The sequence below is a fragment of the Ambystoma mexicanum genome, chromosome 7q, assembly GCF_040938575.1.
Source record: "Ambystoma mexicanum isolate Mex_15411 chromosome 7q, UKY_AmexF1_1, whole genome shotgun sequence".
Taxonomy (NCBI): Eukaryota; Metazoa; Chordata; class Amphibia; order Caudata; family Ambystomatidae; genus Ambystoma; species Ambystoma mexicanum.
This window is the reverse complement of record NC_090941.1, coordinates 271,756,656-271,900,834: the sequence shown is the minus strand read 5'-3', so window position 1 is coordinate 271,900,834 and position 144,179 is coordinate 271,756,656.

Below are 144,179 nucleotides of genomic sequence, written 5' to 3'. Positions count from 1 at the left end.
ACATGTCATTTTACATTATTCTTAAGTTTTATCAATGTAAGTGGTCAAGCACCAAAATACAGTGCAGCTAGTAGTTTTCCACGTTTACTTAAATGTAAATTTGCAGTAAGCGCTTGAATTCCTGTTTTGGGACATGCACAGAGGTGGGCTCTTGCATACCATGACAAATTCTGCTTTAACCTTTACTACAGTTGGAGCTCTACTGCCTAAAAGTTTGCCGGTGGGGTGGCCTGATTCATCCCCAGCCAGAATCTGGAGGTAACTCAGGCAACCCACTTGCAAAAAAACTGCTGTTATCACCAGCACTGATGTTACCAGTGCCGGTAATACCGGCAAACCCCCCATGGAGTCCTATGGAATGGGTATTAACCTCCCACTGCCGCCACCTGTAATATGCCGGTAATTCTGACATATTAAATGCTTCCTTGTTCCTACTGTGCACTCTCTGCCCAGTGAACTTTTGATTGTAAGGGCACATCTGACCCCTAATATGTCTGTCCACATTTTATTAGTATACCGTGCACCTGATCCTGCTGACCTTCGTGCAAAAAACCTGGTGACTAGCCTTGCAGATTCTTCTTTTTTATTAAAGAACCATCTTCCGACCCATTGTGGTGGCAATACGCTTGACTTTTCTGAAAGAACATGTGTGGCCACATTTAACCTCCTTCCAGTGTTATGGTCAGATGACGCTTTGCTACCGTATATCATTGTTTTACCAGTCTGCCCATGCAAGTCTTCTAATGGCCTTCAAACACTGTGTTTTTTACTGGCAGACTGTTTTGTGGCTACTGCCAATCACTCCGTGGAATTCGATGGCCAAGAGCTCTGCAACACCTCACTTAATGCCTTGACAGAAGTAGCTAATTTCTTTGCCCTCCGTGGAAACTCGGTTTGGGTGGTCTAAACAGTCCACACCATGGTTCTCCCCCTAGCTTGAGAACCTGTAAATAAGCCTGTCGTTGCCTTGAGCACAGGTGGATTGTAAACTACAACCAGTAAGCACAAAAAGTTTACAAACAAGCAGTAATACACTACCACAAGATGATTTCTGAGGCTAAATCACAGTTCTATACCAACCTACTGCTGCAGCTTGCTCCACGTGGGAGATTTTTTAAAATTGCGAAAGAGCTCTCCTCCCTTCTCCCAGTACAAGACAACATGTCTTGCTTGCAGACTCAATGCAATTCTATCAATGCTTTTTTTGCAGAAAAGATCTGTTTGATTTGACAAGCTATTGCAGATGATAGTCGGACATCAGCTGATGTTAACCAGAGGATACAGCCCTCTATTGTTCTATTGCAATCATTTCAATCTGAACCATTTCAATTTGAATGGGTGATGATACGATTGTGTATAGTACCCTGAGTCAACCTAAATCAGCATCTCGCTTGGACTCTGTGCCATTACATATTCATCAGGCTCTTCCTCAGAAAGCCATTTCTGTGTTCATTGCAGCTCTTTATTACTCCTTCACATCTGGGGTGATTCCCACCCTGTTGAAGCACGCACTGGTCACCCTGCTTCTGAAGAAGCCACAACTTGATCATTCTACAGCAAGTCATTACTGGCCCATATCCCTACTGCCGGTTTTAATGAAACTTATGGAGATTATTATTACCCTGCTGCTTTCCAGTTTCTTAGAAACCAACAATTGTTTACATCCATATCATTTAGGTTTTAGGCCCTTGATGGGCATTGAGTCAGTCATGATCTCGCTTCTGGGTGAGCTAGCGATGCATCAGGACCGCAAAGGGGTCGGTGTGTTGACTCTGCTTGACATCTCGGCAGCTTTTGATACAGTGGATCTTGGCATCCACTTGGGTTGTCTGGAACAAGCAGGGATCTCTGGCGGTCAATTCACGTGGTTTGCATTTTTCTTGTGGAACATATGAAAACTGTCTCGTTTCATGCCTGTCGCTCTCCTTCTTCTTCTCTTCCATGCTACGTACCCCAAGGATCATCTCTGTTCCCACTACTTTTTCATCTTTATCTGTGTCGATTGGTGGACCCCATTTCCGACTTAGGGGTTCATTTCTATATGTATGCCGATGACACACAGTTTGTGTTTCGACTTGGCTCCCCAAAATCGGATCCCCCCATGCAGAGATTGCTTGTCAGCAATAGGGAGTTGGATATCAGCCAATTGGCTGAAGCTCAATGGGAAGAAAACAGAGGTGCTGGTGTTTGGCTCCCAGGTGGCTAAAACCACCTGGAGTTCGGAATATTGGCCAGACTTCCTGGGCCTGTGTCCCACCCCCAGTGCTTCTGTAAAGAGTCTTGGTGTGAGGCTTATCCCCAATGGTTCCAGAGAGGCTCAGATCTCAGTAGTTTGCAACACTGGTTTTTCAAAACTTAAAGTATTGCAAAAGATCTTCCCTCTCCTACCTGCTGACTATCATACAAAGGTAGTGACCTCAGCAATCATGGGATGACTGTACTATTATAATGGGGTCTATCTATGCAAACCAAAGTATCAGTTACAGCAGCTGCAAGTTCTCAGAAATTCAGTGGCACGGCTGTCTTTGGATGCACCAAGGCTTACACTGTCTGCAGGTCTAATTTGGCAGCTTCATTGGCTGCCTGTGAATGCTCAAGTTGAGATTAAGATCCTGCATATCTCTCACTGTGCTCTTCATAACACTGAGGCGGTTTATTTGAAGAATAAACTGGAGCAATATCAGCATTCTAGGTGTCTTCACTCAACTTCGCAAGAGTTACTAAAAGTGTCATGTTATCAGAGAGTCTGGTACAGGGCGGCAATCCTGGGATACTTGGAGTATTTCTTCCTTATGTCACAAACATATTCCATAATGACACACTTCTTTGGTCTAAAGGTGCTTCCAATTTACATTCTCTGGCATAGACAGTGTAACAGTTAGAAACCATTTGAAGCATAGCAGGTCATGAAGGAGTATGTGGTGGATTTTGGAAATGTTCCTTTTTGAACTTTTAAATGTTTCTGTTAATATTTAGTGTACTTAAAAATAAGTTGTGCTAAGCAAAGTACTAACAGCTGTTGTGATAGTATTAGCTTGTCTTCTAGTGGGAGCCTAACTGTATGTATTTAAAGGTTTCTCCTATGTGACATCAACAAATTCGAGGGGACGTGGAAGTAATCACTTTGATCACTTTGATTTTTGTAGCTCATCCTTATGTTGTGTATTACTAGAGAAGCAGTTCCTGGCATGTTTTCAAAGCTTTCATGTTTCTCCTTATGAATTCATGTTCTTCATGTACCCTTTGAAAAATCTACAACTAGCATATGCAATTTACAGTGGATTCTCTGTTTCCTGCTGTGCTTTGAAAAAGAGGATATGCTACATGGTAGGACAAATAAAAAATCAAATTTTTAAAATCCTTTATTTCACACCTAAAATCAAGTGAGATACTGTATACATTGTATTAACACTATTAAGATTGATCAGTTTCAATGCACAAGTGATCTCATGTCGTATTCACTAAAAGCAGTTCCAAACTGCAGGACAATGAAAATAAATGGAAGTAATAGGAAAAAAGAAGCAAAGAAAAACTCCTAAAACATACATAAAAAAGAAATAGAAGTTATGTATTCATTAGTTTGTCCTTTTCTCCCCCTTTCATCTGTTTCCTTCTTTCCTTTCATATTCTTCCTTTCACCATTTCTTTTTCTTCTGTTTAAACTTTTCTTACCTCCTTTTCTTTCCATTCATTTGTGTATGGTTACACCAAAAAATGTATGACATACATCTTAATCCATTTATGATAAGCCTATTGTCTGAGCACCATTACCTTTAGTACTAATGCAGTTTTTCATTGCTAACCTTGTGACATATTGTCCCTCAATTTGCATAACCAGATGAACTAATCATTCAACACAGTTACACAACATACCTGACTTCCTATATGGGACAATACAATATAACAGAGAGTAGCCCAAATAGTTGATGTCCACCTCTATCTATTTAGTCACTGTTCTTTTAAGAAACATTTGCCACATTGAAGCAAATTATTGTGTCTTTCATAGAGTGAAATTTGCACATCATTTAGTAATGAAGTGTCACGACCCACATCCAGAAACCCCCCTGGCAAGCACATGGGCCAGGAGGGGTCTTGACTCGGGTCTCCAATAAACTTAGGCATCGTTTGCCTAGGCCCTCTTGGGGCCAGTCCTGGCACCTTTGGCACCAGGCTCATACTTGATAAAGACTTGTGTTTAGGGAACTACTTTATTTCAAGTGCCAGCCAACATGGAGGCATCCACATAGCTTGGCTCCTTGGAACCAAGCTATGTGGTATAGTGTTTTGAGTGTGGTAGCCTAGGAACTACTTTACCTGGACTACTTTCTTGAAGCTATTTAAACCACACCCGACTTGGATAACACGCTTCGCGTTACTTTGCAAACCTGCAACGTGACACTCATCATGTTCAGCTGTACCCACGAACCTCGGAAGAACAGCATCTGTAAAGAGTCAAAAGGACATCGTGAGCAGCAGCAGCTTACCTGTAATTTTCACCGTTAGCTGCCTACAGCTCCTGCGAACAGCATCCTAGGATCAGCGCGTCTCCCGGACAGACGGATCTGAAAAAAAGGAACAAACAAGACATTAGACACTTTTACAACATAACGAACTGTGCCGAAAAGCTTACCTCGCAGGGCGCTCCTCGACCAGCATGGCCTCGGGATTTCATACACCGGGTGAGCCCGCGATCTATGGGAAAGAAAAGACAACAGGTTAGCAAAGGCAAGGCATCATAGCGCTGTGCATAGCGCTTAATTACCGCATCATAGCGCTCTTTAAACGCCATCATTTACCGGTGAGACCCAATTCAGCCAATGCATCACATTGGACTTCCGCGCACCTAAGAAAGAGAAAGAGACATTTATTAAACCAAGAAAGGCATGCAAGGATAACAACAATATACAACAGCAATAAGACCTACCTGAAAGACTCAAAGCGGGCAGGCATCAGTGAAGTAACTAGATTGCATTCGCCCACAAAGGACAACGCGCCCCTGCTAAGAAGGCAGGACGGAGAGCACACCAGAATTAACAACAAGGTGAGGAGAGGTCCAGAGGGGCCACACGCATACAGGGTGGTGGGGGGCTGCTTTCCCCAGTTGCCCAGTCTTGAACATTGCCCACCTGTATTCCAGGCAGAACTTCCCCGCTGGTCACACGTGGGAACCGCAGAGAAGGATACCAGAGTCCCTACGGCTGGGTGGCGTCCCCGTGGATACCAGGTGAGCGTAACATGAAGACTATGAATAAGATCGTCAAATAGGTGACACAACTTTTAATTGAATAAAGAATTGCAATTGTGCTTTAAAGTGTGTTCTATCAATATACATTTTCAATTCTACTAATTCTTTTTTTGATATACCTGTGACTTATTTTGTGTACGTGAAGTACACAAAAAATAATCCTTTATTTAAGGAGAGAACCACAATAAATCTGACAACTTTCTAATAAATATGCTCTAGAAAATTGTACTTTGGCATAGGTAGGATAATATCTGTGCTGTATTAATTTTTCAGAATCAGACCAGGTTGATTCTACTCAGTTCCCAAACATTTGCTCACTGATGGTTTTGAAATTGGGTATGAAATTCCTGTTACCACTTTCATTTGACTGTATTAATTCTAGTTGATTGAGTTTCTTTATTCAACAAGAATACATTTTGAAATGTGAATGTTTGGGATACATTTGTCATTGAACAGCTCATTAATCAATTGACATGGTATGTATTGTAACATATATTTATAGAGCACACGTCCTTGAAATGGCATCTAGGCGCTAGATGGAAAAACTACCAGTTAGCCCACCAGATATCCCTACAAGAGGCTGTTAAAGTGCAAACAGAAACGTTTTTAATTTATTTTTAAAGTCAAAATGATTGTCTAAAAGACAGAGATCCATGGGCAATGCGTTTCAGAGTTTTACAGCCACAAACGAAAAAGCACAACCCCTCTCCATCTAGACGATTTAGCTATAGGTACCTCAAGAAGGCCAGTGAACGAAAAACAAAAAGTACATTGTAGTGTTTAGTGAGTGAACTGTGGGGCAACTCCCAGTGATTAGACCAAGGAAATACTGTTACGCTCACCTGGCTCCCACAGGTGCGTCGATCTGGACTGGACAGCTGCGGTCTCCACCAATGTGACGCGCAGTGCCGAAATGACGGACTGGACTGGCCCACCTAGCTTCGTTTGCTTGGCTCGTAGGAATATTCTTCAGCAAATGGAGAAAGGGAATTAAACACCCGTGGAGTTGAGCGTTAACCCTCCCCCATTCCCGCTGTTCTCCCCACTGATCACCTTTGTTGTCCCCTCTTATAGTCTCACCTGATGGTTTGGAAAGATGAGCTCTCCATCCTGCATTGAGCGCAGGGGCGCGTAGATAACCAGTTGCTTCACTGGCTCGAAGGAATTGGTTCCAGAACAATATTGACTCTGAGATTCCCGGCAAGACGCCGTAAGTATGTAGTTCGTAAGAGTTCAAATGTCTGACCTTCACTCTTGACCGATTCCTTGCAGGTTGCAGCTTGACACTAGCGAAGAGTTCCTCGTGGCAACCGGTAATATTCAGGTAAGGATTTGTATTATCCAACACAGTTCGATAAAATAATGTCAATATGTAACCTGTTGCTTTCTCCCTTATTCAGGCGCTGAGAGAAAGTATGAAGTCTTAGGGAATAATGCCTCCGGCGGTAAAATCAGGTAAGTCTATTGTGGTCAGGAGGTTTCCCCTTGCTTGTCCCTTTGTTTCACCTTGCTGTCCTTTTGTTTCCCCTTAGGGGCCGGGGTTCAGCAAGGATGCAGTGGAAGCTGCGCCGACCCATGGAGAGGAATAGTACCCCCGGTGGTAAAATCAGGTAAGTCTATGGGGGGTAACTAATATTGCCTCTGTGTATTCCCTTGGCTTACCTTGCTGTTCTTGTCTTCCCCTTAGGTGCCGGAGTGCGGCGGGAACATGCATAAGGATGCGGTGGAATGTGAAGATGCTGCGAAGGCCGTTGAGTTTAGCGCAGCGCTGCAGCTGGCGAGGCGACGTGCATAAAATAACTTCTTTCTTCCAGCTCAAAGGCGCGATGGATCGGGAATTCAGGTAAGGATCAAAGGCATTGCTCTTGTTCTAACCTTTTCTCCTTCTTTCTCCCTTTTTCTAGGAGCTCCAGACTCGAGGTGGGCGTGGCAGAAGACTGGATGCAGACTTGCAGGCACGGTGAGCGTTACGCTGCTGGATGCAGAATAACGCGAAGAGTGTGCTGCTCTTCGGGCGTGGTTTAAATAGCCTCCAAAGTAGTCCCAGGTAAGTATTCCTCCCCAGCCCCATCCGAGTAAAAAAATAGTCCCTAGGTAAAGTAGTCCCTTCCAAGCCTCTTTTGGCTTGGAGCTCTTGCAGCATGGTCTGCATCAGGTAAGTTTGCAGCATGGTCTGCATCAGGTAAGTTTTAATCTATGAGCCTGGCGCCTATGGCACCAGGACTGACTCTCTATATGAGCCTGGCGCTATAGACGCCAGGACTGCACCCAAATAGCCCCTAGCAGGGGTTGTTGGGCTTGCTTGGAATAACTAGATGCCTGCTTCCGGGGTTGCTGGACTTAGTCTGGGTCCCCGGGGGTAGGCATCATGACAGCACTCCCCCCAAGGCCTCTCCTAAAGTCGTTCTTCCCTGTGGTTTCGGTTTGTCTGGGAAATTTCGGTGGAATTTTTTCACCAATCGGGGTGCATGAACGTGGTCACTAGGTTCCCATGACCTTTCCTGTGGTCTGTAACCTTTCCAGTCGATTAAATAAAAAAGTTTTGACTTTATCAGCTTGGAGTCCAGGATGTTCTTAACTTCAAATTCAGGTCCCCCGTCTACAAGGATGGGGTCTGGTGGCTTGGTTAGTCTTGTCCCTGGTTGCACTGGCTTCAAAAGTGACACATGAAAGACGGGGTAAATTCGCATATTAGCAGGTAAGTCCAACTTGACAGCCACCGGGTTGATAATGGCCTGAATAGAGTAAGGTCCCAAATATCTGGGGTTAAAGGTCTGTGTTCCCTTTAGAGGTATATGTTTCGTGGCTAACCATATTTGGTCCCCTATCTGGTATTGTGGAGTATCACTTCTATACCGATCAGCATATTTCTTGTATTTTTCTTTCGCCTGTTTTAAATGTGCAGTTGCTTCCTTAAAGGGTTGTGTAATCATAGCGTGCAGATGGTCCACTGCGGGCATTTCTAAATGTTGGGGTGAGTCAAGGTCTGAGGTTCGAGGATGGTGCACATATAAGGTATAAAAGGGGCTTTGTCCAGTTCCAGAATGTACTGAATTATTGTATGCATATTCGGCGATCCAAAGAATGTCTTTCCAATTACTCTCAGTATGATGTAACATACAACGCAGGTATTGTTCGAGAGTCTGGTTGGCCCTCTCCGTTTGACCATCGGTTTGGGGGTGGTGACTGGTCGATAACCTCACATCGATTTGCGCCAATTGACAATATTTTTTCCAAAAATGTGAAATGAATTGACTGCCCCGGTCAGAGACCAATACGGACGGAAATCTGTGTATGCGAACAATGTTTTCGAGGAACTCCTTGGCCAGTATTGAAGCTGAAGGTAATCCCTTTAAAGGAATAAAGTGGGCCATCTTGGAAAAAAGATCCACAATAACTAGAATAGTGTTAAATCCATTGCATGGGGGTAGATCAGTAATAAAGTCTAACGATAAGGTGTGCCATGGTGTAGGCGGAATGTCTAAAGGTTGTAAGAGTCCATCTTGTTTTTTCTTTAGACTTTTGTTTTGGGCGCAAATGCCACAAGACATCACAAATGATTTAATATCCTTTCGCCAGGTGGGCCACCAGAATTGTCTCTTAATTTTAGCTTCCGTTTTTGCAATACCTGGGTGCCCCTCCATTAGGGTATCATGATAACGGGAAATGACTAGCTCTTGTAGTTCCTTGTGTGGCAGAAGTAGCCGCCCTTGGTAATAAGGCAGGTCATTGGTGACAGAGTAGTCCGGGCCTTTCTTTACCCAGTCCTGCACGGCTGTAGGATCAAAGAGTTGCTGGATCTTTACCTGAATGTCCTCTAGTGTCTGTAGAGTAGTCATGCCAAGAATCCTTTGTTCAGAAATTATAGGTACTGGTTCTGGGTTCACTTCTGCCTCTCCCATCCCTATTAGGGATAAGGCGTCTGCTTTACCATTCTTACAACCTGGTCGATAGGTTATCACAAAATCAAACTCGGCAAAGAACAATGCCCATCGGAGTTGGCGTGACGATTGGGCCTTGGCTGTCTTTAAATACTGTAAGTTCCGGTGATCGCAGTAATGGTATGCCTGGCACCGAGGAGATAATGCCGCCAATTCTTGAAGGCAGATTTAATGGCTAATAACTCCTTGTCGGTAACCGCATAGTTTAACTTGGGTGCCGAGAACTTTCTGGACCAAAATGCTACTGGGTGAAGCTGGCCAGTTTCAGGGTCCTTTTGAGACAGGACAGCTCCAATGGCTAGACTGGATGCATCAGTTTCCACTATGTATGGAAGTTCAGGGCGCAGGTGCTTTAATACAGGTGCAGACGTGAATTTCACTTTCAGCTCTTCCAAGGCATTTTCAGCTTCTTCAGTCCACATAAAGCATTTATTTTTTTGCAAGAGTGCTGTGATGGGATGTACAACATGTGAAAAATCCGGGATGAATCTGTGGTAGAAATTGGCAAAGCCGAGCATGCTTTGTACTCCTTTAACTGAACTTGGTGATGGCCATTTAAGGATTGCGTCCACCTTTTGTGAGTCCATTTGGACTCCTCTTGGGGTCAGGATAAACCCAAGGAATTCAACTTCTGTGGCATGAAAAACACATTTTTCCAGTTTTGCATATAGTTTGTGCTGGCGCAATTTCACAAGGACTGCTCGGACGTGCTTCACATGGTCAGATTCTGAAGAGGAGTATACTAGAATATCATCGATATATACGACAACACAAACGTCAATAAGTTCACGAAGGACATCGTTCATGAAGTATTGGAAGGCTGCTGGTGCATTGCACAACCCGAAAGGCATCACCTGGTATTCGAATAACCCATACTTAGTGCGAAAAGCAGTCTTCCATTTGTCGCCCTCTTTTATACGTACCAGATGGTATGCCCCTTGGAGATCTAACTTAGTATATATGCAAGCGTCCTTCACTTGGTCTAGTAGTTCAGGGATCAGAGGCAATGGGTATCGGCTCTTAACAGTTATCTGGTTCAATGTGCGGTAGTCTATGCACGTTCTGAGGTCATCTTCCTTTTTGGGCACAAAGAACAAAGCTGAAGATGCAGGGGACTTGGATGGGCGAATGAAGCCATTAGCAAGGTACTGGTCTAAGTATTGTCGTAGGTGAGGGTTCTCAGGTTCCGTAAGGGCGTAGATCCTGCTACAAGGGTGTTGTGAACCGGGTATGAGATCGATTTGACAATCTTATGATCTGTGAGGTGGTAAGGTGTTTGCCTGTTCTTTTTGGAAGACATCCTGGAATTCTTGGTATTCTGGAGGTAGTTGCACGACTGCTGTGGTTACTGTGGCCAGGCCTGCGTTCATATTTTTCTTTGGGTAACAGGTTTGTGCACAATCCAGGAAGGTTATTCTCTTCTCTCGCCAATCAATACAAGGATTATGTGTTTCCAACCAAGGTACCCCCAGTATTATTTGGAACTGTGTGGCTTTGATTAGATCAAACATAATAGTCTCTCGATGCCCATCCTGACCCAATAGTGTCATCTCTGCGGTGGAATGAGTTACAGGCCCAGAGGCAATTTCAGTTCCATCGACTGTGGTGATGACATCTGAGGTGGTTTTTCGGCAGAGAGGTAGATTCATCCTGGAAGCCAATTCGTAGTCCACACAGTTTCCTATGGCCCCGCTATCAATGTATGCCCTTACTGCGTGCATACGCGATGGCTGCCTTGGATCTACAAGGAACATTGGTATGATGAAATGCGAGGTCTGAGTATCCTTCTTCAAGCTCGGCAAGTGGACCTCTACGCTTGTCGGGCGTGGTCGTTTCCCGAGTCTGACTCCATATGGCTTTTATCAGCAGCTCCTACTACCTTCTTGGGTGATTTTACAGGGCAATCCCGTAGAAAATGCCCAGAAGTTCCACAATATAGACACAATTGCATTTGCTGTCTCCTTTCTCTTTCCTTCTGCGTTAAGGGTCCTTTAACCCCTCCAATTTGCATGGGTTCTGAAGCATCTGCTCCTTTGGGGTTAGCGTGGGTTTTGACCAACACCTGATTCTGAAACTTGGCTTGATCAGCCTTTCTGTTTTGAAGTCTGTGATCTAACTGGACCACTAAGTCTATATATTCAGCGCAGTCTTGAGGTGGGTTCACAACATGAGCCAAGGCATCCTTGAGTTCTCCTCGAAGCCCTCAATGAAATAACGTGATTCGTTTTACCTCGGGCCATCCAGTTTCCACTATCAACCTATTAAAGGTCGCGATGTAGGATAGAAGGTCCTGGTTACCCTGTCGTAGGGACAAAAGTTTGTTATCCAGGGTCTGTCCTTGGGAGTGCCGGGCAAATAGTCTTTCCATGCTCATTTGAAAGCCCTGAAAATCCCAAAGAATTGGGTCATCCTGAGTAACTAGTGGAATTGACCAATCAGCTATGACAATACAAAGGCTACCTTGGCTTGATCATTTGGGAAGGCTCTAGGGCTGCATAAAAAGTGCAAGCAGCATTGGTTCATAAACACGGCAAACCTTTTGGGATCTCCTGCAAAGTGTTCGGGCGGAGCTAATGGAATATTTCCTGGTAGGCGTATTTGCACAGGGTTACTCGATGACACAGGGGCTAGTTTTCCCCCGGGACCTGGTAGGGGTGCTTGTCCAGCCTGGCTTTGCAGTAGTTGCCTAGCAAGGTCATCAGTTCGCTCCTTTGACAAAATCAGTTCTCTCCTAAGAGCATTGGTTTCTTGACGGGCGGAATGCACTTCAGCCCTCAGTTCCCCTAGTAATTGGGCCAATTGGTCAGTCTCTAAGGTATCCATAATGCCCGGGTGGGAATTTGTGGGTAGGCTTCGCGTTCTGTTACGCTCACATGGCTCCTACAGGGGCGTCGATCTGTACTGGACAGCTGCGGTCTCCACCAATGTGACGCGTAGTGCCGAGATGATGGACTGGACTGGCCCACATAGCTTTGTTTGCTTGGCCCATAGGAATATTCTTCTGCAAATGGAGAAAGGGAATTAACCACCCGTGGAGTTGAGCGTTAACCCTCCCCCACTCCCGATGTTCTCCCCACTGATCACCTTTGATGTCCCCTTTTATAGTCTCACCTGATGAGCTCTCCATCCTGCATTGAGCGCAGGGGTGCGTAGATAACCAGTTGCTTCACTGGCTCAAAGGAATTGGTGAGTTCCAGAACAATATTGACTCTGAGATTCCCGGCAAGACACTGTAAGTATGTAGTTCGTAAGAGTTCAAATGTCTGACCTTCACTCTTGACCGATTCCTTGCAGGTTGCAGCTTGACTCTAGCGAAGAGTTCCTCGTGGCAACCGGTAATATTCAGGTAAGGATTTGTATTATCCAACACAGTTCGATAAAATAATGTCAATATTTAACCTGTTGCTTTCTCCCTTATTCAGGCACTGAGAGAAAGTATGAAGTCTCAGGGAATAATGCCTCCGGCGGTAAAATCAGGTAAGTCTATTGTGGTGAGGAGGTTTCCCCTTGTTTGTCCCTTTGTTTCACCTTGCTGTCCTTTTGTTTCCTCTTAGGGGCCGGGGTTCGGCGAGGATGCAGTGGAAGCTGCGCCGACCCATGGAGAGGAATAGTACCCCCGGTGGTAAAATCAGGTAAGTCTATGGGGGGTAACTAATAGTGCCTCTGTGTATTCCCTTGGCTTACCTTGCTGTTCTTGTCTTCCCCTTAGGTGCCGGAGTGCGGCATCATGACAAATACAACCCGCTAGGGAAAAAGGCTAGGTGTACCCTCTTTCAAGAAAAGGACAAGAGCTTTATTATACAAAATAATAAGGCAACAGGGTATTACAAATCCACTGCCGAACAGCTCTTTGATGTCTTTCATACAAGATTCAGGTTATAAACACACAAAACGACACTCATGACGCACTCAATATACAATGTTAATCCTCCACCCTCATTGGTTGCCGCCTATATACATGCTAATGATTACATATATCCCATCCTCCAATTGGTTCCACTGTCTTCTCACTCTGCTTCACCACACATGAGTAACATCCTCGTCCATCATAGAATGCTGCAATTAAATTGGTTAAAAACAACTGGCACCACCCTACCTTTGATCCTAACTACATGACATGCACCTGGTTATCAACATGAACTCAGTGGACAATTTTGAGGTCAGCCTGGTCCTTGAGAACAAAGCAGCCCTTTTCTCATCCCAGACACAATGGCACCTCCACCATGCCCTCCCTACCATATCGGCATCATTCTTAGGTCTCCTTGGCACAAAACATAAATCATGTCATTCTCTGCTTTCCCCTTTATCAGTTCCCCTCCTCAAGCGTGAACTTAGGATCCCAGTAGTCAATGCAGTTCACAAAGGATTTAGAGCCCATTTCCCTGCACATCTGTTGGTTCACACAGAGTGACTGTCATTGTGGGGGGCGCTAGTGTCTTAAATCTTGGTTCATAGGAATTGGACCTTGGTACTAGGCCGCAGCCCTTTACTTCTTCGATGGCTCGTATTCCTACCTAATTAGTTCAGACGCCTAACTAATGTGGGGGCATATGCGTGTTCTTTGCCGCGCCTGGGAATCAGAATGCTATGGTGAGGCAAGGGAAAAGGCCTTGTTGTTCTGTGTTTCTGTTAAAACACGACCTGAGAGGAGTCAGGACTACTCGCAGACGGAGGGTAATTTTGCGTTATGACTGTCATTTATACATATATGCTACATCCTAAATAGTTCAATTGCAACACTACTGGTTAAGTTCCCCTATAGGATTTCCCACCCATTAATTGTTCCCACCCATAACACGCCACCTGCCCCTACACCATCCCATGCTCATTTCCATATTTTAATATATTTTTTGCAATCTAAATTTTCTAGGATGAGCAGCAGACTGGATGTGCATGCCAACATTCCCCCCTTTAGTTAATCCTTCATTAACTAAATTATCTCTTATTCTTTGTGACGCTGCTTCAAAAACAAATAATACAACTGATACTGCTGTGAGTGTTAAACAACTGAATTATCAGACAGAGACAGTAATCTAGAAAGACTCTGTCAAAATGCTAACCTGTCAAAATGCTTACAGGTGGGGGCAGGGTTTGTGGTGCTTTTCGAACATCAGACAAATCTAACCAATAATGCAGTTCTTTTACTTTAACAGCAAGGGGAGTACCATATACTACAGTGTAAGAACCATTGTAACAAGGTTTACTCCACCTGTGCGCAACATTTATTATATAAACTTTATAATTAGGGAACAATTGCAATAGTGGTGTGCTCGCAGATTCTGGTGCAGCACTGTTGTCAACGTCTTCCAACCGCTGTGGAACAACCTGTTGAGAAAGATATTTAATACATTTTGTTAATTGTGTTAAACACGATTGAAATTAATTCCTCAGTATTGACACAGCCCTGTGAGCATCTGAAGCACTTTGCACAGGAATTTATGGCATGTGCATATGTCTCCCTGTCACAATCTCATAAGGGGAGAGGTGATGGTCCTTACAGGGCAAAGTCCTTAAACTGAAAAAGGCATAAGGGAGACAATCCACCCAGTTCCTTACAGTGTTTCACTTAACTTGGACAGTTTTGTTTTAAGCAGACCGTTCTTTTTTTAAACAGCTCATTAAAGAAGCGGGTGCCATTGTCGCTTCTGAGGGTATCGTACACTCCCTATCAGGGAAACACTTCTCTCACCAAGAACTTGGCGGACGATTTGGCATTAGGATGTGCACACGGACCAGTCTCATTCCAATGGGAAAAGGACAAATAACCACTATCAAGTAACGAAAAAAGTTACACCTCTTTTCCATATCAGCGAAAATCTATGTGTAAGTCACGAAATGGGCCAATTGGGCATGGCCAAGTGCCTTTTAATGTCTTCAAAATGTGTTCCGTAATATAGGTCTGGCATGCTACACAGTTGGACGTGAATGGTATACAAATTCCTTATATTAGTCACATACCAATCTTCCTGAATATCTGCTGTAATATGTTGTTTAGATACATGGGAGGTTTAGTGAAGCTGGTTGAATGCCACCAAAGCCAATGCCTGAGGCATCACAATCTTCCCTGTGCTCATCTGTTGCTACACCAAGTTAGTTGGGGATTGTGCACACCTTCTCTTTTGCCAAACTAACTTTTTGCTTTTTGGGGCCTGGCCTTGTATCTTAATAATTTTTGTAACACAGAGGTCTGTGCATGGAACGTGCAACTGTAAATACATGTGCACAAGCACTGGATGCTCAGGTATGTCTGGTACTGGCAAATAAGCGGCCTGCTTTGCTGCAGTGTCTCCCGTTTCGTTCCTGAGGGAGACAAAGTCCACGCCACTTGTGTGGGTGGCACACTCTACTATTTCTGCAAGCATAGGTTGTGCAAGCGCAGAAATCAGTCTGTCTATCAAAGCTGCATGCTGTATGGGGGACCATCTGCTCTATGAAACCCTTTTCTCATCCATCTCGACAGCCCTGAATGAACAGTTGTTCTGGCGTATGCTGAATCCAAATATATTGTTATTCAGCACCCTTCTGCTGACTCAAGCGCTTCAATGGGGGCAATCAGTACTGCTGCTTGTGCTGAATAATGTCCTGGCAGCCTCCACTGCAAAACAACCTCATATTCTACATCAACCAGATGCACCACTGCCGCCCCAGTATGTCTCTGACATGTCTGAATTGACCAGGGTCAATAGTTGAATACCCATCAATGAAGAATACTCCTTCATCTAGAGCATAGTCACATGCATTAGGAATATCATCCTCTGTACTTTCATATGTAACACAGTCATGCACCTTGTCATCGTCAGTAATAAGTTCAGTCAAAAAGGTAGCTGGGTTCACAGTCTTAGAACGGAAATTGTAAATAGATGGGCTTGAAAGTATTACTTCATATGCAGAAGCCCTTTTTGTGGTCAGGGTGGATTTGGACCTCTAGTATCGCGAAAACCGCACGCTCCATGTACAATATTATTTAACATCCCATTACAATAGTCACAGACTTCTCAATAGCGAAGGCAGCAGCAGCCAATGCTTGCTTGCACAGGAACTGTCCTTGCATGACAGAATCTAACATGCCACTGTAATAGGCCAAAGGTTTATGCCCCATTGTGCTGGGTTGTGTCAGCACAGCAGTCATCATCTCACCATCAGAATGTGAAAAGAGATAAAACTCTTGCGTATAGTTAGTAGTAGCCAATACTGGGGCGGTAGAAATAACATCTTTAAGCTCCTGAAACTTAGTGATCTTTATATCAGTTCAAATAATAGTATGTTTTGTTCGTTGAACTTCTTTGAGGGCTTGGAGCAATGGTTTAATGTACATCGTGTAATCAAAAACTCATGCTCTACAGTATTTACATAATCCATGAAATGTCTGCATATCTTTACTGTGACTGGTTGGGGTGTGGCGCGCACTGCTGCTGGTCGTTAAGGAGGTATTCTTTTATCATTCACTGAAATCAATTGTCCCAAATACAACACCTCCTGTTGACAATATTGTAATTTTGATTGGTCCACCTTGTACCCTTTGCCAGTCAACAATTGCAGCAACGCTATGGAGTCTTCCCTGCATTGGTGTTCCATGCTGCTACATACCGACAAGTCATTCACATATTGAATTATGGTACTAGGGACAGCGATGTTACCTAGATCTTCATGGAGCACCCTATTAAAAATATGCAGGGACTCACAGTACCCTTGAGGAAGCCTAGTATGTTGGAAATTGCTCCTGGCAAATGTAAATGCAAGTCAGGATGCAAAGGGTACTGAGAAAAAAGCATTTTTCAAATCCACTACAGTAACATGGGCGGCCTTAACAGGTATATTACACAATATTGTAGCAGGGTTCAGAACCACTGGGAACTCTGCATGTACAATGTGATTAAGAGAGCATAGATCTTCAATCATCCTCCAACTAGCACTTTTCAATTTCTTCACCAGATAAACAGCTGTGTTACAGGCTGAGTTTGAGAGCACTATGATGCCCTGATGTAAAAGGGACATAATAGTGTTGTAAATACCCCCCTCTGCTGCCCTTGACAGAGGATACTGTTTTACTTGTGGCAACACAGCAATGGGTTTCAGTCCGACGTTGTGTGGATTGTTTGTCAACAACTTGTCGGGAACTTGAGCCCAATCTACAGAGTTAAATGAAGGAGCAGTCCCGACTAGCAGCATGGGACAAACTACATGTCTGTACTTTATCATTATATCACAAGGCACACACACTTTCAATGTTATTTCTACCTAATTTTCTCGGTTCTCAAACAACATCTCATCTGAGAAATTTTTCATTGGTATGGTGGGGTCAGTGGACACGATCATGCATCATTCCCCTTTGTTGGAATCAACTGGTCTCAAAACAATCCGCTCTTCTGCCACTAGAACTCCTATGTCCAGTTCAATCATAGTACCTGCAACTATCTCCTGATGCCGGGTGGGCCTGAACAGAAACTCAGAGGGTACTCACCAGTACTTGTTTGCCACCTGTGGCACTGCACTGAGTGATATGGTGATGATGTATAGAAACAAACCAGGGGCCACTGATATTCCACTTGCCACAGACTCAATGCCTAATGCATGCAAGGCCCACACTACCCTGTAAATGTAAAGTAGATCGAATTTTAGTTTAGTTCTATTTTTTAAACATGAAAGGTGGTTCCTAAAGAATCCTTCCTTTTGTAGTTGTTTGATGTATTTGTTTTTATGCAGGAGAGGTTAGAACGTAATGTGTGGAGGGATATGAGGGAACAGGCACCAATCTCTAATATGGAGGGGCAGGTGGGCACGAGAAGATGCTGCGCGTGTGTTACTACTATGGTAGGGGCAGTGTTTCTCGTGCTCGTTGATTACAGCTTCCAAAGCACTTTGAAATTGCTTCCCCATGCAGAGTGGTGTGTTGCAGTATATACAGAGGACTGTTCTCTTCGAAAAGATATGGATCAACAGCCTCTTTTATTGCTTGCGAGGTAGTTGCTGAGATTTTGTGTCCCACAGAAGTAGGCAGTGTTGTTACAGTATTGGTTGAGGAACATAAGGTGGAGGAAGACAGCCTGCTACTTGCTAAGAAAGGAACAACCTTTCTGAGAGTATTGGAGTGGTTGGATTTGTTGTGGCAGTGTATGGAGGTGGTCCCGTAGGAGTACTGTCCAGGTAGTCCGCAACTGAGTACTCAGTGCATTTCACTTTGGTAGCTTTATCCTTTGGTACAATCCTAACAGTGGTGAAGAACTGACACACCCATGATTCTCTCTGGGTGTTAGAGGTAGGCACTTCCTCTGCCTCATGTTCTTGGTCGTCTACATTGATATGGTAAGATACGATATGATATATGATATGGCATGTATAATGAGGGAGGGGAAACAGAAGGAAGACAGAGACAACGATCCTTCTAGGCCAGGTGACATTGAGATCGCGCAAGTGCAGGGCAGGGGGGGAAAGATAAAAGTGCAGTGGGAAAGGGGAGGGGGCAGTACAGTACATAGGATAACAGTAAAATAAATAAATACAAAAAATAAAAGTGCAACCAGCTTGTGGCAAGTGCAGGGGTAAGTGCAGACATCAGGTGTCAAGTGTTAGTAGGGGCTGTAGGGATACAGTAGGGGCCGAGTACAAGGATTTCCAGGGGGGCAGTGCAGGTGTGCAACTGGTGGGGAGTGGACCAGGGCCCGAGATCGGGGGTTGCCAGGTAACCAGTGCAATTTCAGATCTGCCGGGAGATCAGAAGGGGAGAGGAGGAGAGAAAGCAGAAGCAAAAAGGAAGGTCTTGAGGTGCTTCTGGATCAGAGATGGTTCTCCTCAAGTTTCAGACATGCAGGGAGACTGTTCCAGAAGGAGGCCCTAGATAAAGAAAGAGATCTACCACCAACTTGCTGCTTGGAGAAGCGACTAACCCTGAGGGAGTTGGAGGCGGATGAGCGAAGATCCCGAGCAGGAAGATATATAGGAAGAAAGAGTTGAAGGTATTGAGGTCCCAGGCCCTAAAAGGCCTTGTGGACAATGCAGAGAGTTTTGAACTTAATCCTCGCTGCCACTGGGAGCCAGTGCAGAGATTTCAGTCCTGGAGAGATACGATCCCTGGGCTTGAGGCCAAGGACAAGTCTCTCAGTCTTGTTTTGGATGAGTTGCAGAGGGCTGAGAGTAGGGGCAGGCAGATTTAGAAAGAGGCTTTTGCAGTAGTCCAGCCTAGAGAGAACAATAGCTCTGGGGACAGTGAGCTTCTGGGGGAAGGAGAGGAAGGGAAGAATACCTCTGAGGAGATGCATGGTAGTGTGAGGGAAGGAAAGTGTGGAGTCGAAGATGACCCCAGGGTTTTTAGCATGACAGGTGGTAGCAGGAAGAGGGCCAAGAGAGGCCAGCCAGAGAGTGACAGGAAAGGAAGGAGCAGGTGTGTCCATGAGGAGAATCTCGGTCTTACTGGCATTAGGGCAGAGATCATTGGCAGCACACCACTCCTGGATGGCGGACAGATAGTTCCAGATGAGAGAAGGAGAGGAGGTGGCAGAGGGGAGCACAAAAATGAGTTGAGTGTCATCAGCATAGCACTGAAAGTTGGGACAGAGAACGGCGATACAGTGGGCAAGAAGTGCCAGGTATTGGTTGAACAGTCAGGGAGAGAGGTTAGAACCCTGGGGAGCACCACAGGTAGAGATAGAGATAGGGGAGAGGAAGGACCCAAGTTGGACCTGGGAGATTCGATCAGAGAGGAAGGAGGTCAGCCAAGCCAGGGCCTGTTCGGTGATACCCAGATTATCACAGAGACGGTTGAGCGGGATGGCATGGTTGACCGTGTCAAAGGCAAAAGAGAGGTCAAGTAAGATGAGGACACAGTGGGTGTTGGAATCGAAGTTGGAGAGCAGGTCTTCACAGATGTTCAGGAGAGTAGTTTCCATACTTCTGGCAGCTATGAAGCCAGACTGATGGTGATGCAGACAACCAACAGATTCAGGGTGAAGATTAAGCTGGGATATAGCCAGCTTTTCCAGGAGTTTGCCCAGGAAAGGAGTGATGGAGGGTGGACGATAGTTAGCCTGACAGGAAGAGTCGGCAGAGGGTTTCTGCAGAAGAGGGTGCACAAGGGAGTGCTTCAGGGGGAGGGGAAGACTCCAGTGGCAAAGGAGTGGTTGTAGAAATCTGCCAGAGCAGGAGCCAGGGTTTCAATGTGGTCCTTGATGGTTTTGGAGGAACAGGGGTGAACCTGTTTTGATGAGACTTTAATAGATCGGCTTGTCTAGAAACCTTGTCTGAGGAGAACTGGGGAAAGGCAGAGAAGGAGGGAGGAGTGGTGGCCGAGGAAGGGCCAGAGGAAGAGCTGAGAGCAGAGGAAGGAGGGGGAGAGGAAGGGAGAGAGGACAGGATGGCCTGAGTTTTAGAGATGAAATGAGAAGGCAGGGCCGTGCAGAGGGCCTGGGAAGGGACAAGATAGGTAGAGACTGCAACAGGATTGGCTAGCTCCTTGCAGATTTTAACCCCTTGGATTCCTTTGAAGTACTGTGCTTTTTTTGTTGTATAGGTCCTCCAGCTGGTGGTGGCTCTTGGGGAGGAGGGATGGCAATAGCTGATGCCATTTTTGAGATAAATAGCAGTTTTGCTAATGTTCTTTCAAGTATGTGCTTTGTACTATATTGTTAATGGATATTGAGTAAGTTTAGGTGTAGGAGCTGCGCAAGGGTACATTCTGAGCTTGAAAATGCCGAGATTGGTAGAAAATGCAGTTCCGAACTGTCCTCAAAGCACAGACCCGATTGCGAAGTGCGCACGCATTCGGGATACGTCATCATGTCACACGCAAGTGCATGGACACCTGGCACTGTTGAGAAGGTCCGCGATGATATCAGACGTTGGTGGATGTCAACAGACACAAAAACAGTGGGAAAAGTTGCAAAAAGTGCATAGCAGAGTTAAAAATGATGCTAGAAGGTGGGAAATACCAGAGTTTTAAGGTGAAACTTTGTAAATTGATAAAAATGTTGCTGTATTGAGGTAGGTATGATATTAGTAAGTTGTAGGAAAATAGCATGCACTGGTCAAAACTCATGAAATTCACTGAAAAAACGTTGTTAAAGGGACGTTATGGTTAAGTTGCACTAATAAAAACCTATTTAATTCAATGAAAACACGATGTTAAAGGGACGTTATGGTTACGTGTAAAACTGAAAAACCTCAGAAATTCTCCATTTATGGTACCTAAGCAACCACAACTCACACCACCACCGTGCACTGCTAAGAGTAACACCAAGGACATCACAGATGACATCACAAATGTCATTGATGACATCACTGATGACATCACATGTGAAATTAATGTACATGAAAAGTCCCTACAAGGGGTTGTGTTTATAATGTTGGTAACAAGATGTCAGGGGTGATCGGTAGACCCATCACGAATACTTAATCTATTAAAGAATGTACTCATCTAAACAACATTATATTGGAATGTTGTTGTTAATACAGTAACCTAATCATACATAAACATAGGCAATGGCTGCAGCATGCAGCATAGAAGTACAACATTTATAATCTTGGAATTTTGGATAGTACAATAATGAATGCGACCTTATCAGAGTTTTGAGTAATGTTAAACATGTAATAACTAGCTAACAATTCAAGACTTACTACACACTTGTGCTAGTACAAACAATACATATGAACACCCATAATGCATACAAATCAGAGGCACATACAGGGAAACTAAAGTAAGGAAGAAAGAAACAGCATCATCAGAAAATGTTAATAACATTAAAGTTTATATACCTGTAAACAAATGATTTGTGAGACCAAACCGCTAGGAAAGTACTTTAAGAACATATGACAAGGTTAACATCTAGATATATAACACTTTTTGAATTTTAATACTTTGTCTGTGATCAAAAAAAGTGGCCCAGATATGTGATGTCATTAGTGATGTCATCAATGACATTTGTGATGTCATCTTTGATGTCCTGGGTGTTAGTCTTAGCAGTGCAAGGTGGTGGCGCGATTAATGGTTGCCCAGGATACCATAACTGTCGAATTTCTGAAGTTTTTCGGTTTTACTTGTAACCATAATGCCCCTTTAACAATGTTTTTTCATTGATTACACGGCCTGCGGTAGCAGCCGTGTGGTTATGGTTAAGTTGCTAAACCCATAGGAAGACCACTTTTTGGGCGGCTTATAACTTTTCTCGCCGTAGACCAATCCTCACCAATCTTTGCAAAAAAAAGTATATAGTCCACTGTGAATAATTTTGGCAAGTTTGGGGAGGTTCTGTCAATGGGGTGCAAAGTTATAAGGGGGTCCCACATTTTTTTTCCATAGACTGAATGGAGAAAAACTTGGCTCACGCCTACAGCCCAAACCGCTGGACGGATTTTCATGAAATTTGCGGCAGGAGTGGCGGCTTGGTTCCGAAAGAATGCTTTTGTAAATTTAGTGTAAATGTTTCCAGTCGTTTTTAAAGAAGAGGTAAAATGTAGGTGCCAAAGAATGTGTGATATCTGGCTCCGCTCCGTGGACCCATTTCCCTGTTTGCTCCGCAGACCTGACTCCCATTGGCTAGGGAGGCAGCATCATGTCCGTGGACAACCAGTGCACTCGTTGACTGGCTGGAGGGAAGCATGATGTGTGTCACATTTTCATGAAACGTCTGCCATGTTTTATCCGTGGATAACCGCGGATAGCGCAGCAGGGACAATGGCTGGAAAACATGTTTTGGGGCATCTAGTTTTGGGTAGAGGGGCTGCAAAGGGTGGGGGAGTGAAAGATGGTTCATATGATGTATTTACTTAGGTGGAAGAAGACTATGTTGTGTCCGCGGTGTCCGCAGTCACCACGGCAGTCCACGGATAGGTTCTCAGGGTACCAGGTTATTTGGTGACTTTAGGCAGGCTTCATTAGGGTAGGTGAGTGGAATGTAAATGATATGAGGATGTTTGTATAGGCTGTATCATGCTGTGGTGTTTCTGGCCAGCTACTAGAGTTAAAGGCCATGCACCCAAGTGTCTGCCCACTGGTTGAAGTACTGTGATAGTATGTGTAGAGAAGTGTACAGGGCTGCAGGCATATGGTTTATTGGATCCAAGAGTGTGCTGACTGCTTGTACGTACTGGAATACTATGTGTACTTAAGTGGATAGGGCCTCAGGTGGTTATGTTACGTGTGTGAGTTGTGGCAGTGTATAGATTGTTGGCTGTATGGCTGTATTATGCTGTGGTGATTGTGACTAGCTACTACACTCTTGGGTGTATAGCTGGAGGGCATGTACCCAAGTGTCTAGCCACTGGCTGTAAGTAGTATAATGGTGTAATGGTATGTGTACAAAAGTGGACAGGATGAGTGTCAGGTAGTTTATTGGACTGTCTCGAGATTCTTGGGTGTAAGATACTGTAGGCAGTGGGAGGTAATTGTGGCCAGCTACAGTAGTTTTGGGTGCATGGCTGGGGGCGATGCCCTCAAAAGTGCAAGAGTTTCGCCACTGGTTGGTGTATTGTAATGTTATGTGTAGAAAAGTGGACAGGGCCTCAGGTGGCTGGTTTATTGGATTCAAGAGTGTGCTGACTGGTTGCATGTACTGGAATACTATGTGTATAGAAGTGGACAGGGCCTCTGTGGCTGGATTATGTGTGTAGGATGTGGCTAGTGTACAGATTGTGGGTGCACGGTTGTGTTATGCTGTGGTGATTGTGAGCAGCTACTAGAGTCTTGGGTGCATGGCTGGAGGTGATGCACTCAAGAGTTCAGCAGTGTGCGCACTGGTTCGAGTGCTGTAATGGTGTGTGTAGGAAAGCGGACAGGGCATCAGGCAGCTGGCTTATTGGACTCAGGTGTGTGCTGACTGGTTGCACGTACTGGAATACTATGTGTACAGAAGTGGACAGGGCCTCAAGTGGATGCCTTATGTGTTTGCGTTGTGGCCACTGGGTAGATTCTTGGGTAGTTTACTGTATTATGATGTATTGGTTGTGGGCATTTATTAGAATATTGGGCGCAGAAGCCATGCAGCCAAGAGTCTGTCCATTGGCTGGAAGTAGTGTAATAGTATGTCAACTGAAGTGGATAGGGCTTCCGGTGGCTGTGTTATGTTTGTGGGTTGTGGTAAGTGGGCAGATGTGTGCATGCATGGCTGCATTGTGCTGCGGTGGTTGTGGCCAAAGCCTAGAGTCTTGGGTGCATGGCCACAGCCACGGCAGCATAATACAGCCATGCACTCAACATTTTGACAGTGTTATATGGATTGCATAAGAGGAAATGCATCCAAGAGTTTGTCCACTGGCTGTAAGTAGAGTAATAGTATGTGCACAAAAGTGGCCAGGGTGAGTGGCAGATGGCTTGTTGGACTGCCCTGAGATTATTGGGTGTATGAATATCTATGTAGTGGGAGGAGATTGTGGCCATTTAATACAGTCTTGGGTGCAAGCACCCAGGAGTCCAAAAGATTCTTGCCAAGTGATACTTGCCCATGTGTGAAGCTAGTAAACTTACAGTTGTTTTTGGTTCCATCTGCATTGTATCGTAAAAGCATTACTATTAGATATTGGCTATGTGATTGTATCTGTAAGGTGGAGCGATTGTCGGAATTGCAAGTAGTACATAATATGCTATGATTTACATTGTGTACAAGCTGCTGAAATGGAATGAATTCACAGTTAGGTATAGATACATACACAAAGTGCTTGTTAGGGACTTGTTCCTGAACCACATGGCTGCAGAGAGCGCACATATGTTTCCACATGAATGAAATCTGGAAGATTTCATTTATAGGTATGTGTTTGCTTTCCAGTACTTGCAGTAAGTACATTAGGGATTCTTGTGGATCTTCTTGTGTGTTTATAGTGAATCTCACCCTTCCCACACAGTAGTTCAATTCCTGACTTATTCCTTAGACACTGTAAGGGTTCTCAGGATTGTTTGTTGCATTTCTGTGAAGGAGTAGCATTTTCAAACACAATTGGTCAGTGGTGTTTAAGTAAATGTTTTCAACAATTGGTGGCAATTGGAATAGAACATTCATTGCTATATTTGCATAGCAATTCTCACAAGTTGTATTGGACAATTTGAATGTACCAGAGAGTTCTGTGTCTGACTCATTTGATGGAAGTCTATGCGGTTTCTTTGAAGAGGTAGTTTTCTTTGTTTCTGCAGTAGTGTATGCATTTGCCTTTTCAGTACATCGTTCTGTGGTTGTGCTAATTGATGGAGTACCAGCTGTTTTCAATTTCTTTGTTGGTACTGTTGGGAGATTGTGTATAATTTTTGTTTGCTTTAGTTTTCTTTTACATAGTTTGACTTTTTGAGGAACAGGGTATATTTTGAGATGGGGTGTGCAGAGTGCACGTAGTCTGTTGTACTCTACGGTGCAAGGAATGTCAGGTTTGACTTTAGTTGCATGAAAATTGACTAGAAATACTCCTTCAAGTGTAGCTAGGTGTGATAGTGCTACGTAGCTCATGCCTTCTTTAAAGACTGTGCCGCCAATGTCAATCAATGCTTGATATAGGGTTAGACCTTGCGGTCTATGATTAGTGACTGCGTACATACATGCCTTTGAAAAGAAGGAATCGGGCTGTTGAGTGTGCTATCCTTTTAACTTCTGAATGTTTGTCAAACTGAATATTGACAAACTGAATGCTGTTGTCATGTGGGTATGTCTAGAAGCCAACAACTGTACCAAGTGCTCCATTAACCAAACCTTGTTTGACTTCAGGGTTATGCTTCAGCATTACTCTACAGTTTAAACACAATGTTCATTTTTTTTCCAAACCAGCTGTGTTCTCTAAGGTAGCTAGTCGGGCTGTGGCTTGTTGACACATAGGTACTGTCATACCGTGCACGTCCAGTGTGTCTGTGGAGTAAATATGCACTAGTGGTTGCATTTCTTTTTTCAACATTGTTTAATTGAATTGTGCACAGTTGCTATGGTTGGCATTAATAACATACAGTTTACAATTGTATGTGCTAATTTTTCCATGACATCAGTAGGACATGTGTTATGCCCCTATAGCTCATGGATACATCTGCTATTTAAGATAGAGTGTGCTTCCTTAGAAAGCACCCCAATGCGAATGCTTTTCAAAATGGTGGCATAGGTGAGGTCTGCAGACTGACAAATGTTTACAGTTAGTTCTCTGTATTGGAAATGTTGCCATAGATTTACATTTCCTATGCTGCTAAGTGTCTTATGGCACAATTTGTGTCCTAGGGTTTATAATATAGGTTCGCCTTTCACTGGTGTTAATTGAAGATCTCCAAAAACAATAATGTGTTTCCTCCAAAGAGTTCTTCATAGTGTGTTTTAAGGACCTCTTGCAATCTGAGGTGAATTAAAGCCAACATTAGGTTGGAGACCATGCTGACCTCATCTATTAGAAGCATTTCCATTTGTTTCAAAACTCTGCGTAGCTCCATAGCAGCTTCTGCTGAAAGTTTGTAGTAGTCTAATTTGTTTTGGTGCTCTACTGGGAGGAGTAGCAATCAGCTACGTTGTAGGCAGCTAAACCTGTGGGGGCAGATACAACAGCTGAAAGCTTGTTGTTTGTCAATTGTTGGAGGAACTTGCTGATAAATTTTATCAAGAATGTTTTGCCTGAACCAGCTTGACCACTTACATAAAGGAGTAGAGGTTTTTAGTGTTGACAGTTTCAAGTTTTAGTTTCGTGCTACACACCATGTTCAATTTCTTTAGGTACTTCTAGGAAAATGCTATGCTGCTCATTGTTCAGAGGTGATTTCAGTAGAGTAAAGTTTTCTTCAGAATGCTCATACTGACACATGGTGTTTTCTACTTCAGTCGTGGCTAATTCTGCCTCATTTGCTATGAGTGGCTATCCAAGTGGTTCTTGGCTTCCTGTAAGAGAAGGCTGACTGCTCTCAGGAGTGTTTATATTTAGTTGTGCTTGAAGATCTTCTTGTTGGCGTTCATTGTCCAATATGTTTTTGTGCTGTGTAAAGTTTTTATCTGTTATAGTGCTTTCAGTTGCATTGAAAGCATCTTCATAGGAGATATGGGTGTCCAATACATCTTCTTCTTTTCTCCATGGTTTAAAAAGTTGCAGTAGGGGCATGTAATACAGTTCTCTATGTTGAGGAGTTTTTAACGATAGCTTCATATGATTAATCAGGTTGCGTTTGGTAATTTTAACCAGGCTGCCCTCACACTTTTGACTATGTATTTACCTTTTTTCTCATCTAGTTTAATATTATTTTAGTATGAGAAGTTTTGGTTTCCAAAGCAGTACTCCTGTCTGGGTAGTATGTGTCCAATAAGTTATTTTTCAAAAGGTCCCGGCTGTTGGGATCGTTTTTGGCTATGGTTTCTATGTCTTAGTACGATTTGAGAACTCTTTTTCTTGATGCAGCAGGACCAAGGCTTAGCCACACTATGTTTTCAGATTTGCCATACATGGTGCTGCCGGTTAAATGGTCTGTGGCTTCGTAGCAGCCACATTCTCTATGGGACAGCATTTTCATGCCAAAGCTGTACAATTTATGTGACAGTGTTTTGTCAGATGATATGTCATCACAGAGGTCTTTCAGCTCTGTTTTCTCTGCTTTGGTTAAGTAGGGTGTGACATACCGTGCAACTGCAGTGGAATTCTCTGCAATGTACTGTACATCTATGTTTGCATTCCATAGGAGAGCAATGATTGCATTGTAATCATTGATGTGCTTTGATGCTTCGGTTTTTTTTATGTAGTATGTGTTCTTAGGCGATTTGCCTTTCACACTGGGTCTAACAGAAGACATGAAGTTGTTTACTTGTCCTTTTTCTGAAACAGATCTAGGGAAACCAAAGCAGCATTTGGTGTATTATTTACCTTTCTTTTTAAATTTGCGCCAGACAATACTTGCCACACTTGTGTCTTTGAAACTGCTAAATTGTAGCGTATAGGTCACTATGGGTACTTTCTGAAGGGATTTTGCAAGTGACATATTTTTGACTGAACTTCAGAAAAGTGTTATCACTGTCCTGACCAAATTTAGGAGCATTTTTAATCCACAAAAGCATGTGGATGTGTGGTGCTCCTCTGGCTTGATATTCTTTTCTCCAAAAGAAGTGTTCCACTTCTCTGAGGGGAGGAATTGTTTTTATTACAAATGAAATGCAGAATTGCAATAAAGCGATGATGGAAGTAGCTTGACACATTTACAGGGTCAAGAGAGCAGAGTTCTCCTGGTGTTTTAATGTCTATCCCTGATTTTCTTTTGTTTGCTATGCGTAGGAAATCGGGCAAGTCTTCCCATGAATACTCTGCACAACTTAAAGTGACAAACCATGTGGGTGGGCCAAGATTGCGTAGAATACACCGTACATCTGCGTGACGTCAGAACTAGTATTCTTTCATACCACTCATGTTTTCCAAGAAATGTGTAATACTTGACTGCAAAACTTCATCTTTCTCTTGCACCTTTTGAAGTAGCTGTGTAGCAGACATTTTTAGAAAGTTGGAACCTGTTTTCAATGTGTGTGCAACTCAGTAACATAAAGTTGCTTGTTCACTTTCAAAACAGGGGTTGGAATATGGAATCCACGTTTTGTCTGAATCTGGGGTCTTCAGAATACATTCGTAAAGAGCAGTATTCTGATGCTGTTAACTGTGCGCATCTTTCAATGTATCTTCCACCTTTTCCAGTAGGAAACAGTAGAGGAAAGGCGCACGCTTCTACACTTTTTCCTATATGCTGATTGGAGATCCTTTGGCTTGGCGCATTTGATATGTTTCTTGTGCATCGTCTATGGTGTCTTTGGAGTGTATTGGTTGAATTGTATACTGGTCTAAAATATTGGAGGCTGTAGTTGAAATTGTCCAGTTGATGAGGAATCCTGAATTATTTTGGTGGTTTCTCTCAGGTTTTCTTCAATGTTTATTTCTCTGTAGTATTCATTGCTGTCTCTAAGATATTGCAGGGCTTCTCTAACTTTGTTTAAGTCTACTAGTTGGTGCCAAATTGATTTATCTTTTGTAGGTACACCATTCACTTGGATAATCAAAGATTGATCTATTGGCTGTTGCACTCCCATAGTGTCTACATTTTCTTTGAGATCCAATGGCAAATAAACTACTTTCCCATAAATGCCTTTCAGTAATTCAGAGGGATGCAGTTTCGCTGTTTTCGGTTGAAGGCGTATTATCGCTTGAAATTGGTGCACTGTTTGGATTATAATGCTCTCATACAAGTTAAATTGTTGGAGAGGTTTTGGCAGTGGGAATATTTCCAGGTTATTAGTTATAGCCTGTGAAGGCATTTGGTTATTGTCAAGTTTTGCAGTGCAGTATGTGCAAAGTATTGAGAGGTTAGTCATTTGGTATTTCTTTTCTGCTATTAGATAGAGAGCTAATTGGAACCACTGTGATTGCTCACTTCTTCTATTTTGTATGTTATATCTATAGTTTCGGTGCTCTTTGTATAAAAGGTTCTGGGGCAACACACACATACTTGACCTGGTACTTCAGCAAATGTGCTTTTAAACTTTGCTATTTTTTTGTACATGTGTAATAGAAGGTTGACATCTGCAAGGTTGTCGGTACTCTTTTCTAAAGTTACTGCCTTTTTTAAGTGCTCTTCAGTTCCAAAATATTTCTTTTGGATGTGGTCTATTTCTTTGAGTATTCCTTTGGTCATACCATGTAGGAGAATCTGATGTCAATGCTCCAGTGCTAAAGCAGGATATTCTGCATAGTATTGTCTCTGAACGAGATTTCGTACAGTAGAATGGTGTGTTGCTAACATTTTGATGTGGTGGAAGGTGCTTTTGCAAGCAGTTCCAGAAATGCAGGCTAATGAATATCCTCGTAGTCCTGTGTATTTGCGTACTGGACTGGAGTCAATAGTTTGTAATATTTTCATTTTTAATTTGTCTTTGGCTTTCACATACTGATTGAGGAAGTGCTGCAAAGATTTGAAAGATTGTTTGCACACATTACACATTGATGTGCACAGCCATTTATACATGGGACGTATTGGTTCGGTGGAATGGAGAGTTGATTCTAAGGGGTCGATTCATGAAGCAAACGTGCACCGAAAATCCCAGTGCAAGCAGGCGCAAGGTGGCGCAAGCAGGCGCAAGGTGGCGCAAGCTTGAAAAACCCAGCGCACGCACACGCGTGCGATTCAAGGAAGATGCTGCGCGTGTTTCCCGCTGTCCGTGCGCCAAATCCTGCCATGGCGCACGCGGGCACACACGGCGTGCACTATGCGCACAGCAAAAGCACACATAGCGCGGCGCACACAACCAAAGTGGGCGGAACAGTGGGCATAACACGCAGAATGGGGAATAACGCGTGAAAAAGAAGGTGTAACTGGGGAAGTACTGCAGGGAACTACACGGAACGCCCACACGCACGCGAACAACCCGTATTCATGGATTCAAATACGGGAAACCCGCGCACGGCAAAAGACGCACACAGGCGTCAACGCGTCCGCCACATGAAGGCAGGCGGAAGCGTCCCCGTGCACAGTATAAAAGTGCGCGCAAACAACAAATACGTATATACAGCTACGATGAATGCCCCATTTGTCGCAGCACTGATCGTGGGACACCGCAGGAGGAGGAGAATAGCCAGGGCACGCATTTTCGCACCATGGACAAGCCTTTTTGGGATGCCTGACGACCAGGTCTACGGCAGGTATAGGTTTCCACCCCATATCATCCTAGACCTGGTCAGGGAGTGGGAAGATGACCTTACATCCCCCACCCTTTGCTCCCAAGCATTGAGCCCCTTGGAGAAGGTGCTCAATGTCCTGCATTTCTTGGCCACTGGGTCATTTCAGCGGACTACTGCCATAGTGGGGGGGGTGTCACAGGCCACGCAGTCACGCTGCCTACACCAGGTACTGGCAATCATGACACCGCGCCCCTCAGTCCGCAGGCACATATACAAGCCCAGAACACCCACAGAAAGGCTGGCTGTTGTCCTGGATTTTTTCAGGGTGGCACACTTCCCCAAAGTGCTCGGTGCCATAGATTGCACCCATATGGCCCTACGTCCACCTAGGGCCACTGAGCACATCTACCGAAACCGCAAGCACTGGCATTCCATCAATGTACAGGTGGTATGCGATGCAAAGGGAATCATCACCTCTGTCTATGCAAACTACCCTGGCTCCACCCATGACAGTTTCATATACAGAATGTCCGCCCTGAGCCGGGCCCTGGAAGCTGGGCAGCATGGCAACACCTGGCTCCTAGGTGAGTACAAATGCCCTTGCACATGCATGCATGTCACACACACACAAATACACAAACCCCAATAATCACAACCATTTACACCTCCCCAGGGGACAGTGCCTACCCTCTGAGCAACCACATGATGACGCCAATCCGGAACCCCACCACACCACCCCAGGTAAGACACAACGCCGCCCATATTGCAACCAGGGTCATAGTGGAGCGCACATTCGGAGTGCTCAAGTCACATTTCCGCTCCCTTGACCGCTCTGGCGGGCAGCTACTCTATGCACCCCCAGTAGTGTGCAGGATCATTGTGGCAGCATGTGTCCTGCACAATGTTGCAACACGGCAGGGCGTACCGGTGGACATGGTGGTGCCCCCACATCCACAACCACAGGAACAGGCGCTGCCCATGGGAGGGGACAGGGCACGTGGCGAGGAAGCCCGGACCCAGCTTGTGGCCACATTTTTCACCTAAACTCCCACCCCTGCGGAGTGCACACAGGCCTGGCACATACCAGGTGACAATCGATGATGACAAAGAGACAGTCAACTGTCACAACCCTACCACCCTGAGATAGTTGCCATGGAAGTGCCACATTGTCTGCATCCCTAGCTACTTAAACACAAGCTATCCTGTGTGACCAAAAGGCACACATATGACATGACATGATATTTCAAGGTGCGACGAGGCAGGGAGGGGGGAACAAGGGAAGACAGAAAACAATACTACTAGGCCAGGTGTCATTTAGATTGCGCAAGTGCAGGGGTAAGGGGAAGGGAAAAGTGCAAGGGGAAGGGGAAGGGGAGGGAGGGAGGAGTGCAGTACAGGGTAAGTAGACTAAAAAACAAATAGATAGTCCAGCTGGTGGCAACTGCAAAGGTAAGTGCAGACAAGTGCTGGGAAGGGGGGCTGTAGGGATAGAGAGACAGTCCCGCAGTGCGGGGTTGCCAGGGAGGCAGTGCAAGTGGAGAGTGGCTGGGCCAGGGACCGAGGTTGGTGAGAGTGGCCCAGTTGCAGATCCAGTGCAGTTCCAGTGAAGAATTTTGCAAGGGAGAGGGAGAGAGAAAGCAGAAGCAAAGAGGAAGGTCTTGAGGTGCTTCTGGAACCGGAGATGGTTCTCCTCAAGTTCCAGTGAGGCAGGAAGGCTGTTCCAGAGGGAGGCCCCTGCCGCGGAGAGAGATCTACCCCCAGCTAGTTGCTTTGAGAAGCGGATGACCCTGACATGCAAGGTGTGAATCACATACACCTGCAAAACAGGCCATGACCATCACTGTTATGTCACTCAAACCCCCCCAAACCACAGCATGACATGGCAAGCAATACCCATACACCAACACAGTACCAATAAGGTACACATTGCCATGTCAAAAAATGTACAGTGGCATCAGACAATGATGCCTGACATGGAATCAGATGAAATGACTGACCAACAACCTCCCACCCAAAATAAGTAATTCCCAAATGCATTACAAAAGTTGTAGACGTAACATAACAATGAATGCCTGTCTACATGCACATTGTGCATTGCAAAATCAACACTGCAGCTTCTGTGTGCTGTGTCCAACTCCTGCAACACACTGCTCAGCGCACAGCACAGTGAACATCCATTGTGTGTGATGCACACCCTGAGCATCACATCTAAGCGACAAACCACATCAAAAAGCAAATTAGGCATGTACAGGATCCATAATTGGTCACAGAACATGTGCTGCAGGGACACAGTGGGCACCAGAAGGCAAACAGAGTGTACACATGGATATCCAAGGGTGGTTGTACATGTAGTGCATCATAGTGCAAGTGTGTGGGTCAGTAAGGACATGCACTCAACATATGCATGTGCAATCAAGTGACCATCAGTGTCCTCTACACATCACATGTGAACATTCACCATGTGTACACCCCAGCATGTCAAACCACAACTATCCCCTCACACCTGAAAGGTGAACACAACACATGAACAGGCATTGATCAGCAGAACACAACATGTACATAGGATACCACAATTACAATGTCAGGGTTCCCATCACACTGCAGGGCAAGGCAACTATCAACAACAAAAATGTCACAGGTCCCATGTACAGGCGCAGGAGTGGCACGAAACAACCACCCCCACCGTGTCCCGGGTGCCTGCAAGGTCAAACTCACACAGGCCTCTGAGACCCTGGTGGGGAAGGAGGGTCAGGGATATGCAGTCAGGACAGGTGTTGGCACACTGGATAACTGGAATGAGTGGCAGGAGAGGGGAGGAGGAATGACACATGAAAGTAGGGAATGCACGAAAATGTACTACCTGCATGAACACATACACAATCCGAACAAACTTGGACATCATTGGCATGGCCTTCTGTAGTCCAGGCTTAGGAGTGGCACAAACCAAACACCCCCTCTAGGGTTTTGGCGCCTGCAAGTTTGGGGCTTACACAGGCATCCGCAACCCCAGCGGGGAAAGAGGGTTAGGGAACGCTGCTTGGATAGGTACGGGAAGCAGGAACACCGGGTAGAGGGTACAGGTTTTAAAATTGGATAGGACTCCGGGTGATTAGGGGAAAACAAACATACCAAATTGATTTTCACATTCATCCATGCATTAGTGCACTCCCCGGCAAGCCTATGCAGAGCAGTTTGAAAGAAAAACAACAAGACACTTAGCTCTGGTTTTGAGTGCTGGCCTCCTGCCTGCGCACTCTCAGGTCCGGTTACAGGAGCACTGCAATGCTGCAAAGAGAGCCACAGTTAATAATCTGTCCGTGCCCATAACACAAAAACACACCAACAAACATGCCCCATAGCAACAAACTACACTACAAACAGACAATCTGGTGTGGATGCTTCGTACCCATATGTAACATTACCCCTGTGATGGGTCATACACAGTCAATGCAGTAAGTCAGCCGCCGGTGGGTGCGTGGCAAATGGAACACCAATGTGTCACAATTCACACAACATGCAATGTTCCCTGGGTAAGCAGACAGACCCATATAGCAAGGCATGACTTCAGAACAAGTCGTGTTCCACCATGACCGACACAAAGTAGGCAGTGCATGTATCAAAATGTACAAGGAAATGAAATGCACTGCACCCGAGTATGTCCCTTGCTGTATGTCCCTGTGAGCTGCCCCTTTCCATGTCTCGGAAGGCTACATGTTTGATACAAGTGCCTCAATGGACCTTGGTGTACCGGAGGGTATGTGCCACTGCCCCTGCAGGTGTCCCAGACAACCTTACAATCAACAGCCATCAGTCCACCAACACATCTGAACTGCATTGTGTGCTTCAACACCAATATTCGTCCAAGCTCACCCTCAGTGCTGTAACTAAGCCTGCATGTGCAACTCGCCTGGTGCAAGCTTTGCTGTGTTGTGGCCCCCCTTTGCTGCTCACCTTGCCTGGAGTTCCTTGGAACACGTCATCAGTTCTAGGATGTAGGTCTGCAATCCCTGTGCCTCTGCTTGTGCACACATGTGCATGTGGGCACCAACAAACGTGTCCAGAGTTCAGATGTCCAATGGGCCATGTCTCTTGGCAAAGGTGGTCTGGAGGCTCATCCCCCTGCAGAAAGGGCATGAAACACATGATTAATGCTTTAAAGTCATCTGTGCGTGTCTCTTCAAGCATCTCATTACTGGACCATGACAGAGACTTAAATCAGAAATCACACCATCAGTCCGTCTTTCACATCCAAAGTGTGGAACACACTATCTACGGCATGAATTGCAACAAGCACGTGTACAGTAAAGATAAGAAACATACTACACAATGCATAACAATGAATGTACACATTAATCATGAAACACCCCATCTAGCAAAAGCTGAACAGTGGACAATAACACCGCAATCATCCCCACTAGGGGTGTCAACACAAGTCACACAGCACCAGACATGCCCCAGATATGACAGTCCAAAGCCCTTGTGTAATAGGCTGCCACACTGAACCATCCTTGCGAGCCCATGGATAAGGGAGGCAGGGGTGGCATATGTGAGTCAAGGACCCCAAGCAGCAAACACATACACAAGACAAGCCTGAAGGGCCCAGCTGGAACAGACAGTGGATGCCTTCAAAAGCCACAAAGCACCACACCGGCACATGAAAGCACAATAGACAAGCAATTTTAAACTATATTAACTAATTACACTAACTATGAAAAACCTACATTACCTAATTAAACTATCAAACAGAAAATTAACTAACTTAACTAAAAGAAAAATCAAAAATGGCCACATACGACCCGGGGGGAGGGGAGGCACCCAGGAGGGGGGAGGTACAGGGTGCTGCTCAACACCCACATGTGATGATGCTGAGCCAAAAAAAAACTCCATGGGCTCAACGCCTGCACAGCCCGACCTATGTGGAAGATAGATGGTCGTCCAAGTCTGGCTCATCCTGGAAAGGAGGACGTGGCACAGTAGCCTGGCCACGCCTAGCCGCAGCTTGCCCCTCGTCGGCAGCAAGTCTGCCGGACGGGTGAGCCTGGTTCTGTGTGGCGATGTGACGTAGGTCTGCATGCAGAACCTCACGTGATACACGTGCTTCCTCTTGCAAGGTAGCACGTGTAACACAGAGTTCCTCCTGCAAGGCCTGGTTGGACAACCGCTGCACCTCCCGGCAAGCCTGTAGCTCAGCCGAGATGGTACGCTCATGCTGTGCAAACCTCTCCTCTGCCCGCTGCCTCTGGGACATCATAAGGACACCCAGAGTGGATTTGAGGGAAGCATTTGAGGGATGACCTGAGGGAAGCATCAGTGACTGGTGTGGAGGTTGACCCTGCGTCCCGATCCACCACGGGCCGAGGAACCAAGGCTGTCTGATCCCTCAGTGCAGGTGTCGCGGACAGAGGAGTGTCCACATCAGATTCACTCACCCCTGACACATGGACTTGATGCTCATCTAACTCAACATGGACGTCAGAGTCGTCATCAAGGCTGGACTCATAGGCAGCCAGAGACACGATGGACTGTAGCACTTGGGGGTTTTCGTGGCCTACCACCCCACAACCCCCGCTTGTGCCGGGTTGATGTAGTGGTAACAACCCTGTGTCTGGCATGACAACACCATCCTCCGCCTCCATTGCGTCATCACCTGAAAAATAGAGAGAAAAAAGGTCACTACACATGTCAGAAGCACACAACACACACACCGACAACAAACGCATCAGGCAGACATGTGACACACAACATATAACCTGGCATGCATGCTGGGTCAACTTTGAATTGCTTCTGTGATCAGACCTGTTGAAAGGTGGCAGTTTCCATGGAAGTGGGTCTATGCATGTACAAGGACTCCATGGTGTGTGTCAGGAAATGTGAAGGCAGTGCAAGGTCAAATTCAGGCAAATTCAGGCATCACGTGCATTGTGCATTCAATGTGTACCATATCCAGAAGCCAAGCACCCCTCCACCCAAGTACAAAAGCAGGGATGCCTAGAATGGTATCAAAAGGCTGACCATACACCTGTGTATTGACAGGCAGTTTGACTGGCATCAACAGCTTAATGTGATTCAAGTGACAACACTGCAAATGATGATGGGACAGTAAGCAGGACACATGATGAAAACTCTGGAGGCCGCCCACGTGTGAAGAAGACACAACAACAGTTGGACAGAGTCATTGGCCATTGAACAGGCTGAGGCCTGTGAGCCACACAGATTGTCAGACCCTAAACATGTGTGCAACGCAGAACTGACCCACAGTTGACATGGGAAGGCTGAGGAGATGCCTTGCAATGTATGTCACCCAGGACTTGTATTACAGTGATCATCCAGTCAAGGACACATAGGGGCATGCGTGCAATGCACATGGAGCATGAATGGGCACTCATGTCCCTGTGGGACATCTGACCTATGCACAGTACAAGTGAGATACCCTGCATCAAGTGCTAAGGCTGTACCACACGGCATATGTCTGGCAGATTGTATGCTGGAAGTTAGCATCTACACAGGACGCATGAACAGGAAAGTACACATTGGCAAGATTGAAGCAAACCAGTGCAAAGGTGGAACTGGGGTGCAGAGTGGCGGAGGAGGGGCAAGGGAGCATGCCTACATGGAGTCCCTGCATGCAGGCAGAGGAGACATGCTGTCATGATGCCCGCTCCCGGGGAGCCGGTTCAAGCCCTGTGTCCCTGAAAGCGGACATCCAGTCCCCAAGGAAGGACCCAGCAACCCCATATAGGGGCCCTTTGGACAGTGTCCTGGCGCCTATGGCGCCAGGCTCATAAAGGACATCAGTCCTGGCGCCATAGGCGCCAGGCTCATTATGGGAGTGCTTGGGTGCACTTACCTGATGCAGACCATGCTGCAGGATCCCGGCCTCCTTGAGGCTTGAAAGGAACTACTTTACCTGTGGGACTAATTTACCATCCGGGCGTGGTCGGGGAAGGATACATACCTGATTGGAGGAAGGATACATACCTGGAACTTCTTCCAAGGCTATTTAAACCCCACCCGAACAGCCACACATGCTTCGCGTTGTTCTGCATCTAGCAGCTGGACGCTCACCGTGTCTGCTCCTGCATCCTGACTTCTGCCACGCCTGCCAGCATCCTGGATCACCTGCAAAGGAAGAGAAGAAGAGAACAGAAGAAGGAAAAGTCCTTACTTGCTAAAACCGCATCCCGGAGACATCTCGCCGACAATCCTGAAAAGGAAGACTTTAATTTAAAAGCTCATCGCGTCGATCGCTGCAGCGCCACATTGCACTCACCTTTACAGGGCGCCTCCGTGTTCAGCAGCGATCATCCGGATTCGCAGTCACGCCCCAGCGCCTAGGGAGAAAAAGACCAGAACAAAAGGTGAGAGAGAGAAGGGAATAAGGCAAGCTAAATCTCCATGTTTAGACTTACCTGTTGATTCATTCCCTCTTCATTTCGGGTCCGCGCCGCATCCTGGCATTTCCGGACCCTGGCCCCTAAGTGGAAAAAGAGACATCAGCGTTAATGAGCGAATGAAAAGACATTACCAAAAAACGCTCATTTAAGACTTACCTGATTTCTACAAGGATTTCACCTCTCATCTCGGGTCGGTGCCTGTTCCCTGGCATTCCGTACCCCGGCCCCTATGGGGAAAAAAGACACTAGCATTAGTACATTAATGCATGGATGCAAGGGGAACCTCTTATCTAAAAACTTACCTGGAAGCCAAGCAAGTTTGGTTCTCACCAATCCGAAAATCCAGTGAAGTAACTGGATACCAACGCGCCCCTGCATCAGAAGCAGGATGGAGAGCTCGTCCTTCCAGACCATAAGGTGAGATGCAACGAGAAATCACAGAAGGGTTTCGAGGAGGGTGAGAGGGGAAAGTGGGAAGCCGATTGCATTACCCCGCAGACAGTTAATCCCCTATTTTCGCCTACAGAAGGATACTCCTGCGAGCCAAGCAAGCCAGATTTGGGGGCCCGGTCCAGTCCGTCTTCCGAACCCTGCGCATCACCTTAGAAGAGGTCACAGCAGCGCGAACCAGGCCAGCGCCTCCGTGGGAGTCAGGTGAGCGTAACAGAACGCGAAGCCATCCTACAAATTCCCACCCAGGCGCTATGGAAAGTTCTGAGACTGATCAGTTGGCCCAATTACTGGGGGAATTACGGGCCGAAGTACATGCCGCTCGCCAAGAGACTAATGCCCTCAGGAGGGAATTAATAATATCAAAGGAAAGAACTGATGACCTGGCCAGACAGCTTTTGCAAGGTCAAGCTGGGCAAACTCCTCTACCCGGTTCTGGAGGGAACCCCGCTCCTGTGGTTTCCAGTAACCCTGTGCAGATTAATCTACCTGGAAACATGCCGCTGGCCCCACCTGAACGCTTTGCTGGGGACCCCAAACGATTCGCCGTATTCATGAATCAGTGTCGTTTGCACTTCGTATGCAGACCTGGGGCCTTCCCTAATGATCAGACCAAGGTAGCCTTTGTATTGTCATATCTCAGCGGCTGCGCTGCCGATTGGTCAGTTCCACTGGTTACTCAAGATGACCCAATTCTCCGTGATTTTCAAAGGTTTCAAGCAAGCATGGAAAGGTTATTTGCTCGACACTCTCAGGGGCAGGCTCTGGATGACGAACTTCTATCCCTGCGACAGGGCAATCAGGACCTCCTATCCTATATTGCAACCTTTACTAGACTAATTGTGGAAACGGGATGGCCAGAGGATAAAAGAGTCACGTTGTTTTATCGAGGCCTTCGCGGAGAACTTAAAGATGTCTTGGCCCAAGTTGTAAATCCGCCCCAAGAATGCACAGAGTATATAGACTTAGTGGTCCAATTGGATCACAGACTTCAAAACAGAAAAGCAGATCGGTCCAGGTTTGAGACCCGGGTTTTGGTCAAGACCCATGCTAATCCCAAGGGAGTTGATGTCTCTGAGCCTATGCAAATTGGAGGGGTTAAAGGACCCTTAACTCAAAAGGAACGTGAAAGGAGGCGGCAGTTAAAATTATGTCTTTATTGTGGGAATTCTGGACACTTTCTACGAGATTGCCAGGCAAAACCGCCCCGAAAGGTGGTAGGAGCCGCTGATAAAAACCATGAAGACTCTGTTTCGGGAAACGACTCCGCCCGACAAGTGTAGGGGTCAGCTTGCCGAGCTTGAAAACAAACTCTCAGATCTCGCATTTCATTGTGCCAATGGTTCTCGTAGATCCAGAACAGCCTAAGCGGTTGCATGCAATAAAGGCATACATCGATAGTGGGGCTATTGGAAACTATGTGGATCGTGAATTGGTCTCTAGGATTAACCTCCCTCTCGGTCCTAAAACCAGCAAAAATGTCATCACCACAGTTGATGGAACTGAAATTGCCTCTGGACCGGTAACACATTACACTACTGAGGTGACTCTTATTGGTCCCGACGGCCATCGGGAGGGTGTTGTGTTTGATGTAATCAAGGCTCCACAGTTTCAAGTTATTCTTGGAATCCCTTGGTTAGAGACACATAATCCTCAAATTGATTGGCGAGCTAAGAGAATAACCTTCCCGGATTGTACACAAACCTGCTACCCAGAAAACCTGAAGATTAATCTAGCATCTGTAACCTCTGCCTCCATGCAACTACCTCCGGAATACCAAGACTTTCAGGACGTCTTCCAAAAGGAACAGGCCAACACGTTACCTCCTCACAGATCGTACGATTGCCAAATCGATCTGGTGCCCGGTGCACAACCCCCTTGTAGCAGGATTTATGCCCTTACCGAACCTGAGAATCTGCATTTGAGACAATATTTGGATCAATACCTAGCTAATGGTTTTATTCGCCGGTCAAAGTCCCCGGCATCCACGGGTTTGTTCTTCGTGCCCAAAAAAGAAGGCGACCTTAGAACTTGTATCGATTACCGCGCATTGAACCAGATAACGGTTAAAAACCGTTATCCTCTGCCTCTGATCCCTGAACTCCTTGACCAGGTAAAGGACGCTTGCATGTACACCAAGTTAGATCTCCGGGAGGCTTATCATCTGGTACGAGTTAAAGAAGGCGACGAATGGAAAACTGCCTTCCGTACTAAATACGGATTATTCGAGTACCAGGTGATGCCTTTCGGATTGTGTAACGCGCCGGTTGCCTTCCAATACTTCATGAATGATGTCCTTCGGGAACTCATCGATGTTTGTGTTGTCGTATATATCGATGACATTCTGGTGTACTCCTCTTCGAAATCTGATCACAGAAAACACGTCAGGGCAGTACTTGAAAAACTGTGCCAACACAAACTATTTGCTAAATTGGAGAAATGTGTTTTCCATACCACAGAAGTCGAGTTTCTAACACAGAGTTCCTCCTGCAAGGCCTGGCTGGACAACCGCTGCACCTCCCGGCAAGCCTGTAGCTCAGCCGAGATGATACGCTCAAGCTGTGCAAACCTCTCCTCTGCCCGCTGCCTCTGGGACATCATAAGGACACCCAGAGTGGATTTGAGGGAAGCATTTGAGGGATGACCTGAGGGAAGCATCAGTGACTGGTGTGGAGGGTGACCCTGCGTCCCGATCCACCACGGGCCGAGGAACCAAGACTGTCTGATCCCTCAGTGCAGGTGTCGCGGACAGAGGAGTGTCCACATCAGATTCACTCACCCCTGACACATGGACTTGATGCTCATCTAACTCAACATGGACGTCAGAGTCGTCATCAAGGCTGGACTCATAGGCAGCCAGAGACACGATGGACTGTAGCACTTGGGGGTTTTCGTGGCCTACCACCCCACAACCCCCACTTGTGCCGGGTTGATGTAGTGGTAACAACCCTGTGTCTGGCATGACAACACTATCCTCCGCCTCCATTGCGTCATCACCTGAAAAATAGAGAGAAAAAAGGTCACTACACATGTCAGAAGCACACAACACACACACACACCGACAACAAACGCATCAGGCAGACATGTGACACACAACATATAACCTGGCATGCATGCTGGTTCAACTTTGAATTGCTTCTGTGATCAGACCTGTTGAAAGGTGGCAGTTTCCATGGAAGTAGGTCTATGTTAATGTTAAAGGTCATTTGTACCGCGCACTATCACCACCGGAGTGGTCCCCTGGCGCTCTGGCGGCTCTGAAAGAGGGAGGGAGGGGTGGGTTAGTGGGTGGAGGCTGGAAAAGTGCAAGATTGCAGTGATGTGCTGTTGGCAGCCTCAGCCCGGTGGTTCCGTCGGCTGGGCCTGGGGTGTATGCAGCCGGTAGTCGTCGTGTGCTGATGTGCGAGTCTATGTGTGTTTTTGTTTTGTTGTTGCAGTGTAGTGAAGTTCGTGCGGTTTGCTGTGCTGGAGGTTTGTGGTTGTGTTTGGTTTGGAGTTTGAGAGGTGTATGCAGAGAAGGAAGTTGTTAGTGGTATTGGTTAGTTGGCATCTCTATCCTGGATTGAGCCGGTTGGGCTCGTGTAATCTTACACGACGGGATGCTTGTACACCCTGTGCCTCAGGAGGTACGTGCTCGTTTTTTTTTTTTTTCTCCATTCGAGGCCGTTTGAGGATTTAGCTGTCCCCTCCGCCCGCTCCCTTAATAACTTTGCATGCTCCTCACCCCCCCACATGACTAGCGCAGCTGCTAGTGTCCATACTTCCGTATGCATGTACAAGGACTCCATGGTGTGTGTCAGGAAATGTGAAGGCAGTGCAAGGTCAAATTCAGGCAAATTCAGGCATCACGTGCATTGTGCATTCAATGTGTACCATATCCAGAAGCCAAGCACCCCTCCACCCAAGTACAAAAGCAGGGATGCCTAGAATGGTATCAAAAGGCTGACCATACACCTGTGTATTGACAGGCAGTTTGACTGGCATCAACAGCTTAATGTGATTCAAGTGACAACACTGCAAATGATGATGGGACAGTAAGCAGGACACATGATGAAAACTCTGGAGGCCGCCCACGTGTGAAGAAGACACAACAACAGTTGGACAGAGTCATTGGCCATTGAACAGGCTGAGGCCTGTGAGCCACACAGATTGTCAGACCCTAAACATGTGTGCAACGCAGTACTGACCCACAGTTGACATGGGAAGGCTGAGGAGATGCCTTGCAATGTATGTCACCCAGGACTTGTATTACAGTGATCATCCAGTCAAGGACACATAGGGGCATGCGTGCAATGCACATGGAGCATGAATGGGCACTCATGTCCCTGCGGGACATCTGACCTATGCACAGTACAAGTGAGATACCCTGCATCAAGTGCTAAGGCTGTACCACACGGCATATGTCTGGCAGATTGTATGCTGGAAGTTAGCATCTACACAGGACGCATGAACAGGAAAGTACACATTGGCAAGATTGAAGCAAACCAGTGCAAAGGTGGAACTGGGGTGCAGAGTGGCGGAGGAGGGGCAAGGGAGCATGCCTACATGGAGTCCCTGCATGCAGGCAGAGGAGACATGCTGTCATGATGCCCGCTCCCGGGGAGCCGGTTCAAGCCCTGTGTCCCTGAAAGCGGACATCCAGTCCCCAAGGAAGGACCCAGCAACCCCATATAGGGGCCCTTTGGACAGTGTCCTGGCGCCTATGGCGCCAGGCTCATAAAAGACATCAGTCCTGGCGCCATAGGCGCCAGGCTCATTATGGGAGTGCTTGGGTGCACTTACCTGATGCAGACCATGCTGCAGGATCCCGGCCTCCTTGAGGCTTGAAAGGAACTACTTTACCTGTGGGACTAATTTACCATCCGGGCGTGGTCGGGGAAGGATACATACCTGATTGGAGGAAGGATACATACCTGGAACTTCTTCCAAGGCTATTTAAACCCCACCCGAACAGCCACACATGCTTCGCGTTGTTCTGCATCTAGCAGCTGGACGCTCACCGTGTCTGCTCCTGCATCCTGACTTCTGCCACGCCTGCCAGCATCCTGGATCACCTGCAAAGGAAGAGAAGAAGAGAACAGAAGAAGGAAAAGTCCTTACTTGCTAAAACCGCATCCCGGAGACATCTCGCCGACAATCCTGAAAAGGAAGACTTTAATTTAAAAGCTCATCGCGTCGATCGCTGCAGCGCCACATTGCACTCACCTTTACAGGGCGCCTCCGTGTTCAGCAGCGATCATCCGGATTCGCAGTCACGCCCCAGCGCCTAGGGAGAAAAAGACCAGAACAAAAGGTGAGAGAGAGAAGGGAATAAGGCAAGCTAAATCTCCATGTTTAGACTTACCTGTTGATTCATTCCCTCTTCATTTCGGGTCCGCGCCGCATCCTGGCATTTCCGGACCCTGGCCCCTAAGGGGAAAAAGAGACATCAGCGTTAATGAGCGAATGAAAAGACATTACCAAAAAACGCTCATTTAAGACTTACCTGATTTCTACAAGGATTTCACCTCTCATCTCGGGTCGGTGCCTGTTCCCTGGCATTCCGTACCCCGGCCCCTATGGGGAAAAAAGACACTAGCATTAGTACATTAATGCATGGACGCAAGGGGAACCTCTTATCTAAAAACTTACCTGGAAGCCAAGCAAGTTTGGTTCTCACCAATCCGAAAATCCAGTGAAGTAACTGGATACCAACGCGCCCCTGCATCAGAAGCAGGATGGAGAGCTCGTCCTTCCAGACCATAAGGTGAGATGCAACGAGAAATCACAGAAGGGTTTCGAGGAGGGTGAGAGGGGAAAGTGGGAAGCCGATTGCATTACCCCGCAGACAGTTAATCCCCTATTTTCGCCTACAGAAGGATACTCCTGCGAGCCAAGCAAGCCAGATTTGGGGGCCCGGTCCAGTCCGTCTTCCGAACCCTGCGCATCACCTTAGAAGAGGTCACAGCAGCGCGAACCAGGCCAGCGCCTCCGTGGGAGTCAGGTGAGCGTAACAGAACGCGAAGCCATCCTACAAATTCCCACCCAGGCGCTATGGAAAGTTCTGAGACTGATCAGTTGGCCCAATTACTGGGGGAATTACGGGCCGAAGTACATGCCGCTCGTCAAGAGACTAATGCCCTCAGGAGGGAATTAATAATATCAAAGGAAAGAACTGATGACCTGGCCAGACAGCTTTTGCAAGGTCAAGCTGGGCAAACTCCTCTACCCGGTTCTGGAGGGAACCCCGCTCCTGTGGTTTCCAGTAACCCTGTGCAGATTAATCTACCTGGAAACATGCCGCTGGCCCCACCTGAACGCTTTGCTGGGGACCCCAAACGATTTGCCGTATTCATGAATCAGTGTCGTTTGCACTTCGTATGCAGACCTGGGGCCTTCCCTAATGATCAGACCAAGGTAGCCTTTGTATTGTCATATCTCAGCGGCTGCGCTGCCGATTGGTCAGTTCCACTGGTTACTCAAGATGACCCAATTCTCCGTGATTTTCAAAGGTTTCAAGCAAGCATGGAAAGGTTATTTGCTCGACACTCTCAGGGGCAGGCTCTGGATGACGAACTTCTATCCCTGCGACAGGGCAATCAGGACCTCCTATCCTATATTGCAACCTTTACTAGACTAATTGTGGAAACGGGATGGCCAGAGGATAAAAGAGTCACGTTGTTTTATCGAGGCCTTCGCGGAGAACTTAAAGATGTCTTGGCCCAAGTTGTAAATCCGCCCCAAGAATGCACAGAGTATATAGACTTAGTGGTCCAATTGGATCACAGACTTCAAAACAGAAAAGCAGATCGGTCCAGGTTTGAGACCCGGGTTTTGGTCAAGACCCATGCTAATCCCAAGGGAGTTGATGTCTCTGAGCCTATGCAAATTGGAGGGGTTAAAGGACCCTTAACTCAAAAGGAACGTGAAAGGAGGCGGCAGTTAAAATTATGTCTTTATTGTGGGAATTCTGGACACTTTCTACGAGATTGCCCGGCAAAACCGCCCCGAAAGGTGGTAGGAGCCGCTGATAAAAACCATGAAGACTCTGTTTCGGGAAACGACTCTGCCCGACAAGTGTAGGGGTCAGCTTGCCGAGCTTGAAAACAAACTCTCAGATCTCGCATTTCATTGTGCCAATGGTTCTCGTAGATCCAGAACAGCCTAAGCGGTTGCATGCAATAAAGGCATACATCGATAGTGGGGCTATTGGAAACTATGTGGATCGTGAATTGGTCTCTAGGATTAACCTCCCTCTCGGTCCTAAAACCAGCAAAGATGTCATCACCACAGTTGATGGAACTGAAATTGCCTCTGGACCGGTAACACATTCCACTACTGAGGTGACTCTTATTGGTCCCGACGGCCATCGGGAGGGTGTTGTGTTTGATGTAATCAAGGCTCCACAGTTTCAAGTTATTCTTGGAATCCCTTGGTTAGAGACACATAATCCTCGAATTGATTGGCAAGCTAAGAGAATAACCTTCCCGGATTGTACACAAACCTGCTACCCAGAAAACCTGAAGATTAATCTAGCATCTGTAACCTCTGCCTCCATGCAACTACCTCCGGAATACCAAGACTTTCAGGACGTCTTCCAAAAGGAACAGGCCAACACGTTACCTCCTCACAGATCGTACGATTGCCAAATCGATCTGGTGCCCGGTGCACAACCCCCTTGTAGCAGGATTTATGCCCTTACCGAACCTGAGAATCTGCATTTGAGACAATATTTGGATCAATACCTAGCTAATGGTTTTATTCGCCGGTCAAAGTCCCCGGCATCCACGGGTTTGTTCTTCGTGCCCAAAAAAGAAGGCGACCTTAGAACTTGTATCGATTACCGCGCATTGAACCAGATAACGGTTAAAAACCGTTATCCTCTGCCTCTGATCCCTGAACTCCTTGACCAGGTAAAGGACGCTTGCATGTACACCAAGTTAGATCTCCGGGAGGCTTATCATCTGGTACGAGTTAAAGAAGGCGACGAATGGAAAACTGCCTTCCGTACTAAATACGGATTATTCGAGTACCAGGTGATGCCTTTCGGATTGTGTAACGCGCCGGTTGCCTTCCAATACTTCATGAATGATGTCCTTCGGGAACTCATCGATGTTTGTGTTGTCGTATATATCGATGACATTCTGGTGTACTCCTCTTCGAAATCTGATCACAGAAAACACGTCAGGGCAGTACTTGAAAAACTGTGCCAACACAAACTATTTGCTAAATTGGAGAAATGTGTTTTCCATACCACAGAAGTCGAGTTTCTAACACAGAGTTCCTCCTGCAAGGCCTGGCTGGACAACCGCTGCACCTCCCGGCAAGCCTGTAGCTCAGCCGAGACGGTACGCTCAAGCTGTGCAAACCTCTCCTCTGCCCGCTGCCTCTGGGACATCATAAGGACACCCAGAGTGGATTTGAGGGAAGCATTTGAGGGATGACCTGAGGGAAGCATCAGTGACTGGTGTGGAGGGTGACCCTGCGTCCCGATCCACCACGGGCCGAGGAACCAAGACTGTCTGATCCCTCAGTGCAGGTGTCGCGGACAGAGGAGTGTCCACATCAGATTCACTCACCCCTGACACATGGACTTGATGCTCATCTAACTCAACATGGACGTCAGAGTCGTCATCAAGGCTGGACTCATAGGCAGCCAGAGACACGATGGACTGTAGCACTTGGGGGTTTTCGTGGCCTACCACCCCACAACCCCCACTTGTGCCGGGTTGATGTAGTGGTAACAACCCTGTGTCTGGCATGACAACACTATCCTCCGCCTCCATTGCGTCATCACCTGAAAAATAGAGAGAAAAAAGGTCACTACACATGTCAGAAGCACACAACACACACACACACCGACAACAAACGCATCAGGCAGACATGTGACACACAACATATAACCTGGCATGCATGCTGGTTCAACTTTGAATTGCTTCTGTGATCAGACCTGTTCAAAGGTGGCAGTTTCCATGGAAGTGGGTCTATGCATGTACAAGGACTCCATGGTGTGTGTCAGGAAATGTGAAGGCAGTGCAAGGTCAAATTCAGGCAAATTCAGGCATCACGTGCATTGTGCATTCAATGTGTACCATATCCAGAAGCCAAGCACCCCTCCACCCAAGTACAAAAGCAGGGATGCCTAGCATGGTATCAAAAGGCTGACCATACACCTGTGTATTGACAGGCAGTTTGACTGGCATCAACAGCTTAATGTGATTCAAGTGACAACACTGCAAATGATGATGGGACAGTAAGCAGGACACATGATGAAAACTCTGGAGGCCGCCCACGTGTGAAGAAGACACAACAACAGTTGGACAGAGTCATTGGCCGTTGAACAGGCCGAGGCCTGTGAGCCACACAGATTGTCAGACCCTAAACATGTGTGCAACGCAGTACTGACCCACAGTTGACATGGGAAGGCTGAGGAGATGCCATGCAATGTATGTCACCCAGGACTTGTATTACAGTGATCATCCAGTCAAGGACACATAGGGGCATGTGTGCAATGCACATGGAGCATGAATGGGCACTCATGTCCCTGCGGGACATTTGACCTATGCACAGTACAAGTGAGATACCCTGCATCAAGTGCTAAGGCTGTACCACACGGCATATGTCTGGCAGATTGTATGCTGGAAGTTAGTATCTACACAGGACGCATGAACAGGAAAGTACACATTGGCAAGATTGAAGCAAACCAGTGCAAAGGTGGAACTGGGGTGCAGAGTGGCGGAGGAGGGGCAAGGGAGCATGCCTACATGGAGTCCCTGCATGCAGGCAGAGGAGACATGCTGTCATGATGCCCGCTCCCGGGGAGCCGGTTCAAGCCCTGTGTCCCTGAAAGCGGACATCCAGTCCCCAAGGAAGGACCCAGCAACCCCATATAGGGGCCCTTTGGACAGTGTCCTGGCGCCTATGGCGCCAGGCTCATAAAAGACATCAGTCCTGGCGCCGTAGGCGCCAGGCTCATTATGGGAGTGCTTGGGTGCACTTACCTGATGCAGACCATGCTGCAGGATCCCGGCCTCCTTGAGGCTTGAAAGGAACTACTTTACCTGTGGGACTAATTTACCATCCGGGCGTGGTCGGGGAAGGATACATACCTGATTGGAGGAAGGATACATACCTGGAACTTCTTCCAAGGCTATTTAAACCCCACCCGAACAGCCACACATGCTTCGCGTTGTTCTGCATCTAGCATCTGGACGCTCACCGTGTCTGCTCCTGCATCCTGACTTCTGCCACGCCTGCCAGCATCCTGGATCACCTGCAAAGGAAGAGGAGAAGAGAACAGAAGAAGGAAAAGTCCTTACTTGCTAAATCCGCATCCCGGAGACATCTCGCCGACAATCCTGAAAAGGAAGACTTTAATTTAAAAGCTCATCGCGTCGATCGCTGCAGCGCCGCATTCCACTCACCTTTACAGGGCGCCTCCGTGTTCAGCAGCGATCATCCGGATTCGCAGTCACGCCCCAGCGCCTAGGGAGAAAAAGACCAGAACTAAAGGTGAGAGAGAGAAGGGAATAAGGCAAGCTAAATCTCCATGTTAAGACTTACCTGTTGATTCATTCCCTCTTCATTTCGGGTCCGCGCCGCATCCTGGCATTTCCGGACCCTGGCCCCTAAGGGGAAAAAGAGACATCAGCGTTAATGAGCGAATGAAAAGACATTACCAAAAAACGCTCATTTAAGACTTACCTGATTTCTACAAGGATTTCACCTCTCATCTCGGGTCGGTGCCTGTTCCCTGGCATTCCGTACCCCGGCCCCTATGGGGAAAAAAGACACTAGCATTAGTATATTAATGCATGGACGCAAGGGGACCCTCTTATCTAAAAACTTACCTGAAAGCCAAGCAAGTTTGGTTCTCACCAATCCGAAAATCCAGTGAAGTAACTGGATACCAACGCGCCCCTGCATCAGAAGCAGGATGGAGAGCTCGTCCTTCCAGACCATAAGGTGAGACGCAACGATAAATCACAGAAGGGTTTCGAGGAGGATGAGAGGGGAAAGTGGGAAGCCGATTGCATTACCCCGCAGACAGTTAATCCCCTATTTTCGCCTACAGAAGGATACTCCTGCGAGCCAAGCAAGCCAGATTTGGGGGCCCGGTCCAGTCCGTCTTCCGAACTCTGCGCATCACCTTAGAAGAGGTCACAGCAGCGCGAACCAGGCCAGTGCCTCCGTGGGAGTCAGGTGAGCGTAACAGAACGCGAAGCCATCCTACAAATTCCCACCCAGGCGCTATGGAAAGTTCTGAGACTGATCAGTTGGCCCAATTACTGGGGGAATTACGGGCCAAAGTACATGCCGCTCGTCAAGAGACTAATGCCCTCAGGAGGGAATTAATAATATCAAAGGAAAGAACTGATGACCTGGCCAGACAGCTTTTGCAAGGTCAAGCTGGGCAAACTCCTCTACCCGGTTCCGGAGGGAACCCCGCTCCTGTGGTTTCCAGTAACCCTGTGCAGATTAATCTACCTGGAAACATGCCGCTGGCCCCACCTGAACGCTTTGCTGGGGACCCCAAACGATTCGCCGTATTCATGAATCAGTGTCGTTTGCACTTCCTATGCAGACCTGGGGCCTTCCCTAATGATCAGACCAAGGTAGCCTTTGTATTGTCATATCTAAGCGGCTGCGCTGCCGATTGGTCAGTTCCACTGGTTACTCAAGATGACCCGATTCTCCGTGATTTTCAAAGGTTTCAAGCAAGCATGGAAAGGTTATTTGCTCGACACTCTCAGGGGCAGGCTCTGGATGACGAACTTCTATCCCTGCGACAGGGCAATCAGGACCTCCTATCCTATATTGCAACCTTTACTAGACTAATTGTGGAAACGGGATGGCCAGAGGATAAAAGAGTCACATTGTTTTATCGAGGCCTTCGCAGAGAACTTAAAGATGTCTTGGCCCAAGTTGTAAATCCGCCCCAAGAATGCACAGAGTATATAGACTTAGTGGTCCAATTGGATCACAGGCTTCAAAACAGAAAAGCAGATCGGTCCAGGTTTGAGACCCGGGTTTTGGTCAAGACCCATGCTAATCCCAAGGGAGTTGATGTCTCTGAGCCTATGCAAATTGGAGGGGTTAAAGGACCCTTAACTCAAAAGGAACGTGAAAGGAGGCGGCAGTTAAAATTATGTCTTTATTGTGGGAATTCTGGACACTTTCTACGAGATTGCCCGGCAAAACTGCCCCGAAAGGTGGTAGGAGCCGCTGATAAAAACCATGAAGACTCTGTTTCGGGAAACAACTCACCCCGACAAGTGTAGGGGTCAGCTTGCCGAGCTTGAAAACAAACTCTCAGATCTCGCATTTCATTGTGCCAATGGTTCTCGTAGATCCAGAACAGCCTAAGCGGTTGCATGCAATAAAGGCATACATCGATAGTGGGGCTATTGGAAACTATGTGGATCGTGAATTGGTCTCTAGGATTAACCTCCCTCTCGGTCCTAAAACCAGCAAAGATGTCATCACCACAGTTGATGGAACTGAAATTGCCTCTGGACCGGTAACACATTCCACTACTGAGGTGACTCTTATTGGTCCCGACGGCCATCGGGAGGGTGTTGTGTTTGATGTAATCAAGGCTCCACAGTTTCAAGTTATTCTTGGAATCCCTTGGTTAGAGACACATAATCCTCGAATTGATTGGCGAGCTAAGAGAATAACCTTCCCGGATTGTACACAAACCTGCTACCCAGAAAACCTGAAGATTAATCTAGCATCTGTAACCTCTGCCTCCATGCAACTACCTCCGGAATACCAAGACTTTCAGGACGTCTTCCAAAAGGAACAGGCCAACACGTTACCTCCTCACAGATCGTACGATTGCCAAATCGATCTGGTGCCCGGTGCACAACCCCCTTGTAGCAGGATTTATGCCCTTACCGAACCTGAGAATCTGCATTTGAGACAATATTTGGATCAATACCTAGCTAATGGTTTTATTCGCTGGTCAAAGTCCCCGGCATCCTCGGCTTTGTTCTTCGTGCCCAAAAAAGAAGGCGACCTTAGAACTTCTATCGATTACTGCGCATTGAACCAGATAACGGTTAAAAACCGTTATCCTCTGCCTCTGATCCCTGAACTCCTTGACCAGGTAAAGGACGCTTGAATGTACACCAAGTTAGATCTCCGGGAGGCTTATCATCTGGTACGAGTTAAAGAAGGCGACGAATGGAAAACTGCCTTCCGTACTAAATACGGATTATTCGAGTACCAGGTGATGCCTTTCGGATTGTGTAACGCGCCGGCTGCCTTCCAATACTTCATGAATGATGTCCTTCGGGAACTCATCGATGTTTGTGTTGTCGTATATTCGGGCTGGACTGCCCCTTTTGGGGTAGGACCAAGACTGATTTGCATATGGTTTTTTCCCTTCTGTAATGGCTTGGCAGGCTGAAAAACGATGGTCTGGAGGGTTGCCCAGAGCTTTGCCCGTGGTTATGATTAATTCAAAACCTTCGAGCCATCACCTTTCTGTTTTGTTAAAGTCACCCAGAGTGGGACGGGTATGCCCGGACGTGGGTCCCGAGTCTGCCGGGCCTAGAGACCCAAGCTACTCCTCACTGATGACGCCCAACAAGGCTGAAACATGTCTGGGGATGCTTGTGGTCTTGTGCAGAAGGGATGTGACCTAGCAGTTCGGGCTGGACAGCCCCTTTTGGGGTAGGACCAAGACTGATTTGCATATGGTTTTTTTCCCTTCTGTAATGGCTTGGCAGGCTGAAAAACGATGGTCTGGAGGGTTGCCCAGAGCTTTGCCCGTGGTTATGATTAATTCAAAACCTTCCAGCCATCACCTTTCTGTTTTGCTTTTGTCGTATATATCGATGACATTCTGGTGTACTCCTCTTCGGAATCTGATCACAGAAAACACGTCAGGGCAGTACTTGAAAAACTGCGCCAACACAAACTATTTGCTAAATTGGAGAAATGTGTTTTCCATACCACAGAAGTCGAGTTTCTAGGTTTCATCCTGACACCCAAAGGAGTCCGAATGGACTCAAGAAAAGTGGATGCCATCCTCAAATGGCCATCACCTAGCTCTGTAAAAGGGGTTCAAAAAATGCTCGGCTTTGCCAATTTCTATCGCAGGTTTATCCTGGAATTTTCACGCGTGGTACAACCCATTACTGCACTCTTGAGGAAAAATAAACGTTTTGAATGGTCTGAAGAAGCCGAGCAGGCCTTTCAGGATTTAAAAGCTAAGTTTACCTCCGCATCTATATTGAAACACCCGCGTCCAGATCTCACTTATGTCGTCGAGACTGACGCATCCAGCCTAGCCATGGGAGTTGTCCTGTCCCAAAGAGATCCCGAAACCAACCAACTGCATCCCGTAGCATTTTGGTCCAGAAAATTCTCGGCACCCGAGGTTAATTATGCAATCACGGACAAAGAACTGTTAGCCATTAAGTCCGCTTTTAAAGCCTGGCGGCATTATCTGCTTGGTGCTCGACATATCATCACAGTGATCACTGATCACCGGAATTTACAGTATTTGAAAACCGCCAAGGCTCAGTCATCACGGCAGCTCTGATGGGCTTTGTTTTTCGCTGAATTTGATTTCGTGATTACCTATCGACCTGGCTGCAAGAATGGCAAAGCAGACGCCTTATCCCGAATTGGAATGGGAGAATCTGATACAAAATCAGAACCAGTACCAATAATTCCCGAACAGAGGATTCTAGGCATAACTTCGTTACAGACGCTTGAAGACATTCAAGCCAGAGTGAAACAACTCCTGGACCCTACAACCTTACAGGAATGGATACAAAAGGGATCAGACTTTACCATAGATAATGGTTTACCTTATTTCCAAGGACGCTTATTCCTGCCACATAAGGAATTACACAAACTAGTTATTTCCCGTTATCATGATACATTAATAGAGGGACACCCCGGTATTGCCAAGACAGAGGAAAAGGTGAAACGACAATTTTGGTGGCCCTCTTGGCGAAAAGATGTTAAATCTTTTGTGATGTCCTGTGGTGTTTGCGCCCAAAATAAAAGTCAAAAGAAAAGACCAGCCGGTCTCCTTCAACCTCTAGACATACCACCAGCACCCTGGCACACCCTATCAATGGATTTTATTACGGACCTGCCTCCTTGTTCGGGGTACAATACTATTCTGGTAATTGTGGATTTGTTTTCCAAAATGGCCCACTTTATTCCTTTGAAAGGTTTACCTTCAGCTTCTGTCCTAGCCAAAGAATTCCTCGAAAATATTGTTCGGCTACATGGATTCCCATCTATACTAATCTCTGACCGGGGAAGCCAATTCATTTCCCACTTCTGGCGCAAATGTTGTCAAATGGTGCAGATCGACGTAAGATTATCGACCAGTCACCACCCCCAGACCGATGGTCAGACCGAGAGGACAAATCAGACCCTTGAACAGTACTTACGGTGTATGTTACAGCAATCTGAAAGCAACTGGAAAGACATTCTTTGGATAGCCGAATACGCATATAATAATTCGGTACACTCTGGAACTGGCCACAGTCCTTTTTATACTTTGTTTGGGCATCACCCTCGAACCTCAAACCTTGACTCACCTCAGAACCTCGGAATGCCTGCAGTGGAACATCTGCATTCTACAATTACCCAAGCCTTCAAAGAGGCAACTACGCATTTACAACAAGCCAAGAGAAAATACAAGGAGAATGCTGATCTACATCGGAGTGAAGCACCTCCATATCAGATTGGGGATCAAATGTGGTTAGCTACCATACATTTACCACTCAAAGGGCCTCGAAATTTTAACCCAAAATATCTGGGTCCTTATTCTATTACGGCAATAATTAACCCAGTGGCTGTTAAACTTGATTTACCAGCTAGTATGCGAATTCACCCTGTTTTTCATGTGTCACTTCTGAAAGCAGTGGTACCCGGAACCCGACTACTCAAACCTCCAGAACCTATTCTAATAGATGGGGAGCCCGAATTTGAAGTGAAGAACATTTTAGACTCAAAAATGTTTAGGTCAAAACTGTTCTACCTAATTGATTGGAAGGGGTACGGACCTCAGGAGAGGTCGGGGGAACCCAGCGACCATGTGCATGCACCTCGATTAGTCAGGAAATTCCACCGACTCTTCCCAGACAAACCAAAACCCCCGGAGGGAACAACCTTGGGAGGGGCCTTGGGGGGGAGTGCTGTCATGATGCCCGCTCCCGGGGAGCCGGTTCAAGCCCTGCGTCCCCGAAAGTGGACATCCAGTCCCCAAGGAAGGACCCAGCAACCCCATATAGGGAACCTTGGGAGGGGCCTTGGGGGGGAGTGCTGTCATGATGCCCGCTCCCGGGGAGCCGGTTCAAGCCCTGCGTCCCCGAAAGTGGACATCCAGTCCCCAAGGAAGGACCCAGCAACCCCATATAGGGGCCCTTTGGACAGTGTCCTGGCACCTATGGCGCCAGGCTCATAAAAGACATCAGTCCTGGCGCCATAGGCGCCAGGCTCATTATGGGAGTGCTTGGGTGCACTTACCTGATGCAGACCATGCTGCAGGATCCCGGCCTCCTTGAGGCCTGAAAGGAACTAATTTACCTGTGGGACTAATTTACCATCCGGGCGTGGTCAGGGAAGGATACATACCTGATTGGAGGAAGGATACATACCTGGAACTTCTTCCAAGGCTATTTAAACCCCACCCGAACAGCCACACATGCTTCGCGTTGTTCTGCATCTAGCAGCTGGACGCTCACCGTGTCTGCTCCTGCATCCTGACTTCTGCCACGCCTGCCAGCATCCTGGATCACCTGCAAAGGAAGAGAAGAAGAGAACAGAAGAAGGAAAAGTCCTTACTTGCTAAATCCGCATCCCGGAGACATCTCGCTGACAATCCTGAAAAGGAAGACTTTAATTTAAAAGCTCATGGCGTCGATCGCTGCAGCGCCGCATTCCACTCACCTTTACAGGGCGCCTCCGTGTTCAGTAGCGATCATCCGGATTTGCAGTCACGCCCCACCGCCTAGGGAGAAAAAGACCAGAACAAAAGGTGAGAGAGAGAAGGGAATAAGGAAAGCTAAATCTCCATGTTAAGACTTACCTGTTGATTCATTCCCTCTTCATTTCGGGTCCGCGCCGCATCCTGGCATTTCCGGACCCCGGCCCCTAAGGGGAAAAAGAGACATCAGTGTTAATGAGCGAATGAAAAGACATTACCAAAAAACGCTCATTAAAGACTTACCTGATTTCTACAAGGATTTCACCTCTCATCTCGGGTCGGTGCCTGTTCCCCGGCATTCCGTACCCCGGCCCCTATGGGGAAAAAAGACACTAGCATTAGTACATTAATGCATGGACACAAGGGGAACCTCTTATCAAAAAACTTACCTGGAAGCCAAGCAAGTTTGGTTCTCACCAATCCGAAAATCCAGTGAAGTAACTGGATACCAACGCGCCCCTGCATCAGAAGCAGGATGGAGAGCTCGTCCTTCCAGACCCTAAGGTGAGACGCTACGAGAAATCACAGAAGGGTTTCGAGGAGGGTGAGAGGGGAAAGTGGGAGGCCGATTGCATTACCCCGCAGACAGTTAATCCCCTATTTTCGCCTACAGAAGGATACTCCTGCGAGCCAGGCAAGCCAGATTTGGGGGCCCGGTCCAGTCCGTCTTCCGAACCCTGCGCCTCACCTTAGAAGAGGTCACAGCAGCGTGAACCAGGCAGCGCCTCCGTGGGAGTCAGGTGAGCGTAACACATGCACGTCAGTCATGCAATGACATTGTGCCTGGGCTGAGAGGAAGGTCACCCCATGCCACATGCAGAAGGGCCAGTGAGCTGGAACATGGACCGGAGGGGCATACTTGTAACCAGCATGTCAGTAGGGTGCAATAGTGGTGATGCGGACAGTCCCCGTCTGCTCCACATGTCCACCATCCAGCAGAGCAGACATGCATCACGGAAGCATTGCATTACTTACACATCAGAACCATGTACACGTCACATGTAGTGGCAATCATGCACAACACATCCCACAAGTGAAACACACACGTCCTCAACAAACACGCATCAACACTCACTGGACTGGGCATCAAAGTCCAGCATCTCTCCCACTCCTTTGACCAATTCAGGTGGTATGAACTCCGCAACGAGTGCCTCATATGCGGAGTGAGCTCTTCCTCCTCTGGTGCAGGCCCACCGCCAGTCACCAGAGTCATGTTGTAATTAGAGGCACGCTTAGCCTTAGTGCTGCGTTTGATGTCATTCCAACGCTTTTTGCACTCTTGCGCTGTGCGCACCTCATGGCCGAATGAACTGACATGTTCCGCAACATGCTTCCAGTGTGTGTCACGTTGGGCAGCCGTAGTCTGACTATTGGCACCCACTAGCATGTCACGGCTGTGGCCCCGCACGTAGCCCCCGAGGAAGTCCAGTTCCTGCTTGCAGAAAGGCTTGTGGCTGTGTGTGGGGTCCCAGCCTGTGCTCCAGGTGCAACCTTCCTCCTCTTGGACTGTGGCGCAGACCCTGGCTGGCTAATGCCGCCCTGGTCAGTATGGCCAGTGGGTTCGGTGGATTGAGGGAGTGGCAGGTGGAGGGACGACTAAAGGCCTGACTTGTGTCAGTGGCATCTGGGTGCCCTCTAATGGACCCTGCGCAGCAACATCAGCTGTGGCAGGGTCATTGACCGCAACGGTCCTAATTGGCAGACTCACAACCGGGGTGTTGTTGGGTGCATCTGCCCCTGCACTTGCCAACACCCGGCTGTTCGGGGCAGCAGATGACATAACTGCCCCAGGGACACGTGTCTTGGTCTGAACAGCCCTGCCTGCCCCTATGGTTTCCCTCCTGGCCTGTTGGAAATCTACCAAGGGCTCCTCAAGTGCCAACGCAGCCTGCGCTGGCAGACCCTGAGCCTGGGTGGCGGTGTCCACAGCGGCACCTGCAGCTACCACTACCCTTGGGCCCCTGGCAGTCGATGGAACGGACTGCCGGGTCACACGGGCGCCAGTGCCAGATGCAGAAGCTGCATCCCCCGGAACTACAGGGGGTGGTGGCATGACTGCACCGACACATGGCACAACATTGTACTCAAGTGGCGCACCCCTGCCTCTTCCCCCTCTGTGGCCGCCCTGGACACCCTGGAGTCCCCCTTCTCCCTGGTCACCACAGCCACGTCCCCGACCACGCCCGCCATGAGGAGCACGCCCAGCTGAGGCGCCCCTCACCTTTGGTGTCCTCCCAACCATGGCACAGATGTAGTAGTGCCGGCACAGATGTTATAGTGCCAATGGGAGGTGTACACCACAATTGACATGGGCAATTGGGGTGAAGGGGGTGGGAAGCAAGATGTTAACAGCCCCCCTGCACCTGCAAGGCTGTATGTGACCCTGGTGATGTAGTGACGGGTCACGCAACACTCAGGCACCCCAAAATTGCAGTAAAACCGTGCACACAACCCTGCAGCCTACGTGCGTGGAATCAACCTCCCGCAGTACGCGGTGGCACCCAGTAACATGAATAACGCGTATGCGTGGGACACGCAGGCTACTATGACATCGAAAATGGGTGCGATACACAGGGGCACCCGCAGTGGGAAAAATAGCGTGTGCGACTCACCGTCTGACTAGCGCGATGCAGAAAAACACCCGTAGCCAATAACCCCGCCAAAAGAAGAGATACGTCCTTGATAGCTGTGAAGTTGTGATGGTGCGCGAAACAACAGGAAGCAGCAACACACGTCGGTCTCCAGGAAAGGCACGTACAGCGAACTGCTGGCCCCGCTCACCTTTAACCCGTGCTGATGGAAACGCCCGCGCGCGTCATGTCACTTACACGCATGGGCCCTTTCCTCGGATTACACGCGGACATGCAGTTTTTCACGCGTGCTGAAACGCCCATGCACGCCTGCGCGCATCACGTCACAGAGGCGCTTGCGCTTGAAGGGCCTTCTGTCCAATGAAATTGCGTATGCGTGCAGACGCGCTTACGCGCTAAGGGCCTTTCCTCGAATTACACGCCGACGTGCAGAATTTTCACGTGCCAAATCACTCCGTATCACGCTGGCCACGCGTAAGCACACGGAAGACCACGCTCCTGCCCAAAAGGCCGAATTACTGCCCCCCAGAGCCCCGAGCAGCCTCCCACGAGCCATCTGCTGCTGCCTGCCTGCCTGCCTGCCTGCTGCCACCGTGCCCTGCCATTTGGTGCCTGCACATCAGCCATCTGCAGGGGTCCAGTTGCTGTGTCCACCCCTGCTGGAACAGAAGACTCCCGACTGGGATACCATCGCTCCACAGCCCAGCCCCAGGACCCAGTTGCCCACCCACGCCTGCCTCGGGGGTCGCCATGTCGGGGCAAACACCATCCGAGACCACTGGCGACCCCCAGCCAGAGGGGCAGAGGGCCACCAGCTTCAGTCAGAAGGAAGTTGGTGTCCTGGTGGAGCATGTCCAGGGGCATTATGATGCCCTCTTCGGATCCTCACGCGCCGACAAGGATGGACGGGACAGGATCTGGACGGACATCGTGACTGCCATCAACGCGGAGGGGGTGGCAGTCTGCGACTTCCAACATGTCAAGAAGCGCTGGGAGGACTTCAGGTCCAGGACCCTCAACAAGGCCCCGCGCCCTTTGAAGGCAGCGGATGCTAAGGGGCGCCGGGGCCACTTGTCGGAAGATCAGATGAGGGTCCTGGAACGCAAATCCCCAGCGCTCCACGTCCAGGTCCTTGAGAGGCAGACCCGTCTGGAGTCGAGCGGTAAGTGGCCAGGCATTGCTGTGTGAGACAGGGCATGTTGTAGTGTGCTGGTTGTCTGATACTTGCCTGTATGTGTGACATAGGTCATGTACACGTGTGTGTGCAGGGACATCATGGTCATGCATGTGAGACCAGTAATGTGTGAAGCACACGGTTGGTGTATGTGTTTAAATGCTACATGGGGAGCCCTATGCAGAATGGACACATGAGAGCATGCCATGACTCATGTCTGTGTCAATGTTCAGATCCACTGATGCAGCCTAGCGATCCTTGCATCCACTGTGTCTGGGGTGTACGAGTCCAGATGGATGAAAGTACGGTGAAGTGTGTGAATGTGATAGGCATGACCCATGATGCATGTGAGTTCAAAAACAACATTGTATGTTTCAAGAGTCCCTTGGACATGTTTGCTTATGTCCATAGCATGCGCCATGCCTGTTACTGCATGTGTTTTGCCTGCACTGACCCATGTGTTGTGGAGGGAGATGATGGAAGTGATCTTTGACAGTGCCACTCATCTGCTATTGCTTCCTGTCGAGGGGACCATTGTACAGTACCCTGATACTTGTGTTCTATGTCTCCCTCTACGCAGTGAAGAAGAGGGCGGAGATGGCGCTGTGAAGCCAAGCAGCGGGGATGCCCCCACGGCTGCAGCGGAAGGGGTGGGTGAGCCCCCACAGGGGCTTGCAACGGCGGAAGATGGTGTGGAGCCATCCAGGTTGGTGGTTTCCACAGAGGAGGAGGAGGCCACTACTGAGCCGCACATGGGGCCTGGTGGGGGCATCCCTGCTGCTGCAAGTGGTGCAGTCCAGGGGCAGGAGGCAGCACAGGTCGCCGTGGAGGTGCCTGTGCATGTCGCTGTCCCTGACACTGTGACTGCACTACCATGCTCCAGCAGGGATGCCCCATCCCAGGCCCGTCCGCAGGTAGGGGGGATGTCCATGTCATCTGACTCCCCTCCACCTGCGGACGAGGGGACCCCTGGCCAAATGGAGAAGGTCCTGATTGGTGTCGCGTTGTGCACGGGTGTCATTCGTGATGAGGTGCGTGCTTCCCGGGGGGAGCACGCACGTCATCACGAAGAGCACTGTGCCAACGTGGCCCAGTTGGGAGCGGTCGTGGTCGGGGGTCTCATACATGTGTCGGGCACTTTGGCGACCCTCTCCTCCTCTGTGGAGGTTATGCGCCAGTCGTTCTCCATGCCGTCTTCCGGCCCAGATGCCACCAGGGCCCCCTGTGGACCTGCCCCGACCAATGCAGCCAACTCGGTGGGGATCCCATCCCTGCCACAGTCGGGAGTCGGAGGTCCAGCAGAGGTGGACACACCAGCAACTGGACCCCAGCAGATGGAGGATGTGACGGCATCATTGGGCAGGGCACGTGCACAACGGCGTCGGTGGATTCCATCAGCCTGGATGCTGTCGTGCTGGCACAGGCAGTTGCGTCGGAGGCAGCGGCAGGCTCGACGTGGGAGGCATCATGGCTCGGGGCCATCAACATCAGGGGTGCAGGCATCGGCCGGAGGGCAGGAGAACCCTGGAATGGGAGTGGCTTCCGTGTGGGAGCGGTTGGGCCAGCAGATAGGTGCGGAGCGGCAGCGGGCAGAGGAGGAACGGCTCACAATGGTCAGGGCGGAGAACTCCATGCGGAGGGTGCTGAGGCGGGCTGAGTGCCTCGAGGGTCTTCGCAGGGAGTTGGAGTTGGACACTGCTTTATCCCTGCGAGACCTCGGGGCCAGGGAAATGCCCGCCTCCAAGCCATTGAACAGGAGTTCGATGATGCCCTGGCCCATGACAACATCCAGTGAGCTGTTGGACTAGCCCTCTGCCCTTGTAAATAGTTATGTAGTTAGTGTTAGGTTTCCTTTGCTTTTTTCTTGATTTTGGACCTTTTGGACAATGGCCAACATTTTTGTATATAGTTTTTTTTATTACGTAGTATTTTTAGATAGGTTTCATTTCTTCACTTGGGATCATGGACCCTGGTTTGTTTATCTGTATATAGTTGACTGTTCGATTATGGATTTTTTTTTTTGATTTACCCATGGAGCAATGGTTTTTGGTTTTGTTTTTCCCTTGGATGTACTTTTTTTAACTGTGACTTTGAACACCTTTCCTTTGGATTATGATTTGTGGTTTTTCATTATTTTACGGACATGCTGCTTTTTTGATTTTAATTCCCATTGTCGTTTGTTCATTTTTAATCCCATTTATGTTGCTTTTAATACATTTTTTCCATCAAACTTCAATGTGTAGTATCATATCATTGGTTTCATGCATGTCATGATACGGGTTTTGACATTCACTTACACCCATTGTGTGTATGTGAGGGACATGTGTTCATTTACATACTTGCCATTGGGGTTGTATCATGTAATTGGCAATTCTGAGTAGGTGGATGCAATACTTGGGTGGGTGTTTGGCATATGGAGGCTGCCCATAAGGGCCAGGGATCTAGATTGTGATGACGTGTTGGCTGGGTGACATGTGTCAGGGCCTGCTGGCAGGTCCCTCGCAATGCTGGGGGGTGGGGGTGCTGGGAGACATTTGTGGGGGCCTGGTGGAGGGTGCCCCTGACTGGTGGGGGGTGGGGGTGCTGGGAGACAGGAGTGGGGGCCTGGTGGAAGGTGCCCCTGACTGGTGGGGGTGCAGGGAGACAGGAGTGGGGGCCTGGTGGAGGGTGCCCCTGACTGGTGGGGGGTGGGGGTTCAGGGAGACAGGAGTGGGGGCCTGCTGGCAGGTGCCTCGCAATGCTGGGGGATGGGGGTGCTGGGAGACAGGAATGGGGGCCTGCTGGCAGGTGCCTCGCAATGCTGGGGGGTGGGGGTGCTGGGAGACATGTGTGGGGGCCTGGTGGAGGGTGCCCCTGACTGGTGGGGGGTGGGGGTGCTGGGAGACAGGAGTGGGGGCCTGGTGGAAGGTGCCCCTGACTGGTGGGGGTGCAGGGAGACAGGAGTGGGGGCCTGGTGGAGGGTGCCCCTGACTGGTGGGGGTTCAGGGAGACAGGAGTGGGGGCCTGCTGGCAGGTGCCTCGCAATGCTGGGGGATGGGGGTGCTGGGAGACAGGAATGGGGGCCTGCTGGCAGGTGCCTTGCAATGCTGGGGGGTGGGGGTGCTGGGAGACATGTGTGGGGGCCTGGTGGAGGGTGCCCCTGACTGGTGGGGGGTGGCGGTGCAGGGAGACAGGAGTGGGGGCCTGGTGGAGGGTGCCCCTGACTGCTGGGGGTGGGGGTGCTGGGAGACAGGAGTGGGGGCCTGGTGGAGGGTGCCCTGCACTTCTGGGGGGGTGCTGGGAGACAGGAGTGGGGGCCTGGTGGAGGGTGCCCCTGACTGGTGGGGGGTGGGGGTGCTGGGAGACAAGAGGGGGGGTCTGCTGACAGGTGCCTCGCAATGCTGGGGGGTGGGGGTGCTGGGAGACAGGAGTGGGGGCCTGCTGGCAGGTGCCTCGCAATGCTGGGGGGTGGGGGTGCTGGGAGACATGTGTGGGGGCCTGGTGGAGGGTGCCCCTGACTGGTGGGGGGTGGGGGTGCTGGGAGACAGGAGTGGGGGCCTGGTGGAGGGTGCCCTGCACTACTGGGGGGTGGGGGTGCTGGGAGACAGGAGCGGGGGCTTGATGGCAGGTGCCTCGCAATGCTGGGGGTGCTAGGAGACAGGAGTGGGGGCCTGCTGGCAGGTGCCTCGCAATGCTGGGGGTGGGAGTGCAGGGGGACATGAGTGGGACATGAGTTTGGGCCTGCTGGCAGGTGCCTCGCAATGCTGGGGGGTGGGGGTGCAGGGGGACATGAGTAGGACATGAGTGGGGGCCTGCTGGCAGGTGCCTCGCAATGCTGGGGGGTGGGGGTGCAGGGGGACATGAGTAGGACATGAGTGGGGGCCTGCTGGCATGTGCCTCGCAATGCTGGGGGGTGGGAGTGCTGGGAGACAGGAGTGGGGGCCTGCTGGCAGGTGCCTCGCAATGCTGGGGGATGGGGGTGCTGGGAGACAGGAATGGGGGCCTGCTGGCAGGTGCCTTGCAATGCTGGGGGGTGGGGGTGCTGGGAGACATGTGTGGGGGCCTGGTGGAGGGTGCCCCTGACTGGTGGGGGGTGGCGGTGCAGGGAGACAGGAGTGGGGGCCTGGTGGAGGGTGCCCCTGACTGCTGGGGGTGGGGGTGCTGGGAGACAGGAGTGGGGGCCTGGTGGAGGGTGCCCTGCACTTCTGGGGGGGTGCTGGGAGACAGGAGTGGGGGCCTGGTGGAGGGTGCCCCTGACTGGTGGGGGGTGGGGGTGCTGGGAGACAAGAGGGGGGGTCTGCTGACAGGTGCCTCGCAATGCTGGGGGGTGGGGGTGCTGGGAGACAGGAGTGGGGGCCTGCTGGCAGGTGCCTCGCAATGCTGGGGGGTGGGGGTGCTGGGAGACATGTGTGGGGGCCTGGTGGAGGGTGCCCCTGACTGGTGGGGGGTGGGGGTGCTGGGAGACAGGAGTGGGGGCCTGGTGGAGGGTGCCCTGCACTACTGGGGGGTGGGGGTGCTGGGAGACAGGAGCGGGGGCTTGATGGCAGGTGCCTCGCAATGCTGGGGGTGCTGGGAGACAGGAGTGGGGGCCTGCTGGCAGGTGCCTCGCAATGCTGGGGGTGGGAGTGCAGGGGGACATGAGTGGGACATGAGTTTGGGCCTGCTGGCAGGTGCCTCGCAATGCTGGGGGGTGGGGGTGCAGGGGGACATGAGTAGGACATGAGTGGGGGCCTGCTGGCAGGTGCCTCGCAATGCTGGGGGGTGGGGGTGCAGGGGGACATGAGTAGGACATGAGTGGGGGCCTGCTGGCATGTGCCTCGCAATGCTGGGGGGTGGGAGTGCTGGGAGACCGGAGTGGGGGCCTGGTGGCAGGTGCCTCGCAATGCTGGGGGGTGGGGGTGCTGGGAGAAAGGGGTGGGGGCCTGCTGGCAGGTGCCTTGCAATGCTGGGGGGTGGGGGTGCTGGGAGACACGTGTAGGTCCTGGTGGAGGGTGCCCCTGACTGGTGGGGGTGCTGGGAGACAGGAATGGGGGCCTGCTGGCAGGTGCCTCGCAATGCTGGGGGGTGGGGGTGCTGGGAGACATGTGTGGGGGCCTGGTGGAGGGTGCCCCTGACTGGTGGGGGGTGGGGGTGCAGGGAGAAAGGAGTGGGGGCCTGGTGGAGGGTGCCCCTGACTGCTGGGGGGTGGGGGTGCTGGGAGACAGGAGTGGGGGCCTGGTGGAAGGTGCCCTGCACTGCTGGGGGGTGGGGGTGCTGGGAGACAGGAGTGGGGCCTGGTGGAGGGTGCCCCTGACTGGTGGGGGGTGGGGGTGCGGGGAGACAGGAGTGGGGGCCTGCGGGCAGGTGCCTTGCAATGCTGGGGGGTGAGGGTGCTGGGAGAAGGAATGGGGGCCTGCTGGAAGGTGCCTCGCAATGCTGGGGGGTGGGGGTGCTCGGAGACAGGAGTGGGGGCCTGCTGGCAGGTGCCTCGCAATGCTGGGGGGTGGGGGTGCTGGAAGACATGTGTGGGGGCCTGGTGGAGGGTGCCCCTGACTGGTGGGGGTGGGGGTGCTGGGAGAAAGGAGTGGGGGCCTGGTGGAGGGTGCCCTGCACTGCTGGGTGGTGGGGGTGCTGGGAGACAGGAGTGGGGGCCTGCTGGCAGGTGCCTCGCAATGCTGGGGGGTGGGGGTGCTGGGAGACAGGATTGGGGGCCTGCTGGCAGGTGCCTCGCAATGCTGGGGGGTGGGGTGCTGGGAGACATGTGTGGGGGCCTGGTGGAGGGTGCCCCTGACTGCTGGGGGGTGGGGGTGATGGGAGACAGGAGTGGGGGCCTGGTGGAGGGTGCCCCTGACTGGTGGGGGGTGGGGGTGCTGGGAGACAGGAGTGGGCGCCTGTTGGCAGGTGCCTTGCAATGCTGGGGGGTGGGGGTGCTGGGAGACATGTGTGGGGGCCTGGTGGAGGGTGCCTCTGACTGGTGGGGGGTGAGGGTGCTGGGAGACAGGAGTGGGGGCCTGGTGGAGGGTGCCCTGCACTGCTGCGGGGGTGGGGGTGCTGGGAGACAGGAGTGGGGGCCTGCTGGCAGGTGCCTCGCAATGCTGGGGGTGGGGGTGCTGGGAGACAGGAGTGGGGGCCTGCTGGCAGGTGCCTCGCAATGCTGGGGGGTGGGGGTGCTGGGAGACATGTGTAGGGGCCTGGTGGAGGGTGCCCCTGACTGGTGGGGGGTGGGGGTGCTGGGAGACAGGAGTGGGGGCCTGGTGGAGGGTGCCCAGCACTGCTGGGGGGTGGGGGTGCTGGTAGACAGGAGTGGGGGCCTGCTGGCAGGTGCCTCACAATGCTGGGGGTGGGGGTGCAGGGTGACATGAGTAGGACATGAGTGGGGGCCTGCTGGCAGGTGCCTCGCAATGCTGGGGGGTGGGGGTGCAGGGGGACATGATTGGGACATGACTGGGGGCCTGCTGGCAGGTGCCTCACAATGCTGGGGGGTGGGGGTGCAGGGGGACATGAGTAGGACATGAGTGGGGGCCTGCTGGCAGGTGCCTCGCAATGCTGGGGGGTGGGGGTGCTGGGAGACAGGAGTGGGGGCCTGCTGGCAGGTGCCTCGCAATGCTGGGAGGTGGGGGTGCTGGGAGACATGTGTGGGGGCCTGGTGGAGGGTGCCTCGCAATGCTGGGGGGTGGGGGTGCTGGGAGACATGTGTGGGGGCCTGGTGGAGGGTGCCCCTGACTGGTGGGGGTGGGGGTGCAGGGAGACAGGACTGGGGGCCTGGTGGAGGGTGCCCCTGACTGCTGGGTGGTGGGGGTGCTGGGAGACAGGTATGGGGGCCTGGTGGAGGGTGTCCTGCACTGCTGGGGGATGGGGGTGATGGGCGACAGGAGTGGGGGCCTGGTGGAGGGTGCCCCTGACTGGTGGGGGGTGGGGGTGCTGGGAGACAGGAGTGGGGGCCTGTTGGCAGGTGCCTCGCAATGCTGGGGGGTGGGGGTGCTGGGAGACAGGAGTGGGGGCCTGCTGGCAGGTGCCTTGCAATGCTGGGGGGTGGGGGTGCTGGGAGACATGTGTGGGGGCCTGGTGGAGGGTGCCCCTGACTGGTGGGGGGTGAGGGTGCTGGGAGACAGGAGTGGGGGCCTGGTGGAGGGTGCCCTGCACTGCTGTGGGGTGGGGGTGCTGGGAGACAGGAGTGGGGGCCTGCTGGCAGGTGCCTCGCAATGCTGGGGGGTGGGGGTGCTGGGAGACAGGAGTGGGGGCCTGCTGGCAGGTGCCTCGCAATGCTGGGGGGTGGGGGTGCTGGGAGACATGTGTAGGGGCCTGGTGGAGGGTGCCCCTGACTGGTGGGGGGTGGGGGTGCTGGGAGACAGGAGTGGGGGCCTGGTGGAGGGTGCCCTGCACTGCTGGGGGGTGGGGGTGCTGGGAGACAGGAGTGGGGGCCTGCTGGCAGGTGCCTCACAATGCTGGGGGTGGGGGTGCAGGGTGACATGAGTAGGACATGAGTGGGGGCCTGCTGGCAGGTGCCTCGCAATGCTGGGGGGTGGGGGTGCAGGGGGACATGAGTGGGACATGACTGGGGGCCTGTTGGCAGGTGCCTCACAATGCTGGGGGGTGGGGGTGCAGGGGGACATGAGTAGGACATGAGTGGGGGCCTGCTGGCAGGTGCCTCGCAATGCTGGGGGGTGGGGGTGCTGGGAGACAGGAGTGGTGGCCTGCTGGCAGGTGCCTCGCAATGCTGGGAGTGGGGGTGCTGGGAGACATGTGTGGGGGCCTGGTGGAGGGTGCCTCGCAATGCTGGGGGGTGGGGGTGCTGGGAGACATGTGTGGGGGCCTGGTGGAGGGTGCCCCTGACTGGTGGGGGTGGGGGTGCAGGGAGACAGGAGTGGGGGCCTGGTGGAGGGTGCCCCTGACTGCTGGGTGGTGGGGGTGCTGGGAGACAGGTATGGGGGCCTGGTGGAGGGTGTCCTGCACTGCTGGGGGGTGGGGGTGATGGGAGACAGGAGTGGGGGCCTGGTGGAGGGTGCCCCTGACTGGTGGGGGGTGGGGGTGCTGGGAGACAGGAGTGGGGGCCTGTTGGCAGGTGCCTCGCAATGCTGGGGGGTGGGGGTGCTGGGAGACAGGAGTGGGGGCCTGCTGGCAGGTGCCTTGCAATGCTGGGGGGTGGGGGTGCTGGGAGACATGTGTGGGGGCCTGGTGGAGGGTGCCCCTGACTGGTGGGGGGTGAGGGTGCTGGGAGACAGGAGTGGGGGCCTGGTGGAGGGTGCCCTGCACTGCTGTGGGGTGGGGGTGCTGGGAGACAGGAGTGGGGGCCTGCTGGCAGGTGCCTCGCAATGCTGGGGGGTGGGGGTGCTGGGAGACAGGAGTGGGGGCCTGCTGGCAGGTGCCTCGCAATGCTGGGGGGTGGGGGTGCTGGGAGACATGTGTAGGGGCCTGGTGGAGGGTGCCCCTGACTGGTGGGGGGTGGGGGTGCTGGGAGACAGGAGTGGGGGCCTGGTGGAGGGTGCCCTGCACTGCTGGGGGGTGGGGGTGCTGGGAGACAGGAGTGGGGGCCTGCTGGCAGGTGCCTCACAATGCTGGGGGTGGGGGTGCAGGGTGACATGAGTAGGACATGAGTGGGGGCCTGCTGGCAGGTGCCTCGCAATGCTGGGGGGTGGGGGTGCAGGGGGACATGAGTGGGACATGACTGGGGGCCTGTTGGCAGGTGCCTCACAATGCTGGGGGGTGGGGGTGCAGGGGGACATGAGTAGGACATGAGTGGGGGCCTGCTGGCAGGTGCCTCGCAATGCTGGGGGGTGGGGGTGCTGGGAGACAGGAGTGGTGGCCTGCTGGCAGGTGCCTCGCAATGCTGGGAGTGGGGGTGCTGGGAGACATGTGTGGGGGCCTGGTGGAGGGTGCCTCGCAATGCTGGGGGGTGGGGGTGCTGGGAGACATGTGTGGGGGCCTGGTGGAGGGTGCCCCTGACTGGTGGGGGTGGGGGTGCAGGGAGACAGGAGTGGGGGCCTGGTGGAGGGTGCCCCTGACTGCTGGGTGGTGGGGGTGCTGGGAGACAGGTATGGGGGCCTGGTGGAGGGTGTCCTGCACTGCTGGGGGGTGGGGGTGATGGGAGACAGGAGTGGGGGCCTGGTGGAGGGTGCCCCTGACTGGTGGGGGGTGGGGGTGCTGGGAGACAGGAGTGGGGGCCTGTTGGCAGGTGCCTCGCAATGCTGGGGGGTGGGGGTGCTGGGAGACAGGAGTGGGGGCCTGCTGGCAGGTGCCTTGCAATGCTGGGGGGTGGGGGTGCTGGGAGACATGTGTGGGGGCCTGGTGGAGGGTGCCCCTGACTGGTGGGGGGTGAGGGTGCTGGGAGACAGGAGTGGGGGCCTGGTGGAGGGTGCCCTGCACTGCTGGGGGGTGGGGGTGCTGGGAGACAGGAGTGGGGGCCTGCTGGCAGGTGCCTCACAATGCTGGGGGGTGGGGGTGCTGGGAGACAGGAGTGGGGGCCTGCTGGCAGGTGCCTCGCAATGCTGGGGGGTGGGGGTGCTGGGAGACATGTGTAGGGGCCTGGTGGAGGGTGCCCCTGACTGGTGGGGGGTGGGGGTGCTGGGAGACAGGAGTGGGGGCCTGGTGGAGGGTGCCCTGCACTGCTGGGGGGTGGGGGTGCTGGGAGACAGGAGTGGGGGCCTGCTGGCAGGTGCCTCACAATGCTGGGGGGTGGCGGTGCAGGGTGACATGAGTGGGACATGAGTGGGGGCCTGCTGGCAGGTGCCTCGCAATGCTGGGGGGTGGGGGTGCAAGGGGACATGAGTGGGACATGAGTGGGGGCCTGCTGGCAGGTGCCTCACAATGCTGGGGGGTGGGGGTACAGGGGGACATGAGTAGGACATGAGTGGGGGCCTGCTGGCAGGTGCCTCGCAATGCTGGGGGGTGGGGGTGCTGGGAGACAGGAGTGGGGGCCTGCTGGCAGGTGCCTCGCAATGCTGGGAGGTGGGGGTGCTGGGAGACATGTGTGGGCACCTGGTGGAGGGTGCCCCTGGCTGGTGGGGGATGGGGGTGCAGGGAGACAGGAGTGGGGGCCTGGTGGAGGGTGCCCCTGACTGGTGGGGGGTGGGGGTGCTGGGAGACAGGAGTGGGGGCCTGGTGGAGGGTGCCCCTGACTGGTGGGGGCTGGGGGTGCAGAGAGACAGGAGTGGGGGCCTGGTGGAGGGTGCCCCTGACTGGTGGGGGGTGGGGGTGCTGGGAGACAGGAGTGGGGGCCTGGTGGAGGGTGCCCCTGACTGGTGGGGGGTGGGGGTGCAGGGAGACAGGAGTGGGGGCCTGCTGGCAGGTGCCTCGCAATGCTGGGGGGTCGGGGGGCTGGGAAACATGTGTGGGGGCCTGGTGGAGGGTGCCCCTGACTGGTGGGGGGTGGGAGTGCTGGAAGACAGGAGTGGGGGCCTGGTGGAGGGTGCCCTGCACTGCTGGGGGGTGGGGGTGCTGGGAGACAGGAGTGGGGGCCTGCTGGCAGGTGCCTCGCAATGCTGGGGGATGGGGGTGCAGGGGGACATGAGTGGGACCTGAGTGGGGGCCTGCTGGCAGGTGTCTCGCAATGCTGGGGGGTGGGGGTGCTGGGAGACAGGAGTGGGGGCCTGCTGGCAGGTGCCTTGCAATGCTGGGGGGTGGTGGTGCTGGGAGACATGTTTGGGGGCCTTGTGGAGGGTGCCCCTGACTGGTGGGGGGTGAGGGTGCTGGGAGACAGGAGTGGGGGCCTGGTGGAGGGTGCCCTGCACTGCTGGGAGACAGGACTGGGGGCCTGCTGGCAGGTGCCTCGCAATGCTGGGGGGTGGGGGTGCTGGGAGACAGGAGTGGGGGCCTGCTGGCAGGTGCCTCGCAATGCTGGGGGGTGGGGGTGCTGGGAGACATGTGTAGGGGCCTGGTGGAGGGTGTCCCTGACTGGTGGGGGGTGGGGGTGCTGGGAGACAGGAGTGGGGGCCTGGTGGAGGGTGCCCTGCACTGCTGGGGGGTGGGGGTGCTGGGAGACAGGAGTGGGGGCCTGCTGGCAGGTGCCTCGCAATGCTGCGGGGTGGGGGTGCAGGGAGACATGAGTGGGACATGAGTGGGGCCTGCTGGCAGGTGCCTCGCAATGCTGGGGGGTGGGGGTGCAGGGGGACATGAGTGGGACATGAGTGGGGGGCCTGCTGGCAGGTGCCTCACAATGCTGGGGGGTGGGGGTGCAGGGGGACATGAGTAGGACATGAGTGGGGGCCTGCTGGCAGGTGCCTCGCAATGCTGGGGGGTGGGGTGCTGGGAGACAGGAGTGGGGGCCTGCTGGCAGGTGCCTCGCAATGCTGGGGGGTGGGGGTGCTGGGAGACATGTGTGGGGGCCTGGTGGAGGGTGCCCCTGACTGGTGGGGGGTGGGGGTGCAGGGAGACAGGAGTGGGGGCCTGGTGGAGGGTGCCCCTGACTGGTGGGGGGTGGGGGTGCTGGGAGACAGGAGTGGGGGCCTGGTGGAGGGTGCCCCTGACTGGTGGGGGGTGGGGGTGCAGGGAGACAGGAGTGGGGGCCTGGTGGAGGGTGCCCCTGACTGGTGGGGGGTGGGGGTGCTGGGAGACAGGAGTGGGGGCCTGGTGGAGGGTGCCCCTGACTGGTGGGGGGTGGGGGTGCAGGGAGACAGGAGTGGGGGCCTGCTGGCAGGTGCCTCGCAATGCTGGGGGGTCGGGGGGCTGGGAAACATGTGTGGGGGCCTGGTGGAGGGTGCCCCTGACTGGTGGGGGGTGGGAGTGCTGGGAGACAGGAGTGGGGGCCTGGTGGAGGGTGTCCTGCACTGCTGGGGGGTGGGGGTGCTGGGAGACAGGAGTGGGGGCCTGCTGGCAGGTGCCTCGCAATGCTGGGGGGTGGGGTGCAGGGGATACATGAGTGGGACCTGAGTGGGGGCCTGCTGGCAGGTGTCTCGCAATGCTGGGGGGCGGGGTGCTGGGAGACATGTGTGGGGGCCTGCTGGCAGGTGCCTCGTGAATGCTGGGGGTACTGGGAGACATGTGTGGGGGCCTGCTGGCAGGTGCCTCGCAATGCTGGGGGGTGGGGGTGCAGGGGGACATGAGTGGGACATGAGTGGGGGCCTGCTGGCAGGTGCCTCGCAATGCTGCGGGGTGGGGGTGCAGGGGGACATGAGTGGGACATGAGTGGGGGCCTGCTGGCAGGTGCCTCGCAATGCTGGGGGGTGAGGGTGCAGGGGGACATGAGTGGGAGCTGAGTGGGGGCCTGCTGGCAGGTGTCTCGCAATGCTGGTGGGTGGGGGTGCTGGGAGACATGTGTGGGGGCCTGCTGGCAGGTGCCTTGCAATGCTGGGGGGTGGGGGTGCTGGGATACATGTGTGGGGGCCTGCTGGCAGGTGCCTCGCAATGCTGGGGGGTGGGGGTGCAGGGGGACATGAGTGGGACACGAGTGGGGGCCTGCTGGCAGGTGCCTCGCAATGCTGGGGGGTGGGGGTGCAGGGGGACATGAGTAGGACATGAGTGGGGGCCTGCTGGCAAGTGCCTCGCAGTGCTGGGGGGTGGGGGTGCTGGGAGACAGGAGTGGGGGCCTGCTGGCAGGTGCCTCGCAATGCTGGGGGGTGGGAGTGCTGGGAGACATGTGTGGGGGCCTGGTGGAAGGTGCCCCTGACTGGTGGGGGGTGAGGGTGCAGGGAGACAGGAGTGGGGGCCTGGTGTAGGGTGCCCCTGACTGGTGGGGGGTGGGGGTGCAGGGAGACAGGAGTGGGGGCCTGGTGGAGGGTGCCCCTGACTGGTGGGGGTGCAGGGAGACAGGAGTGGGGGCCTGGTGGAGGATGCCCCTGACTGGTGGGGGGTGGGAGTGCTGGGAGACAGGAGTGGGGGCCTGGTGGAGGGTGCCCTGCACTGCTGGGGGGTGGGGGTGCTGGGAGACAGGAGTGGGGGCCTGCTGGCAGGTGCCTCGCAATGCTGGGGGGTGGGGGTGCAGGGGGACATGAGTGGGACCTGAGTGGGGGCCTGCTGGCAGGTGTCTCGCAATGCTGGGGGGTGGGGGTGCTGGGAGACATGTGTGGGGGCCTGCTGGCAGGTGCCTCGCGAATGCTGGGGGGTGGGGGTGCTGGGAGACATGTGTGGGGTCCTGCTGGCAGGTGCCTCGCAATGCTGGGGGGTGGGGGTGCAGGGTGACATGAGTGGGACATGAGTGGGGGCCTGCTGGCAGGTGCCTCGCAATGCTGGGGGTGGGGGTGCAGGGGGACATGAGTGGAACATGAGTGGGGGCCTGCTGGCAGGTGCCTCGCAATGCTGGGGGGTGAGGGTGCAGGGGGACATGAGTGGGACCTGAGTGGGGGCCTGCTGGCAGGTGTCTCGCAATGCTGGGGGGTGGGGGTGCTGGGAGACATGTGTGGGGGCCTGCTGGCAAATGCCTCGCAATGCTGGGGGGTGGGGGTGCTGGGAGACATGTGTGGGGGCCTGCTGGCAGGTGCCTCGCAATGCTGGGGGGTGGGGGTGCAGGGGGACAGGAGTGGGGGCCTGCTGGCAGGTGCCTCGCAATGCTGGGGGGTGGGGGTGCAGGGGGACATGAGTAGGACATGAGTGGGGGCCTGCTGGCAGGTGCCTCGCAATGCTGGGGGGTGGGGGTGCAGGGGGACGTGAGTAGGACATGAGTGGGGGCCTGCTGGCAGGTGCCTCGCAATGCTGGGGGGTGGGGGTGCTGGGAGACAGGAGTGGGGGCCTGCTGGCAGGTGCCTCGCAATGCTGGGGGGTGGGGGTGCTGGGAGACATGTGTAGGGGCCTGATGGAGGGTGCCCCTGACTGGTGGGGGGTGGGGGTGCTGGGAGACAGGAGTGGGGGCCTGGTGGAGGGTGCCCTGCACTGCTGGGGGGTGGGGGTGCTGGGAGACAGGAGTGTGGGCCTGCTGGCAGGTGCCTCGCAATGCTGCGGGGTGGGGGTGCAGGGGGACATGAGTGGGACATGAGTGGGGGCCTGCTGGCAGGTGCCTCGCAATGCTGGGGGGTGGGGGTGCAGGGGGACATGAGTGGGACATGAGTGGGGGCCTGCTGGTAGGTGCCTCACAATGCTGGGGGGTGGGGGTGCAGGGGGACATGAGTAGGACATGAGTGGGGGCCTGCTGGCAGGTGCCTCGCAATGCTGGGGGGTGGGGGTGCTGGGAGACAGGAGTGGGGGCCTGCTGGCAGGTGCCTCGCAATGCTGGGGGGTGGGGGTGCTGGGAGACATGTGTGGGGGCCTGGTGGAGGGTGCCCCTGACTGGTGGGGGGTGGGGGTGCAGGGAGACAGGAGTGGGGGCCTGGTGGAGGGTGCCCCTGACTGGTGGGGGTGCTGGGAGACAGGAGTGGGGGCCTGGTGGAGGGTGCCCCTGACTGGTGGGGGGTGGGGGTGCAGGGAGACAGGAGTGGGGGCCTGGTGGAGGGTACCCCTGACTGGTGGGGGGTGGGGGTGCTGGGAGACAGGAGTGGGGGCCTGGTGGAGGGTGCCCCTGACTGGTGGGGGGTGGGGGTGCAGGAAGACAGGAGTGGGGGCCTGCTGGCAGGTGCCTCGCAATGCTGGGGGGTCGGGGGGCTGGGAAACATGTGTGGGGGCCTGGTGGAGGGTGCCCCTGACTGGTGGGGGGTGGGAGTGCTGGGGGACAGGAGTGGGGGCCTGGTGGAGGGTGCCCTGCACTGCTGGGGGGTGGGGGTGCTGGGAGACAGGAGTGGGGGCCTGCTGGCAGGTGCCTCGCAATGCTGGGGGGTGGGGGTGCAGGGGGACATAAGTGGGACCTGAGTGGGGGCCTGCTGGCAGGTGTCTCGCAATGCTGGGGGGTGGGGGTGCTGGGAGACATGTGTGGGGGCCTGCTGGCAGGTGCCTCCTGAATGCTGGGGGGTGGGGGTGCTGGGAGACATGTGTGGGGGCCTGCTGGCAGGTGCCTCGCAATGCTGGGGGGTGAGGGTGCAGGGGGACATGAGTGGGACCTGAGTGGGGGCCTGCTGGCAGGTGTCTCGCAATGCTGGGGTGTGGGAGTGCAGGGGGACATGAGTAGGACATGAGTGGGGGCCTGCTGGCAGGTGCCTCACAATGCTGGGGGGTGGGGGTGCTGGGAGACCGGAGTGGGGGCCTGCTGGCAGGTGCCTCGCAATGCTGGAGGGTGGGGGTGCTGGGAGACAGGAGTGGGGGCCTTCTGGCAGGTGCCTTGCAATGCTGGGGGGTGGGGGTGCTGGGAGACACGTGTGGGGCCTTGTGGAGGGTGCCCCTGACTGGTGGGGAGTGGGGGTGCAGGGAGACAGGAGTGGGGGCCTGGTGGAGGGTGCCCCTGACTGGTGGGGTGTGGGGGTGCAGGGAGGCAGGAGTGGGGTCCTGCTGGCAGGTGCCTCGCAATGCTGGGGGCTGGGGGTGCTGGGAGACAGGAATGGGGGCCTGCTGGCAGGTGCCTCGCAATGCTGGGGGGTGGGGGTGCTGGGAGACATGTGTGGGGGCCTGGTGGAGGGTGCCCCTGACTGGTGGGGGGTGGGGGTGCAGGGAGACAGGAGTGGGGGCCTGGTGGAGGGTGCCCCTGACTGCTGGGGGGTGGGGGTGCTGGGAGACAAGAGTGGGGCCTGGTGGAGGGTGCCCTGCACTGCTGTGTGGTGGGGGTGCTGGGAGACAGGAGTGGGGGCCTGGTGGAGGGTGCCCCTGACTGGTGGGGGGTGGGGGTGCTGGGAGACAGGAGTGGGGGCCTGCTGACATGTGCCTCGCAATGCTGGGGGTTGAGGGTGCTGGGAGACAGGAGTGGGGGCCTGCTGGCAGGTGCCTCGCAATGCTGGGGGGTGGGGGTGCTGGGAGACAGGAGTGGCGGCCTGCTGGCAGGTGCCTCGCAATGCTGGGGGGTGCGGGTGCTGGGAGACATGTGTGGGGGCCTGGTGGAGGGTGCCCCTGACTGGTGGGGGATGGGGGTGCTGGGAGACAGGAGTGGGAGCCTGGTGGAGGGTGCCCCTGACTGGTGGGGGGTGGGGTGCTGGGAGACAGGAGTGGGGGCCTGGTGGAGGGTGCCCCTGACTGGTGGGGTGTGGGGGTGCAGGGAGACAGGAGTGGGGGCCTGGTGGAGGGTGCCCCCGACTGGTGGGGGGTGGGCGTGCTGGGAGACAGGAGTGGGGGTCTGGTGGAGGGTGCCCTGCACTGCTGGGGGGTGGGGGTGCTGGGAGACAGGAGTGGGGGCCTGCTGGCAGATGCCTCGCAATGCTGGGGGGTGGGGGTGCTGGGAGACAGGAGTGGAGGCCTGCTGGCAGGTGGCTCGCAATGCTGGGGGGTGGGGGTGCTGGGAGACATGTGTGGGTGCCTGGTGGAGGGTGCCCCTAAATGGTGGGGGGTGAGGGTACTGGGAGACAGGAGTGGGGGCCTGGTGGAGGGTGCCCCTGACTGCTGGGGGGTGGGGGTGCTGGGAGACAGGAGTGGGGCCTGGTCGAGGGTGCCCTGCACTGCTGGGGGGTGGGGGTGCTGGGAGACAGGAGTGGGGGCCTGGTGGAGAGTGCCCCTGACTGGTGGGGGCTAGGGGTGCTGGGAGACAGGAGTGGGGGCCTGCTGGCAGGTGCCTCGCAATGCTGGGGGTTGAGGGTGCTGGGAGACAGGAGTGGGGGCCTGCTGGCAGGTGCCTCGCAATGCTGGGGGGTGGGGGTGCTGGAAGACATGTGTGGGGGCCTGGTGGAGGGTGCCCCTGACTGGTGGGGGGTGGGCGTGCTGGGAGACAGGCGTGGGGGCCTGGTGGAGGGTGCCCTGCACTGCTGGGGGGTGGGGGTGCTGGGAGACAGGAGTGGGGGCCTGCTGGCAGGTGCCTCGCAATGCTGGGGAGTGGGGGTGCTGGGAGACAGGAGTAGAGGCCTGCTGGCAGGTGCCTCGCAATGCTGGGGGGTGGGGGTGCTGGGAGACATGTGTGGGGGCCTGGTGGAGGGTGCCCCTGACTGGTGGGGGGTGAGGGTGCTGGGAGACAGGAGTGGGGCCTGGTGGAGTGTGCCCTGCATTGCTGGGGGGTGGGGGTGCTGGGAGACAGGAGTGGGGGCCTGCTGGCAGGTGCCTCGCAATGCTGGGGGGTGGGGGTGCTGGGAGACAGGAGTGGCGGCCTGCTGGCAGGTGCCTCGCAATGCTGGGGGGTGCGGGTGCTGGGAGACATGTGTGGGGGCCTGGTGGAGGGTGCCCCTGACTGGTGGGGGATGGGGGTGCTGGGAGACAGGAGTGGGGGCCTGGTGGAGGGTGCCCTGCACTGCTGGGGGGTGGGGGTGCTGGGAGACAGGAGTGGGGGCCTGCTGGCAGGTGCCTCGCAATGCTGGGGGGTGGGGTGCAGGGGGACATGAGTGGGACATGAGTGGGGGCCTGCTGGCAGGTGCCTCACAATGCTGGGGGGTGGGGGTGCAGGGGGACATGAGTAGGACATGAGTGGGGGCCTGCTGGCAGGTGCCTCGCAATGCTGGGGGGTGGGGGTGCTGGGAGACATGTGTGGGGGCCTGGTGGAGGGTGCCCCTGACTGGTGGGGGGTGGGGGTGCAGGGAGACAGGAGTGGGGGCCTGGTGGAGGGTGCCCCTGACTGGTGGGGGGTGGGGGTGCTGGGAGACAGGAGTGGGGGCCTGGTGGAGGGTGCCCCTGACTGGTGGGGGGTGGGGGTGCAGGGAGACAGGAGTGGGGGCCTGGTGGAGGGTGCCCCTGACTGGTGGGGGTGGGGTTGCTGGGAGACAGGAGTGGGGGCCTGGTGGAGGGTGCCCCTGACTGGTGGGGCGTGGGGGTGCAGGGAGACAGGAGTGGGGGCCTGCTGGCAGGTGCCTCGCAATGCTGGGGGGTGGGGGTGCAGGGAGACAGGAGTGGGACATGAGTGGGGGCCTGCTGGCAGGTGCTTTGCAATGCTGGGGGGTGGGGGTGCAGGGGGACATGAGTGGGACATGAGTGGGGGCCTGCTGGCAGGTGCCTCGCAATGCTGGGGGTGAGGGTGCAGGGGGACATGAGTGGGACATGTGTGGGGGCCTGCTGGCAGGTGTCTCGCAATGCTGGGGGTGGGGGTGCTGGGAGACATGTGTGGGGGCCTGCTGGCAGGTGCCTCGCAATGCTGGGGGGTGGGGGTGCTGGGAGACATGTGCGGGGGCCTGCTTGCAGGTGCCTCGCCTTGCTGGGGGGTGGGGGTGCAGGGGGACATGAGTGGGACATGAGTGGGGGCCTGGTGGCAGGTGCCTCGCAATGCTGGGCGGTGCAGGGGGACATGAGTAGGACATGAGTGGGGGCCTGCTGGCAGGTGCCTCGCAATGCTGGGGGGTCGGGGTGCTGGGAGACATGTGTGGGGGCCTGGTGGAGGGTGGCCCTGACTGGTGGGGGGTGGGGGTGCAGGGAGACAGGAGTGGGGCCTGGTGTAGGGCGCCCCTGACTGGTGGGGGTGGGGGTGGAGGGAGACAGGAGTGGGGCCCTGGTGGAGGGTGCCCCTGACTGGTGGGGGGTGGGGTGCTGGGAGACAGGAGTGGGGGCCTGGTGGAGGGTGCCCCTGACTGGTGGGGGATGGGAGTGCAGGGAGACAGGAGTGGGGGCCTGCTGGAGGGTGCCCCTGACTGGTGGGGGGTGGGGGTGCTGGGAGGCAGGAGTGGGGGCCTGGTGGAGGGTGCCCCTGACTGGTGGGGGGTGGGGGTGCAGGGAGACAGGAGTAGGGGCCTGCTGGCAGGTGCCTCGCAATGCTGGGGGTTGAGGGTGCTGGGAGACAGGAGTGGGGGCCTGCTGGCAGGTGCCTCGCAATGCTGGGGGGTTGGGGTGCTGGAAGACATGTGTGGGGGCCTGGTGGAGGGTGCCCCTGACTGGTGGGGGGTGGGCGTGCTGGGAGACAGGCGTGGGGGCCTGGTGGCAGGTGCCTCGCAATGCTGGGCGGTGCAGGGGGACATGAGTAGGACATGAGTGGGGGCCTGCTGGCAGGTGCCTCGCAATGCTGGGGGTCGGGGTGCTGGGAGACATGTGTGGGGGCCTGGTGGAGGGTGGCCCTGACTGGTGGGGGGTGGGGGTGCAGAGAGACAGGAGTGGGGCCTGGTGTAGGGCGCCCCTGACTGGTGGGGGTGGGGGTGGAGGGAGACAGGAGTGGGGCCCTGGTGGAGGGTGCCCCTGACTGGTGGGGGGTGGGGTGCTGGGAGACAGGAGTGGGGGCCTGGTGGAGGGTGCCCCTGACTGGTGGGGGATGGGAGTGCAGAGAGACAGGAGTGGGGGCCTGCTGGAGGGTGCCCCTGACTGGTGGGGGGTGGGGGTGCTGGGAGGCAGGAGTGGGGGCCTGGTGGAGGGTGCCCCTGACTGGTGGGGGGTGGGGGTGCAGGGAGACAGGAGTGGGGGCCTGCTGGCAGGTGCCTCGCAATGCTGGGGGTTGAGGGTGCTGGGAGACAGGAGTGGGGGCCTGCTGGCAGGTGCCTCGCAATGCTGGGGGGTTGGGGTGCTGGAAGACATGTGTGGGGGCCTGGTGGAGGGTGCCCCTGACTGGTGGTGGGTGGGCGTGCTGGGAGACAGGAGTGGGGGTCTGGTGGAGGGTGCCCTGCACTGCTGGGGGGTGGGGGTGCTGGGAGACAGGAGTGGGGGCCTGCTGGCAGGTGCCTCGCAATGCTGGGGGGTGGGGGTGCTGGGAGACAGGAGTGGAGGCCTGCTGGCAGGTGCCTCGCAATGCTGGGGGGTGGGGGTGCTGGGAGACATGTGTGGGTGCCTGGTGGAGGGTGCCCCTAAATGGTGGGGGGTGAGGGTGCTGGGAGACAGGAGTGGGGCCTGGTGGAGGGTGCCCTGCACTGCTGAGGGGTGGGGGTGCTGGTAGACAGGAGTGGGGGCCTGCTGGCAGGTGCCTCGCAATGCTGGGGGGTGGGCGTGCTGGGAGACAGGAGTGGCGGCCTGCTGGCAGGTGCCTCGCAATGCTGGGGGGTGCGGGTGCTGGGAGACATGTGTGGGGGCCTGGTGGAGGGTGCCCCTGACTGGTGGGGGATGGGGGTGCTGGGAGACAGGAATGGGAGCCTGGTGGAGGGTGCCCCTGACTGGTGGGGGGTGGGGTGCTGGGAGACAGGAGTGGGGGCCTGGTGGAGGGTGCCCCTGACTGGTGGGGGGTGGGGGTGCAGGGAGACAGGAGTGGGGGCCTGGTGGAGGGTGCCCCTGACTGCTGGGGGGTAGGGGTGCTGGGAGACAGGAGTGGGGCCTGGTCGAGTTTGCCCTGCACTGCTGGGGGGTGGGGGTGCTGGGAGACAGGAGTGGGGGCCTGGTGGAGAGTGCCCCTGACTGGTGGGGGGTGGGGGTGCTGGGAGACAGGAGTGGGGGCCTGCTGGCAGGTGCCTCGCAATGCTGGGGTTTGAGGGTGCTGGGAGACAGGAGTGGGGGCCTGCTGGCAGGTGCCTCGCAATGCTGGGGGGTGGGGGTGCTGGAAGACATGTGTGGGGGCCTGGTGGAGGGTGCCCCTGACTGGTGGGGGGTGGGCGTGCTGGGAGACAGGAGTGGGGGTCTGGTGAAGGGTGCCCTGCACTGCTGGGGGGTGGGGGTGCTGGGAGACAGGAGTGGGGGCCTGCTGGCAGGTGCCTCGCAATGCTGGGGGGTGGGGGTGGGGGTGCTGGGAGACAGGAGTGGAAGCCTGCTGGCAGGTGCCTCGCAATGCTGGGGGGTGGGGGTGCTGGGAGACATGTGTGGGTGCCTGGTGGAGGGTGCCCCTAAATGGTGGGGGGTGAGGGTGCTGGGAGACAGGAGTGGGGCCTGGTGGAGGGTGCCCTGCACTGCTGAGGGGTGGGGGTGCTGGGAGACAGGAGTGGGGGCCTGCTGGCAGGTGCCTCGCAATGCTGGGGTGTGGGGGTTCTGGGAGACAGGAGTGGCGGCCTGCTGGCAGGTGCCTCGCAATGCTGGGGGGTGCGGGTGCTGGGAGACATGTGTGGGGGTCTGGTGGAGGGTGCCCCTGACTGGTGGGGGATGGGGGTGCTGGGAGACAGGAGTGGGAGCCTGGTGGAGGGTGCCCCTGACTGGTGGGGGGTGGGGTGCTGGGAGACAGGAGTGGGGGCCTGGTGAAGGGTGCCCCTGACTGGTGGGGGCTGGGGGTGCAGGGAGACAGGAGTGGGGGCCTGGTGGAGGGTGCCACTGACTGCTGGGGGGTGGGGGTGCTGGGAGACAGGAGTGGGGCCTGGTCGAGGGTGCCCTGCACTGCTGGGGGGTGGGGGTGCTGGGAGACAGGAGTGGGGGCCTGGTGGAGAGTGCCCCTGACTGGTGGGGGGTGGGGGTGCTGGGAGACAGGAGTGGGGGCCTGCTGGCAGGTGCCTCGCAATGCTGGGGGTTGAGGGTGCTGGGAGACAGGAGTGGGGGCCTGCTGGCAGGTCCCTCGCAATGCTGGGGGGTGGGGGTGCTGGAAGACATGTGTGGGGGCCTGGTGGAGGGTGCCCTGCACTGCTGGGGGGTGGGGGTGCTGGGAGACAGGAGTGGGGGCCTGCTGGCAGGTGCCTCGCAATGCTGGGGGGTGGGGTTGCTGGGAGACAGGAGTGGAGGCCTGCTGGCAGGTGCCTCGCAATGCTGGGGGGTGGGGGTGCTGGGAGACATGTGTGGGGGCCTGGTGGAGGGTGCCCCTGACTGGTGGGGGGTGAGGGTGCTGGGAGACAGGAGTGGGGCCTGGTGGAGGGTGCCCCTGACTGGAGGGGGATGGGCGTGCTGGGAGACAGGAGTGGGGGCCTGGTGGAGGGTGCCCTGCACTGCTGGGGGGTGGGGGTGCTGGGAGACAGGAGTGGGGGCCTGCTGGCAGGTGCCTCGCAATGCTGGGGGGTGGGGGTGCTGGGAGACAGGAGTGGCGGCCTGCTGGCAGGTGCCTCGCAATGCTGGGGGGTGCAGGTGCTGGGAGACATGTGTGGGGGCCTGGTGGAGGGTGCCCCTGACTGGTGGGGGATGGGGGTGCTGGGAGACAGGAGTGGGGGCCTGGTGGAGGGTGCCCTGCACTGCTGGGGGGTGGGGGTGCTGGGAGACAGGAGTGGGGGCCTGCTGGCAGGTGCCTCGCAATGCTGGGGGGTGGGGTGCAGGGGGACATGAGTGGGACATGAGTGGGGGCCTGCTGGCAGGTGCCTCACAATGCTGGGGGGTGGGGGTGCAGGGTGACATGAGTAGGACATGAGTGGGGGCCTGCTGGCAGGTGCCTCGCAATGCTGGGGGGTGGGGGTGCTGGGAGACATGTGTGGGGGCCTGGTGGAGGGTGCCCCTGACTGATGGGGGGTGGGGGTGCAGGGAGACAGGAGTGGGGGCCTGGTGGAGGGTGCCCCTGACTGGTGGGGGGTGGGGGTGCTGGGAGACAGGAGTGGGGGCCTGGTGGAGGGTGCCCCTGACTGGTGGGGGGTGGGGGTGCAGGGAGACAGGAGTGGGGGCCTGGTGGAGGGTGCCCCTGACTGGTGGGGGGTGGGGTTGCTGGGAGACAGGATTGGGGGCCTGGTGGAGGGTGCCCCTGGCTGGTGGGGCGTGGGGGTGCAGGGAGACAGGAGTGGGGGCCTGCTGGCAGGTGCCTCGCAATGCTAGGGGGTGGGGGTGCAGGGAGACAGGAGTGGGACATGAGTGGGGGCCTGCTGGCAGGTGCTTTGCAATGCTGGGGGGTGGGGGTGCAGGGGGACATGAGTGGGACATGAGTGGGGGCCTGCTGGCAGGTGCCTCGCAATGCTGGGGGGTGAGGGTGCAGGGGGACATGAGTGGGACATGAGTGGGGGCCTGCTGGCAGGTGTCTCGCAATGCTGGGGGGTGGGGGTGCTGGGAGACATGTGTGGGGGCCTGCTGGCAGGTGCCTCGCAATGCTGGGGGGTGGGGGTGCTGGGAGACATGTGCGGGGGCCTGCTTGCAGGTGCCTCGCCTTGCTGGGGGGTGGGGGTGCAGGGGGACATGAGTGGGACATGAGTGGGGGCCTGCTGGCAGGTGCCTCGCAATGCTGGGCGGTGCAGGGGGACATGAGTAGGACATGAGTGGGGGCCTGCTGGCAGGTGCCTCGCAATGCTGGGGGGTCGGGGTGCTGGGAGACATGTGTGGGGGCCTGGTGGAGGGTGCCACTGACTGCTGGGGGGTGGGGGTGCTGGGAGACAGGAGTGGGGCCTGGTCGAGGGTGCCCTGCACTGCTGGGGGGTGGGGGTGCTGGGAGACAGGAGTGGGGGCCTGGTGGAGAGTGCCCCTGACTGGTGGGGGGTGGGGGTGCTGGGAGACAGGAGTGGGGGCCTGCTGGCAGGTGCCTCGCAATGCTGGGGGTTGAGGGTGCTGGGAGACAGGAGTGGGGGCCTGCTGGCAGGTCCCTCGCAATGCTGGGGGGTGGGGGTGCTGGAAGACATGTGTGGGGGCCTGGTGGAGGGTGCCCCTGACTGGAGGGGGGTGGGCGTGCTGGGAGACAGGAGTGGGGGCCTGGTGGAGGGTGCCCTGCACTGCTGGGGGGTGGGGGTGCTGGGAGACAGGAGTGGGGGCCTGCTGGCAGGTGCCTCGCAATGCTGGGGGGTGGGGTTGCTGGGAGACAGGAGTGGAGGCCTGCTGGCAGGTGCCTCGCAATGCTGGGGGGTGGGGGTGCTGGGAGACATGTGTGGGGGCCTGGTGGAGGGTGCCCCTGACTGGTGGGGGGTGAGGGTGCTGGGAGACAGGAGTGGGGCCTGGTGGAGGGTGCCCCTGACTGGAGGGGGATGGGCGTGCTGGGAGACAGGAGTGGGGGCCTGGTGGAGGGTGCCCTGCACTGCTGGGGGGTGGGGGTGCTGGGAGACAGGAGTGGGGGCCTGCTGGCAGGTGCCTCGCAATGCTGGGGGGTGGGGGTGCTGGGAGACAGGAGTGGCGGCCTGCTGGCAGGTGCCTCGCAATGCTGGGGGGTGCGGGTGCTGGGAGACATGTGTGGGGGCCTGGTGGAGGGTGCCCCTGACTGGTGGGGGATGGGGGTGCTGGGAGACAGGAGTGGGGGCCTGGTGGAGGGTGCCCTGCACTGCTGGGGGGTGGGGGTGCTGGGAGACAGGAGTGGGGGCCTGCTGGCAGGTGCCTCGCAATGCTGGGGGGTGGGGTGCAGGGGGACATGAGTGGGACATGAGTGGGGGCCTGCTGGCAGGTGCCTCACAATGCTGGGGGGTGGGGGTGCAGGGTGACATGAGTAGGACATGAGTGGGGGCCTGCTGGCAGGTGCCTCGCAATGCTGGGGGGTGGGGGTGCTGGGAGACATGTGTGGGGGCCTGGTGGAGGGTGCCCCTGACTGATGGGGGGTGGGGGTGCAGGGAGACAGGAGTGGGGGCCTGGTGGAGGGTGCCCCTGACTGGTGGGGGGTGGGGGTGCTGGGAGACAGGAGTGGGGGCCTGGTGGAGGGTGCCCCTGACTGGTGGGGGGTGGGGGTGCAGGGAGACAGGAGTGGGGGCCTGGTGGAGGGTGCCCCTGACTGGTGGGGGGTGGGGTTGCTGGGAGACAGGATTGGGGGCCTGGTGGAGGGTGCCCCTGGCTGGTGGGGCGTGGGGGTGCAGGGAGACAGGAGTGGGGGCCTGCTGGCAGGTGCCTCGCAATGCTAGGGGGTGGGGGTGCAGGGAGACAGGAGTGGGACATGAGTGGGGGCCTGCTGGCAGGTGCTTTGCAATGCTGGGGGGTGGGGGTGCAGGGGGACATGAGTGGGACATGAGTGGGGGCCTGCTGGCAGGTGCCTCGCAATGCTGGGGGGTGAGGGTGCAGGGGGACATGAGTGGGACATGAGTGGGGGCCTGCTGGCAGGTGTCTCGCAATGCTGGGGGGTGGGGGTGCTGGGAGACATGTGTGGGGGCCTGCTGGCAGGTGCCTCGCAATGCTGGGGGGTGGGGGTGCTGGGAGACATGTGCGGGGGCCTGCTTGCAGGTGCCTCGCCGTGCTGGGGGGTGGGGGTGCAGGGGGACATGAGTGGGACATGAGTGGGGGCCTGCTGGCAGGTGCCTCGCAATGCTGGGCGGTGCAGGGGGACATGAGTAGGACATGAGTGGGGGCCTGCTGGCAGGTGCCTCGCAATGCTGGGGGGTCGGGGTGCTGGGAGACATGTGTGGGGGCCTGGTGGAGGGTGGCCCTGATTGGTGGGGGGTGGGGGTGCAGGGAGACAGGAGTGGGGCCTGGTGTAGGGTGCCCCTGACTGGTGGGGGGTGGGGGTGCAGGGAGACAGGAGTGGGGGCCTGGTGGAGGGTGCCCCTGACTGGTGGGGGGTGGGGTGCTGGGAGACAGGAGTGGGGGCCTGGTGGAGGGTGCCCCTGACTGGTGGGGGATGGGAGTGCAGGGAGACAGGAGTGGGGGCCTGGTGGAGGGTGCCCCTGACTGGTGGGGGGTGGGGGTGCTGGGAGGCAGGAGTGGGGGCCTGGTGGAGGGTGCCCCTGACTGGTGGGGGGTGGGGGTGCAGGGAGACAGGAGTGGGGGCCTGCTGGCAGGTGCCTCGCAATGCTAGGGTGTGGGGGTGCTGGGAGAGATGTGTGGGGGCCTGGTGGAGGGTGCCCCTGACTGGAGGAGGGTGGAGGTGCTGGGGGCCTGGTGGAGGGTGTCCGCCACTGCTGGGGGGTGGGGGTGCTGGCAGACATGTGTGAGGGCCTGGTGGAGGGTGCCCTGCACTGCTGAGGGGTGGGGGTGCTGGGAGACATGCATTTTTGATCAGTAGTGCAAGGTGACATGTGGCTTGGCTGGGGTGCATGCCCATGGTGGATGGGCTGCCTGCGGGACATAAGCAGGGGTGCAGGGTAGTCCCCCGTGGTGTGGGCTGCCTGCAGGGGCTGTGGAGGTTGTAGAGCGAACACCTGGGAGGACCCACATGGCCAATTCACATGCAGTACTCCACGGAACCCCTGAAATACACGTACCCTGCTGAAATTGCGTGTGAAACTTCCTGCGCACCCCGAAATACACGTACACAGGACATTCGTGTGTGGAACTTCCCGCGCACCCCTGATATACACGTACCCTGATGGAATCGCGTGTGGAACTTTCCGCGCACCCCTGATATACACGTACTCTGATGGAATCGCGTGTGGAACTTCCCGCGCACCCCTGAAATACACATACCCTGCTGAATTTGCGTGTGTAACTTCCTGCGCACCCCGAAATACACGTACCCTGCTGAATTCGCGTGTGTTACTTCCCGCACACCCGAAATACACGTACCCAGGACATTTGCATGTGGAACTTCCCGCGCACCCCTGAAATACACGTACCCTGATGGAATCGCGTGTGGAAATTCCTGCGCACCCCTGATATACACGTACCCTGATGGAATCGCGTGCGGAACTTCCCGCGCACCCCTGAAATACACGCACCCTGCTGAATTCGCGTGTGTAACTTCCCACGCACCCCGAAATACACGTACCCAGGACATTCGCGTGTGGAACTTCCCGCGCACTCCTGGAATACACGTACCCAGCTGAAATCGCGTGTGAAACTTCCCGCGCACCACTGATATACACGTACCCTGATGGAATCGCGTGTGGAACTTCCCGCGCACCCCTGAAATACACGTACCCTGATGGAATCACATGTGAAACTTCCCGCGCACCCCTGAAATACACGTACCCTGCTGAATTCGCGTGTGAAACTTCCCACGCACCCCAGTAATACAGTACCCCGCTCGCACAGGGCCAATCGCGTGTGAAACTTCCCGCGCACCCCAGTAATACACGTACCCAGCTGAAATCACGTGAGAAACTTCCCGCGCACCCCAGTGATACACGTACCCCGCTTGCCGTGCTGGTACATGGTTAGCGCAGCCCTTTGCGCTGGATTGGGGATTTTGATGGCTTTTCCCTGCGCAAGGGGCGTTCTTGGGGGCGTAACTGGTGCTGCTGCAGGCTCGCTGCGCCACTGTGTGCCATGGCGGGTTTTGGTGGCTGGAATCCATGAATACGCTGTGCACGGAAATGTATTTTAGCGCACGCGGCTGGCGCAGGGATTCGCACACGCACACTGTGCGCCAGCCGCGTGCGCCACTTGTGCGCTGAATTCTATGAATTACCCCACAAGCTTGTTGGGGATATTCTTGCAAGCAATGTTTCTTCTTCCATAATGGTATTGTCTATCTTCTCAAACCCTCGCCCACTGCTATGTATAGCAATTGGGTTTGTTTGCTCTTGTTTGTATGCCAGTTCATTGAAATATAGCTCATTTCTGGTGGTGTGAATCCATTCATCTGCACAGATGTTTGCAAAGGTATCTATACTGATATTGAGTCTGTTACAAAGTACTTTTTGTAGTTTAGTAATTAATTTTGTTAGTGGTTTCATTGTGTTTAATATAAATAACTTCCTTTTGAGGAGCATTGCACTGTCTATGAGAGTGTTAGGGAGAATTCTCTGTTTAGGCTGAATTTTCTAACCTAGTGAGTCCCCCAGCAGCTTTGCTGGATTTCCTGGAGTTTGTTTTTTTCCATCCTGCCAAGAGTGAGACTCTTTTCTCCCACTCTTGGACATGTATGTGTGTAATTCCTTTTGAAATGTCAATGTGTTCGATGGGCTATGGGGTCTTTTACTCCATAGGGTCTCATATGTTTTTCTATGTGTGTTACACCGCACCCTACGTGCCGTAACACGGGGGCGCCCTAGCGGGTCCCCCACCATAGACTCCATACCCGGGGACTGACTACTGTCTCCCCGGGCATGTAAAGTCACCATTGGCTTTACTAGACCTAAATTTACTAACAGAACTAGTACAAACCATCTTATTGTGGACGTACTAGTAGGGGTAATTCGATTACTCCTGGATCTGTTACTCGAGGGGTCACTGTCCCGTCCCCCCTCGTCGAGTTTTGGCTGGTGGCAGTGGAAACTACTTGTTATGTTCGTCCCCGAACATAACCCTATGGGATTCGTCCCATTGTTGGAGATTGATACTTTTTCTCATTAATCTCTGACGTACCACCGATCTACTTATCTTAAATAGGTTTATCGAGTGGTATTTTCTGCCAGAACTCGGTTTGTAAAATGGCGTCTGTGTTCGTCTCTGTGACTCCTAAACCAAAGGTCGAGCCCTTTGTTCCACTTTTGGCGGGCTCTGTACAGAGACCCTCCAAAGTGGTGCCATTCTGTCTGGGTTACCACAGGGGTGTGGGAGGGGGTTTAGGCACCCTGGACCGAGTTGCCTTGCCAACTCCAGTCGCACTCTGGAGTGATTGGCCCAGGTGGTGAGCCTTCCCGCTCACCACTTAGCATGTGTTGATTGACAGCTAGGCTGAATGAATGGGGGTATTCTGCATAAAAGCAGGGCTTTTGGGACTGGATCTTCAGAAGTCGCCACAGGACCTAAGAATCCGACGAGGGTAACGCTGAGCCGACCTGCACGACGACACCTCCGGTGGAGCCCTGCGGAACCGACTCACCACTTCCCGACCACAGAGGAGATCTCCCTGCCGGAGAGTCTCTTCCCCTGGCTGGTGGGAACAACCAGCCCCCTTTGCTTTTTATTCGCCTCAGGACGCGGTGGTCAAATTGCCCGTGCAGAAGCACCTCGGCAACCGGATAGCCACTACCCCTGAACCGCGACCAAAAGGTGGTGCCTTGTGACGGAGCACTCCGCGGCTGGTCTCTTCCCTGGTGGTGCACCGGACTTCATTTTCTTCGACGACGAGATCATCTCTACTCTTGGCAAAGAACCAACGTGCATCCACCACCAGGAACAACTGCCCCCGCCAGAGCTGCCCTCCACAACAAGGTACCGTGTCCGCCTGGCTTCCCTTTCGATCGGTTCGAGTGAGGTGTCTTAATCCTCTCCGTTCCGTTGGGTCGCCTCCAAGCTTTTCTCATTCGTTGTTCTGAACTGGTTCAATCCACCGATAACAATTTGCAATACAGACTTGAATGCATCTCCACTATAGACTTTTTGGGACATCGCGCCTTGCCTCTCTCCGAGTGGGCGTGGCCTCTGAACTTTACGATCTATTGTGATTCTTGCCTTCCTGCCTTGCATTTTATCCGATAGGATCGAACTGTGTTGATTTCGTAACCTGCCTATCTTTTTCTCTCCCGTCCTAACTAATATTTGAGTGTCATCTGGGTTGAGGTATACACCTCTGTCTGAAAATAAGTGGTACCAGTAGAACCTAGAGTTGTCGATATTGCTAGGGGGATTGATAGTCTACTCCGTAGAGTAATTGTGTTTGATTTGTTTGCCGTGATTTGCCTTAGTGTTTTTCATAGACATTTTGTTATAAATAAATACCTTAATATCTTTACACTAAGCCTCGTTGCGTGTTTGCTTGTCTTGCTGTGAAGAATTGCCCTATTTAGTATACTCCACATACTGCTCAACTTTTCTTGAGAGAAGTCTGACTGCTCAGCCACAGCTACCACGTGAATCTGTGTGGTGCGGACTGCTACCAAGTGGGTTCACCGCCAACGCCTGTAGTCCTAAATCTTTTGCAGTGGTCCCAGAGGGAACTGCACAGGTCTCTGCCTAACAGAGAGATTTCAGGATCAGCGTTCCGCAGTAAGCTTTAAGGCTGGAGCGTGATTTCTCCCGTGTTTTTATAAGGTTCTGAAGGATTCTATGGTGGAACATTTTTTGTAAAATTTAATTTTTGGAATGCTTACTTGTGGCTAAGTTACTGTTGGTAGATGTAGTGTTTGCACTACTGGTAGTTATATTTTTGTTTAAATGTTTAGTTTTAGTTGTAGATTTTGAAAGAGAAGGCACCTGGTTCTGTTTTGCTTAGTGACTGTATTAGCTGTTTTGCTTGAACATTTTGTGCAAAGTCTGCTAGAGGTGGATGGGCATTTTGCTTGGCTTGAGTTTTATCTACTCTGTTTCTGGGTTGTTTTCTCCGCAGCTGCTTTTTGGTAGGCATTGTCTTGTATCTGTTGGAGAAAAAAGGAAAGTGTGGGTTTGGAAGTTGTGCTATGTGTTTGTGTGTACTGTGGATGAGTGTTTGAATATGAGTATAGGTATATCTAGAGGAATGTAATTGTGCATAGGGTTGTTAATTTTGGTTAGGAAGGTTGTAGTGCTATGTGTGTGTGTTCTTGTAGGAAATGGCTGCTTTAGTGTGCATGGTGTTTTGATAACAATAGAAAAAGTGCATCTGGCAAGGTGCAATAAGTAAGGGTGAAATTAATGATGTTTCCTTACATGGCATTGCCTAAGTACAATACAACAACTGCACTGAGTGACAGGCAGAATACTACAAGAGTACTGCACTTACTTTATTGGATGTGAAGAGTTTCTTCTGGGTTTTATCTTCTAGCAGAGACGTCACTGGCTTTCAGCAGATGCTTCTTCACTGCAATTGCAAAAGAAGGAAGTTAGTGGGTATGTGTGTTAATGGTACACTAATAGCAGTGGTAGAACACTTCATTGTAGATTGTAGGAGGATTTGTTGGCAGGAAGAGTTAGTGAGTGTGTGCAATTGTACAGCACTAAATACGAATGGGGACTTGGGAGTATTAGCATTGTTGTTATGGGGCAGGGCAGTGATAACCGTGGCCTGCGTGGGGCTGCATTTTTGAAGTGTGTGAGTGGTTTTTGCACTATTTGTTTTGGAAATGGAGTAGTGGAAGTTATAGTAGAGTGAGAAAAAGGGCAGAAAGATGTAGAGATTGGAAAGGAGAATGTTACTGTATGTTGAATTTTGTTAGGTTTCTGACACATAGATGTTTTATATATGAGTGCAGAAATTCTTTTCAGTTGTTGCATTCATGTACGGAAATGTACAGATAGAAGTGTTTCCAATGTATATATGCATGTCTTTGCTTTCTTTCCAATGGTGCATTTTGTCAATTGTGCAATGTATGTGCTCGGCATGCTATCCTAATGTACATGCAGTTTTCCTTTTATGTGTGCATTGTAAAGGTGTCTGAAGAAAAGAAGAAAGTAACAGTTTGCACATTACAGTGGGTGATCTGGGAAAGCATGCATGTCATGGTAATCAGAGAGTGCTGCTAAAATTAAAATATGTGGTTTGCAGCTGTTGTACAAATGAGCATAAAAAGAAAACTTTGAAAGCATACAGCATTGTATGTAACTGCCACTTGATGTTAAGACATAGGTCAAAGGGAGAGTATGATTATGTATTAGGTTAAGCATAGTAAGTGGCGGGCACCCTGTTCCAATGCATGGAATCTATTTTCTTGCTATGCTTTGGGAACATACATGCACTTTTAATTTTCTGTGTGCATTACAAAATATATGCATACTTGTAGTTTGTGTTGATGAATGTAGATGTGGATGAATCTGGAAGTAGAAATCTTGGTGAGTTTTACAGTACTTTTGGATGAAGATGCTTGAGAATCACGGGAGACCTGTACTCTGAGTGTGTTCAACAGTACATCTGCAGTGTTGAACTGAGATTGTAGAGTTAGATGAAGAGGTCTTGGATGTGATTGGTGGATGGGTGTGGGACTGCTTAACAGTACCCAATGAGGGAGTGCTGCAAAGAGTGACGTGGAAAGGAAAAAAGGATGCCTCTGTGTTACGAGATCCGTGGACACCACGGTAGCCCGTGGATCACACATGCTGCATCCAGGGCTTGTCAGCATACTTGGCATGGAAATGAGAGTGTTCTATGGGGATTATCCAATCAGGTGTTAAGGGTGTGCTTTACAGGAAGGGAAGGTTACACTCTTTTCATTGCTGTGTTGGTTTTATGGTGAAGATGGCAGGATATTTTGTCTGGATACTTGGTGATAGGTCTGTTGGTGATCTGGAGAGGTATTCAAAATCAAGAGGTGTTGCTGCAGATTTTGGGTTTCCTGGCATGGAGATTTTGTGGTGGAGTGTGCCTGGACACAATTTGGAGGAACTGGTTTCTCTTTGTAGAAACTTGTCTACTTTTGGTAGTCCAAACATCTTGTTGGTGCACTGTGGAGGAGAATATTTGGGGTACATCAGTGCCCCAAGTTTGATTCCTGTTTTGAAGTCCTTCGTGGAGAGAGTAATGCAAATCTTTCCATGAGCAAAGGTGGTGTTTTCAGAAATATTACCAAGAGCAATATGGAATCAGCCAAATGTGTTCAATCCCAGCAAAAATCTTGGAAGGTTGCATGTCAATAAAGGCATGGGTATAGTTATGTGGCGTGTGAATATGCTGTTTTTTTCCAATGACCACATTGACTGCATCAATGTGCAGTTTTTTAAATGCCAATGGAGTTTTGTTGTCCATTTTGGGGAATGCTAATTTTTTTCAGAATCTGAGGGATGCTGTCGAGAGGCTGGTATAAGGAGGAAAAGAAGATTAAAAAAATACAAGATAAACGATTTTTTTGTTAAAGCAACTTCATAAAAAAAGGCTCTTTTCAGAAGCACCACTAGAGAGACAATTCCCTACCTTGGTTGAAATGTGTTCCCCCACCCTAGTGCAATGCACGATATGTCTATGGACACCGCAGTAGTCCACGGATTGTACATGCCACATCCGGGGCTTTTGAGGATGGCAGGCATGGAAATGAGACTCTGGAGGCCAGGGGATTGGACAATAAGGTTTCCTGGGTGTGGTGTGCAAGGCGAGACTGTGGCAGAAGATCTGTTTGCTGAGAGGAGTGCAGATGGCTATGGCTAAGGTTGTGTCTTTCAGGAGGCAGAATGTCTGGATTTTGGAAGACTCTTGGATACATTGGTTGCAGGTGTATGCAAAGCATTATGGAGTGCTGCACATTTTGGATTCTATCATGTGGATGTGCACTGGTATGGACTGCATGGAATGAGGTGGCTGTATTTGGTTCCTCTTTGTGCCACTCTAATGACGCACCATCATCCAGATGTTATTATTATTCATTGTGGAGGGAACAGGTTGGGGCATCTTACCGGAATCTCACTGCAGTTTGCGATGAAGGAGGCACTTGGGAACAGGGATGTCATTTCACCAAAATGCTAGGGGTAGCGGAAGTGACGTCACATGACCCTTGACCCCCTGATGACATCTCAGGAAGTGATGTAATTTGACCCCACCCGAAGTGATATCGCCGCAAGCTATGGGACACGACCTTCACCCGTTGACAAAACAGGAAGTGGCATCACATAGCATTGTACAGTACGAAAAATATGGTTACGATATCACTATGTACATTTCATACAAGAATGGATCGCCATATGTATTGTTAATATCAGTGTGTATAGACCCATATTACCAAATTACTGTGAATGCAAGCAGACGTCCATGACCAAATGACAATGATTTGTTTTTATATAGCACTTACACTTAAGCGCTTTATATAAAAAAAATATACACCCTATATCCCCCAACCTGTGTTGGTACTCATTTATCAACCTCAGAAGGATGAAAGGCTGAGTTGAGGCGTTTAAGAACAGACTAAATCAGTGACTCACCGCCTGAAGTGTGCCTGAAATAAACCTTTAGCAATTACTGTATATAAATCCAGAAAGACACATTATTTGGTATTCCTATTCTTTCTTATTTAGGGTCAGTGCTGAAAGTGTTAGACTTGTGGCACTCCTGTTCTTATTATTCTTCTTTTTTTAAGGTGCCCGAACAAGAAAGCCAGCCACTCCAGAAGTAAAGAACCACATGGTGCTGGCCACAGCCCAGGAGCTTGCATTACAAAAAAAAGGGGGGGGTTATTTTTTTAGAGGTCGCAAGGGAGACCACATAGGTCACAAGGGAGACCTCAGAGGTCGCAGTTGCAACCTGTGATGAACCCTAAATGACGTCCCTGCTTGGGAAAGTCATGGCATTATTTCCAAAATCTTGCGTAATTTTCTCCCACATTGCTCAGAGACAGATGTGGCTGCGCTCTTCTTCATTTGGTCTGCAAATGGAGAAAGCGAGGCGCAATGTCAACAGGGCTTTTTGCGCCTTTTTGAGAGATGATGGCATGTCCTCCTTCCACAATGAAAATATTACGTTTCGCAGCATGAACATTTTTCCCAGAGATGGAGTCCATCTTACTGATGCTGGCAATCAGCTTTTTGTGTGAAATATCCAAACTGAATTGCAGCCCTTTTTGCAAGTATAGCAAGCATTTTTCCAGTAGGTGTTGGCCACTTCAACACTTCCAAAAACAAACATCACAAAAAGCCTTTTTTCAGAGCCACCACTTTGTCCCGGAAAAGAGTGCAATGTTTTTGATGGTGCCACCACCTTCATTTTTTTTAAAAGGCTGCGGACTACTGCACTGTCCACAGACTTTATAGGCTGTCCAGTGGCCTGCATCATTTAATTGGTGATACTATTTTTAAACTGTGAAAGGTGGCTCTGAAAAGAGCCTTTTCTTTTGGTTTTTGTTGTTTTGTATTCCACAGTGACCCTGGAAAGGTAAGGGTCTGCTGCGGTGTGTATGGCCTGCAAGGCTGGTTCAGGGATTTACTGCCCCACATGAGTGTCCCTTGTGATGGCAGGAGCAGATACAGAAACCTACTGCCTTGTTCGAAGGGGACGACCCTCCAAACTGCCGCCTTGTGGTTTGACCTCAGGTGTTGCCGCATGGAGGTGGTGCCGTAGCTGTACAAGCCAGGTTTGCCGTGACTGAGCACCATCTTGCACTCAGTGCAGCACACCTTGTTTGTACGAGCTGTGGGCATGTCTCCAACGGTGGTAAAGAGCCTCCACAGCCAAGACTCACGCTGGCCTCTGGCAATGGGGACTTCCACTACCTCATCCTCGTCCGCTTCTTGATCCCTTTCTACATCACCACACCTGTTCCCCTCCTCAGGCCCTTGGAAAGGTGGTGGTGGAGGAGGGGGTGTTGCTGAGGCAGAGGCAGCAGCAGCAGAAGTAGCCTTGGTTGCCGTCTGGAATAGTCCTCCAAAAGTAGCACATCACAGCACCAAAAGCAATCTCAGGAAACCAGCAATCTGGAGCAATGCTCTGTCCTGGTATCCAAAAACAGAGTGAGGACCAGCTCTGGGGTTTGGGGAGCACTCCGTGAACAGTTGCACACTCCACGGACACTTCAAACCCCAAGATGGGCACAGAAAGTTCCAAAATGTGTCCAGATGTTCAGGGGCATGGTCTGGGACCTCTGCAAGGGTGTAGTTTCACAGTGAAACACCTTGGATTGCTCAAAAAAGTACTTTTTTGGTATTCAGGGGCCCGGACCCTGTCTGCAGATAAGGGACTACTCTAAGCATGGGTGTTGTCACATGGTGATGTCGTCGACGTCACCGAATGGGACGCTGTCCGTAGGACACTTATTGCGTGGGATGCAGTGTGCGCATGTGCATGGGTGTCCTAGGGACAGGGTTGGGCTCCCCAACCTAATTAAAGGTGCTTCCCAACTTTGCGGACATGCGGACAAGTATGATGTCCTGCGGACACCTTCATTTTGATTGCGGACAGGCTTGACAGTTCTGCACGCTGCAGACTCCTAACAAATTAGGAAAGAGAAGGGGTAGCAGAAATGGAGACATATGCAGAGGAATTGGGGTTTTCTGCAGGTTGGGCATCAAGGGAGGAAGGGATTGAGGTCTCATGGTAACGTCTTTGCTTACAGAGAATTTGTGGGGATGGATGGCTGGGACAGGGGGAAGGTCTACAGGTGCAGCTGGGGCAGTGATAGTTAATATTGTTCATGATATGTCTTTGTACAAAATCTTTTCAATCGGCGAAAGTGTTAATTAATTGATCAATTCTTTCTTCCAAGCTCAGTAGGTGATTTTGTACACTGTTACTTTGCTGTTCAATGTGCTCATGGACTTGTGGATGATCTACTGCTTCTGGGGCATTCCCTTTATTTGCTGTATGGACTGTTAAAGAAAAATATATTTGTGAGGTACATGTGAAGCAATGTGCATTAATTGTCTTACTTTTGAAACTGTACTGTGTACCAATAGTATCACTGTCTTCACTAATTTCATCCCGAGGACAATTTGAACATGTTGAGTGTCTTTGTTACAAGCTACAACAATGTAAGGGAGCACCTGAGCTTTTGGGCAGTGTGGATACTACCCAAGGTCTGCGGACAGTCGCATAGGGCGTGGACCCTGAGGTTATCGGCATAGTGCTAGGGGATTCAGTATGTTGCATGGTACATCTATCCGAACTAAGGGTACCCTGGTAAAAACCTATGAAAATCAGTGAAAACACTTTATTAAAGCGACGTTATGGTTAAGTTTTGCTACTAAAAACCTATCAAATTCAGAGAAAAAACATTGTTAAAGGGATGTGATGGTTAAGTTGCGCTACTAAAAACCTATCAACCTCAGTGAAAAAAGGTGTTAAAGGGTTGTTATGGTTAAGTTTCGCTACTAAAACCTCTCAAATTCTGTGAAAAAGCGTTAAGTTAAAGGGACGTTATGGTTCAGTTGCCCTAAGAAAAACCTATCAAATTCAGTTCAAACACTTTTTTAAAGGGAGATTATAGTTACTTTGCACTAATAACAACTTATCCATATAACGGTTATTACAAGTAAAACTGAAAACCCCCAGAAATTCACCAGTTATGGTAGGATAAGCAACCAAAACACGCGCCACCAGCGTGCACTGCTAAGACTGTCACGACCCATGCCCCTGACCCCCTCAGGTATAACAGCCCCCTGGCAGCAGTGGGGCTAAAGCCCTTCACACCGGCCCCAAGGGCCCTAAAAATCTCCATCAGAAACATACATGGAGTCAGTCCTGGTGCCTTTGGTGCCAGGCTCATTATCAGGAATAAAGCAATAACAGTTTTGGACCTTAATCCAACATGGAGGCCTATTACACAGCTCCGGTCTTTAGAACCAAGCCATGCAGTCTAGTGTTTTGGGTGTGGCTGCGCCTGGAACTACTTGGTCTGGAACTACTTTACCTAGGATATTTAAACCACACCCAAACAGCAGAACACGCTTTGCGTTATTTGGCACTCCTGCAGCGTAACGCTCACTGCGTCCAGCTCCTGCTCATCTGCGTCTCCGGTGGCCCGATCCTGAAGCCCTAGATCCGGATTCCATTAATAACCTGGAAGAACAAGAACAGCATTAGCGAGCAAGAACACTTACCTGTGAAGTAACCGGCCTTGAATCCATCCTGCGCTTCGCTTACCTCTCCCATCTCTGGAGTTCGCCGCAACCTGCAAAGGTAAAGAAACAAGGACAGCATTAATAACAATTCTTACCTGGGCAAGCAGCGAGTCCTGGCAGCACTCTGCGCTTCTCTTATCTCGCCCTTCTCCGGGTTTCACTGCAACCTGCAAGGGAGAAGGAACAAAGTCAGCATTAACAAAGCACTTACCTGGGTAAGCAGCACTTCGATCGCTCATCACTCTGGAACATCACCGCAACCTGTACAAAGAAGAGAAGAGAACACTGGTTAGCAATTAACACCAATAAACAGTGCAGCGCTCCGCGCATCAATAACTCACTGTGGTCTTCACCATCGGCGCGGCAACTCCGAGATTGCAACCATCCCTGTGAAAACAAAAAGAGACATTGTTAGGGAACAGTGTAGTGGAGCAAGATGCCAAGAAGACAGAGAAAATGGAGGGAAAGAAAGAGACAGATTAAAGACGGAAAAGACATTATAACTCACCCGGAAGACAGCAAGCAGAGTCGGAGTCACAGCCGGTCTGGACCCGACATTAGGGGACACGGACCAGTGAAGTAACTAGGTCCATGGAACGCCCGCACCAACCACGCACCCCTGCACAGAGACGCAGGACGGAGAGTTCAATGCACAATAGCCTAAGTTGAGCAATAACCCCAAGGGAGGGGATTTGGACCAGAGGGAGGTGGGAGTGCACCCATCACAGAACCAGTATCTTAACCCTCCATTCTCCTGTTATAGGTGCTACCCAACGTCTGGCTCATAACCAAGTAGAGAGGGGTCCAGGATAGCAGTTAGACCTCAATCCAGTATCGTGTGGTGCCCCCGTGGATACCAGGTGAGCATAACACTAACACCCATGACATGAAAGATGACATCACAAATATCATTGAGGACATCACTGATGACATCACATGCCTGGCTCACTCTTTTTTCCTTTACTGACATATCTAGGCCACATAGATTTCTTCACTAACAGTCAGGAACTAAAAATTCAAAAGGTACTATATTTGTAGACTTACCCTTCAAATATGTTCATACAAGTATTTTCCTTAGGGTCCAGTCACATCATATGATACACATACATAGAGGAAGGAGCAGGCTTGAAAGACATCAACATTTCTGTGCATGAAGATAATCGGTAAGGTTATGAACACTTTCTGATAGTACTGCTGTTTTTTTCTTACTGTACTTTCTCTGTATATGCTCATATTTGTATACATTGTACTCACACTACTTGCCTTAGAGTCAAGTTACATCATATGATACATATAAATAGGGGAAGTAGCAGCCTTGAAACACAGCAATCGTTTCTGTGCATGAAGATAATCAGTTAGGTAATGACCACTTTCTGGAAGTACTGCTGCCTTTTTGCTTACTTCACATTCCCTGTATATGCTCATATTTGTATGCATTGTGGTCTCTTTATGTTTTGTCTGTAGTAATACAATTATGTCGTAAGTGGGGCTTTATTAGCTACTTATTACATGTTTCACAGTACCCAAAACTCTAATCCAAAAGCATTTATCATTTCACTATACAACATGGCAACATTCTGAATATTGCACCTCCATCATTTATGCTGCACATAATGCCTATGCTTCTACAGAGTAGGTTCCTATACTGGAAAAAACTTCATAATACAATGCTATTTATAGCAACGCATTGCTTAATGCTCTATGTAGCTCATGATATTTATTCCAATAACCCTTGACACTTTTTTGTCAACATTATAATAAGAATCCCATGAGAAGTAAATGCACATATGATGTCATCAGTGATGTCATCAATGACATTTGTAATGTCATCTTTCACATCATGGGTGTCAGTCTTAGCAGTGCACGGTGGTGGTGTGAGTTATGGTTGCTTATCTTACCATTACTGGCATATTTCTGGGGGTTTTTAGTTTTACTTGTGATAACCATTATATGGATAGGTTGTTATTAGTGTGGGCTACATTGACCCACTCAGCAGAATCCCCATCCATGATCAAGCTGCAGCAGTTAACAGCAAAATGGTTGCGCTGGCTTCTTGGAGCACCACCGCATCAAAACTGCGTTTTGCAGCTGCAAAATGATGGCTACACCATCTTGCCAAACACCTATTGGGCGAGTTGTAACAGGGAGCACACTGAGAAAGGTGCCAGTGTGTGTTCTTGTGTGCACCAAAAGAAGCGAATTGCAAAGCAGCGCTGCTCTGCTGCTTGCTAAAAAGTTCCCATTGAAAGGGGAATACTTTACATGAAAAAGGATGCTGCCCTGACGCTATGTTCATCTGTTCATCATCACACTACTTTTATCAGTGAGACCCTGCCATGCCCATCCATATTCACATTGTGCTCCAGCAGAAGAAAGCAGTATCCCTGAAGGGCAGGCTGTTGTTCAGAACTGGAAAATCAAAAGAAGTTTTACTTTCAGCCATGCGGGAAAACGCTTGAATTTTGGGCTACAAAATGTCAAAAATGAATGCTTCAAAGAGGACTTGGATCTCTGGGCCTATGTCAATTTTAGTGCATCTGTGTTACAAACAAATTTCTGTATAAAAGAAACGGACTATGACGGCAGAACAAGGTGGGAAATTCCGATGGAACCTTTTGAAAGGAACATGCCAGCAGGCTTCATTACATGTTTAAATGTACTTTTGAAAACAAGAAAAATACCTGGTTTAAAAGTGTATGTTGGATAGGGCCCTTTGCTGGCCTAACAATGTAAAGGGGTTTGTGCTGGGAAACACATATGGGATGTTTTATTCAACAGGCTTACTTCTGGTGCAAAACAAAATAAAATAAAATCAAGAAATAATGGCATTGGCTACACTGGGGACATCTGCCTAAACAGGTTTTCTGCTGGGGGTTGCTAACAAACAGGAGAGGCCTTCCCCCAAAAAGAAGCCACACTAGATTCTAGGACACCTACCTGTTAACTGCAACCTTTGAAAACTTTGAATGGACCAAGACAAAGAAATGTCACACGCTCGTCAGACATCTGCCTTGGCTTAAGCTTCAGACAATAGATCTGGGACACCAATGTGTGAAGTGGGGGAGGTGACCATAAACATTCAATCAAACTGGGAAACCCCCATCGACACCATGGGCTGAAACTGACAGTTGGTGGTAGCTGAAGAACAAAATGGTCCTAGTTGAAGGACAAAGGGTGACCATCTGTCTCAAAATACTATTGGAAGAATAAACTTTTAAGACTGTTAATTCTGTAACTGGAGAGCGCAGAAATATAAAAGTTGTACAGTTTAAATGTGATTTCCGTGGCTTCTAAAGAAGATATTGCAGTCGTCCATAGCATGTATGGGACACAAACACCAGGAGAATATAAATTGTGGGGAAAGTACATATGGTGGAACGTTAAAAATTAATAGAAATATGCCCTATGATAATGTGCACACACACCTAAAAATGTGGGATTTTGGGAGAAGCGGTTCTCACTAAAATCACGAAAAACTATTAGAAGGGTGAAACAATGGCGTACAAACATGAGAATCGGACTGCCACGCTCTGCGTAAAATATGTAATCTGCCTATGTAATTTGTTAAGATGCCACAACTGTAAAAATGTGCCATTTATGTCAAAACTGGATTTTATCTAAAGTAACTGTGAGATGATCCTATGCATTGTAAAGCCACATCATAAAGCTGAAGTCATGTCTCTAACAGTCCAACCAGCTGAGAGCAAGGCGGTAATAATCACCCTTGGCCAATACAGTTGTTAGAGGCGTGCCTAGCTTAAGCCTGCCCCATCATGTAATTCTATGATGTCACCATGCCTTATAAATAAGGGTGGCTGACAGAACTTTACACACTGTCTCCTGAATTTCCAGCACCTGTGTTCCTGATCTTCTACATTCATCTTGCCAGATTCCAGATTTCACTGCAAGGCCAAAGCATAGCTGACCCTATCTCAGCAAGGCTTAGATTCAGAAATACCACTAAAAATCTCAATAACCAAAAAATCCCAATAACCAGGGGAAATGCTGTGGTACCCTTTTGAGGAGCATCCATGCCCAGACCGGCTTCTTGTACACCACCTGCATGCCAACTGTACCTTCAGCATCCAGTGACCAGACTTGCCCAGCTGTTTGCTGTAAGGGGCGCCCGCCATGCAGTGACCAGAACCCAGTTGACTGTCCCAAAATACCAAACTCAAGTGTGGACTTTGAGTATTTCCCCATCCCATAGAGACATATAGCCCACCCCATCTTGGTATTTTGTCTTTTTTCCACTCTCTAAGCAACCGTATCCATACATTGGTAATTTGTCCTACTGTCGGAATTGTGTGTGCATCTTGTCTGTGATTCCTAGTGTTAGCACCATTCTTTCATTCATCCCATCTTGTAACTCCTTGTGATATTGAATAATATCTCAAATTATTCAAAAGTGATATTTTGAATAATTTAATTAATTTCCACATAAAGAGACACGGGGCATGGAGCGGGTCAATGCGGCCAACTTAACCTGTTTCATGGGCAGCACTATCTTCTTGATAAACTGGTATAAGTAAACTTTGTCTTTTTCTTTCCAAACCGATTTTGTTTTTTTCTCTTTCACGGCTTCATTTTACCAAAATTCGAACCTCCTTTTATTTTGCAAATCTCATCCAGTTATTCAGCTCGAAACATCCTTTCACTTCTATATTGTCCCTGTGATGTGAATCTATTCCCCAGCCCAAGAACCACATTCCGATTTCAATTATTTCACCCATTTTTCTTAAAAACTGTTTTGACATTTAAAACTGCAAAATAGAAAAAAATGCAACTGTTCTATGGTTATTCGACTGCACTGCGGTTTCAATTTCAACCTGCTTTGTGAACTGTATGCCTTTTGTGATATCTTACCTTATAGTTGCTAGTGATATAACATCCCTGAGACTGTGATAAAACATATGTACATCATTATCTAATTACACATATAATTAATTATTTGTTAAAATCCGAGAGTCATTTTAGGCCATTGCAAAGGGTTTACCTCTTATTTTATGAGGAAAGGTCAGATTTTGATTCTGTTTGCAGCCTCTTATGCCTGACTACCAGCTGATTCTTTCTATCCACTCAGAATTAGATTAATTGTGGGTTGAGGGAACATTGCAGTGGGAAATCTTAACTCTGGTGCTATCTATCCTAATTGAAAAAGTGGTCCTATTCAATTGTGCTTTGGATATGTTCTGGTAGAAGGTTACCCAAATGTATTTCAGTAGTTCTCATTGTAATTATCACCCCACTGATATTTGCTGCCCAACATAAAAATGGTGTGATTTAAAATAAATAAATAAATAAATATTGTATTCCTACCAACTGCCCTAGTTCATGGTCCTTTGTGACCAGAGGTATTTGTAAAAGGGGGTGTGAGACAGGTTGTGTGTCATCTCAAATTGAATTCCTAGAAAACAAAGAGAAAAGGCATCTCAGTTGAGCACTAAATACAAGGCTAAGGGTGAGGGTTCTGGTCTGGTGTGTGATGCCCGTTTAAATCCTTAACTTTAGTGCAAAGTAATTATAATGACCCTTTAAAAAAGTGTGTTGAATTTGATAGGTTTTTCTTAGGGTAAATGAACCAAAACATCCCTTTACCGATATTTTTTCACAGAATTTGATAGGTTTTTAGTAGTGCAACGTAACCATAACGTCCCTTTAACAAAATGTTTTCACTGAATATATATGTATTCACTAACAAAAACATTGTTAAAGGGACATTATGGTTACGTTGCAAAAGTAAAAACCTATGCAATTCAATTGACAAATGCTTTTACAGGGACGTTATGGTTACATGTAAAACTGAAAACCCCCCAAAATTCGCCAGTTATTTTAAGCTAAGCAACCATAACTCATGCCACCAGTGTGCACTGCAAGGACTAACACCCATGACATCCAAGATGCCATCACCAATCTCATTGATGACATAACTGATGACATCACAAGTGCATTTAGTTTTATGGAAAGCCTCAACAAGGGATTGTTATTGTAATGGTGGCAGAAAACTATGATCAATGGAAGAACTATCATGAGATAAGTAGTTCATTGTGCAATACATTGCTATACACACCATTGTATTACAGACTTACTTGCACATGAATCAACTCATGTGGACACATAGCCATTGTTTGCACCATAGAAGTGCAATCTTGAACATCTTCCCATGTTACATAGTGAAATCATGAATGCTCTTGTTTTAGTGTTTCGGGTACTGTGAAACATGTAATAGGTAGCTACCATTGCCTTAGTAGCTACATAATTGCACTACTGCACAGAAAATATAAAGACACCACAATGCATGAAAATATGTACAGAGAAATTACAGGAAGCAAACAAGGAGCAGTATCACCAGTGAGTGTTCATAAGATAACTGATTACCTTCATGCACAGAAATGATTGCTGTATTTTATGCTTTCTTCTTCCCCTATTTGTATATGTATCATATGATGTGAGTGAACCCTGAGGAAAGTAGTGCAAGAACATATGAGAAGGGTGCCGTACACAAAGATAGAAACATTTAAATTGTTACTTCCTGACTGTTAGAGTAGAAAAGCACCTGGCCTACTTATGTCAGTGGACAAAAAAGGGACAGCCACACATGTGATGTCATCAGTGATTTCATCAATGAGATTTGTGATGGCATCTTTGATGTCATGGGTGTTAGTCCTTGCAGTGCACATTGGTGGCGCGACCTATGGTTTCTTAGCTTACCATAACTGGCGAATTCCAGGTGTTTTTCAGTTTTACCTGTAACCATAACGTCCCTGTAACAATGTTTGTCAATTGAACTGCATAGGTTTTTACTAGTGCAACTTAACCATAACGTCCCTTTAACAATGTTTTTGTTAGTGAATTTCTTAGGTTTTTAGTAGGGCACTGTAACCAGAACGTTGCTTTATCATAGTGTTTTCTGTAGAAATGATAGCTTTTTGGTACTGCAACGGAACCATAACGTCCCGTTGACAATGGTTTGTTACTGATTCCTTGGCTGCCCTCATGATAAACATGTGGAAAGCCCAAATTGTCTGGTGTATGCATCCATTTGCCCTACCCCTTCCTTTTCCGAATAGTGTCGGTGTATCTTAGCAATTACAGATATACATGGTAAGTGTTGGTGAGTGTTTGAGCAGTTTCTCTTTTTGTGTTAACATTGCATGGTGAATCTGTGCCGCACAGTACTGGTCCAGATGACTACAGATGAGCAATATGGACATTTCCTAGGGAGACTGCACCTGGTCGGCGTATCTGTAATCACACTGCAAGTATCCGTAGGACTCCATTAGTGGCTGCATGTCCGCATTTTCAAATGCACTTTTAAATAGTTGTGGAAGCACACGTGTATCCGTTCCAGACCTCTACCCATGAATAGGTCATTCACTGTGTGCTGGTAACACCGCCCCTGTCGCCAGCCCTATGGATTCAAACAATAGGCTACTGCATTTCAAGTACTCCTGCCGCCTATTTGGGTGGCTCTGCAAACCTACCAATGTGTGGCTAAAGCATGCCTGACTGTATGACACCCACTGGTAAACAAGGAACAGCAACCTGCAGTGTAACATGGGCGTGTTAAATGTTGCATTCATTTTATTGATGTGCTGCTTGCCTTTCCATGACCCGTGAAACAGACACATCATCTCTGTACTGAACAGTGTGAGGGAAAGTGTCAAGAGGTCGCCTGCGGGTTGTACAGTTGAAGAAAACATGTAACTGTTGGTGTGTCTGTTTGTAGTGAATAAGGCAAGTAAGCAAGCAGCAGAATGTGTAGAGCGCAAACAATGTTAGTGGTGGTTAGAAAAGTACTGTAGATGCATGGGTCGCAATGAATAAATGTCTTCCTGCTCCACGTAATGAGCTGTGTTTCGCGTGCTGTAAACAATCTTGTATTCCAGAATGTATGCATCTCCGTGAATGCTACTCCTAAGACTAATGGCGTACCATCAAGTGTTTGTACTGCATGTGACGACAACTGAAATGAAAGCACAAGGGACCGGGTGAGCAGTCTACCGCCCTTCCAACAATTACCTAGGGTAATTTAATGTACAGCATTTGCCAACATCTTTGCAGACCATATGCGGCGCTACAGGCCCTTACCAGGCAAAGGGCATTGTATTGTGCATGTACTTCAATGCGCTACTCTACAGAGGGAATGTACTTGGAAGTACGTGGGACGGGTCCTTCAGGAGCATGACAATACCTGGTGCCTATGTAGGTGAGGGCCACCCAATAATTCCATCTCTCTGCACCTTCCCTATGGTATCCATGCAGGTGCTGCCCTTTCTGTACCGGGCCTTTCCTGCCGTTCTTTCTGTGGTGTGTGTCAGAAGACCATAATAAATGGAAATTAACTGGGAAATGAAAAAAGGTAAATAAAGAAAGCACCTTTTAGAGATGTCGAATTGCCAATGAACGGATGCATGGCGGGAGCCGTGGCGCTGTGCAAAACACTGTAGTTGAATTGGTTAGAAAAGGGGTCGCTGTAAAAAGAGGTTTCTTTATGTGTTGCACATCGTTTTGAAGAGTGTCAGTGCGTAACACTTACTACAACATTTTTTCCACTACTTTCACGAAGGGCACCAAGGCAATTTGGATGGGGTGTGCAGAAATCGGAATGGCAGGCATAGTAAGATAAATGTTATAGCTGGGGAAAACTGTTCATGCTGTAAAATGTCATATTCCCATGTGTGAAGTATGCCATTGGCATATGTCGTACAAAGGCACAAATACACTTCTTCGCAATGTACTGTACTTTCTCCATTTGCAGATCAAATAAAAAATGATGCAGCCATATCAGTGTCTGCATAATCCAATAGAAAGTTATGCAAGAGATCGGAAACAAACGCATGACCTGGGCAAGTGCCTCCTTCAACGCAAACTGCACTGAAGCTTTTGTAACATGCTGTGCAATTTTCCCTCCACAATGAACAACAATAATATCGGTATGATTGTGTGTCACCAAAGTGTCACACAGACAAACCAAAATCAGTGACTTCATTGTAGGTACTCCATAGCACTACACATCCACATGATAGATTCCAAAATGAGCAGCCACTGCTCATTTTGGAATCAGTGTTTTCCATTAGTTTCAGTCAATGTATTTCCAACTCCCCTCAAACCTGCACGCTGTGGCTCGTTAAACACACAGCCATAACTGCACCCGCTGCATTTCTGTCAACAAATACACTGTGTACCACAGTCTATGCATACACACCACACCCAGAAACCTTATTGACCAATCCCGTAGCCTCTACAGGCCCATTTCTATGGTCATCATCTGCAAACGGGGCGTATCTAACATGTGCCACCCTGCAACTATCGCAAAAATATTCATTGATTTCTCCTGTTGTGCGCACACGGGAGTGGGGGACAAACTTCCAACCAGGGTAGGGGACGTCGTTAGTTGTGGCTGCTCTTAAAAGAGCCATTTTTTTATTTCTTTTAAAGGTGCTTCCATAGAAACACCTTTTTTTTGCATTTTTTATAAGTAATTTTGTGTTTTCAGCGTCAGCTAATATTCTTACAATAGGGTCTTCATTGCAACCAGTAGATTGTGAAACAAAATGCCATTGCCACTGTTCCTCAAAAACATGCCATTTCCTTTGAAAGGGTTAATATATCGAGTACCAATGTTCTCATTCTCACAGGAGAACATCCCAGCAGCACTCAAGAAGTCACACATGGTTCTGTTGATGAGACCCCTTCCGACCTCTGGCTGGCGACAGGAATCATTGGAATAGTTCCACACTATTCTCGTGGTATACATGAGAAAAGCACCGTGGCAGTGGGAAAAATGTGCTGCACTACTTTCATCATCGGATGAAGTGATAGAACGGATGAAGTGGATAGAACGGATGAACATAGTAGATGGAACATATGGAGTGGATGGAACAGATGGAGTGGATGGACAGAGGGAGTGAATGGAACAGATGGAGTGGGTGGAACAGATGGAGTGGATGGAACAGATGGTATGGATGGAACAGTTGGAGTGAATGGAACGGATAGAGCAGATGGAACGAATAGAGCAGATGGAGTGAATGGAACAGATGGAGTGGATGGAACAGATGGAGTAGATCGAACAGATGGAGTGCATGGAACAGATGGAGTGGATGGAACAGACAGAGTGGATGGAACAGACAGAGTGGATAGAGCACATTGAATGGATGAAACAGTTGGAGTGGGTGGAACGGATAGAGCAGATAGAACGGATTGAGTGGATGGAACTAATGGAGTGGATCGAATGAATAGGAAGGAAGGAATGGATAGAACACATTAAACAGATGCGAACGATTAAATGGGTCTACGGAATGGATGAAGTAGATCATGAGGACGAAGGGTTGAGTGGATGGAATGGATGGAAAGACTAGTAGATTAAATCGATGAAACAGACGAAATGGATGAACAAACGAAGTGGAATGAACAGACAAAGTAAATAAAATAGATAGAATAGATGGTGCAGATGGAGTGCTCGATCTCAAGCGCATTACTGATAACCACCATATCACACTACCACGCTTAGTCTCTCCTATACATCACCACTCAACTAGAACACAGCGATACTATGAACCATTCGGGATAGCTGTTCTCATACCTAACAGACCGCCACATACCCCTCATCACCCTAATTAAACACAGCTAGCTGAGCACAAACCGCTAGCTTAAGCGTCTCCTCAGGCCTAACACAGCCAGAAATCAGTCCAGATGTCAACTCTCCAGAATGAACACATATACCTGACCTCCCAACCACCACACCTACCGCTAAGAAGCCGCTACCATGTTACTGCCACACCAGCTTCACACATATCTAGTGCACCCACACACCTTATGACTCTCTCTCTCTTTACTGACTTGAACTATGGTTCCCAAGGGTGTACAACCTACCAGCTCTTTGAGATCATACCAATGATACATAAGGTGCTATATAAATGCCACGTGACATAATATCATAACATAACAGTTGACGGTACACATGGGAACAAGGCATGGAACCCAAAAAGAAGGCTCCAAAGTGCATGACCACAACATGTACAGTTGCCAAAGAGGCCATGCATCGACATTCTACAAGCAGTCCGCCAACACATCACGCTTCGACACTGCACCACAAATCGTCCACTACCTCCAAACCGAAATTGCCACAAAAGCCTTCTTGGAGAGCATACACAAACAGATCTTCCACAAAGGCATCAACCACAATGAAAACTGTACGTCTTGCCATGTTTGCCAGCTGCACTACACAAACTAATGTAAAAAAGTATTGCCGCCCTTTCCTGTGACGCACACCCTGAGCACCTGATTGGACATTCCCCACAGTCCCATTTGCATTGGCCACCATGGTGAGAAGCGCAGAATGTGGCACGTGCCTTTCCCCAAGTACCGCGAGTGCTGCGCCCCAGTGAAGCAAGTGGAGTCCTTCTCCCTTTTGGTGCTATTGCATGTGACGCACACTCTGAGCACCTGATTGGCCAAAAACAATAGTCCCAATTCCATTGGCCAGCATGGTGAGAAGCGCAGAATGTGGCACGTGCCTTTCTCCAAGTACCATGAGGGCCACGCCCCAGTGAAGCAGGAGGAGTCCTTCTCCGTATTGGGTGCTGTTGCCTGTGACGCACACCCTGAGCACCTGATTGGATGAAGGCCATAGTCCCATTTCCATTGGCCAGCATGGTGAGACACGCATAATGTGGCACGTACGCTTCCCCAAGAACCGAGAGGGCCGCGCCCCACTAAAGCAGGAGCAGGAAGAATCCTTTTTTCGCTTTCCACTCCAGCCATGCATGCAAGGCGCTAGGCCCTCCCTACAGAAAACACACCATAGTACAGGCTATGGTTAAATGCTCATGTCATGTGCACTGCACTCCCCATCTGCAATTCAGCCTGCCAGCTTTCAGCCTGGGCACATATTTGCACGCATGGCTTCATAACATTGCGTTGGGTGTGCTGAACGGTATGTAGAAGCCTGTGTATGTTAGCCATAGTTTACATGTCTGCTGCTGAGAACAGCCTTTCATGCTGCAATATCTTACAGCACTCCCAAAAGCAAGGGGATTATAAGGGCCAAACTATAAGAAATGCACATGGTGGCACAAGGTTCCCTATTGTTCAACGGGGGCAATGATGTACACTGTATGCTAATGTACGCATACCAGCTCACTTCTGCTGCTGTACCAAGTCTACAATGTCCTCCACAACCATTGTGTAAAAGTCACCAACTTCAAATTCATGCAGACACCATCGTCCACGCTATGTTTAAATGCTTAGCCATGTGCACTGTACTCCCCATCTTCAATTGAGAATGCCAAAGTATAGGCTATGGTTAAATGCTCATGTCATGTGCACTGCACTCCCCATCTGCAATTCAGCTTTCCAGCTTTCACCCTGGGCACATATGTGCACACATGTCTTAATAACGTTGCTTTGGGTGTGCTGAACGGTATGTGGGATCCCGTGTACGTTAGCCACAGTTTACATGTGTGCTGCTGAGCACGGCCTTTCATGCTGCAATATCTTACAGCACACCCAAAAGCAAGGGGATTATAAGGGCCAAACCATAGGAAATGCACATGGTGGCATGTGGCTCCCTATTGTTCAACCGGGGCAATGATGTACACTGTATGCTAATGTACGCATAGCAGCTCACTTCTGCTGCTGTACCAAGTCGACAATGTCCTCCACAACCATTGCGTACAAGTCACCAACCTGACATGCATGCAGACTGACGGGTCATGACTGCATTGCATTGTGGTGGCAGTGATGAAGGCCGAACCTGTTGGGTGCATGGCCTACGGCCTACGCCGCCATGCACACAACAGTCTAGGCCTTGCCCACACCCACCACAACATAACAAAGTTATGCAGGGGAACATGTAGGCAGGTGCCACAATTCAAAAAGGCAACATAGGCACATGGACTTCTACCCAACCTCCATACCCTAAAGCAGGAATACAAGCACACATGTTCCACATACCGTAATGCACAAACATACCAAAGGATTTGGCACCACTACTCACTTCCAATCAGAAACCATTGTAATACTGCCAACCAAACAACACAATCATTGCAACATTGGTCCTGCTCTCCACACTGTACTACGTGCATATAAGCAGTACTTCAAAGTGCACTTCAACACTTACTAATCCTCGCAGTGCACACTACACAAGCACATATAAAAACCATTTGGACCGTGACCTCTTCCATATTTACACTATTGCATTAGTGCACCCAGTGGACACAATGCACAACTGATCACTACAGCATCTCCACACATACACTGACAACTGTACGATGTTCTACCAATCACCACACCAATGCAACCAACAATGTGTGCAATGCAGCTAAACCACACACACAAAGCGACAATGTGGCACCGACTTTCAACCAGTCGACATACTTTTCTGTGCAAGGGCTGCAGCCATGCATTAAAGGGGCTACGGACTTAACACACACAGCACACCATATTACACTCTATCTGTAAATGTGCATGTCTTGGGAATGCACTCCCCTTCTGCAAATGTGCCTGCCACCACTCATCACAGAAAGACATCGCCACTGCAGCTGGCATGCCATAACGAAGGCTGCCTGTAATGACCATACAAGATTGTTGCCTGTTGAGATAACCACAAATTGGCGTAGTATGCATGGATACCGCTGGCACACCACTGTCTCCTTCTAATGCGATGTATCACTTGCAGCACTTCTCACTCCCCCACCCTTTCCATCCCTTCTTCCCACCACAAGATGCCGTAAACTATGTTTTCCAGACCCTTTCGCCACTGCACTGCTCTCGGAAACAACATGCCGGCGTTATCGAAAACTATTCAAGCACAACACTTCACCGTACACTGCAGTGCAATCAAATTTTTCACCACGCAGCGAACAGGGAAAAGGGATGCCAGAGCAGAGGCAGATACAACTACTTTTAGTGGCCACACAGTTACATACAAGAGGCCCAGCCATGAACACAATGCATTAGGGGTTTGGTACACACACCACAACACTGTCCTCTGATACCCCATGGCATTGTTTCCCAAAAACCTTGACGCACAGCACGCTTCCCTCCAGCCAACCACCGGCTGCGTCCAATGTTCACTGACACCACGGCGTACCGCAGGCCAATGAGACTTTGATCCGCGGAGCACACAGGGAAATGGGTCCAGTTTTTGGGACATACAATTAAGTTCTTTGCAACAAAAGTACTGGTCTGATTTCCACCAAACACACAAAAGCACGCTTTCTGACCCAAGACCCCGCTCCTGCCGCAGATTTGGTGAAAATCCATCCAGCCGTTAGGACCCCCCATAACTTTGCCCCCCTGCATGAAACCTCACCCTACTTGGTGAAAAAATTCAGAGCCGGCCATATACTTTTTTGCAAAGGTTGGTGAGGATTCCTCCATGGGGAGTGAAGTTATAAGCCGCCGAAAAAGTGCTCGTCCTATGAGTTAAGCAACTTAACCATAACTACACGGCCAGTACGGCGGGCCGTGTCATACATATATATATATTCAAGGAAAACACTTTAATTGCTGAGATGTTAAATTGAGAACTTAAAGCAACAAAACCCATGAAATTTAGCTAAAGCCACCTTAACTTCACGCCGCCTGTTGTGCAGCCTATGACCACAATGCTAACATCACAGATGCGGCACCATCTTGAAATCAGGAAGCGTGCCCCTGTCTCATGGGGACGCCGCCATGATTATTGCTGCACCGAGGGTCTTCTTCTGGTCTTCCTCCCAAGCAATGCGATCTTCTCCCGGGCTGCTCCACTGGGTGGCCCAGGGCTTCCTGTCACCCAGTCTACTCAATGGAGCAGCCTAGGACGTCCTCCTCCTTCTACTCTTCACCCGGGTTGGCCACGGCAGCCAACCCGAGACTTAATGTTCACTCTCTACCCTCCTGGGTGGAGTGGGCCTCGCCATTCTCCTCTCTTCACCTCCCGGGCTGTGCCTAGTATATGAAGCCTGGGATGATTTCAATGAAGGGACAGCCTCACTGGCCATGAGGTGGGCCATCAGGGGCACGACCAGGCAGCCTGGTCTGAGCCACCCCCACACTTGGTCTGGGCTGGGATGCTCTTCATTAGCCCAAGAAGCACCTGGCACGCTGCATGAGTCCCGGATACTGCTGGGTATATCCAGTCTGGCCCTGGATGTGCTGATATCTATCATGGCTCTCTGGTGGTTGAGCTGCCCCTGACATACTCAGCTTGGTCTCCTTGGATCCATCACTGGAGGGGACTCCCCACGCACCGCACAGTGCGATTAGCTGGATTGAGGCTATGGGTGGCTACTCGAGGCAGCAACCCCCTCAGGTAAGTCTTTCTCAGCTTCTCCTTCATTTTTCTCTTCTCCAACTGTCTTTTCTAACTGTTGTTTTTGATTTTAAATCATCTTTGGATTATTTTCTCTCTCTCTCCCCTGACCAGACCATTCTTGGGCAGAGGAGTTCTATTATATTGTTCCTTCCATCTTTTCTTTTTTTAACGTTCCATCCAGCCCCATGGTGAGCTGGATGGATTCTTCCAAACACACACACAGGACACATGAAGAAATAAAACACACACTACACATGTAATTAAAACTTTTGTTGCCCTAGTGTCTGCGTCTTCATTTGTGGGTGTTCCTTCAGGGAACAAGCCTATTAGCTGGGCTGCGTGGGGCCACGGGCTACACTATGCATGGGGAGAGCTTCTATAAACTGAATCCCGAGTCCTTCATCCCTTCTACCTCTTCTGGAATAAATAGAGACAGAGAGAGGGAGGGAGAGACAGAGAGAAAAAGAGAGAGAGAGAGAGAGATGGAGAGATAGAGGAAGGGAGAGGGAGAGAGAAATAGAGAAACAGAAGTGGAGGAGAGGAGAGGAATGGAAAGGAGAAGATAACAACCCACAGTAACAGCAGACATATGGTAAACTTGAGAGAGGATAGAATCTTGGAAAGTGTCCTATTATATACTGGGAAAAATCATCACAGCAAGTCCTACTCTTCTTCAGCCCAGCTGTTGCTTCCAGTTAGGTACAACCATTCTTTTCCTACAGGATCAAAGACCATGCAAAAGAAACAACCATTGTTCACTTATTTTGATCTAATTTCTACCCAGGTACCAGAAAGCAAAGCCTATAAAAGTGATTTTAGTAGCTGTCTTCTCTTGTTAATAACCACACTCACTCAAAATAACAGGCCTATTCATCATCACAGCAGTGATCAAGAAGGAGGAAAGGTGGTGGTGTTGATGAACAGTAGAACGTGGAGCAAGGAGGATTGCCAGTGCATAAAGCCTAGTAGCCACTGGACAAACATCAGCAAGTGTCAGACACCTGTCTTAAGCCATAGATGCCTTCTTCCCCCTTACTACCTACTTCAACTGAGGGTAGGTTAAGCCACATTTGCTGCCCATTTCCAACTTCTCAAAGAGGCTAAAGAGGGATTACCACCTGGCCTAGACAGGTGCCAAGTGCTCATTGGGGGAGTGGAGAAGAATCACCTCTGGAAAGGGAAGGTGAGGGTTGGAAGCAAAATCTTCTGGTTAACATGAAATGGGAAATCATCTTCTACAGAAATAATGAACCTGTGAAAATTGCATTTTTTTAAGCAAGACGGAAAGATACAAAAGAGAATACTGCCAAGTGTCTTACTCTGCAAGCTTTCTTGCCTAGAGCAGTGCCACCCGGACTACAAAAGGGGAATAGGAATATGGGAGTTGTGTAGAGAGATACTCTTAAATTAAAAAATGTTCCACTGTTATCATAAGAGCATTGCTTTGCCACTGTTAATTTGGTTATTATAGTTGCTCTGAGTCCAGCAGTTCCTGCTAGTCATTCCAATCGAATTACATCCGGCAAGTAGGTTTTCTTAGTAATGTTTGATCAGATAGATTAAGAATCCTAGGCATTTACAAAAGACAATGTGAAAAAAAGACCTTTGACCTGCAATTATATCTCGTCTTTGTGATGCAAGAAATGCTTCCTCCTATTTAAAAAGTGGTCTAAACAATGCTGAAGTGCTCTCCAAAACATAATGAGAAGCACTTAGAAAGCCTCATGTTATCAAGAAATGTTTTCTCTTTCAAATGGCCACTAAATTGTTATGTTTGTATGGCTCAAACTCTCACAAATAAAATAGGTCAACAATTGCATTGACATTACTTACATTATTATCAGTGATTCTAAGGGGTTTTGTGATCACATAAGTACTGCAGTCTTTAGAATCATAAGTCCCACTTGCAGTAAGTGTTGACAGGAACCTTGAACTATGTCTGAAGCTTTTCCTTTATGGCTCTTGGAAGATAAACTAACAATCCGATTCCTTCAAAACAAAATTTGACTTGCATCCTCAAACACCACTGTCATAGTTGTTTGGAAGTGACTGACTGCTAGCATCATTTATTAGCAACAAACATGGAAGGCTGAAAAAGTCTCAAAATGGCCCCCATTCTAGGTCTGATGATGAAAGTACTTGTACAAGGCAACTCTGTTGAATGAATAAGAAATGCCTGTAAATAAAATCACAATGTTGCCCATCATGTATCCAAAATACACACAATTAAAATAACTAAATCTAAATAAATTAGACAAGCATGCAAGGTTCATGGGGATGATTGCCACAAACTAGAATATTTCCTTTAACAGTAGATGATTTCACCACTGAATTCTCATGCAAACTCTGAAATCTTCAAGCACTTCAAAGTCTTACCTGTAGTATTGGTAGTACTGGCTGTAGACAAGACACCTGGACCACTCTTGGGCTCTTCATGACAATGAAACACTTGTGTACGAGCGCAATATAAATAAAATATCATATCATATCAATATCCTAGGAGAATTTTAAATGCACTCTAATGAATTCCTAAAGAGTGGAAGCTCTATGGGACTGCGTCCAAGATATTTTTGAGGATTGGGGCAGGCCCTACTGCTAAAGAACCTGTTTCTAAATGTCCAAATAGTCATGCAACTTGCTGATCAACATCCTTCAGAGAGAAGGGAAGATCAGCAAGGCTAGGCAGAACAGTCGTAACCCACTCCAGGCCCACTTCAAATGGACAAAGAAAAAGAAGCACCCAAATCTGAACCAATAAGGAAGCAAAAGGATGACATGTGTTATCACTCTCTCCTGTCATTACGCAAACCAGTGACATCAAGGCGAAGAGAGGAAACACTGAGCATGACCTTCTGCCTGAGATGCCTGGGAGAAAAAACAAGTCCTTATCTACCAAGTGATATTTCATGGTGACTATACTGTCAGTTTGTACCAGAACCAAGAGACTACTCAAATTGCTAACAGAGAAAAGGCAAGCTCGGGTAAATGCTTCAAACACCTCTTTGTTAGAAAACCAGGCCATCTCTCAGGGTTTCCCCTAATTCCACCTACTTTTATTAGTTGTCCAATGGGTGGTACTTGATCCAGAGGGACTCTCCTCCAAAGATCGTTCGGGATTAAACACCATTGAATGCCAGACCTAAAGGATTGAGATAGGAGGGTGCCATGATCATAATAATTGGAATTCGGACACCAGTGTCTTGTGATGTGGAATATTATTGGCCAAGATGTAGAGGAGTTGAAGAAAACACAAACAGCTGTTCCTCCATGTGCCCTCCTGTGTGCTGCGACTGCCGATAAGGGCTACCTGAGATTGCAGAATATTTCTCGGATGATGCATGAGGCTTCCGGCCCATGCTTTTACCCTTGATTCTGAAAGGCAAACAAGTTCCATGTTTATCCTGGTTGCCTGATTAATCAGATGACACCATTCAAGAGTTCCTCCAATTCAAGAGCAGACCCTGCCTCTCGAGCAACAGAGCAATGGCCAGGATGTCCCTTTTCACTTAGACAAAAGATGAAGTGTAGTACAGCCAGTCTTTCAAGTACAGACAAAGTATGGCTGTCAGGCAGGACTCTGACCAGAGTGGCAAAGAAACCCATTGCGCAAACTTAAGGCTGAACTACAACACTGAAAACAGAAAATGAGTCCAACACAGAGCAAACGGGAGACATGTTATAAAACTCATAGATCAGCATGTGGATTTGAGTAGTGTGCATGCCCAATACACAGACATATTCCATAGGTGTCAAAGATAGACTTGTTGAAGTTACAGAAGCACGTTAACAAGTGAACCCCACCATACTATTAGATCACTGTGGAGTATTGGTTCAGCATAGAGATATCCACAGAATAGTTTGAAAATAAAAAAAACCGAATGGTAGATATGTTAGAATTTTGGCTGTATCAAACTTTCAAAACATATCTTCCATTCAGTGCGATTACAGTGAAGAAGGGTAGCTGGGGTTGAAGGGTCGTCCCCAACACCCTTGTTCACTGTAATCATATCAGTGTTGCGGGGTGTCCCCCACAACGCACATAATAAAGTTTAAAGAATGGTTGCAGAGAGTCTGGGGAGTGGCAATAGAATACCTGCAAAGTGACTATATGCTATAGTGGTGCCCACATCGAATACGAATCCTGGACATGTTTACATGATGACACAAGAACGCTAAAGGAACGCTATAAAAACTTTAAGAATGGACTGCTGATGGGGGAATGAAGGGGGAGGAGGAACTGGAGAAGGGACAATGCAAATCCCAATGTTCATGTTTATGAAATGCAAATAAAAACACATTTAAAAAAAAGTTTAAAGAAAAAAAGGACCCTACGGAGGGTGTTCCCATGCACATAAATGAGCGGAACCAGCGTAGCAGAGGGACGGCGGTGGCACAAAGCGAAGTGTGGTGCCCGAAGGTTAGTAACGGGGTGGGGGGAAGAGGTTGACGGAAATGTCAGCAGGTGAAAAACAGAAAGTTATTTTTGTCCAAATAACATTCGTTTTTTTCTCCTTCATACATTTCGTGTTCGATCAGATCATGGCCAACCCCGCATAGGAGGGGAAAGGCTGTTGCTTGGAGGGTTCAGCTTGCGAAGAATATACAGGAGAATAACTGAGATGCTAAAAGCACATTTTGTTTGATGGCAGAATGGAAGGCAGGGACTCTGAGCATGTTTGACATTGCATCTAACAGAAGAACCTGCTGTCTGTCCTTCTAGCCCATCTCCATCTCCACTATGCTAGCCATTCTTTCAGGGACAGACTTAGAGACTGAAAATCCTGCTTAGGGTCTGAGATGTGTAGAACACTTAGGTTCTTGCCCATTATGACAGATTCAAACCTGAATAGGTTTACCTGAGGGTTATCATCTACCCTCTATTCTGATGGCTAATTTAGGGTGTCATGCTCTGTGAAGAATGCAGGGCATTCGAGTACAAAACCTTTAGATTGCCAGCCAGATTCCACACTTTCTAGGACAGGCTCTTGGGGACTGTGTCCTTATGTATTTTGTCCCACTCTTAGAATACTATGTTCCTCAAATCCTGGAGGCTGGAGTGCAAGGGTTCAGTGGTGCAAAGCTGGAGTTATAGATAGAAGAAGTGTCCCAGTCGCCCTTGGATAGATATGAGTATTGTTAGGCAAGATTGTATATGGTAACCCTGTGGGAGACTACACTAGCCGTGTCCTCTTGCCAATAGGGAACACAACCTTTGGTATAAGTCTACTACACAAGTTGGTAGAGTGACTGAGCAGCCAGACATATCTCAAGAGGGATCAATGTGAGCTGTAAAGGTGCAACATAGAGATTCACAGTGACAAATATTGAAATAACACTTATACTCAAGGTTTCTTATTGAAATAATTATGTATTTATTCATTTACATATTTAGCAACAAGCACGAACAGTACATAAAATACAAAATAATACATCAGTTTAAAAGTTTTCCGTATAAAAAGGTTTTAAAAATCACGATACGAGAGCTAAATTAAAAAGAATTCAAGTCAAAATTTCAATAATTTCCTTACATTTCCAATAAAATTGAACAGTATGATAGATCAGATTTAAATCACAAAACATTTTTGAAAAAATCCGGCCATATGGTAGGAAAGTCGGCCATATTAAATGTATTATCAAAATCTGTTTTATATTGCTAACGCAGTCCACCCAAACTTTCGCATTCAAGTAATAGATGTTCAATGGTTTCAAGTATGCTGGTTCCACATAGTCTACAGTAACATAAACCACAAGGTACCCCCAGTCGGACAATAGATACATTACATTTAAGTCTGATATATTGTCTCGCTATTGCACTACTGGGATAGGGTGTTAGGTATTGGTGCTTTACTTCTTTACTTATGATGTATTTGCAGTATTTAGTATGATTTTTAAGTGCAAATAGATTAGGTAAGTATTGTTCTTTGCTAATCTCCTGTCGCTTTTTCTTAATGCGCGTTTTTATCATGTAAACTACACCATCTTATCCCAATACACAACATCCTTTTTCCCATTTCATGCAGGTACACAGAAGCTTCCTTATGGTGCCTAGTTTTAGATAGTTGTCAAGTCTACAAAATGCATCTATGAATTCCCCAATCATGGTATGGTTTTGGATTTTCAACATTTTGTCACAGAAACACATGGGGCCTCATTACGAGTTTGGCGGCAGCCATGCCGCCAAACCGGGCTCCTTTACCGGGTTCCCTGAATGGGGAATTACCGGGCCATTCCGAGTTCGGAGGGCCCGGTAATTCCTCCCTCAGGGAACCCGGGCCCGGACCTTCCCCATTCCCATTTGAAACCCCATAGGGCTCAATGGGAATGGGAGAGGGAGCTAACAACGGGCCGATTACGATCGGCCTGTTGTTACCTCCCACTTCTCCTCGCGGGACCCGGTAACGATGCTTGGTTTTACCAGGCGTCCTTACCGGGTCCCGCGAGAGGACCTCGTAATCAGGCGGAATGGGAATAACGGGTCCGCACCCATTAGCGGACCCCGTTAACCCATTCCGGCTGAGTTGCAATGAGGCCCATGGTTTTATTGGTTGTATCATATGTTATACCAATCATTTCTAACTCCACGTATATTAACTCTATTGGTAGGGTCGGTGGGAAAGCAAACAACCCACGCAGTACCATTGCTTCATATTTCTGCAGGATGTTTAGATAGTTATCACCCCATATCTCAACTCCTTACATTAGTATCGATTTAACTTTCGAGGCTTATTGTGTTCAATGCTTGGTTAAATTTTTTCTTGGTCTCATACCAATGCCTATCCCATTTTAAATTGCTCTCTAAGTGGAGGCCTAGGTACTCTCTATGTTTTCTAATTTTTCGTCCTTTACGATACAAGGATTAGATCGAGCTCTACGTGGACCTTTTGAGAATAACATTGACTTGCTTTTCGCTGCGTTTATTACCAAGTCATTCTTCATGGCATACAACCCAAGAAGTTCCACCAATTTCCGAAGGCCTTGTGGAGTATGGTCAGTTAAAACCAAGTCATCGGCATAGGCCAACCAACCTAGCAAATAGCATCCTACTTTCAAAGGGCATAACATTGATGATATTAATTCCAACCCCATGTCAGACAGGTAGATGTTAAAGAGTGTGGCTGCTGCCATACAGCCTTGCTTTACACCCCGTCTAGTTTTAAATGGTGCTGAGAGTCTTCCTTCCCCATCCATCCTAATTCTAATTGAGGTGTCTATATACAACAACATTAACATCTTCAATAGGCCACTTGGTATGTTCCAATCTTTAAGTTTTTTCCACAGCCGTCCCCTCCAAATAGTGTTGAACGCAGCAGAGAAATCAATAAATGCTGCCTATACCTTGGATTTTCTACGTTCCCAAGTGTATTCTATTGAAGTTGCCAATATTAGTAAATGATATGCCGTATTAGAATGTTTGATTAATCCCATCTGATCTGGGGGTAGTATCTTGTTTGTGTCACTCCAGTTATTAAAGTCTAGGAGCAAGACCTTAGCCAATACTTTAGATAGAACATCAATCATTGATAACATACGGTAATTCCCTGGTAGATTCATCGGCCCTTTTTTATGCACTGGCAAGATTTGACTTTCTCACCATGTTGCTGGGATAGTGCCAGAAATTCCAATATGGTTGAATAAGGAATGTAACCCACTTGCCCATCCCACTGGGTTCCTTTTCAGGATGTCATTACAAATGCTGTCTGGCCTGTTGGTCTAGATTTGTTTAGGTGATTGCTGATGTTCACTATTTTATCTGGTGTCGACTTGCAAGTTCAAACGTCAGTGAGTATAACACTAGACTCATTCTCACCGACCTCAGACCCCAGAGTATTCGCTATGTGAGTTTCCCAATCGGTTCACTGACACCAATAACCGGAAAAGCATGTGGTTGCGTTTGTCGCATTTTTTCCTAAAAACGATTAGTGTCTTTGGCTAGGCACACTGGGCAATTTCTTTCCACAGATTTCCATTCTGTGTTTTTTTAAGGTAATTCAGCCAACTATGGTATTTTTTTTTAGCACTCGCACATCATCTGCAATTTGACTTGCTAGATTACCACCATTTTGGTAAGCTACTACTTTTCTAATGGCCTTTCTGAGATTCCGCTTTGCAGCGGCAACTTCAGGGTCATTTATTATATGCCTATGTTGTAGCTTGTTGCTTCTTTCAAAATGGTTTTTATAAATGCGCTTCTCCATGGAAGCTTCTTTTACGGCGACAGTCATTGTGACGTAGGTCTGTACTATATTTTCCCAGTAGTCTCCCGATTATTTCCATCATAAATTGCATTGAATGAGATTAGTAAACACTCAGCTATAATAGGTGCTTTTCCAATTTTTTGTTCGTTCCACCGTATCCTATTCCCCTGACAATTGAGTGCTATGTCCCCATTTGTGGCTCAGGGGACATACTAATTCCCTTTTTTTAGGGGAGTTTGTAATACACATAGTGACAGGTGGTCGCTTTTCTACGTTGTATTACAGCCATATCTCAAATTAACTTTAAGCCCAATTGATTTGATAGTAATGAATATATAATCAAAAGTTGTTGCTGATCTGCCACTTACTCGCGTGTAAGCCATGGCGGTATCGCCTGGGAAATACCCATTCAATCTAACCATATTATGTTCCTCCATTAAAGATTTCCATTTTTTCCCCTCTCTTCATAGGGATGGTTTGATCAAGCGTAGGGGCAGATCGTTTAGCCTCACAGTGATTAGGTATTTCTAATTCAATGAGGGTGTTAAAATCTCCTACTGCTATTATCGGGTCCGTTCGATTTACACTCTTAAGAATCTCTCTCACTGAGCGAATATTTGCAACTGTGGCAACATTCTTCGGCAGATCGTAGATATAATTATTTATCAATTTAACAGTCAGTTTTAAAATATGCCTTCTTTCGAAAGGTCAATATGCAACAATAAAATACACTTCAAAAATACACTCCTTCAGTTTCAGTTAAGTAAGTAGATACATACCAGTTGGGATGTCACACACACACTTCCTACACCCTGAGGTGAATTCAATTGCTACGACACTGTGGACATTGATATATCACTTTAAAATGTAAATGCAATACTGAGATTGTGGAAAAAGGGGAAAGGTTAGGGAAGGAAACAAAGGTTAACAAGTTTTTCCAAACAGGTAAGCACTTTATAATCCCACAATGAAATATAGGTTAACCCTTTCCCAGCTAAACAAGTAATTTATGTATGACTTTTTGGAGGGACAGATAAACACAAAGTCAGAGGGTAAGAACAGTCTGTAGGGAGCCAAGACAGCCAATGCCAATTGAACAGAGTCTACAAGAGCTGAGGCATTTCTTGTAGATAGCACAAAAGTCTTGCACAATGTTAAAGAGAGTTTTGTAGAACAGAATCACTGTTGAGCCACAAGCTGAGAGGATTCTGGAAAGCAAAGATGCAAGCAACTCTGCAAAGGGCAACAAATGCATGTCTCAAGTGAGATCAAACAAGCTACACACAAGAGTTAAGTACCCCTAGTTACACAGTACCTTAGATCTGAAGAAAAGGGATCCAGCTGGCTTCTGTTCCTGTTGCAGTCCTGCAGATCCTGTGTTCATCGGACTCAGTCATGGGGACAAGAGGGAGGACGTCTGGGGACTCCTGCACTGCGATTTGAAGGTCGGCAGCAGCAATGGACTTACTCCAGATCAGCAGCACTTTGCAGTTTCAGCTACCGGCAAATAGCACTATTTGCTTCTGGGGTCCTGCACTCTGTTGTGGTGGCTCAGGCTTGGGACATTCCTGCTTCGGGTGGGTCCTGAGGATCTTCCTGGAGCTCGGGTCTGGCTTAAAGATGATGCACTTGTTCCTGGTGTTCCTGTCCCCTGGCACTCGGTTCAAGCCGCAGCGAAGAAGTACAGCCAGCAGGGAGAGGGGTTCCAGTCAAGTTCATCTTGGGGTCAGTTGGTCCCACCAACCCAAGGGAAGAAGTCGTCTGTTACGGGTTTCTCTAGTGTATGTGATAATTGGAGCTTCAGCACAGTAGCAGGGCTTCACCGGGCAAACAAATGGTCCAGGAGGGTGCAGCAAGCTTCTTTTCCAGTTTCTTCTTTGGTTTCTTCATCCAGTGGTCGACTCTGCCTTCCTTGCAAAAGACCTTGCCTTTTATGCCGTTTTCCCCAATGCATTCACAACCTACCTGTCACTCACTCAGCAGGGTGGCAGTCAGCCAATCACCTTTGGGTGCATTCCTGTAACCAAGGAGACTAAGCACAGGGAGTTTTGGGAACCTCCCTCGCTTCCTGCCCTGCCAGACACACCGGAGCCAGAGGCGGGCTTCATCCGTGAATCCCACCAAAGACAAGATGGACAAAAGGACCAAACTTGGTTTGGCATGCAGAGTTAATCTCAAGAAAGACCTCACAAACAAGAATTGGCAAAAAGAGAAGACCGGCCATTTTGACATAATGGGCACCCATTGGTGCAATACTGCAGGTGAGGATTCAGCTTGCAGTAAAAACACACAATGGTAGGAAAATGAAACCACTCCCACCAGCTATTAATTGTAGTGAGGGTAAAATAAATTTTGATTCATGGAACGTTTTCCTATGGGATTGCACCATTATAAAACACTTCCATGAATCGGGCCCTATATCTCGAAAGCTCTATACTCAAGGGCTATTGATCTTCTTTGCTCTGTGACGCCAAGCCCCATAAATAAAAGGTGCAGTTGCTATGGTAATGGTAAACTAAACGTTATCATTGGAAGGGTCTGGAGAGGAAGACGAATAAGGAGCGTTTGGCCTGTAAGTGCTTCTAGTGAGGATAGGATGGTTGTGGTCTAATAATTCTGTTGTGTGTTGGTTAATACAACCCCTTATCTGTGCCTCAGTTATTCTGATGAGGCAGAACGAGGCAGCTATACACATTCGTACTGAATCCCGCTGTGGCTTACCGACAAAAGATTCCATTTGACTGTGTGCCCAGTTCCATTGTCAACTTCCAGAGCCTGCTGCATTGCAGAACATGAAGCATCTGTTATCTTCTTGGCCTATTTCGCTAAGTGCCGAGGACGAGTATGCTTGTCCTTTTTGCATAGACTTGAATTTAGCCTGTCTGTTAAGGGGTTAAGGTATCCACAGCTTCACTTGCCCAAGACCTCTGAGATCAGGCCACACTACTCAGGTGTGTGACCTTGCCAGAGCCCCGAAGGGATGACACAGCAGCCACATGTCCACTGGTACTGGCACCACTTGCCCAAGGGGCTGTGCACCAAAGAACCTGCCAGACGCACCCTTTGGCCAGGGAAATCACTCTCCATCACAGACGAAGCCGGATATGTCTAGAGCTACCCATGCTGTCTTTCTGTGCTAGATACAGCAACGTGGAAACTACCTGGCTGGCTAGTGACAGAAGCAAGCAGGCGGGAACCACCCAAACAGGTCCCGCTTGCTGAATTAGTTGGAGGATTGGGAAAAATTGAAAAGATGGCATTATTTGCATTTTAATGTAAAGAAAGCCTGTTTGTTTCGGGAGTGTGGACAACCTCACCTAAATGAAGAGGTGCTCTAGAAAAGGAATGATGCAGTGATTTCTGTTTGACATTTATATTCCACACATATTGGGGAGTGCATGCATCTCTTTATGAATAGCACAAATGACCCCAAAATGTCTCTATGTCTGGAGTTGCCTGTGTTCTAATGCAGAAGGGCTGCACCCTAGCAGTTTGGGCTGGACTGCCCCTTTTTGGACAGGACTGAGACTAATTTGCTTACAGTGTTTACCCTTCTGTGATGGCAGGGCAGGATGAACAATGATGGAATGCAGGGTCGCCCATAACAATTCCTGTACAGATGATTGTTTCACAATCTTCTAGCCTTCCACCTTCAATTTTCCTTAAGCGTCCACATGTCCACTGGAGCCAGCCGCTCTTACCCCCCAATTCACTCCTGCCAGACGCATCCATTGGCATAGTCAGGACACCCACCAGACACTGCATACCCAGCTCTACTACTGAACGCACTCTCCAGCACAAGACATGCGTCTTTGGTGGGAGCTGCCCATGCGGCCTTTCTGTGCTGGATACAGCAACTTTCACACTCTCTGCCTGACTAGAGACAGGAACAAACGGGGGCGTTATGGGGCAGCCTGTAAAGACCCTCTTATTGGATTGGTTAGAGGATTGGGGGAAGAGATGGCATCATTCTGTTTTTGAAATAGAGAAAGACTATTTTCTTTGGTTCTTTTGTTTAACAGGTATTTGTCTTTATTTCTCTCCTGCCGGGTGAATTTTAGGATTGCATACAAGCTACATTTCTTTTTGGTTGTAGCAGTTTATGGCACCTATTTATCCTTGATTGGCTGCAGCTGTTAATATGTCAGTGTTTGTCCTTAGCTATCTTAAGTGTGTCTTGTCACCTTTAGCTTACAGTCTCTCCCAGGCATCATTATTTTGCTATCCCTAATTATCAATAAGATCCCTCGTGATCAATAAGAACTTGTGATGCATAATTAGTCAGTGCCATCTCATCCTCATCAGCTCTTACAATCAAAATCATCAACGCAGTTAAACCCCACCTTTCACCCAGTAACTGTCTCAACATAGCCAAAGCCACTATAGGAGCAAGGCTTGACTACTGTAACGCTCTGCTCCTAGGAACCTCATCCAAAAACCTAAGAAAATTACAAACAATACAAAACAACGCGCTCAGAGCGGCACCCAGCATTTCTAGGAGGGAGCACATCTCGCAGGCTAGACGAGATGCCCATTGGCTCCCAGTCAAGGAGCGCATTCTGTTTAAGACCCTCACCATCACTCACAGATGTATTTCTCAGTCCGCCCCCCCTTACATTTTAGAACGGATTCACAATGTCTCTGGGATCAGACCTCGATGTAAAAAATATTCACACCAACTTTCAGCACCAAACTTCAAAAGAGCCAAAGCTGGTGGTGCCAGTTTTTCTGTGCTAGCACCAAAAAACTGGAACGCACTATCACTCAACCTGAGAAAAGAAACCTCTTTCACCTTGTTGCATTGAAAACAAATGTGTTCAACTAGAGCGTACATAATGTAGTTCCTCTATAACGTTGGAACATACTCATTTGTATGACTGCTATGTACCTTGTACTTTAAATGTAATCTTTATTCAAGCTAAGCCTCTATAGCAGCACCACGATGCCCCAGGGCCGCTGAGCGCTTTATAAATGCAAATAAATAAATTACCAATAAGAAATCAAGCGTGATGCAGGAACTCATGGTGCCTCTTTGCTTACCTGCTCAGATTCACACTAGAGGTCATCCCTGTGAGAGACTATGAGATAATGGCAAACACCTGTAGGAGGAGACGATCTGATGAAATCGAATATGAGCGTGTAGGATTCCCACTCAGGAAGAGTGTGCAGAATACAAATTCACTTTCCAACGATACTAATTTAATGTGCTATATTCTCTTTTTACCTTTTTTCTATTTTTTACTTTTCACTTCTGTGTTATGATTTATGACTCACTGTTATTTTAATGTTATTTGATGCAATCATTTTTGAATTATCGGTGATCCTTGGTTTTGTGTTTTGCTAACAATGTTGTGTATAGAATGTTGACGAGAGAGTAGGTGAGCAACAGGGAGACAGCAGTCAGCTGTATGAAACTTTCCTGTGATTAACACTTATAACCACACCTAAATTGTGCATAGGTTTGTGGTGCATCCATATCAGTTACACCATTTTAAAATTTCCAGTTCAGGAAATGAGAAACTATTCCCCTGATGAGAGCGCTACCTCGAAACACGTGTTAACAAATTACTGAACTACGATGGCCCACCATCACGCATGTGTTGAGGAAGTTGGTGACAATTAGTGAAAGTCTTCTTATAAAACTCGGTGTACCCAAGTTGTTCACAGGAGAGGAACCGACATCAGAATTGATCATTGAGGGGACTCAATAGATGATCCTCCTCTGGTGAATAAGTGCAGCAACAGAACTCATTAAATATGTGGGATCCAGCGTGACCCAACCCCGTAGCAACTCACTACATTTGCTGCCTCGCCCACATTGGCCATAAAAGTGGCCCACTTTGACCCAAAAAACTGGCACGCACCAGCATTTTGCATTTTTGGTTCGGCCATGGCCCTGTTGCCCTATAGGCCAGTCCAAGCCTGCATTTACAGCACTTAGCCGTTGGCGGAGCACAGGCTCTGTTTCACCTTTTAAACTAGTTCTGTGCTGCAAGCAACGCCTGCATCTCAACCCGCATTCCATTTGCACTTGGGTTGAACATGCATTAATCCCTATGGGTTCCACCTGGATTTTACATCCATAAAAACCGAAGGTATTCATTGTAATTCTGGCTGCCACTTCATACAGTGGTGGCTGGCATTAAGGCTTGTTTTTGTATGGAGTTGTAAAAAAGCATGAGAACCAGAATGAGACCCAGATTCTGGTGCCTTTTTACACCCCTAAACAGAAACATCCAAAATTACCGGCGGAGCACTGCAGACCTGCAACTGTTCACAATCGTAGTACTCTCCTGACAAATGTATGCACCACCTAAAATGTCCGCCATACTATTAGGTGTCTGCATTCACTGCCCAGAGCTGTCAATCCAACCCTTCCCTGGATGTTATGTTAAAGGTTCTTATAGCGCGCACGGTCGAGACTTGCATGGTTCCTTTCACTCCTGGTCTGGAAATGCTTGTTCAGTATAGTGTGTCAAAATCAAGATTGTGTCATTCAACTCTTAAAATACGTAGCTATATCCCAACATGAATATATAAATATATAAAGTAATCAGACATTCTCTTTCCAAAAAATACACACATTTTGATGTACCTGCAGCTCGCAGCCTTGAGTTGTCCCTTGAGCTTCCCGTGTGAATCGAGCGTGTTGAATGACTCGTGTTCCTCGAAATCAACCCGAAAACCACTTAAAGTGTAATCGCCTGTGCGATGAAATGAATAACACGTTAACAGACACGGTGGCTTGAAATGGAGTCAATGCATTTCATTCGAGTGGGAACACGATTAGCGGCTGCGCTGTCGCGAGCACCAGTCACGTTGACGCCTGTATCCATTTACAGGGAGTGTGGTTTGCTGGCGGCATAAATAATGCAGATGAGCGACGGGTAACTGCGCCACAGAGGCGCGAAGCTGAGCCTCTGTATCATTCATACATTTTAACGCACGAACGGGCTACGAAATTATTCTGTGGGAAAGAGACTGGTTAAAAAAAAACACGTTCTCTTTCTGGGTGTTAAAACTATCAATGTTTATATCTCCTTAACCCTCCCACTGCCCTCATGACGAATTTATGCAAGTCCTACAGGGTAATTCATAGATTTCAGCACGGAGGCAGCGCACGCGAGCAGAGCAGAGAGGTAGCGTGCGCCAGCGTGCGCCAGCCGTGTGCGCTAAACAGCATTCTGGCACACCGCGTATTCATGGAATAGCAAAACCATTTTGAGCACTGGCGCAGAGAACATCCGGCAACGTCAGTTATGCCCCCAAGAACACCCCTTGCGCAAGGATAAGGCATTGAAATCCCAAATGCAGCGCAAAGGACCGCGCTAACCATGCACCAGTTCACAGTGCATTTGGGGGAGTTGCGGGAAGTTTCACATGCAATAGGCCTTGGGCGAGCGGGGTACATGTATTCTGAGGGGTGCGCGGGGAGTATCACACGCGATAGGCCTTGTGCGAGCGGGGTACGTGCATTCTGAGGGGTGCGCGGGGAGTCTCACACGTGATAGGCCTTGTGCAAGTGGGGTACGTGTATTTTGGGGGTGCGCGGGGAGTATTACATGCGATTTCGCTGGGCGAGCGGGGTACGTGTATTCTGAGGGGTGTGCGTGCAGTTTCACACGTGATTTAGCTGGGCGAGCGTGGTACCTGTATTCTGAGGGGTGCACAGGGAGTATCACACGCGATAGGCCTTGGGCGAGCGGGGTACGTGTATCTTGGGGGTGCACGGGGAGTAGGTGGGGCATAGTCCAAGTGCCCCAAATGAAAGAAAAACATAAATGAAACCTAACCCTAACTAAATACAATGGCGGCGGGCAAGTCCTACGGCTCACCTGCCGATTTCCTGGGCCAGGGCATCATCGAACTCCTGTTCTATGTCCTGGAGGAGGGCCTGTTCCATGGCCCGAGGTTTCGCAGGGATAACGCCATGTCCAACTCCAACTCCCTGCAAATTGCCTCGAGGCACTTGGCCCGCCTCAGCACCCTGCGCATGGAGTTCTCTGCCCTGACCATAGTGAGCCGTGCCTCTTCCGCCCGCCGCCGCTCCGCATCTATGTGCTGGCCCAACCGCTGCCACATGGAAGACACTCCCAATCCAGGGTCCTCCTGCCCTCTGGCAGATGCCTGCCCCTCTGATGTTGATGGCCCGAGCCATCATCGCTCCCACTTTGAGCCTGCTGCTGCTGTGCCTGTGCCCTGGCTCTTGATGCCTGCACGTCCCCCTCCTGCTGGGGTGCAGTTGTTGGTGTGGCCACCCCTGCTGGACATCAGACTCCCGACTGTGGCAGGGATGTGTCCTCCACCAGCCTGGCCGCTGGGTCAGAGGCAGCTCCACAGGGTACCCAGGTGATACATGGGCCGGAAGATGGCACGTAGTACGACTGGTGCGTAGGGGGTTCAAGTGAGGAGGGGGTCGGAAGAAGGTCCACTAGACGGAGGAATCCAGTCCTGGTGACCCATCCCAGTAGGTCAACGCGGTCAAAGGGGCATCCGAGATGACGTGCAGTGCCTTCACGAAAACACTGCAAGTCATCTCGCATGCCCCGTTGACGCAACGCCATCCCAGCCAGGACAGGCTCAACCCGGTCCCGGATTGCCATGTCCGCAGGGAGGGAAGGCTAGTTGTTGCGCGCTCATCCCCTCCCTGAAAACGGGTCTGGATGTAGGCATCCCTGCTGGTGCGGGATGATGCAGTCACAGGATCAGGGACAGGATTACACACAGGCACCTCCGCGGCAGATTGTGCTGCCTGCTGTCCCTGCCCCTCAACTGCACCACTAGCACCAGTGGAATCCCCCCTTCAGACCCCGTGTGTGTCCCTTCCGCGGCCCCCTCCTCAACCAAACCCCCCACCAACCTGGATGACTCTGAGCCATCTTCCTCCATTAGACCCTGTGGGGTCTCAGCTGCCCCTTCTGCTGCCAAGGAGTCCACCTCTGACCTCCGCCTCTTGGACCTACCCTCGGCAGCTGTGGCCACAGATGCGGCACCAGACTTCTCATTCCCCGACGAGATGACAACATGGGAGGGGAGCTGGGCCTTGCGTCTCCGGCTGGCGGTGAGATCCCTGCTGCTTTGCTCCACAGCACCGCCTCCGCCCTCTTCATCAGTTGACGCTGCAGACAGGGAGAGATAGAACACAGGCATCAGGGCACTGTACAATGGTCTGATACACACATGACAGTTGTACATGAGTGGCAGTGTCAAACTTCAAACATGGCATCATACTCCCCAACACACATGTCATTTCAACTCACACACATGAGCACATCAACAGGAATGTTGCACTATACGCAAACAACAGCATCAGCAGCCGAAGGTGAGCCTGACGTCACATGCAACACAGGGAGTGCAGAACACATGCACACACGCCACCAGACATAGATGCATCTGTTCATCTCCACCAACATCCCCATCCATGTCACATCTGGCAATCAGCCTCCTACATGTCAGTGTCACATGGATCCATGGTGTATCACAGTTGCACACTTGTCAAATACACACACATGCAAATGTACATAGTGCAGATACATGCAGGTGGAAGCAGCATCCATGTGTAACACTGCAACCATGCCACGGTACATACACAGAAATTCAAAAATGTGTGCACCCACACCTGCTTTTGCCAAGCATGCTTACCAACACATACACCATAGATGTGTCTCACACATGAGAGGACTCACATGCGGCAGGCTCATTTCCCTGTACATACACATGAATACATGGCCCTACACAGACATATGTACAACCTGCACACTCCTGCCACACCTCAACATGCACAGCGTCCAATCAGTACACATGTACACTAATGCTCGACTCCAGAAGGGTCTGCTCTCAAGGACCTGGAGGTGGAGCGCTGTGCGTATATGTTCCAGGACCCTCATTTGGTTGTTGGTTAGGCGGACCCGGCACCCCTTGGCATCCGCTGCCTTCAAGAGGCGCCGGGCCTTGTTGAGGGTCCTGGACCTGAAGTCCTACCAGCGCTTCCGGATGTGTTGAATGTCACGGACTGCCACCCCCTCCTCGTTGATGGCAGTCACGATGTCCATCCAGATCCTCTTCCGTCCTTCATTGTCGGCGCGCAAACTTCCAAACAGGGCATCATGCTGCCCCAGGACTTGCTTCACCAGGATACCAACTCCACTGGCACTGAAGCTGGTAGCCCTCTCCCTCTCTGGCTGGGGGTTGCCAGTGGTACCAGATGGTGTTGTGTCCGACATGGCAACCCCAGAGGCAGGTGTGGGTGGGCAACTGGGTCCTGGGTCTGGACTGTGGAACGATGGTATCCCAGTCGGGAGTCTTCTGTTCCAGCAGAGGTGATCACAGCAACTGCATCCCTGCAGATGGCTGACGTGCAGGCACCAAACAGCAGGGCACGTGGGCAGCAGGCAGGCAGGCAGCAGCAGATGGCAGGTGGGAGAGTGCTCGGGGCTCTGGGGGGCAGGAAAATGGCTTTCTGGGCAGGAGCGTGGTCTTCCATGTGTTGTTGTGTGGCCAGCTTGATAAGGAGTGATTTGGCACGTGAAAAAATTGCACGTCTGTGTGTAATTCGAGGAAAGGCCCTTAGTGCGTAAGCGCGTCTGTGACATGACGCGCAAGGGCGTTTCTCTCAACACGGGTGCATGTCGATTGTACACGTGCAAAAAATGCACGTCCGGGTGTCACTGCATGCAATTGGAGGAAAGGGCCTTAGCGCGTACGCACGTAAGTGACGTTGCACGTGTGGGCTGGCTTAAAAGGTACGTGTAGGACACCATTTTGTTGTAAGTGCTTTTTGTGGAGAGCGAGCGGGTGATTCTTGTACTTCTTGTCAGTTCACACGTGATAACTTCACAATGGTTCCAGTTTACTCCCTGTTTACTCAGACAGCGTTCAATTCTTCTTTTGGCAGGGTTCACATCTTTTTCACGTTCTTTTTCCAGGCAGATGGTGAGTCGCGCACGTATTTTCCAACTTTAGTTGCCCCCGGGTGTCGCATACCCATTCAAAGGTCATTGTAGGCTGCGTGTATCACGTGTACGCTTATTTTTGTGTTTCTGGGTGCCACAGCGTAGTGCGGGTTCTTTTTCCATGCATGTGGTCTACCAGGGGTTGCGTGCACGTTAAATATTGTTTTCGGGATGCCTGTGCATTGTGTGACCTGTCATCTTCCCTCAGGGGTCACAGACAGGCTTGCTAGAGCAGTAGGGTACGGATTCCATCTAGTACCCTACCCCTTTCACCCCAATTGCCCAGGACAATTGTTTACTGCAACTCCCATACGCACAACAACATCAGTGCCATGGTTGGGAGGCGACCAAGCAGTAAGGGAGGCAAAGGTGGCCAAGCTCAAAGAGGTGGGCGCGGTAGGGGATGTGGCCAGGATGTGCAGGGTGGCCCAAGAGGCCAGTGTGTGGAGGACCAATCAGGGACACCTATGCCCCCCAATGGTTCAGGGAGATGTAGCTGACACCATCCCAGCTCAGCCCTTGTTAAACCGGCCCATATTGTCAACAGAACCGGCACAGGATGACTCCCAGGCTGGCTTCCATGTCACCAAGTCTAAGCCACGTGTGGTGGTGAAAGTTGCTGTCACCAGGCCACGTGGACAGAAATGTCATCTGCTGCCCCAAGTAGCCAGGGTGAAGAGGCTGCAGGGGCAGATGCAGCTCAATCCACCCCAGCTCCGAGTCTCCCAGCCAGGACAGTGTCGGTCCAAGTCCGTCACTCTGAGGTTGGTCCTGCCAACATCACCCAGGTGTTTGCATTACCTTGGAGCTTCGTTTTGCAGTTTGAACTCTACCCTGCTATTCACAGCATTGCGAGCTGCAGATAGCTCTTGCTGTGGCCCCTTCTGCTTCCTGGAGGAGGCGGAGCCACGCTGCATCACGTGACGGATCACGTGACTTATCCGGACCTTTTATTCAGCCGTGAGTCACCCTCGCGGCGTTAAGCCCGGTGGGGAAAAGCCCATCTGCCGTAATTCTGCCTGGTCTTACTGACTAACTGTTCATATAGGACAGGGGTGGGCTGCTACCCCGAAGTAGCCATTACATGCAGCACTGCCTCATTCGAAAATATTTTACAAACAAATGTGGAAACGGCTGAGGAGGTGGTGAACGGATCAAGTATAGGAGAAGGGGAAGGCTCCCACACACAGCTTCACCTACAGCCCCAACAGTCTTCCAAGACCCCGGATACATCAGTGCCCCCCATAGAAATTGAAAATCGGGGACTTTTTAATAGCACGGTGGTCATTGACGATAGGGGCCAGAACGCGAAACCACAAATAGGACTGTCCCCCAAGGCCACAGTGTGGGAGGTTTCGCCCAATTCGATTCCATTAAATTCTACTCTCTCCTCCCCAAAGGACTTGGGCGCAACTTATGATGATGAGACGGGTTCTCTAAGGCCAACCGCACCTCCTGTTGTGAACCTCTTTGTCTTCGGTTCCTTAAATGGGAACAAAAGAGATCAGCCTCCAGCAAAAAAAATCGGACAACGGTTGGAAACCCTTCGGGATTTCCTTACTGAACACCGATTTCCACACAAACTATTCAAGTACGAACCAGCAAAACAGGGTGACTATTCGAGAGTGTCTTCTGGACCCCTCTACGCCACGGTCTAGATCCCAACAAATGACCACCCCAGGGTCGTACACATTTATCCCTGAGCGTAAGGGGTCATCACCAAATAAATGGGGGGGTCTCTTGCCTCAGTCAACAAAACTTTACCTCAGGGACCCCCACAAAGATTCCATAAAGGAGTATTCCCCCAGCAAGCGCCGTTTCCAAGTAAACGGCAAAGAAGACAACCCTCTCCCACAGATGAGGATCTCTTGTCCGTCTTTGAATCAACTCAAGGAGATGCTCCTTCTAAAAAGGATCCCCAAATCGATCCTGGAATGATCACAGCTTTTGCTCTTGTAATGGCCCCCTTTATGAAACTTATTGAGTCGCAAAATGATCAGCTTAGGGACCATATGACAACAATCGCAATGATGTTTTCTAAAATGATCTTTATAGAAGGCTTTGTTTAGGCAATTCAGTCGAAACTCGAAAAAAATGACGAACATACGACAAACATTTTGAAAAGTATCATCGAGCCAATCATAAAAGAAAAATAAATAAGAAGATCGGAAAGGACAAGTCTCAGGTTAGGGAGTGCAGGTGGCTCGGAGAGTGGTCCGACTTCCCTGGAACAGACTCATAACCAGCAGGTGGTTCTGTCTACAAAGAGTACTTTTGAGGAACTTTCCACTACTAAATACAAGGACAGTTCTACCAACACGGACCCTGCTGTGCGGGCAATTAGCCCAGTAATGAAGGAGGGTAGGCTAGCACCGAAGGAAGGATGTTCAGCATCTTCCATTGCAACTAATACTCTGCCCCTGGTTACACGGGATCAGCTCGAGGCTCCAGTGGCAACTAGCAACATCAAATTATTTGACTTATTTAAGAAACCAAAATCAGGTTTATCCCCAATGAAGGAAGGTCTACTTAAAGTAAACAAGAAAGGCGACAAAAACTATGGGAAAATAGTCACACCAACGGACAAACCTATAGGACAGAGACCTTTGCCTACAAGAAAACCCACATTGAGATCTAAAATTGCAACTGGTCTATCCCTTCCAAGGAACTTGGCACTTCCCTGCAAACTGCCAACTCATGAGAGACCAGTAATAAAAAAAACAGAAATTGCTCCTGCTGCCCGCCTAAAAGTAACTCCTGATGAGTCCCCTCGCCCACTGGACATCACGTCGACAAATGACAACATGGACATCTCTCTCATGGACTTATCTGTTTATTCAGACATAAACACCACATGGGAGGGGGAGTCAGGATCGAATACCTCCGGAACAGAAAGTGGTATTGAGGAAGAAGATCCAGAAATATACAGCAAGATAAAAGAAGTCTACCTTAAAGGGGAGACGAAGGCTCAGACGATTAAAGACAGGGCGGTGCGGCTAGTGTCCTTCAAAAAGCCCTCAATGCCCACGTTATCGATTCCGAACTCGGTCTTCGATAAAAAACTCAAGTGGAAAACTAGAGTGCACTCCGGTAGAGAAATATCGGCCAGCCCCACAGAAAAAGAGAGGGCAGTCATACACCCATCTAACGCCTTGGTTTACACAACACTGGAAGACAGACGGAACTTTCTTGTCCAGAGATCCCTGGAAACTACCAGTAATAAAGGAGTCAGCCCTGACGTGTCAAAGGAAACAAAAAGAACAGTGTCATGGGCAGAAACGATTGAGAGAAAACCGACATGTGGGCCCAACAATCACAATGCCCACAATGGACCGGGGGCAAAAAATGCCAAGGAACACTACAGAATTCTATTGGAAAGAACTGTAGGCTACGGAGACAACTTAATTATGAATCGGGCTAACGTTATGAGGCTCTTACAATCCCTGGATCTTCTGGAGAAATTAAAATCGAGGGATTTAGACTGGATCGAATTTCATAATGAACAGCGACACGACAGTGTGATTCTTCACACAACTGATCAAAACACTAAAAATGTACTCTTAGAGTTGGGCCCAAAACTTAACTTATGTGGATTCGTGCTTAGGGAGTTGGAGGAGGAAAACAGATCCGACCGTGTAGCTACTCGGAAACATCTACTACACAACCACCGAAGTACCACTACCAAACCCTATAAGGATCATCCGATGAAAGCAGGAAATAGTGGTAGAGGGACCCGAGAGGTTGATAGTGGAGGAGACCAAGTGCATATTCAATCAGAAAAAGCAGGACTAAACTTGGTGAATAGTCAAGACGACTGGAGTTGGCTGGCTGTGGTCCTATCTGCTAAGTCATAACGCCAACACCCATCTACGAGTGCCCACTCCAACTCCAAATCAAAAGGGATAAAGATCATGAGTTGGAACACAAGGGGTTATGTGCATTTACTTGGCAATTCAGCAACACACCTGTCCTCTTACGACCTATTTTGCTTGCAAGAAACCTGGTTGTGTGATCTACCTCTTCTGGACAGGTTTGAGCTATATCTAAACCCCGCAACAAAGGGCTCAAAAGGCAGACCGAGCTCGGGTTTACTGTTGGGGGTAAAGCACACCAGTGGCATAAAAGTGCTCTCTTCTCTAAACAGAAACCCTTGGATCCAACTTACTAGGATTTCATCCACATCAGAACCAGCTTCACTTACTTCAGACTGGCAGTTCCTTATATGCAACGTATACTGGGGCCCGACAGCCCGAGATGAGGACAAACTTATGGAAGTCCTACTGGAAGCCATAGACGACGCCAGGATTGAATGCCCACTACTTGAAATTCTGCTATGTGGTGACTTGAACATGGAATGTTACGACAAGAAGCAGAGGAAAATAGAGTTCCTGCCTTTGAACGCCTCAAAAAAAATAACGAGAGGTGTGGTCATGGAGAAGGAGCTACTAGCCAGAAATATATACTTGGTAAACGGTAACTTGGCGGGCGACAAACCAGCCGCCCGCACATGGAAACGGGGTGCCCAAACAAGTACACTGGACTATATGTTTGCATCAGAAAATCTCTTTGGCAAATTAATATCGTTGGAAGTGATCCCCACGATCCAGAGTGATCACAACATCCTGGAACTCAAATCTGAGGCCTGGAACAAGCTCTCGTCTGTACCAGGCAAACATCTACCAAACCAGTTTCTTGAGTCAACTCCTGGTGGCAATAGACTACGCATGGGAAGAAAAGAGATGGCCCTGGTGCTGAATTCCTTATTCAAGGACCAAGGTCCAAACCTGATAGAATATGCTGAAACACTGAATATCTTTCGTCCAAAAGTAGTCGCCAAGGAAATTCACCAATTCAAGTGGCACCACTATGATCACCAAGTAGTGACAAAAAAAAACTGGTTAAAAAAGCCAGGAGATTATATGTTAAAACTAGAGCACCAGCTGACTTAGTCCTGTATACTAAAGCTAGAAAAACCTACAGGAACTGGCTTAAGCAACACAAACATCAAATAATGCAACAAGACAGTGAGAAGATGCTTCACCTACTATCTACTAATAACATCACTGGTATTTGGAAGTTGATCAATGAAATAAACATCCCTTCCGACTCAAAAATGGTAAATCCAATAGCCTCAGAAGTTTGGGAAACTCACTTTCGGAACCTTTACTCTATGGGAAAAATCCCTGGGACTTTAAATTTGGAAAACAAGATATTCTAGACCTTATTAAACAGTCCAATTCTTCAAGGGCTGCAGGACCTGATGGTCTCACCAACGACATCCTCAAAAGGGACCCGGAAAAATGGGCTTCGTTCATGCTGGATTTGTATAACAACATAACAAGACTAAAAAAGTTACCTAAATCTTGGACGACGTCCATAATTGTGCCGATCTTTAAGAAGGGAGATAGGTCCGTGCCCACTAACTACAGACCGATTGCCCTTTTGGATGTCGTCGGCAAAATATTTGCAGCACTAATCTTGAAACATCTAAATGATTGGAGTCGGCTGGCAGACCATCTGGACCCTTGGCAATCAGGCTTTCGAAAGGGCATTGGAACATCCTTAAATGTGCTACTCATCAACATAATCAAATGCATGGTTAAGGCCAAGAAATATAAGAACATCTATATCGCGTCAATAGACTTGGAACAGGCATTCGATTCTGTTGATCGCGGAATGCTATGGCACAAATTAAGGAAATGGGGATGTCCGACCAACCTGAGAGAACCTCTCGAAGCACTACACACGGGGACAACCCTCAGAGTAAGGTTGGACAGACAGGGCAACCTCTCAAACAATGTGGTGGCCATGCACGGTCTGAAACAGGGCTGTCGGCTGGTTCCCGCTGTTTTTTGCCTTTTTATATCCGACATGCAGGAAGCTTTCGAAGCAGTGAGGTGTTTCCCCCCAAAAATCGCAGAGACCATCATGGGAAGGCTGTTATTTGCGGACGATCTTCTGTTGCTAGACCAAACGGCCATCGGACTTCAGCGGCAACTAAAGGCACTCGAGTCATACACACAAGGAAACGGCCTCCGTATAAATCCAAAAAAATCAAAGATCTTGAGGCTAGGACCTATCATCGGCATGAAAAATCTAAGGTGGTACCTTTCTGTGGAAGAAGTACCAGTGGTTTCGTTCATGATATACCTTGGAGTAACTTTAAACAACAGCATCCAAGATGGTCCAGGTATCTGCAGGCTTAGAAGTAAAGTTATGAACTTAGCTTCGCAAGCCTTGTTAATCAAGTGGCGATACTGTTCTTTTTCCCTTCGTCCTCTGATAGATTTCTACAAACTGAACGTTGTGCCAATTCTCACTTACGCAGCAGAGGCGAATTTCTTCATCAATTCAGATGTTTGGAAACTGTTGGAGGGCCTATTCTGGAAAAGAGTATTGGGCTTACCGACATCAACTCCAATGGAAAGTGTGCGTAAGGAACTAAGCCTATCGTCCCTTTACATATCTACGGTCTGGAAATCCCTGACACTCCTCTGCAAATGTCTGCACCCCCAGGAAAGAGGTGGATTTGTGGCAATTAACGAAGCAATCAAAAGACAATTGATTCCGGTCCTAACCAAGTGGAAATTAATTTGTTTAGAAATCCTGAATACCATAGCACTAAAACCAGACAATCTCATGTTAAATCCGCTCATGGTAAAGAGAAAACTCTTGGACTGGGACTGGATAGCCTCCCTGGACAGGCTCAGTGCTTTGCCATCAATCACCCAAGGCATGGACGAGCACTATTGCAGAGGCACCGTCCACCCTTACTTGGATAAATTTCCCTCAAATACGGAAAGACAGCGGTTCTTAAAATTCAGACTAAACCTCTTCCACACAAGAGAAGTCTTAGGGAGAAGAACCAAAAAAGAGGAAAAACCCAGTCTGCTGTGTCGAGGCTGTGGGCAAGAGGCTGAAACCTTACAGCATCTAGTGATGAATTGTGTTACCTTAACTAAGTTCAGAGAGAAATGGTTGGGGACGCACCTTTCAAATTTAAGCACTTTAACCTTGCAGGACAGGTGGCTAATTCTGAGAAGGGAGGAAAAAGTATCTACGACCCTGGCTCTGTTGAACTTTATGAGAGAAACCTTTACAATTTTGGACATTTAGTTATTTTTCTCGAGTTATACTGTTCCCCCCCCTATATATATATATAATTGATGTAACTGTGTTTTTTTTTTTCTTCTTCTTCCTTTTCTTCCTTTTTTTCAATTCTTTTCTTTTCTTTTTATCTCCACAATGCATTTAAAGAAGTTTCCTTTGGTAACTAATTGATGCAATAAAATAAAAAATAAAAAATAGAAAAAAAAAAACATCACCCAGCAGTCAATGCCTGCAGTGAGACCTTTGGTCATTTTGCCTTTGGCAACTTCCAGTGCCCAGTCCACCTGCGCTTCAGCCCCTACCAACCAGAGCGGCGTAAGCCACTCAGGGTCCGCACCACCTCCCAAGAGGAAGAAGGGTGCTCTTGCAGTACAAGCTGGGACCCCAGACACGGCTACCCACATCGGCACGTCAAAGAAGCCTAGTTTCAATGATGCAGAACTAGATGCACTTGTGGGGTATGTGTCGGCCCATGGCCGTGAAATGGTGGTGACTGCAGGGTGCAAGACTACGAGTGCTCAACATAGGGCCCACTGGCAGACCATCGCGGACCACATTAGTTCCCTTGGATATGTGAAGCACAGAGCTGATGATTGCTCTCAGCGCTGGAATGACCTGAAACGCAGAGCAAAGAACAAGCTGGCTTCAAATCATGCATCTACTCTGGTGACTGGCGGTGGGTCTCCACCAGAGGAGGAACAACTCACTGAACATGAGTCTGTCGCTGGAACATTCATCACAAGGTGTGGGAGACCTACCAGATCTTGAAGCAATGTCCGGTGAGTGACCATGCATGTGTGTGCAATCCATGTGTATGTTGCTTGGGTGATGTGTTCTGATTGAGTGCCAGGTGAGGCTGTCTAGTCATGACTGCTATGGGTCACACATGTGGTCCCTCAAAACTATTCCCCAACCATGTGTTTCCGTTTCACAGTATCCCTTCTGACCACAGTTCACTTTTTGCACATGATTAATCCACTTGGCCTTCAGCTGTCCTCTTGCCACAACATTGTTCATACTGGTTTCCTCTTCATTCAGCCTGATTGATGAAATGATTAGCATATTTACGAGACATTTTTGTGGCCTAATGTCCCAAGTGTGACATACTTCTGTCATAGATTACTCCACACAATGGCCCACATTTATTGACTTATTAGGGGTAAGATTTGTACAATCAGGCTGATTGAGTAATGTGCACCTACACATGGCCTGCACACTATCATTTTGTGGCCCTGTTTGAATGTTGAACATGACAATTGTATCCTCTCATGTCGAAGTGACCAATCATTGATGTATCCATGTGTCTGCAATCACTGCACAAGTGAACACTGGCTTTGTTGCAGCATGTGGCACATGCGTGTTTTCTCACTCTTTTTTAAATGTTTTTTCATGATGTCCATCTCACATGGATGGGTGACAGTACTGATTTGCTACCATCTGGGTGTCCTTGTCAAATCTGCCATGGCTATGGTACGTGCCGTCTGAATGCTGGCATGTGTCATGTATGTGGATTGTCCATGCCACTCACAGGCTAATGTTTGATGCCGGTGCTATCCAGAATGAAGCACATGTGTTGGTTTTCCATCTTGCAGTCATCAGTGTGTGCTTTTTGCCTCCCCTTCCAACTCTTTGACAGTGCATGCCTGTCAGAGTTATTATCATGTGGGACATGTTTCATTTATGTACTGGATCTCTGCCTCGTCATGCCTATGTGTGTGTGCTATGGTGCTCATTCCTGTTTCCATTTGTTATCTTTCATGTTTTTGAAGATGATGAGGCACTTGATGCTGTTGAGGAGGAGGAGATGGCGCAGACCCAGGTGGACTCACAGCCACAACCGGGCACCAGTGGAGGACGTGGGGTGGTGGTGGGTGAAAACCCATTACTCCTACAGACCATACTGTCCACAGGTGTCTCTGGGTACACCTCCGGAGACCTCTATGAATCAGGTGCTGAATAGGACATTGAGATATATGTGCCGTCGCAGGTGAGTGTTTCTTGCAGGGATGCTGTTCTGTCCAACCCACCTGCACCGGGGGTAGACCCCTCTATGGGGATTTCAGTGTTGGAAAGTCCGCCTGTGGCGGTTACGGATGCAGGGTCACACTCGACAATATTTGCTTCTGTTCCTGGGCCAGCAGATCAAAGGAGGAATGCAGTCCTGCAGCCTCAGGCAGTGCCAGCACAGCAAGGTGCACATCACCTTGCCCCAAACAGGTGTGGTGCCCGCCAACGCGGTGGCCGTGCACCACCAGGCAATACTGTGTGGGAGAACTCCATGTACAGTATAGCAGCACAACAGGGGGCATCGTGTAAAATGATGACTCAGGCAATGGATAGGGTGGCCACTTCCATTCTCCCCCCTGAAAGGCAGATGGAGCTCCAGCAGCAGGCAACAGACTCCATTTGCCACTCACACAGGGAGGACATGTTGGCGTCCGACAGGGACCGACGGTCTGGACTGGAGACTCTGCGCACAGCCATATCTGTAGAGTCACAGGCCCACAGGGAAGCCCTTAGGTTAGAACACAGGTCCCTCAGAGATACTCTGGGTGAACTTGAGGCGTCCCGGAGTACAAGGGCAGAACAGCAGCTGGAGCAGCTGAGACGTACACTCTCAGCTGAGCTCCAGGCAACCTGCCAGGAGATCCGGGCATCACGTGAGGCCATGCAGGCAGAAATGCATGCTACCCGTGAGGTGCTGCATGGGGATCTCCGTACCATCATCCTGCAGAACCAAACCTTTCACACCCGCATGCTTGCTGCCATGGAGGAGCATGCCAGGGCTTTTGCGTGGTCTGCCTCCCATACCACGGCCACCTTCTGATGTACCACCACAGGGTAATGACAGCGACGGCAGTTCTCCCACTGTAGCGTAGCTGTGCAGGCCATGAGCCCATGGAGGTATTTTAGTTTTTTCTCAACATCCACGCATGTGGGTGTTGGGGTGCACCCTGTACCTCGTCCCTCCTGGGTGGCCTCCCTCCCGCCCCCTGGTCCACACATGGCCATTTTTTTTTAACAGTGTGGTGCTTTGTGTGGCTCCTGTATGCATCTACTGTGCATTCCAGCTGGGCACATGCAGGCTTGTCCTGTCTTTGGGTTAGATGCTTGGGTTCCTGACACACACACCCCTCCTGCTTCCCCTTTCCATGGGCTTGCAAAGGGTGTGACCAAGTGACAGTAACATACACAGTGACATTGAGCTCCCATAAGTTGTGTGGACAGTCTGTAGTCAAAACTGTGTATAAATCCCTAGTGGGTATTGTTGTAGAAATCTCAACTGCATGGTGGATATATGTATGGTTCTACATCCCTGACTTTTTCCTTATATACATGTACCTTCTTCATGTCTTAACAAGCCCATCTACTTTGCAGATGCAGTTCATGTTGTATTCAGTTCACTGATACATTTGCCTTCCAGCAACAATCTGCAGTTGGAAGGGGTCGATGCCTTAGTCAGGTCGTGACACTTGCACTTCTTTTATTTTTTATTGTAGTATATTGCCACTGTTTAACCATGTGCTGATGTTTTATCTTGCTGGTAAGTATTTGTTCATGTGTGTTCTTTTTGTATTCATTATTGAGAGAAAATTGTCTGTGGCCTGTTTCCATTTAGGACAGTGCACTCTGTGACACTTGTGTCATGTGTTGTGCATTCATTTGGTTGCTTTCACATTGTATGCCATGCCATGGTGTGTTGAGGAGGTGTTGGGTGACATGCCACTATTTTGATGTGGTATTTTGCAAGGGGATAGTCCTTCATGCTGCATGAATTTGTGCCTTTTTGTGACACAGAATTGGGTGTCTTTGAGTAGCTAGGGATGCACACAATGTTGCACTTCCAGGTGAACAATCTCAGGCTGATATGGTTGTGACAGTTGACTGTCCCTTTTGTCATCATCACTGCTTGTCAGCTGGTATGTGCCAGGCCTGTGTGCACTCCGCAGGGGTGGGATTTTAAGTGAAGTAATTTGCCACAAGCTGGGTCCAGGCTGCCTCACCATGTGCCCTTTCACCTCCGATGCGCAGTGGGCGTGCATTGGTTGGGGATGTGGGGGCACCACCATGTCCAGTGGCACGCCTTGCCGGGTTGTAACGTTGTGCAGGACACATGCTGCAACTATGATCCTGTACACTACTGGGGGCGCATATAGCAGCTGCCCACCAGAGCAGTCAAGGGAGCGAAAGCGTGTCTTGAGCACTCTGAATGTGTGCTCCACTGTGCCCCAGGTTGCAATATGGGCTGTGTTGTATCATACCTCGGGTGGTGTGGTGGGGTTCCGAATTGGCGCCATCATGTAGGTGCTCAGAGTGTAGGCACTGTCCCCTGGGGAGGTGATAATGGTTGTCATTAGTGGGGTTTCCCCATTTCTCAGTTTGTGACATGCGTGCATGTGCAAAGGCATTTATACTCACCAATTAGCCATGTGTCGCCATGCCGGCCAGCTTCCAGGTCCCAGTTTAGGGGTGACATTCTGAATTTGAAACTATCATGGCTGGACCCTGGATAGTTGGCATATACTTAGGTGATGATTCCCTTGGCATCACATACAACCTGTACGTTGATGTAATGCCAGTGCTTGCGGTTCCGATAGATATGCTCAGTGGCCCTGGGTGGACGTAGAGCCACATGGGTGCAATCAATGGCACCTAGGACTTTGTGGAAGTGTGCCACCCCGTAAAATTGCTGGACAGCAGCCTGCCTTTCAGCAGGTGTTCTGGGCATGTATATGTGCCTGCGGACTGAGGGGCGTGCAGTCATGATGGCCACCACCTGGTGTAGGCAGCATGACTGCGTGTCCTGTGACACACACCGCACTATGGCACTTGTCCGCTGAAATGAACCAGTAGCCAAGAAGTGCAGTACATTGAGCACCTTTTTCGTAATGGCCCATTGTTTACTCCCTCTCCCATTCCCATTCAGCCCTATGGGGGCTGAAATGGGAATGGGGATGAACCGTGTCCGTGTCCTCGAGTGAGGAATTACCGGGCCATCCGAACTCGGAATGGTCCGGTAAGTCCTCATTCCGAGGACACGGATGCAGTTTTGCCGGCAGCAATGCCGCAAATTGCGGCATGGCTACCGGCATAACTTGTAATGAGGGACATTGTATTAGAAACAGGACATATCACATAACTACCCTGGGGAACAGAGTTGTAAAGGCAAATCTTCATAGAAGGCCAAAGCGGGAGTGAAAGGGACATTTTATTAACATGTTCTAGGACAACCAGTTTAGGTGGAGCTAAAATGCATTAGACTTGAGGGTTTTGTGCACCCATAAGTGTGTACTCCAAGTCCTGTCCTTACCTACACAATTGTGTCTAGTCATATGTAACACCTGTATACCAGTAACCTTTCCAAACCAAGGAAACAGTTTCACATTTTCTGGAGGCAGAAGCGGGATGGAAGAGAGGGGCCACACCTGAAACCCAGCAGATAACTGCTAAAATAACCTCTTAACTAAGAAGAGCCCAACCAGGGGACACTGATGACAGGAGATATTCCAAAAAGTCCTCCTTGAAAACACCAGGAAGAGTTAAATCTGCAAGCCCGTAAAGCCGGGGACCCTCAGACCCCCTGAGACCTTGAAGAACGACTCTGCTACCCTGACAATATGAAGATGCTTACAAAACCCTGACCCGTAAGAGCCAGAACTTGGCAAAGAGAAACTTATCTTACATCCCATCGCTCCCATTATAGCAATGCTTGAACCCCCTGATAGATGCGCCAGGTGCAAAAGGCTGTGCAGGAAAAATTGGGACCACTGTCCCTTCAATATTGAGGCCTGGAGCTCTGTATGCATGCAAGACTGATTGGCCTCTCCGGAGATCTGGGGAAAGGAAAAAAGAAGCACATAGTAAAATAGCACTTAAATAGTGCTACGAAGCCCCAGGTGTCTGAGCGCTGCTATTATTACTACCCACAGTATGTGGTGTTCATTTATCGATCTCAGAAGGATGAAAGGCTAATTTAGACCCATCCAGGATTCGAAACCTGTGTCAGAAGGCTCTGCACAGATGTCAAAGCAAGCACTCTATTCGCTGCACTACAGGAAAAAATAGAAGGAAAATGAATGAATGAATAAATAAATAAATAAATACATAAATAAATAAATAAACAGCTCAGTTCAGGGTAAAAACTGGGCTTGTACTCCTCGAGCAGAGGAGGAATTGTATACACTGCCAGACATATTCGCGGAAACAGGCAAAACCTTGGGAGGAAAGTTATAGGGGCGGGCTCCAGAATGTTATTATTTGGTAACTTTACCATCTGATACCAACAAGTGTTTCCCAAACACTGCATCAGGGTCAGAACCTGGGTTGCTCAATGCTGTCTTGCACCAAGACTGAACAGTTACCCTTGAGCTGACCTTGCCTCCAATAGTTAAAATTGTATAATAAATGTCCTATTGGGACAATAGTAAAGGGCATCACGTCACCCTTTAAGGAGTGGACTTGGTATTGCCGAGCAGGAAAAACCCCATGTGCACATCAAGCCCCGCAGCCCTCCATAGGGACATTAGGGGTTATTTCCCTCTTCAGCTTGTCGAGAGAAAAACTCAGTTATCTTAATTAACACGGTTACCATGC